The 144,179-nt window shown below is 41.9% G+C and overlaps 5 protein-coding genes, 1 long non-coding RNA gene and 5 pseudogenes across 6 annotated transcripts in view; all 11 read left to right on the forward strand.

The window, feature by feature from the left end:
- LOC119902672 (tripartite motif-containing protein 16-like protein) overlaps positions 1-1,440 on the forward strand; it is a 2,249-nt gene extending 809 nt beyond the window's left edge. Inside the window, exon 2 of the mRNA XM_038719002.1 lies at positions 1-1,440. This exon is cut by the window's left edge and continues 212 nt beyond it. Coding sequence (XP_038574930.1) covers positions 1-1,405 — 1,405 coding nt within the window. The 3' untranslated portion in view covers positions 1,406-1,440.
- A 2,702-nt stretch (positions 1,441-4,142) lies between these two features.
- LOC119902676 lies at positions 4,143-6,980 on the forward strand (annotated as a pseudogene).
- Positions 6,981-12,748: 5,768 nt separating this feature from the next.
- Positions 12,749-14,672, forward strand: LOC119902675 (E3 ubiquitin/ISG15 ligase TRIM25-like). The gene has a single exon (XM_038719004.1). The coding sequence runs from the start codon at positions 12,821-12,823 to the stop codon at positions 14,312-14,314; it is 1,494 nt and encodes a 497-aa protein (XP_038574932.1). The 5' UTR covers positions 12,749-12,820; the 3' UTR covers positions 14,315-14,672.
- An 8,314-nt stretch (positions 14,673-22,986) lies between these two features.
- On the forward strand, positions 22,987-25,239 carry LOC119902669 (tripartite motif-containing protein 16-like). The gene has a single exon (XM_038718999.1). The coding sequence runs from the start codon at positions 23,090-23,092 to the stop codon at positions 24,755-24,757; it is 1,668 nt and encodes a 555-aa protein (XP_038574927.1). The 5' UTR covers positions 22,987-23,089; the 3' UTR covers positions 24,758-25,239.
- A 5,818-nt stretch (positions 25,240-31,057) lies between these two features.
- On the forward strand, positions 31,058-33,089 carry LOC119902670 (annotated as a pseudogene).
- A 3,329-nt stretch (positions 33,090-36,418) lies between these two features.
- On the forward strand, positions 36,419-38,605 carry LOC119902667 (annotated as a pseudogene).
- A 5,565-nt stretch (positions 38,606-44,170) lies between these two features.
- On the forward strand, positions 44,171-46,261 carry LOC119902677 (annotated as a pseudogene).
- Positions 46,262-53,820: 7,559 nt separating this feature from the next.
- On the forward strand, positions 53,821-56,054 carry LOC119902668 (annotated as a pseudogene).
- Positions 56,055-60,273: 4,219 nt separating this feature from the next.
- On the forward strand, positions 60,274-76,050 carry LOC119902678 (prohibitin-2-like). The gene is made up of 10 exons (XM_038719006.1): positions 60,274-60,375; positions 61,352-61,481; positions 63,182-63,266; positions 64,324-64,403; positions 66,276-66,460; positions 67,580-67,709; positions 68,303-68,406; positions 70,468-70,545; positions 74,083-74,159; positions 74,731-76,050. Exons 1-10 carry the CDS (start codon positions 60,355-60,357, stop codon positions 74,744-74,746), a joined length of 906 nt encoding a protein of 301 aa, XP_038574934.1. The 5' UTR covers positions 60,274-60,354; the 3' UTR covers positions 74,747-76,050.
- Positions 76,051-96,350: 20,300 nt separating this feature from the next.
- LOC119902679 lies at positions 96,351-100,488 on the forward strand. The gene is made up of 2 exons (XR_005444350.1): positions 96,351-96,863; positions 99,644-100,488. It is a non-coding gene; the product is annotated as an uncharacterized LOC119902679 (long non-coding RNA).
- A 41,351-nt stretch (positions 100,489-141,839) lies between these two features.
- Positions 141,840-144,179, forward strand: part of LOC119902680 (prothymosin alpha-B-like) — a 3,881-nt gene continuing 1,541 nt past the window's right edge. Inside the window, exon 1 of the mRNA XM_038719007.1 lies at positions 141,840-142,000. Coding sequence (XP_038574935.1) covers positions 141,956-142,000 — 45 coding nt within the window. The 5' untranslated portion in view covers positions 141,840-141,955. The remainder of the gene's footprint in view (positions 142,001-144,179) is intronic.

Genomic DNA, 144,179 nt, shown 5'->3' on the forward strand with positions numbered 1-144,179 from the left:
CCACTGGGATTTGGAGGACGGAAAGGAAATCCACAGCTGCCCTCAGTGTAGGCAGACCTTTAGACCGAGGCCTGTCCTGGTGAAAAACACCATGTTAGCAGATTTAGTGGAGGAACTGAAGAAGACTGGACTCCAAGCTGCTCCTGCTGATCACTGCTATGCTGGACCTGAAGATGTGGCCTGTGATGTCTGCACTGGGAGAAAACTGAAAGCCCTCAAGTCCTGTCTGGTCTGTCTGGCCTCTTACTGTGAGAAACACCTGCAGCCTCATTATAAATCCTCTGCCTTTAAAAAACACAAGCTGGTGGAGCCCTCTGAGAAGCTCCAGGAAGTGAGTCGCCAAAACATCCAGCAGAGAATCCAGGACAGAGAGAAAGATGTGAAGGTGCTTCAGCAGGAGGTGGAGGCTATCAATGGCTCTGCTGATAAAGCAGTGGAGGACAGTGAGAAGATCTTCACCGAGCTGATCCGTCTGATGGAGAAAAGAAGGTCCGATGTGAAGCGGCAGCTCAGATCCCAGCAGGACACTGAAGTGAGTCGAGTCAAAGAGCTTCAGGAGAAGCTGGAGCAGGAGATCACTGAGCTGAAGAGGAAAGACGCTGAGCTGAAGCAGCTCTCACTCACAGAGGATCACACCCAGTTTCTACACAACTACCCCTCACTGTCAGCACTCAGTGAATCTACAGACTCATCCAGCATCAACATCCGTCCTCTGCGCTACTTTGAGGACGTGACAGCAGCTGTGTTAGAAGTCAGAGACAAACTACAGGACGTTCTGAGAGAGAAATGGACAAACGTCTCACTGACAGTGACTGAAGTGGATGTTTTACTGTCAGAACCAGAGCCCAAGACCAGAGCTGGATTCTTAAAATATTCACGTAAAATCACACTTGATCCAAACACAGCAAACACATGGCTGTTTTTATCTGAGAGGAACAGAAAAGCAACAGCAATGTGGCAACAACAGTCTTATTGTAGTCACCCAGACAGATTCACTGATTACTGTCAGGTCCTGAGTAGAGAGGGTCTGACTGGACGTTGTTACTGGGAGGTGGAGTTGAGAGGGGAAGAAAGTGATGTAGCAGTCTCCTACAAGAATATCGGCAGAGCAGGGTGGTCAGATGATTGTGGATTTGGAAACAATGACATATCTTGGGCATTAAAATGTGATGACAATGGTTATCACTTATGGTACAATAAACGCTGCACTCCCGTCTCAGGTCCTTGGTCCTCCAGAGTCGGAGTGTACCTGGATCACAGTGCAGGTATTCTGTCCTTCTACAGCATCTCTGAAACCATGACTCTCCTCCACAGAGTCCAGACCACATTCACTCAGCCTCTCTATGCTGGACTTCAGTTGTATTATTCTTGTGGAGCCACTGCTGAGTTCTGTAAACTCAAATAGTCAGAAGTCATTTCAGGGACAGTGGTTAAATTCTGTGTTTTAATCCTTAAACTTGTTTTGTCTTCATGTTTGTTGCTGAGAGCTGATTGTTGTGGCATTTCTTCACTGCACAGAGATCAGCTGTCAATCAAACATTGTGGGTGGTACTTTGACGTCTGGTCATTAGTTGCTGTGTAAATGTTTGAGTTTCTTTAGGTGGAGCTCCTTCCTGTGTCTGTTTAGCCATGGAGGCTATCACTGCTCAGGATGACTTTTGTTCACCTGAACTGACATTTCTCTGCATGAAAATGGAAACTTCTCTGAGCTCTAAATGCTTGTTCAATATTTGAATTGATGTATTAGAGATTCTGCTCAAACCCACTGATTGTGTGGATGAAGTGAATCTGTACCTGAAATCATTGAACAAGAGTCATTTAACAGACTTTACTGATGGGATGTGTGAACAAACTGAAGCTTTACATGATGAATAAACAAACATGAACAAAGTCTTTCCTTCCTGTCTTCATTCCAGGGTATCATACAGAGCTGATGGAGAAAATGTGAAACCAACATGAGAGTATAACTGAGGCAGTTTTCATCCTGAAACACCACAAAGTAGAGAGTTCATGTTTAGAGCAGGATAGCATTTGTCAGTCAGTCTCTGTCCTTGGAAGGCCAACATAGTCTCAGGGATACATATCAACTGAATCTCAGATGAGCTAGAAAGCAAAGTCACCGGAGGCCTGACAGAGTTTCAGAAGCACAGATCTGCTGAGGCTCTCGAACATTAGTGTAAATAAGCTCTATTAAAAGAAACAAAATCTGGACCTCACTAATTTCTAAACCCTGGCTATGGCCCTGGTTCCACTGTAATTAGCAAAGACCATAGAATGTATATCTCTGTGGAAATTCTCCTCTCAATTTACACCACCTCACTGGGGCCGAACATTCGCTCGCATGGCTTTTCTTACCACTACTACGCAGACGATACACAACTCTACCTATCTTTCCCGACTGTCTCTCCGACATATCTGCATGGATGAAGGCTTGCCACATCCAACTAAACCTCTCTAAGATGGAACTCTTGGTCATTTCAGCCAAGCTATCTATCCACCATAACATGAAACTACAAATTGACTCCTCAATCATCACTCCAACCATCTGGTTATATCTCGCCTTGACTGTTGCATGACCTCCTAGCAGGTCTTCCAGCTTGTGCAATGAAACCCCTACAAATGGTTCAGAATGTAGCAGCGTGTCTGCCCAAAAGGATCATGTCCATCTGACCTCCTCTCTCTCCCAGTGACCTCTAGAATCAAATTAAATTCACTGATGCTGCATACAGGGTGACTACTGAGTCTGCACCATCTATCTAAACTTAATAATACAAGCCTACGTTCCTTCTCGGCCACTACGCTCCTCCAACAAACCTCCAATAAACACTTTTATTTTATAACCTAACCCCTAACCTCTAACATGCACTTCCTTTGCTCTTCTTCTTCTACCCTCTTACAATTCTCTTGTATTTGTAGCACTTTTTTTGTTAACTCTTACTTCCTCCCCTATGTATTTACCCCATTGATGCCATACGTGCTATGAGCTCTTACTAGTTTTTAGTGCTGCTCTTACTAATATGTATTGTCAGTTGTAGATCTCATGCTGTATTGGTGCTTTGTTGATGCTTGTATGTTGTTCCTCAAATGTAAGTCACTTTGGATAAAAGCATCTGCCAAATGAATAAAGAACTGAAGAAGTCCCTTGGATGAGGGACGAAACATCTTCTAGTATCTTCAACCAAGTCCATTTGCCCTTCTTTGGATGACTATGACCTGGATGACTGAGAATCTTCACAGACAAATGAATAAATGTAAATACATTGGTTGAATTGGATCAGATCCGTTTTTGTTTGTGTTGAACAGAATATGGACATCATGCTAATCCTGTCCTGGGCTCATCAAATCGCGGTTTTGTTGTTGGTCTACACAAAACTAGATCTTCTTTGTCTTTAATCCAATAAAGCACTTAGGCATTAGCATCCTGATGGCCATCCTCAGGTCACCAGCAATAGCCCAGCTATTTGTATGGATACGCCTTCACACCTTTAGAGACCAGACCAAGTTGCCCCAGTCAGTACCCCTCCTCCATGCATTTACACGGTGTATTCATCTCCAACCACTGTGACAACAACCTGAATTGTTTGTGCGAGATTGCAGATACTGGCAGAATATAGAGACTATGAGGGAGCTGAGCACAAAACTCTCCAACGGCAGATACAATCAAAACAAAGTGGCATCATGTCAAGTCTTTCATTTCTCCATTCAAAGCTTCCTAGTTCAGTCTACAATAAGTTATAAAGGGAGGGGGCTTCAGCCTAGAGAGAGCAATACATTCATGTCCTGTGAGATTCAGAGATGAACAAGTAACTTATTACTTACAATAATATAGTTTCATTATATTTTATTACATTATTGGAGTTTCATCATCTTTACAGCAGTGATTAATGGATCTGTCTTTCATGTATTAATGGCTAATAATTAATATTGTAATCAATAAAACGTTTGATTAAACTGAATTACAGGCCAACTCAACAATGTTGAAACTAACTAGGGAGTGTTAAAATACTAAAAACGTGTTTGTTTTAAATTGTTTCTTTTATGTTTTACTGTTCAGTTTAAACTGCACTAGTGTTGATCTGTGATCTACAGGGTGGTCTGAATCTGAAAGCCTGAGCTCGATTGCTTCTGTCTCCACCCACATGGCTGCTGAATAAAATCCCTGGTTTTCCTCATTAGACTGAAGTTCTCTCTGAGGAAACTTCACCTCCTCACTCTCCTGATTGTTTCTCCAGGTGTTTCAGGTAAGTTGTGGATCTTAAACAGAGTTAACGTGGCTGGAAGAACTTGCTGAGTGTAAAAACAATGTTCCTGTCACATTTAGAGGAAGTTAGAGTTCAGTTTTGTGCAGAGTAGAAACTGTTAAAGTGTGTGTGAGCGAGTCCCTGCTGGGTAACAGAAGAACCAGTGGTGGGAGAAGTACTCTGATCATTTACTGGAGGAAAAGTACTAATACACACTGTGAAAATACTATTAGTTTACATGCTGCAGGGTAGTTTAATCTACAGCAATGCATCATATTTTCATTATTATTATTATTATTATTTCAAGTTCAGCTGTCCTATGAGCACCATGTATCTCCATCTCTAAAATTAGCCCAGAAAAACAAGCCTTTTTCAGCTTCATGATGATGCATTTTCCACTTAATCCAAGACAGGTTTAAATAGTTTATTTAGCTTAAGAAGTAGTTTATCAGGATAAAACAAAGTCATCAAATTTGGAGATACATGGTTTTCACTGCACAGTAAGGGGATAAAAACGTTTACTCAGTAAATTAATTAGTAACTAAAGCTTTGAGAAAAATGTAGTTGAGTTTCTCTCCAACACAACAAGCTCCAGTCTGTTCATAACTTATATTTCCTTGTTCCCTTCCCTTCAGAGCTACAGTTTGAAGACGAGTGGTGAAGTTTAGGAGCTGACAGACGCTGCAGAAACACATGCTGATTGGATCAAAGCTCTGAGAGGAAAAATGGCGCAGAAAAGAGTAAAACTGGACCGAGAAACCTTCTCTTGTTCCATCTGTCTGGATCTACTGAAGGATCCGGTGACTATTCCCTGTGGACACAGCTACTGCATGAACTGTATTAAAACCCACTGGGATTTGGAGGATGGAAAGGAAATCCACAGCTGCCCTCAGTGTAGGCAGACCTTTAGACCGAGGCCAGTCCTGGTGAAAAACACCATGTTAGCAGATTTAGTGGAGGAACTGAAGAAGACTGGACTCCAAGCTGCTCCTGCTGATCACTGCTATGCTGGACCTGAAGATGTGGCCTGTGATGTCTGCACTGGGAGAAAACTGAAAGCCCTCAAGTCCTGTCTGGTCTGTCTGGCCTCTTACTGTAGAAACACCTGCAGCCTCATTATAAATCCTCTGCCTTTAAAAAACACAAGCTGGTGGAGCCCTCTGAGAAGCTCCAGGAAGTGAGTCGCCAAAACATCCAGCAGAGAATCCAGGACAGAGAGAAAGATGTGAAGGTGCTTCAGCAGGAGGTGGAGGCTATCAATGGCTCTGCTGATAAAGCAGTGGAGGACAGTGAGAAGATCTTCACCGAGCTGATCCGTCTGATGGAGAAAAGAAGGTCCGATGTGAAGCGGCAGCTCAGATCCCAGCAGGACACTGAAGTGAGTCGAGTCAAAGAGCTTCAGGAGAAGCTGGAGCAGGAGATCACTGAGCTGAAGAGGAAAGACGCTGAGCTGAAGCAGCTCTCACTCACAGAGGATCACACCCAGTTTCTACACAACTACCCCTCACTGTCAGCACTCAGTGAATCTACAGACTCATCCAGCATCAACATCCGTCCTCTGCGCTACTTTGAGGATGTGACAGCAGCTGTGTCAGAAGTCAGAGACAAACTACAGGACGTTCTGAGAGAGAAATGGACAAACGTGACAGTGACAAAGTGGATGTTTTACTGTCAGAACCACAACCAGAGCCCAAGACCAGAGCTGGATTCTTAAAATATTCACGTAAAATCACACTTGATCCAAACACAGCAAACACATGGCTGTTTTTATCTGAGAGGAACAGAAAAGCAACAGCAATGTGGCAACAACAGTCTTATTGTAGTCACCCAGACAGATTCACTGATTACTGTCAGGTCCTGAGTAGAGAGGGTCTGACTGGACGTTGTTACTGGGAGGTGGAGTTGAGAGGGGAAGAAAGTGATGTAGCAGTCTCCTACAAGAATATCGGCAGAGCAGGGTGGTCAGATGATTGTGGATTTGGAAACAATGACATATCTTGGGCATTAAAATGTGATGACAATGGTTATCACTTATGGTACAATAAACGCTGCACTCCCGTCTCAGGTCCTCAGTCCTCCAGAATAGGAGTGTACCTGGATCACAGTGCAGGTATTCTGTCCTTCTACAGCATCTCTGAAACCATGACTCTCCTCCACAGAGTCCAGACCACATTCACTCAGCCTCTCTATGCTGGACTTCAGTTGTATTATTCTTGTGGAGCCACTGCTGAGTTCTGTAAACTCAAATAGTCAGAAGTCATTTCAGGGACAGTTGGTTAAATTCTGTGTTTTAATCCTTAAACTTTTTTGTCTTCATGTTTGTTGCTGAGAGCTGATTGTTGTGGCATTTCTTCACTGCACAGAGATCAGCTGTCAATCAAACATTGTGGGTGGTACTTTGACGTCTTCTCATTAGTTGCTGTGTAAATGTTTGAGTTTCTTTAGGTGGCGCTCCTTCCTGTGTCTGTTTAGCCATGGAGGCTATCACTGCTCAGGATGACTTTTGTTAACCTGAACTGACATGTATCTGCATGAAAATGGAAAAACAGGCACAATGCTTGGTTCAGGTGTTCATCAGTTCAAGTATCTATAATAGTCTGCAAAGTGGTGCGCAATCAGGGGCAAGAGAACCTCCCAGCAGTGTTTCCATCTATAGACAATACTTCAAGAAATTCCCTGTTGCACAACAACAGTCAGGTACTGATTGTTGCAGGATTTGGCAATCAAAAATCAAAAACAAGCCACGCACACTGAAATGACTTTACCAAGCTAAATATATTGTGTTGAGTTACACTTGTGACTTCTTCAGGTTCACACAATGCGAAGCTGAAGTAGTAGTGTCAAATAGTGAAGTAATTTCAGTGTGCTGTGGCTTGTTCTTGAATTTCATTGCCAAATCCTGCGACCTACCAGCAGCTGACTCTTCTTACTCTGCATGCAGAATTTCTTGATTTATTTGCATTGATGATTTTATGTTGTCTTTATTCCACTACATGGGTCTTAAGAGAGAAAGCACCAGACCTCCTTCATCAGAGATATTTTGTTCTGACTTGGTAAAGAAATCTATAATTAATTTTTATTTGTTTGGCAGACCAGATGTTGTTGTTGTCCAAAATGACATAAAAATGAGGGACTGAGATATTATAAAACTGTAATTGTATAATTTTTTTGCCGTTGCCTAAATAAACTCTAAACTGTACCTGCTCAGCTTTGGTGTCTGCATTCTGGGTCCAATCCCCTGTTTGTTTTGCCCATGTCCCTTTTAGGGATCTGTAACTTACATCTTGAGAGATGATGTGAATAATATTTGAGATCTGGAAAACTCTTCTCTAGTGTCTTTCCCATGTGACCTGAATGCAGCGTCAGTGTTACAGCGTGTGACTCCTGAGAACAAACTGAATGTGTGTGATATTAAATATATTTAAATCTGTCTTTACTGATGCTGTTTGAAGCTGCCGAAGGCTCAGTGAGGTGTCTCTTTATCTTCCTGTTAACAGAAATGTGGAAAAAGATGGAGATAAAGTACTTTCATCTGAGTTCCTAGATTCTGAGTACCAGTGGTTTAAAATGACTTATTGAGACTATTTTAATGATAAATGAAGGAGTTGAAAGTTGCATCAAGTAAGTTTATACATCTGAACAAATGTCACAACATGGACTTTAATCAGCCGAAGTGAGTGGACTGGTCTACGAACTGTTTGCTGTTAACCAAAGTTAACACGTGCACTGATATGTCCAACAGAGATGCCAGGAAAATGAAATAAGGAGGCCTGGTAATAGAGAGAGATCCTGAAACTCATTCTCCGGTTGATGTGAACCTCTACCCGATGCACAGGCGTCATTATTTGTAACCACTAACCATGAGCACCATTTAAAAATGAACATCAGATTTGATTGGAATATAATAAAAAAAACTACAGGCTGTGCTTGACCATTAAAGCAGCTTCTTTTGTGTAGGAGTATAATGAAGAGAGACAGGATAAAGTTTGTTACACAAACTGGATAAAGCCATAAAGTTCTTAAAATACCTCTAGCACAGAGAAAGCAACACAAAAGTAAAATCGAGACAGTTTGGAAGGTTATTACAACATTTCCAGCCAACAAGAGCTGCAGATCAGCTGGCGAGACTAACATCTGTTTCACCTGAGCATCCTGAGGAATGTGATTTTAACGAGCTTTATACCTAGCTTTATCAGCTGTTTTGCTTGTTTTGGAGAGGAGGAGACCGACTCTGTGTAAAAACTTCCTGACTGATGAAAACTTAAAACAACAACTCAGGACCCAGTATTTATCTTAATTCCATCAGCTGTTCACTGTAAAAACACACTGCAGCACACTGGCTGCTATTTCCAAGCTATCCATTTAATGCTGACTTTTTAACTCAGGACATCAGCGAGACTTGTGTGGCTATCTGACTGTTGATTGTGATTTATTGGTTTGCAAACAACGGTGGAAATGAGAGGAGCAGTAGCAGAAAAACACTCAACATTCTCCAGTCAAAGCCAGTAGCCTCTACTTGCCTATTCTGAATTTCACTGCAAAGCAAGCCCCACCCTCCCCAAAGAACGGGTACTTTTGGAAAGTACTACACCCCGAGCAGGGACTTTTTGGGGGGTAAAATAAACATACATTTAGACCCAGGTCCCTGCGTGAAAATGCAGTCAATTCCTCCAAAGATTCCTAGTTCCAGGTTGTAGTTTTTTGTTGGTCGAAACGCAGCTATTGATTTTTTTTTTACAAGAGACTCACTCAGTGGACAGTGATGTGAAGTTTTGGAAAGCACTATGGAGTGATCGATGTTATTTCTGTGATGCCTCTCAACAATCAGCAGGTGTCGCCATTCTTCTTAACAAGTTTAAAGGAGACATTGTTAAATCTCCGATCTCAGATGAGGGTAGAAGAATCATCTTGGTTTTAGACATCTCCTTCTTTATAATTTGCAATTTTATAGTTACAACAATACATCTCAAGCAAAAATGACATTTATACAACTTTGTATGAAACCGGAAGCCCTTAAAAACAAATATAAGGAAGCACACTTGATCATTGGATGATCTTGTAGATAGAGTAGCCTACCTGTAAGATCAGTCCCACATTCAAGATTCAAAAATACTGCATTTATCTGTGAACAACTGTCATTCATAGATGTTTGGTGATTTTTGAAAAATGAGAGTATTTCATAAAATACTCAGGTCAGTGATTATGATAGATTTGAGTCTGTTAAAGAATTCACACTGACTATTTCTGGACATTGAAATGTGAAAGACCTATTACAAATCTAAATCTTTGAGGCTGTTTGCTCAATAAAGAAGGAGAAATCTCCAGGCAATGATGGGCTTTGATTTGAATTTTATTTACATTTTTGGGACATTATTGAAAGTCCTTTTATTTGAATTATTCAAAGAATGCACTATCAAAAAGGAAATGTCCTCAAGAATGGAGCAAGCCTTCATGTACTGATGGAAAACTGGAGACCTGTTACGCCCTTGAACATTGATTACAAAATTTTGTCCTTAATTTTTGGAAAGCGGTTGAAAAATGGGCTTCATAGCATCATAAATGAAACACAAACAGGTTTTATGTCTAACTAAGCTATAATATAAGACTTGTTGTACACTTGCTGGAATATTCTGATAACATCAATCCCAACACACTGATATTATATATTGATTGTCAGTCCACATTTTTGGACCAATATTTTATCTTTAATGTTTTATAAAAATATCAACAGTTGTGTTATATTTTACCCAAATACCAGAAAAAAGACTTCCTGTACTGAGATCAGTTCACCAGGGCTTTCTGATTTCCCCTTTTTTGTTCCTGCTGGTGGTTCAATTACTTTTATTACATATTCAACATAATCCAATTACTAATGGTACGTCCATTTTTGGTAAGGACGTTGAGTTGACACAGTTTGCTGATGATACAGCTCTTTATCTAAGGGACAAATATCAGGTTGAATATATTGTGTCCCTAATTGACCAATTTTCATCGGCTTCCGGTTTAATACTTAACAAATCTAAATGTGAAATTAGAAGTTTGTATCAGACTGAGGGAAAAAAATTATATATCTGTTAAGAAAACTGTAAAATATGTAGGTATTCATATCTGCAAAGGACTGCTACTATAATCATCAATAGCTTAACTTCTATCCTAAATTAAATTAACTGAAATATCAAAATGTAAAGACAATACACCCCGTAGAAATTTTTTTGGACTTCTCATTTTACTGATAATGACTGGCACAGGGCGTGGCTTGCTTGATTTTATATTACAAACAAAGGTAGAGAATTACACTTGAAAATATTGTATAAAAAAAATTCAACAAACATATATATCTCGAAATTTATGCGTGTTGATGACAATTGCACCTTTTGAAAGACAAAACAAGAAAATATGACAGAATCTTATCTATTACCGTTCATTCTGTTTCACATTCTGGAAGGACTTTGAGAATTACATACCAAAACAACACATGCAATCAACGGAAAAATGTAATTACCTAATTTGAATGTAAGTATAAGAACTTATGTTCTATTGTAAATCTCTTTATTATATTAGGGAAGTCTAGCCCATGTTTTAAGTTATTTTTAATATAAATTGATACTGTATGTACTTTGATTCAGTTGAGTAAACTTGTAACGAATCAGAAAAGCATTTCAATGACCCTTATCCCCGGAGAACTGTTTACTTATAAGAAATACGTTCTGTTGTCTAATTTATTCATCTCTCTCTTTTTTTTTTATCATTATATTATATCAACTCTATAATTTATGTTCATGAACTTGGATGACTGACTTAAATTCTAAATAAAGTTATTGAAAGAATAAAAAAACGATACGTAACATAAGAGGCCGCTTTCATCCTGCTAACCTGGGATGTAGTTGAGCTAATTAGCAGAGTTACAGGTGCAGGACCACACATCAATCACGGGTGCTACAGCAGAGCTTCCCTTTTGTTGATTCCCCACAACATCTTGAGTACAGCATCCAGCAAGTGCAAGCGTCGCACAAGATTCCAATTGCCGTCCATCTTTTGGATGACTTCCTCATAATTTCCCCTCCCTCATCACCACCAGTGTTATAGGTCTGGTCACTCTAAATTCAGTATTCATATCCATGCAGATACCCATTCAACACCAATTCCACCATATTACCTGCCATGACGTTCAACATCCAAATCCTGCCCTAATACCCCTAATTGTCGACTCCCACAATTCCATAATCTCAGCTTGGAAGAGTTTCCGCCATTGTTATAACCAGCACAACATAACCTTCCCATCATTCGATCTTGTCACCATGTCGTCTTTCTTAAGCTACGCCCATTCCGTAATGGCCATCAAAACGCACACCATCAAAGTATATCTCAGCAGCATTCTTTTCTTTTCCAAACTCCTAACTGGCATCTTCTTAGAGGTCTTGAATGTCAAGAGCCAGCTCAAGACCCCCACCGCCCTCCTCTCACGGCAGACTTGCTGTCCATCTGCATCCACCCCATCTGTGCTGGATACAGCATCCCTCATGTGTCTCAAACCTTAGAAGCCATGTTGAAACTTGCTTTCTTTGCCTTCCTCAGATCTTCTGCTTTCATCTGCCCTTTACTTCAACTACCTTCCGTTTCGCCTGCAGTTGAGACCTGTCCCATTTCTCAAAGACACCATGGTGTTCTGTCCTCTGGCTTTCTCCCACTGTCCAAAGACATGCTGACCAGGTTAATTGGTGACACTAAATTGTCCTTCGCAAATTACTTGCATCTTTGGTAATCCTAGAGCACAACCATGACCGTTCCTCTCTGAGTCCGGTATTATGGCCACTTGATTCTGGTTCCACCAGCAGTTCCACCACATTTTCTCTTAGGCTGGCATTTCTCCTGCTAATTACTCCGCTGGCCATTGGTACACCCAAGAGTACCACCACTACATTTGCTCAGATCTCAAAGAGCTTAGATCAGCCCAATCTTGTCTGAATTAACTGGAAGCTTATGGAGGGATATCATGCCCGGGTGCTACGGCAGATCTTCCCTATTGGAGCTTCCCCACAACGCCTTAAATACAGCATTGAGAAAGGACAAGCCATAAACTTCTTGTTGTCGAAGTTCACAGCTCCAAGATATTTAAACTCCTGACAGTTTCTACAGAGGATCCAGTGATGATAAATTAAATTAAACACACTCTCCTCACACCACTGCTGCGGAGAAACTATATGAATAAAATCTGTGCCATCTTATAAAAATATGGAGTCATCAGCAAAGCTTGAGGAGCCACGAAGGATTTTACACCTAAAAACTTTCATGTTTTCAAATGGAGAGCAGGTTTTAACGGAGGCTTCGCTGTAAATGAATGTCAGCTTGATGACCCCTCCCTCTGCTTCCTGCTCTCCCACACAGCGAGCTCCACTCTATCTATGTATTTACTTGTTCCCTCCCCTTCAGATCTACACTTTCAAGATGAGTGTTACCAACATGTGGTGAAGTGCAGGAGCTGGTAGGCCCCATTCACTGCAGAAAAACATCCTGCTTAGATCAGAGTTCAAACTAGTATCACTTCCTGAGACGACTGTCTCGTTGCCACGAGAGGTGAAATGGCGCAGAAAGGAGTTCAGCTGGATCAGGAAACATTCGCTTGTTCCATCTGTCTGGATCTACTGAAGGATCCGGTGACTACTCCCTGTGGACACAGCTACTGCATGAACTGTATTAAAACCCACTGGGATGCAGAGGATGAAAGGGAAATCCACAGCTGCCCTCAGTGTAGGCAGACCTTCACACCGAGGCCTGTCCTGCTGAAAAACACCATGTTAGCAGTTTTAGTGGAGGAACTGAAGAAGACTGGACTCCAAGCTGCTCCTGCTGATCACTGCTATGCTGGACCTGAAGATGTGGCCTGTGATGTCTGCACTGGGAGAAAACTGAAAGCCCTCAAGTTCTGTCTGGTCTGTCTGGCCTCTTACTGTGAGAAACACCTGCAGCCTCATTATGAATCGCCTACATTTAAAAAACACAAGCTGGTGGAGCCCTCCAAGAAGCTCCTGGAGGTGAATCGCCAAAACATCCAGCAGAGAATCCAGGACAGAGAGAAAGAGGTGAAGGTGCTTCAGCAGGAGGTGGAGGTTATCAATGGTTCTGCTGATAAAGCAGTGGAGGACAGTGAGAAGATCTTCACTGAGCTGATCCGTCTGATGGAGAAAAGAAGGTCCGATGTGAAGCGGCAGCTCAGATCCCAGCAGGACACTGAAGTGAGTCGAGTCAAAGAGCTTCAGGAGAAGCTGGAGCAGGAGATCACTGAGCTGAAGAGGAAAGACACTGAGCTGAAGCAGCTCTCACTCACAGAGGATCACACCCAGTTTCTACACAACTACCCCTCACTGTCAGCACTCAGTGAATCTACAGACACATCCAGCATCAAGGTCCGTCCTCTGCGCTACTTTGAGGATGTGACAGCGGCTGTGTTAGAAGTCAGAGACAAACTACAGGACGTTCTGAGAGAGACATGGACAAACATCTCACTGTCAGAACCAGAACCCAAGACCAGAGCTGGATTCTTAGAATATTCACGTGAAATCACACTGGATCCAAATACAGCACATGCACGTCTGTTATTATCTGAGGGGAACAGAAAAGCAACAGAAATGTGGCAACAACAGTCTTATTCTAGTCACCCAGACAGATTCACTTCTTTCTGTCAGGTCCTGAGTAGAGAGAGTCTGTCTGGACGTTGTTACTGGGAGGTGGAATGGAGAGGGGCAGGAGTTTATGTGGCAGTTGCATACAAGAATATCAGCAGAGCAGGGTGGTCGAATGAATGTATATTTGGATACAATGACAAATCTTGGGCGTTCAGATGTGACAAAGACAGTTATAAGTTTCGGTACAATGATATCCAAACTCCCGTCTCAGGTCCTCAGTCCTCCAGAGTAGGAGTGTACCTGGATCACAGTGCAGGTATTCTGTCCTTCTACAGCATCTCTAAAACCATGACTCTCCTCCACAGAGTCCAGACCACATTCACTCAGCCTCTCTATGCTGGACTTTGGTTTTATTCTGGAGGCACCGCTGAGTTCTGTAAAGTCAAATAGTCAGAAGTCATTTAAAGGTTCAATGAGCAATATTAAGAGGGATCTATTGACAGAAATGAAATACAATTTACGTTACTATGTTTTCAGTTGGGTATAAACCTATTACCTGGAAAAAATATCTGTGCTCTAAATGTTCAATGTTTGTATTATTAAACTGTAATATCATGATGATAATCAATAAGGAGATGCTTCATTCTTTTCTTTGACGGAGCTGAGATTCTGCTCAAACCCACTGATTGTGTGGATGAAGTGAATCTGTACCTGAAATCATTGAACAAGAGTCATTTAACAGACGTTACTGATGGGATGTGTGAACAAACTGAAGGTTTACATGATGAATAAACAAACATGAACAAAGTCTTTCCTTCCTGTCTTCATTCCAGGGTATCATACAGAGCTGATGGAGAAAATGTGAAACTAATATGAGAGTATAACTGAGGCAGTTTTCCTCCTGAAACGCCACAAAGTACAGAGCTCATGTTTAGAGCAGAAGAGCATTTGTCAGTCAGTCTTTGTCCTTTCAGCTTTCTTCACTAAAACAGCTTTGTCACAGAGAAATGAGCAGAGTTTTCTGTCACTTGTTGCTTTTTAACAACCAACACTCGCTCGGAGGCCAAGGTGCATTCACTGACCTGGTTCAATAATAACAGTAGTGATGGCCGTTTAACTGATGTCTGTATGTGTGTCTGGCTCCACCTGCTGTTTCTTATTTTCAGTACAGAGGAAAATCTACATTGAAGAACTTCTAGACACTTTAATTATTTACCTTCACTACAATGAGCCTCTGCTGTGTGAAACCTTCTTCATAACATACAGAAGTAATGTGCCAAGATAGTGCAGCACTACTTTTTGTGAAACACTATCAGCACATTGCACCAAGTATTAATACAATGAACAAAATTATAAATGCAACACTTTTGTTTTTGCCCCCATTCATCATGAGCTGAACTCAAAGATCTAAGACTTTCTCTATGTACACAAAAGGCCTATTTCTGGGCCAAAACACAGGAAAGAACAGATGTTCTGTCCTGAGATATGTATAGGGTTCAAACTGTAGCTCTGTAGCTGTCACCTCTTTGACGCCTTTAAACTAAAGGTTGTAAATATAGTCACAGGAAAAGGTTGTGAACCCTTTGGATGAACCTGGATTTCTGCATAAATTGGATTTGTATTAAATTGGCATGTTTTCTTTTGCTGAAGCTGTTCTGTTGTTGTTTTACTTCTGTGCTTTGGGTCATTGTCCTGTTGCATCATCCATCTTCTGTTTATCTTCAATTAGCAGACAGATGGCCTTACCTTCCCATGCCAAATTTCTTGATCAACTTTGGAATTCATTTTGCTGTCTGATGGCAACTCTTCCAGGCCCTGAGGCTGCAAAGCAGCCTCAAACCATGATGTCCCCTCCACCATACTTCACAGTTGGGATGAGCTTTTGATGTTGCTGTGTCTTTTTTCCTCAACACATATGGTTGTGTGTTCTTTCCAAACTTTGGTTTCATCTGTCAATAGAATATTTTGCCAGTAGTGCATCCAGGTGCTCTTTTGCAAACATCAGACGTGCAGCAATGTTTTTTTGGACAGAAGTGCCTTCCTCCGTGCTGTCCTCCCATGAACTCCATTCTTGTGCAGTGTTTTACGTATCGTAGATTTGCAAGAGGGATGTTAGTTTGTTCCACAGATTTCTATGAGTCTTCAGCTGACACTCAAGAATTCTTCTTTACCTCACTGAGCATTCTGCACTGTACTCGTGCAGTCATCTTTGCAGTACAGCCACTCCTAGAGAGAGTAGCAACAGTGCAGAACTTTCTCTCTTCATAGAATGATTTGTCTTTCTTACTGTGGACTGATAAGATCAAGGCTTTTAGAGATACTTCTGTAACCCTTTCCATAAACCATTCCATTTATGTGGTATTATTTTAAGCAGACTGTGTTTGTCTATTGTGGTGACTCGATGGTGAGGATCAGATCACATTTTATGACCAATTTATTCAGAAATACAGGTAATTCCAAAGAGTTCACTGAAAATATCTCCAAGAGTTTAAGGAAGAAACATCTTTAAAGTTTGACTCTCTGTACCAGAGTCTTGTGGTTTCTGGCATTTTCCAGCTTCTCACATGTTCTTGGTTGACAGGTAAACTTCACAAAGCTTCTGTCTTTTGTTGATGATGATCTTTTTATTCTGTCAGTAATCTACAAAACGTTCTAAACATGTAAATTCTGACATTCGATTCAAACAAGACTCAACCCTCGGGCTCTTAAGTTAAAGCTCTTATCTTACATAACTCATCCATTGCCCTTCTTACATGAACATTGTAGCTCTTTATGCTACATCGCCTGACTTATTCTGCTCCTAGAGGTCACAGCCTAACAAAAACGTAAATATGGGTCGTAATAAGCTGCTGCATAATCGACATATGTTTATTTTTCTGGGGAGGATGGGCTGGTCAAAACTTCTGTAAGTAGAAAAATGTTAAAGTAAAAGAAATGATTGGTTTTCCTTGTAGTTTATAACTAATATCATCTGTATTATCTCACATCGATGCTTTTGTGTGAATAATTGTTGACACTGAACAATAAAACTTGAATCCTTTAATGAGATGAGAACTGAACACTAACACTTTGCGCACTCTGTTACAAATCAGAAAATATAATGATCCGATGTACACAAATATTAATAACATGGTAGTGCTGCTAACCATAGCTCAATAGGAAGATTTTAACGTTGTACGTAATGTTGTAAAATGACAGATAAAACACCCTGTCTCTCCCAAAAAGCAACTCTTTGTGGAATGCGGTAAAGTCCAAAAACCCTTCCCTCTTTCTCAAACACATTAAGTTCCACCTGATCTGCACTCTCACTGAGAAGAGGAATAACGCATAAAAGAGTTAAGCTGGACAGAGAAGCAATCTTTTGTTCCATCTGTCTGGATCTACTGAAGGATCCGGTGACTATTCCCTGTGGACACAGCTACTGCATGAACTGTATTAAAACCCACTGGGATGAAAATCCACAGCTGCCCTCAGTGTAGGCAGATCTTCAGACCGAAGCCTGTGCTGCTGAAAAACACCATGTTAGCAGTTTTAAACTGTGTCAGTGTGTAAATGTTTGAGTTTCTTTAGGTGGCGCTCGTTCCTGTGTCTGTTTAGCCGTGGAGGCCATCACTAGTCATGATGACATTTCTCTGCATGAAAATGGAAAGACGGGCAAAATACTTGGTTTAGGTGCTCATTATAATAATATATACATATAATGGTCCGTAAAGTGCCGTGTAACCCGGGGCAAGAAAACCCCCAGCAGTGTTTCCATTAATAGAAAACAAGTTGTTGCACAGCAACAACAGTCAGGTGCTGATGCCAAGTTGAGTTACACTTCTTCAAGTTCACACAATGTGAAGCTGAAGTAGTAAAGTCAATCAAATAATAAAGTCATTTCAGTGTGTGGCAACTTGTTTTTGATTTTACATTGCTAAATTCTGCGACCTATCAACAGCTGACTGTTACTCTGCACGGGGAATTTCTTGATTTATTTATCTTGATGTATTTGTATGTTTTTCTTCCACTGCATGGGTCTAAAAAGCAGCAGACTTTCCGTCATCAGAGATATTTTGTTCTGACTTTGTAAAGAAATCTATAACTACATTTAGTTGTTTGTTATTCGTTTGGCAGACCAAATTTGTTTTTTTGCTTAGGTTTTTTCACCATTGCCTAAATAACACTGTAAACTGTACCTGCTCAGCCTTAGTGTCTGCATTCTGGGTCCATTCCCCTTTTTGTTTTGCCCACCTCCTTAATTTACAACCTGAGAGCTGATATGAATACTTGAAGAATTTGAGATCTGGAAACTCTTCTTTCCCATGTGAACTGAATGCAGCATCAGTGTTACAGGGTGTGACTCCTGAGAACAAACTGTCTGTGTGATATTACATATATTTAAATCTCTCTGTACTGATGCAGTTTGAAGCTGCCAAAGGCTCAGTGAGGTGTCTCTTTATCTTCCTGCAGTGAAAATCACAGCAGGTTAACAACTGAAATGCGAAAATGGATTCACAGGGAATGGAGACAAGATGGAGACTCTTACAGTTCTTTAATCTGAGCTCTTAGATTCTGATTACCAGTGGTTTAAAATGACTTATTGAGACTATTTTAATGATAAATGAAGGAGTTGAAAATTGCATCAAGTAAGTTTATACATCTGAACAAATGTCACAACATGGACTTCGGTCAGCCGACTGGCCTACGAACTGTTTGCTGTTAACCAAAGTTTTGTTAACAACCGGGACATGTGCGCTAAGATGTCCAAGAGAGATGCCAGGAAAATGAAACAAGGAGGCCTGATAATGGAGATAGATGTTGAAACTCATTCTCTGGTATTTGAACCTCTACTCGACACTCCCACAAAAATCAATCAAAACTTCATTACAGACTCAGGGTCCGAATATTACCCACAAAAATACATGCCCACACATGCATACACACATTCGTACATACTTACATATAAAAACACCATAAGAAATTCTGGTTAAAAATCCAAATCCCAAAAAGTTCTGCATAAAAGAAGATGGTCTTCAATGCTGACATCGTAAAAGCCAATAACAGCCTCAATGATGGTTCATCAAAATTTGAAGAAATGGTAAGTACAAATACATCAAATGTGAAAGTGGTGGAAATCCAGCGGAAGGGAAGAGATGACAGAGTGAAGAAGATGAATGACCAGATGACAGCCCTGTGGGAGAAAAAAAGAGGAGTTAGAGTGATACAGCCGGAGATGGAATCACCATCTTCTGAAGAACAAGCTTGGATTCACGGTGGACAGGGTCGGACGCCCAATACAGGATAAAAGCTCCCGCCCATCATTAGATAAACAGTACATTTATATTTTTCCAAAAAGAAATCAGTCTTTATGTTCAGTAGATGAAATATTGATATTTGTATAAGAGACTCACTCAGTGGACAGTGATGTGAAGTTTTGGAAAGCCGAATGGGGTGATCGATGTTATTTCTGTGATGCCTCTCAACAATCAGCAGGTGTCGCCATTATTCTTAACAAGTTTAAAGGAGACTTTGTTAAATCTCTAACCTCAGATGAGGGTGGAAGGATCATCTTAGTTTTAGACATCTCCTTCTTTATAATTTGCAATTTTATACTTACAACAATACATCTCAAGCAAAAATGACATTTGTACAACTTTGTATGAAACCAGAAGCCCTTAAAAACAAATATAAGGAAGCACACTTGATCATTGGAGGAAATTATAATGATGCCCCAGATGATCTTGTAGAGTACATGAGATCAAGTCCCACATTCAAGCTTCAAAAATGTGATTTTTGAACCCAGACATAAAGGAGTTCACTTGGAGCCAATAGATGATTTATGGCTTATATCTCCCTCTTGTCTACAGTTTTTTTTCAGAATCATCACATAGTTATGCCCCACTTTTTAAGCACAAATTATTTTAAATCCATTTAGGAGCAACAAAATAGTAATTTACATGGTTTTTGAAAATTAAATAATAAATTATTAAACAATAATTAAGAATTAAAAAAAGTGTGACCTCTAATCTCCAGTCACTGAGCCACACACTAGGCTCAGTGAGTTTCTGCTTGCATGTGATATGTCTTCTTCCCTGGTCATATGTTTTATGTGGGCTGGTGGTGTCTGTCATGTGGAATGTGAGGTGGATATGTTTGTAAATTGCTGTTCAGGAGTTTCTGCTTGTCTGTAGTGTGCGGGTAGGCTGAGGATGCTGCTGGTATCCAAGATAGTGTGGCACACGGCTGGGTCGCAGTCCGTAGAGTTGCATGGTGCAGAGCAACAGCCACTTAGTGGAGTTACCATAGGCCCCAGGCAGTGAGGAGGCCACAACCGACCAGCCTGTGACCAACAGCAGCAGGCCTTGGTTTTAACCTTTATTGTCCATTTATTTAATGTATGAATAAAAATGGAGGTTGTATTTTGCACGGCTTGTTGTTGCCACTTATTTTCACCACTGCTTGGTCAATTCAGAACCAAAGAGGGGTGTTACAATAGATTTATTGAGTCAGTTAAAGAATTCACACAGACGATAATCTGAACACTTTAAACTTGAATGTGAAAGACCTGTTACAAAAGTCAAACTCTTAGAGGCTGTTTGCTCAATGAAAAGGGGAAATCTCCAGGTAATAGGTTGATTTACTTTAATTACATATTTGAAATCCTATTATTTAAGGTTTGTCTATTTTTGGTAAGGACATTAGAATGACTCAGTTTGCTGATGATACAGCTCTTTATCTTAGGGACAAGCATCAGGTTGATTATTCTGGATCCCTAATTGACCAATTTGTTGCTGCTTCCAGTTAAACAATTAACAAATGTAAATGTGATTTTTTTGTTTGTATCAGACTGAGGGGAATAACGTTTAATATATCTGTTAAGAAATGTGTGAAATACTTTTTGTCTGCAAAGACTACATAGGACATCAACAGCTTATCTTCTCTCCTAAATTAAAGAAGAACTGAAACAAAACTGAATTTATGGCTTCAAAGAGACATTTTAATCTTGGGTAGTATTCTCTTGACAAAAGCAGAAGGGATTTCAAGATTTGTCAACCTTGCCCTCTCCCTCAGTGCCCATGATTCAACACGTAAAGACATAAATAACATATCACGAACTTTGTATGGAAGAATAAGCACCATCATCTAAAAAAAAGCGGTGCTCTTGAACTTCTGGACTTCTGGGACTGGAATTACACCTTCAAGTTGAAATGGTTAAAATAATCTTTAAGACCACCAGACTCACTATAGTACTTTATCCCACATGAAATTTTCAAAGAAGTAGGATGCCTTCTACTGTTTTGCTGTTAAAACTGTCCCAATTTTATCAACAAGCTTGTTTGGCCTGGAAGCTGTGTTGTTCTCAGAACTTCTCACCACACAGGTCTATTATATGGAATAATGAATGAATCACTAATCGAAGAACAAGTCATTTTATTTACACAACTGGATTGATTGAAATATTATCGTCTTATTTGATTGTAACGGTCAATTACTTAACTATGAATCCTTTCTTTATCATCATTCAAAGAATACAGCTCAGTTTTTAAATCTATACCTAATGTTTCGTTGGACTTAATGAAAAGCAACATGAGGTTCTTTGTTTCACATCTACTCTTTATAAAATGCTTTTTTAAATTTAAAGAAAATAACATCCCGTGGCAACTTCTTCTGTGTTTGTTATTATACTGATAGTGATTGGCACAGGGTGTGGCTTGTTCCTTTTAGATTTTATATTACAATCAAAGTTAGAGAATTGCAATAGAACATATTGCATTCAATATATACAACAAACATGTTTACCTTGAAATTCTTACTTGTTGATAACAATTGCACCTTTCTATGATTTTTCATTCTGTAACACATTCTGGAAGGAACTTTGAAAATTACATACTATCTAAAACAACACATGCAATCACCGTTAAAGGAAAAAAATGTCATTACCTATATTGAATGTAAAGAAAAGAACTTATGTACTATTGTAAATCTCTTTACATTAGGGAAGTTTCATATTCACAAAGCTAAATGCTCTAAGTCAGACCCATGTTATTTTCGGTTAAAAGTGATATGTACTTTGAGTCTCGTCAACTTGTAACCAATAGGAAAAGTATTTCAATAACCCAGACCAACTCAGAACTATTTATGTATAAGGAATACGTTCTGTCACCGCCTGTTCATGAAGTCTCACATATTCATTCATTCATTTCTCTATTTCTTTTCTTTCTTTAACTTTTAACGTTTAGTTTTAGATTTAACGTTCAGGTTTAACATTTAGATTTAACATTTACCTTTTTATTTAACTTTTATAAACAAATTGTTGACGATTGCATATAACATATTATTTTACTTGTATCTTTAATGTAATAGAAATTAGCTAAATGTGATGGAAGTGAGCAAAATAATCAGCTTTAAAATTGTATCTGAATTTTAACATTTGGCACCCCATAAAGTCCCCCTCACACAGAGGGCCAACAAGGGCCATATCGTCAGCACACTGTAGGAACTTAATGTGGGATTTTAATCTCATTGTTTTACAAAGAAAATAACAAAGGGGATAAAATAGCAGCTGGTGAGGCACCTGTGTTTAGAGTCCTCATCTCTGACACCTTTTACACACATTCTAGGATTGCATGGTTTCAAATCAAAAAGCTGAAATTATTGCCTTTATTAGTGGTCATTTGGCTTCTGATTCTCACTGACTGCAGCTTTGATTTTAGTTTGCCCTCCTTTGTTTTCACTTCAAAGAACATGATTATACAGCAGTTTGGTTTGATTATTGTCAGTCAATTGGTTTAACCAGTAAAAGAAACCTGAACAAAATTTGAGGAAGAGTTGGAGAATTATGGAGCCATCAGCAAAGCCTGAGGAGCCAAGAAGGATTTTACAAATAAAAACTTGTTGTTTTCAAATGGGGAGCAAGTCTTAACCATTTCACTGTAAATAAGAAACAAGATTCACTTCCAGAGTTACTCCTTTTCCTGGAACGAGTCACAGTTTGATAGTCCCTCCCTCTTCTTCCATATCTCCAATCACAGCGAGCTCAACTCTGTCCATATATTTCCTTGTTCCCTTGTTCCCTCCCCTTCAGATCTACAGTTTGAAGATGGGTGTGACCAACATGTGGTGAAGTGCCTGTGCTGACAGACCCCATTCACTGCAGAAACACATGCTGTTCAGATCAGAGCTCGAACTACTTTCACTTCTGAGAAAGTGAAACTCAGACAGTCGTTGCCACTGAGAGATGAAATGGCGCAGAAAGGAGTTCAGCTGGACCGGGAAACCTTCTCTTGTTCCATCTGTCTGGATCTACTGAAGGATCCGGTGACTATTCCCTGTGGACACAGCTACTGCATGAACTGTATTAAAACCCACTGGGATGAAGAGGATGGAATGAAAATCCACAGCTGCCCTCAGTGTGGGCAGACCTTCACACCGAGGCCTGTCCTGCTGAAAAGCACCATGTTAGCAGTTGTAGTGGAGGAACTGAAGAAGACTGGACTCCAAGCTGCTCCTGCTGATCACTGCTATGCTGGACCTGAAGATGTGGCCTGTGATGTCTGCACTGGGAGAAAACTGAAAGCCCTCAAGTCCTGTCTGGTCTGTCTGGCCTCTTACTGTGAGAAACACCTTCAGCCTCATTATGATGCTGCTCCGTTCAAGAAACACAAGCTGGTGGAGCCCTCCAAGAAGCTCCAGGAGAACATCTGCTCTCGTCATGATGAGGTGATGAAGATGTTCTGCCGTACTGATCAGCAGTGTATCTGTTATCTCTGCTCTGTGGATGAACATAAAGGCCACGACACAGTCTCAGCTGCAGCAGAAAGGACCGAGAGGCAGAGAGAGCTCGAGGTGAGTCGCCAAAACATCCAGCAGAGAATCCAGGACAGAGAGAAAGATGTGAAGGTGCTTCAGCAGGAGGTGGAGGCTATCAATGGCTCTGCTGATAAAGCAGTGGAGGACAGTGAGAAGATCTTCACTGAGCTGATCCGTCTGATGGAGAAAAGAAGGTCCGATGTGAAGCGGCAGCTCAGATCCCAGCAGGACACTGAAGTAAGTCGAGTCAAAGAGCTTCAGGAGAAGCTGGAGCAGGAGATCACTGAGCTGAAGAGGAAAGACGCTGAGCTGAAGCAGCTCTCACACACAGAGGATCACACCCAGTTTCTACACAACTACCCCTCACTGTCAGCACTCAGTGAATCTACAGACTCATCCAGCATCAAGATCCGTCCTCTGCGCTACTTTGAGGATGTGACAGCAGCTGTGTTAGAAGTCAGAGATAAACTACAGGATGTTCTGAGAGAGACATGGACAAACATCTTAAAGACAGTGACTGAAGTGGATGTTTTATTGTCAGAACCAGAGCCCAAGACCAGAGCTGACTTCTTAAAATATTCATGTGACATCACTCTGGATCCAAACACAGCAAACAAATGGCTGTTTTTATCTGAGGGGAACAGAAAAGCAATGTGTCAAAAACAGTCTTATTCTAGTCATCCAGACAGATTCACTAGATGTTGTCAGGTTCTGAGTAGAGAGAGTCTGACTGGACGTTGTTACTGGGAGGTGGAGTGGAGATGGGGAGGAGTTTATGTGGCAGTTGCATACAAGAATATCAGCAGAGCAGGGAGCTCAGATGAATGTGGATTTGGACTAAATGAAAAATCTTGGGCTTTAGATTGTAACAAAAACAGTTATAACTTTTGGTACAACAATGTCCAAACTCACGTCTCAGGTCCTCAGTCCTCCAGAGTAGGAGTGTACCTGGATCACAGTGCAGGTATTCTGTCCTTCTACAGCATCTCTGAAACCATGACTCTCCTCCACAGAGTCCAGACCACATTCACTCAGCCTCTCTATGCTGGACTTTTGTTATTAGATTATGGAGCCACAGCTGAGTTCTGTAAAGTCAAATAGTCAGAAGTCATTTCAGGGACAGTGGGTTAAATTCTGTGTTTTAATCCTTAAATGTCTTTTGTCTTTATGTTTGTTGCTGAGAGCTGATTGTTGTGGCATTTCTTCACTGCACAGAGATCAGCTGTCAATCAAACATTTTACTTTGACGTCTTCTCATTAGTTGCTGTGTAAATGTTTGAGTTTCTTTAGGTGGCGCTCCTTCCTGTGTCTGTTTAGCCATGGAGGCTATCACTGCTCAGGATGACTTTTGTTCACCTGAACTGACATTTCTCTGCATGAAAATGGAAACTTCTCTGAGCTCTAAATGCTTGTTCAATATTTGAAATGATGTATTAGAGATTCTGATTAAACCCACTGCTTATGTGGATGAAGTGAATCTGTACCTGAAATCATTGAACAAGAGTCATTTAACAGACGTTACTGATGGGATGTGTGAACAAACTGAACGTTTACATGATGAATAAACAAACGTGAACAAAGTATTTTCTTCTCCTCTTCAGTCCAGGGTATCATACAGAGCTGATGGACAAAATGTGAAACTAATATGAGAGTATAATTGAGGCAGTTTTCGTCCTGAAACACCACAAAGTACAGAGTTCATGTTTAGAGCAGGAGAGCATTTGTCAGTCAGTCTCTGTCCTTTCAGCTTTCCTCACTAAAACAGCTTTGTCACAGAGAAATGAGCAGAGTTTTCTGTCACTTGTTGCTTTTTAACAACCGACACTCGCTCGGAGGTCAAGGTGCGTTCACTGACCTGGTTCAATAATAACAGTAGTGATGGCTGTTGAACTGATGTCTGTGTGTGTGTCTGGCTCCACCTGGTGTCTCTTATTTTCAGTACAGAGGAAAATCTACACTGAAGAACTTCTACAAGCTTTTTAATTTTTACCTTCACTACAATGAATCTCTGCTGTGTGAAACCTTCTTCATAACATACAGAACTGATGTGGCAAGTTTGAGAAGATTTGAGTTTCTCTGCAGCTCAAGTGTTTACTGATTTGAAGTACATTTTGAGAACATAACACAGCAACAGCACCGGCAGGACATAAGCTAAAAATCTGCATCTGTGGCTGGGAAGGGCCTGAAGATTTATCATGGCAAAAAGAAGTGCATGGTAGGCCAAGGCAGCAGCCCTCAAATTGACCATTACATCCTAAAAGGTCGGTCAAGTCAGCCCAATGAAACCCAGTGGCAGGATAACCACCACAGTCCACAGGGACAAAGCACAACCATGCACAGATGAGCCTTTATATCTGAGTCCTGAGCCCAGCCAGCCACGGTCAGCAGCAGAGAGCAGGAAGGGAGATAGCCTCAAATCATGTGGCCGAAGTCTTGGCATAAGAAGGAGTGTCAGGACATCGAATGTCCATTTGTTAAGAGCACACACAGGAGGGGTTGAACTGAAATTGGATGAATTGGGAGATAACATTTTCAACGATGGAGCAGAGAGATTTGGTATGAAGATCAAGCAGCAGAGGACACAGAAAGAACCATCAACCAAGCCCAAGTCCAGAAGACCCCTACCTGGAATGAGGTGTTAACACTTTTTCGGCATCATGGCCCAAAGACTCTTAACATTTCTACTGAGCAATGAAGTCACCAACTCAACCGTGCAGAAAGCAGGAATATGTGGCTTCTCAGGATGTCTGGAACATGCCAGCATTGTCTGGCCTCAGATTGTCATGCTCTTGGGTTTTTTAGTGGCATTTTTCTGTTATTTTGATTATTTCCATTCCTCTTTTACTCTTTGCCTCTGTGTTTTTGTTTAGGTTTGGTTAGTTGATCATTGCCTTCTTGTTCTCTGTTGTCTTTGGTTTCACATGTCCTTGTGTATTGTCGCTAGCTTTTTCTTCCTGTTTTATTTTTTAGTGATCAGTTTCATGTGTTTTTGTCTAGCTTTGCTTCCTGTCTGCTGATTGTTTATGTGTCTCACCTGCCTGCTTGGGTGTGTATATATTGCCCTCAGTTCTGTTTAGTCCTCGTGGTGTCATTGTCTTATGCTGAGTGTTTCTGCCTTGTATTCTGTTTCTTTGGATTTTTTGGATGTTCCTTGTGTTTGGATTACTGTCACCTGTCGTTAAATTTTACCTGAGTTGGACTGCCTTTGTTGGACTTTCCCATTTTTTCAGACTCTCGCAGTATATTTAGAAGTAAGCCTGTCTTGTTAGTATTTCTGTTTTGTTGGACTAAATAAATCTTTACTGCAACCTCCTCATCAGTGTCTGCAACTTGGGTCCACACCTCTGTTCCTCTGCCACTGCACGCGGCCTCTTTGATACAGATTCAGACTACTAAGTAGGAGAAGAAAAACCTCCATGTGGTATTTCTGGATCTCGCTAACACCTTTGGATTGGTGCCACAACAGACCCTGTGGGCAGCGTTCAATTTCTTCCAGGTCCCAGAGAATGGTCAAAGCAAATTTCAAGGACCTCAAGTTCTGCTTGACTACAAGACCTGCCCTCAACTGGCACTGGCTTATCTGTAAACTCAGGAACCATAGAAATGGCTGTAAAATCTGATATGTTTAGACTGCTTTGCTTCCCTCAATCTTTACCAGCTAACTTCGATAATTTCTTCATCTAAACCATCAACCTGCCTCTTAGACCCCATCCCGACTAGGCTGCTTAAAGAAGTTTTACCCCTAGTCAGCACTTCTTTATTAACAGGCTATGTACCACAGTACTTTAAAGTTTCAGCAAACTATAGACCTATAGACCTAACCTTCCATTTCTCTCGCATTATCTAAAGATATAGTTTCCCTTGATGGCATCGCCCTGGCCTCCAGCACCACTGTGAGGAATCTTGGAGTTATCTTTGATCAGGACATGTCATTTAAGTCTCACATTCAGCAAATTTCAAGGACCGCCTTTTTTCACCTACGTAATATTGCGAAAATCAGGAACATCCTGTCTAAAAATGATGCAGAAAAACTAGTCCATGCATTTGTTACTTCTAGGCTGGATTACTGCAATTCCTTATTATCAGGCTGCTCGAAAAAGTCCACTAGAATCAGAAAAGCTTTTATTGCCAAGTAGTTTTTACACGTACGAGGAATTTGTTTTGTCCTGATGGAACCGCAGCCTCCTGCCAGAGGGGAGAGTCTGAAACAGTTTGTGACTGGGATGGAAGGAGTCGGCCACAATCTTTCCTGCTCGCCTCAAAGTCCTGGAGGCATGCAGGTCCTGAAGTGATGGAAGATTGCAGCCAATCACCTTCTCTGCATTGCGAATTATACACTGCAGCCTGCCTTTGTCCCTGGAGGTGGCAGCAAAACTGAGTCAGACACACAATAGCAGACTATCATGACCTCTCAAACACAGACCCACACAATGCTGAATCAGAACCAAAGACACTATCATAAAATAGTCTGCATTATCATCTCTAATTCCTAATTCTTATCATTTCAAGTTTTAAGTTTCAACATTCTCTTTTTAGCAAATATCTCCTTTCCTCTTGCTAATGTTGACTGTGAATAAAATGTGATCTGCATTCAATACAGTAGTAGTCAAAGGTCTCTGTGATCTCTTATGATCTACCATCCAACGGGAAAAGTGGGTAACTTTGTGAACGAGCTAGACACACTGCTGTCTTCAATCCAAGATCATGACTGTCCATCACTTGTCCTCGGTGACATGAACATTATCTTGGACAAATCAAACTCAACAGACTTCCTGTCTCTGATTCAGTCCTTTGATCTAACACAGGTTCTCAGCCCCCCAACCCACAAAGCTGTTGTTTCTTGTCCGAAACTGTGCCACTGAGTGCCTAACTGTCACTCCAGTCTACTGAAACGGCTCTTTTGTCTGTAACAGAAGCCCTAAGGTTAGCTAAAGCTGCAGCCCGATCCTTGGTTCTTATCCTGCTTGACCTATCAGCTGCCTTTGACACAGTCAGTCACATGATCCTCCTATCTGCACTCTCAGCAATGGGCATCTCGGGTAAAGCACTCCTGTGGTTCGAATCCTATCTCTCGGGGCGTTCCTAAAATGTTTTGTGGCAAGGACAATTATCCTCCTACTGCCTCTCCACAGTGGTACCCCAAGGCTCAGTGCTAGGGCTCCTTGTCTTCTCAATTTACACCACCTCACTGGGGCCGATCATTCGCTCGCATGGCTTCTCTTACCACTGCTACGCAGACGATACGCAACTCTACCTATCTTTCCTGCCAGATGACCCCAATGTCTCGCCGCAGATTACAGACTGTCTCTCGGACATATCTGCATGGATGAAGGCTTGACACCTTCAACTAAACCTCTCTAAGACTGAACTCTTGGTCATTCCAGCCAAGCAATCTATCCACCATGACATCAAACTACAAATTGGCTCCTCAACCATCACTCCAACAAGGGTGGTGAGAAACTTGATTGATGACCAGCTGTCCTTTTCAGACCATGTTGCTGCTGTCTCTCGGTCGTGCCGCTTTGCTCTATACAACATCAGAAAAATCAGGCCCTACCTCACTCAATATGCAACCCAGCCTTTGGTACAGGCCATGGTTACCTCTCGCCTCGACTATTGCAATGCCCTCCTAGCGGGTCTTCCAGCTTGTGCGGTGAAACCCTGACAAATGGTTCAGAACGCAGCAGCGTGTCTGGTTTTTGATCAGCCCAAAAGGATGCATGTCACTCCATTACTGTGTGACCTCCAATGGCTCCCCGTGGCCTCCAGAATCAAATTCAAGTCAGTAAAGCTTGCGTACAGAGCTACTACTGGGTCTGCACCATTTACCTAAACTCCATAATACAAGTCTATGTTCCTTCTCGGCCACTACACTCTTCCGACAAACACGGCCTGGCTCTGCCATCCCTTCACACAAAGCAATCCCAGTCCCGGCTGTTCGCATATGTGACACCATGATGGTGGAACGAGCTACCACATGCCATCAGAGCAGGGGCGTCCCTCTCTAACTTCAAGAAGTTCTTGAAAACTCATCTCTTCCGAGAACACTTCCTCTTATAACACCTCTAACTCCACTCTGTATGCAAGCATTAGTGACTTGAATTTGATTCTGGAGGCCACAGGGAGCCAGTGGAGGTCACTGTGTAGAGGTGTGACTGTAAGGCATTCGGTGGCACAGTTTCAGACAAGAACGAGGTCAAGCACCTTGCCAGCTTTGTGGTTCGGGGGGCTTTGATCTAACCCGTGTTAGATCAAAGGACTGAATCAGAGTCTGCTGAGTTTGATTTGTCTAAGTGAATGTTCATGTCACGGAGCTCCTCTCCTGTGGAACCAGGTTCCAGTTTGGGTTCAGGAGGCAGACACCATCTCCACATTTAAGAGTAGGCTTAAGACTTTCCTCTTTGATAAAGCTTATAGTTAGGGCTGGCTCAGGTGAGTCCTGAACCATCCCTTAGTTATGCTGCTATAGGCCTAGACTGCCGGGGGATTTCCCATGATGCACTGAGCTCCTCTCTCCTCTACTTTCTCTCCCTCTGTATGCAACCTCATCCCATTATTGCATGTTACTAACGGTAGTCTTGTGCTTTCTCGTCCCTCTCCTCTCTCCTCCTATCACTTCCTGCAGGTGTTTCTGGCTCTGGAGCTGTGGAGTCTGGATCTGTGGTTGCGGGTCACCTGCTGCCCCCGTGTTCCTGCTCAACACCCTCTGCTGCAACGACTATTGTTACTAGTCCTATTGTTATTATTGTTATTATTATATTATCGTATCATTATCATAAATATCTGCCCCATTATTCATTCAGTCTGTACCTTTACTGTCTGTACCTCTGTGTGAATATTGTGAAGACTGATTCCGCCTACACCCTACCCCCCTCCCACTTTATTGCTATCTTTCTCTCTCTCACCCCCAACCCGTTGAGTCAGATGGCCGCCCACCCTGAGCCATGGTTCTGCTCGAGGTTTCTGCCTCTTAAAGGGAAGTTTTTCCTTGCCTAGTGCTGCTCTTGGTGGGAACTGTTGGGTTTCTGTAAATAGCATCATACAGTACGGTCTAGACCTGCTCTTTATGAAAAGCTCTGTGAGATAACTGTTGTTGTGATTATGCGCTATACAAATAAAATTGAATTGAATAGATACCACACCCTGTTTCTCCCATGAAGCTGCTCTTTGTGGAATGTAGTAAAGCATGAAAACCCTTCCCTCTTTCTCAAACACAGCGAGCTCCACCTGATCAAAATATGGCTTTGTTCCCTCCCCCTCGCACATCTGCAGGTATAAGGATAGTGTGAAATGCAGCTGCTGATGAATCTCATTCACTCCAGCGAGTGTACAAGAGCAGAGAGATTGTTTCTGTTCAGCGAAACTGAAACTATTTAACAGTCACTACCACTGAGAGGTGAAATGGCGCAGAAAGAAGTTCAGCTGGAACAAGAAACCTTCTCTTGTTCCATCTGTCTGGATCTACTGAAGGATCCAGTGACTATTCCCTGTGGACACAGCTACTGTATGAACTGTATTAGAACCCACTGGGATGCAGAGGATGAAAGGGAAATCCACAGCTGCCCTCAGTGCAGGCAGACCTTCACATCGAGGCCTGTCCTGCTGAAAAACACCATGTTAGCAGTTGTAGTGGAGGAACTGAAGAAGACTGGACTCCAAGCTGCTCCTGCTGATCACTGCTATGCTGGACCTGAAGATGTGGCCTGTGATGTCTGCACTGGGAGAAAACTGAAAGCCCTCAAGTCCTGTCTGGTCTGTCTGGCCTCTTACTGTGAGAAACACCTCCAGCCTCATTATGATGCTGCTCCGTTAAAGAAACACAAGCTGGTGGAGCCCTCCAAGAAGCTCCAGGAGAACATCTGCTCTCGTCATGATGAGGTGATGAAGATGTTCTGCCGTACTGATCAGCAGAGTATCTGTTATCTCTGCTCTGTGGATGAACACAAAGGCCACGACACAGTCTCAGCTGCAGCAGAAAGGACCGAGAGGCAGAGAGAGCTCGAGGTGAGTCGACAAAACATCCAGCAGAGAATCCAGGACAGAGAGAAAGATGTGAAGGTGCTTCAGCAGGAGGTGGAGGCTATCAATGGCTCTGCTGATAAAGCAGTGGAGGAAAGTGAGAAGATCTTCACCGAGCTGATCCGTCTGATGGAGAAAAGAAGGTCCGATGTGAAGCGGCAGCTCAGATCCCAGCAGGACACTGAAGTGAGTCGAGTCAAAGAGCTTCAGGAGAAGCTGGAGCAGGAGATCACTGAGCTGAAGAGGAAAGACGCTGAGCTGAAGCAGCTCTCACACACAGAGGATCACACCCAGTTTCTACACAACTACCCCTCACTGTCAGCACTCAGTGAATCTACAGACTCATCCAGCATCAAGATCCGTCCTCTGCGCTACTTTGAGGATGTGACAGCAGCTGTGTTAGAAGTCAGAGATAAACTACAGGACGTTCTGAGAGAGACATGGACAAACATTTAAAGACAGTGACTGAAGTGGATGTTTTATTGTCAGAACCAGAGCCCAAGACCAGAGCTGACTTCTTAAAATATTCATGTGACATCACTCTGGATCCAAACACAGCAAACAAATGGCTGTTTTTATCTGAGGGGAACAGAAAAGCAATGTGTCAAAAACAGTCTTATTGTAGTCACCCAGACAGATTCACTAGATGTTGTCAGGTCCTGAGTAGAGAGAGTCTGACTGGACGTTGTTACTGGGAGGTGGAGTGGAGAGGGAGAGGAGTTTATGTGGCAGTTGCATACAAGAATATCAGCAGAGCAGGGAGGTCAGATGAATGTGGATTTGGACTAAATGAAAAATCTTGGGCTTTATAACTTTTGGTACAACAATGTCCAAACTCCCGTCTCAGGTCCTCAGTCCTCCAGAATCGGAGTGTACCTGGATCACAGTGCAGGTATTCTGTCCTTCTACAGCATCTCTGAAACCATGACTCTCCTCCACAGAGTCCAGGCCACATTCACTCAGCCTCTCTATGCTGGACTTTGGTTTTATATTGAAACCACTGCTGAGTTCTGTAAAGTCAAATAGTCAGAAGTCATTTCAGGGTCAGTTGGTTAAATTCTGTGTTTTAATCCTTAAGTTTGTTGCTGAGAGCTGATTGTTGTGGCATTTCTTCACTGCACAGAGATCAGCTGTCAATCAAATATTGTGGGCGGTACTTTGACGTCTTCTCATTAGTTGCTGTGTAAATGTTTGAGTTTCTTTAGGTGGCGCTCCTTCCTGTGTCTGTTTAGCCATGGAGGCTATCACTGCTCAGGATGACTTTTGTTTACCTGAACTGACATTTCTCTGCATGAAAATGGAAACTTCTCTGAGCTCTAAATGCTCATTGAACAAGAGTCATTTAACAGACGTTATTGATGGGATGTGTGAACAAACTGAAGGTTTACATGATGAATAAACAAACATGAACAAAGTATTTTCTTCTCCTCTTCAGTCCAGGGTATCATACAAAGCTGATGGAGAAAATGTGAAACTAATATGAGAGTATAACTGAGGCAGTTTTCCTCCTGAAACACCACAAAGTACAGAGTTCATGTTTAGAGCAGAAGAGCATTTGTCAGTCAGTCTCTGTCCTTTCAGCTTTCCTCACTAAAATAGCATTGTCACAGAGAAATGAGCAGAGTTTTCTGTCACTTGTTGCTTTTTAACAACCAGCACTCGCTCGGAGGCCAAGGTGCGTTCACTGACCTGGTTCAATAATAACAGCAGTGATGGCCGTTTAACTGATGTCTATATGTGTGTATGGCTCCACCTGCTGTTTCTTATTTTCAGTACAGAGGAAAATCTACATTGAAGAACTTCTAGACACTTTAATTATGTACCTTCACTACAATGAGCCTCTGCTGTGTGAAACCTTCTTCATAACATACAGAAGTAATGTGCCAAGATAGTGTAGCACTACTTTTTGTGAAACACTATCAGCACATTGCACCAAGTATTAATACAATGAACAAAATTATAAACGCAACACTTTTGTTTTTGCCCCCATTCATCATGAGCTGAACTCAAAGATCTAAGATTCTCTATGTACACAAAAGGCCTATTTCTGGGCCAAAACACAGGAAAGAACAGATGTTCTGTCCTGAGATATGTATAGGGTTCAAACTGTAGCTCTGTAGCTGTCACCTCTTTGACGCCTTTAAACTAAAGGTTGGAAATATAGTCACAGGAAAAGGTTGTGAACCCTTTGGATGAACCTGGATTTCTGCATAAATTGGATTTGTATTAAATTGGCATGTTTTCTTTTGCTGAAGCTGTTCTGTTGTTGTTTTACTTCTGTGCTTTGGGTCATTGTCCTGTTGCATCATCCATCTTCTGTTTATCTTCAATTAGCAGACAGATGGCCTTACCTTCCCATGCCAAATTTCTTGATCAACTTTGGAATTCATTTTGCTGTCTGATGGCAACTCTTCCAGGCCCTGAGGCTGCAAAGCAGCCTCAAACCATGATGTCCCCTCCACCATACTTCACAGTTGGGATGAGCTTTTGATGTTGCTGTGTCTTTTTTCCTCAACACATATGGTTGTGTGTTCTTTCCAAACTTTGGTTTCATCTGTCAATAGAATATTTTGCCAGTAGTGCATCCAGGTGCTCTTTTGCAAACATCAGACGTGCAGCAATGTTTTTTTGGACAGAAGTGCCTTCCTCCGTGCTGTCCTCCCATGAACTCCATTCTTGTGCAGTGTTTTACGTATCGTAGATTTGCAAGAGGGATGTTAGTTTGTTCCACAGATTTCTATGAGTCTTCAGCTGACACTCAAGAATTCTTCTTTACCTCACTGAGCATTCTGCACTGTACTCGTGCAGTCATCTTTGCAGTACAGCCACTCCTAGAGAGAGTAGCAACAGTGCAGAACTTTCTCTCTTCATAGAATGATTTGTCTTTCTTACTGTGGACTGATAAAGATCAAGGCTTTTAGAGATACTTCTGTAACCCTTTCCATAAACCATTCCATTTATGTGGTATTATTTTAAGCAGACTGTGTTTGTCTATTGTGGTGACTCGATGGTGAGGATCAGATCACATTTTATGACCAATTTATTCAGAAATACAGGTAATTCCAAAGAGTTCACTGAAAATACCTCCAAGAGTTTAAGGAAGAAACATCTTTAAAGTTTGACTCTCTGTACCAGAGTCTTGTGGTTTCTGGCATTTTCCAGCTTCTCACATGTTCTTGGTTGACAGGTAAACTTCACAAAGCTTCTGTCTTTTGTTGATGATGATCTTTTTATTCTGTCAGTAATCTACAAAACGTTCTAAACATGTAAATTCTGACATTCGATTCAAACAAGACTCAACCCTCGGGCTCTTAAGTTAAAGCTCTTATCTTACATAACTCATCCATTGCCCTTCTTACATGAACATTGTAGCTCTTTATGCTACATCGCCTGACTTATTCTGCTCCTAGAGGTCACAGCCTAACAAAAACGTAAATATAGGTCGTAATAAGCTGCTGCATAATCGACATATGTTTATTTTTCTGGGGAGGATGGGCTGGTCAAAACTTCTGTAAGTAGAAAAATGTTAAAGTAAAAGAAATGATTGGTTTTCCTTGTAGTTAATAATTAATATCTATGATGTTTATTCTCACATCGATGCTTTTGTGTGAATAATTGTTGACACTGAACAATAAAACTTGAATCCTTTAATGAGATGAGAACTGAACACTAACACTTTGCGCACTCTGTTACAAATCAGAAAATATAATGATCTGATGTACACAAATATTAATAACATGGTAGTGCTGCTAACCATAGCTCAATAGGAAGATTTTAACGTTGTACGTAATGTTGTAAAATGACAACACCCTGTCTCTCCCAAAAAGCAACTCTTTGTGGAATGCGGTAAAGTCCAAAAACCCTTCCCTCTTTCTCAAACACATTAAGTTCCACCTGATCTGCACTCTCACTGAGAAGAGGAATAACGCATAAAAGAGTTAAGCTGGACAGAGAAGCAATCTTTTGTTCCATCTGTCTGGATCTACTGAAGGATCCGGTGACTATTCCCTGTGGACACAGCTACTGCATGAACTGTATTAAAACCCACTGGGATGAAAATCCACAGCTGCCCTCAGTGTAGGCAGATCTTCAGACCGAAGCCTGTGCTGCTGAAAAACACCATGTTAGCAGTTTTAAACTGTGTCAGTGTGTAAATGTTTGAGTTTCTTTAGGTGGCGCTCGTTCCTGTGTCGTTTAGCCGTGGAGCCATCACTTCATGATGACATTTCTCTGCATGAAAATGGAAAGACGGGCAAAATACTTGGTTTAGGTGCTCATTATAATAATATATATACATATAATGGTCCGTCAAAGTGCCGTGTAACCCGGGGCAAGAAACCCCCAGCAGTGTTTCCATTAATAGAAAACAAGAGTTGGAGAATTATGGAGCCATCAGCAAAGCCTGAGGAGCCAAGAAGGATTTTACAAATAAAAACTTGTTGTTTTCAAATGGGGAGCAAGTCTTAACCATTTCACTGTAAATAAGAAACAAGATTCACTTCCAGAGTTACTCCTTTTCCTGGAACGAGTCACAGTTTGATAGTCCCTCCCTCTTCTTCCATATCTCCAATCACAGCGAGCTCCACTCTGTCCATATTTCCTTGTTCCCTTGTTCCCTCCCCTTCAGATCTACAGTTTGAAGATGGGTGTGACCAACATGTGGTGAAGTGCCTGTGCTGACAGACCCCATTCACTGCAGAAACACATGCTGTTCAGATCAGAGCTCGAACTACTTTCACTTTTTGAGAAAGTGAAACTCAGACAGTTGTTGCCACTGAGAGGTGAAATGGCGCAGAAAGGAGTTCAGCTGGACCGGGAAACCTTCTCTTGTTCCATCTGTCTGGATCTACTGAAGGATCCGGTGACTATTCCCTGTGGACACAGCTACTGCATGAACTGTATTAAAAGCTTCTGGGATGAAGAAGATGAGAAGAAAATCCACAGCTGCCCTCAGTGTGGGCAGACCTTCACACCGAGGCCTGTCCTGCTGAAAAGCACCATGTTAGCAGTTGTAGTGGAGGAACTGAAGAAGACTGGACTCCAAGCTGCTCCTGCTGATCACTGCTATGCTGGACCTGAAGATGTGGCCTGTGATGTCTGCACTGGGAGAAAACTGAAAGCCCTCAAGTCCTGTCTGGTCTGTCTGGCCTCTTACTGTGAGAAACACCTTCAGCCTCATTATGATGCTGCTCCGTTCAAGAAACACAAGCTGGTGGAGCCCTCCAAGAAGCTCCAGGAGAACATCTGCTCTCGTCATGATGAGGTGATGAAGATGTTCTGCCGTACTGATCAGCAGAGTATCTGTTATCTCTGCTCTGTGGATGAACATAAAGGCCACGACACAGTCTCAGTTGCAGCAGAAAGGACCGAGAGGCAGAGAAGCTGAGGTGAGTCGACAAAACATCCAGCAGAGAATCCAGGACAGAGAGAAAGATGTGAAGGTGCTTCAGCAGGAGGTGGAGGCTATCAATGGCTCTGCTGATAAAGCAGTGGAGGACAGTGAGAAGATCTTCACCGAGCTGATCCGTCTGATGGAGAAAAGAAGGTCTGATGTGAAGCGGCAGCTCAGATCCCAGCAGGACACTGAAGTAAGTCGAGTCAAAGAGCTTCAGGAGAAGCTGGAGCAGGAGATCACTGAGCTGAAGAGGAAAGACGCTGAGCTCTCACACACAGAGGATCACACCCAGTTTCTACACAACTACCCCTCACTGTCAGCACTCAGTGAATCTACAGACTCATCCAGCATCAACATCCGTCCTCTGCGCTACTTTGAGGATGTGACAGCAGCTGTGTCAGAAGTCAGAGATAAACTACAGGACGTTCTGAGAGAGACATGGACAAACATCTCACTGACAGTGACTGAAGTGGATGTTTTACTGTCAGAACCAGAGCCCAAGACCAGAGCTGACTTCTTAAAATATTCATGTGACATCACTCTGGATCCAAACACAGCAAACACAAAGGTATTATTATCTGAGGGGAACAGAAAAGCAATGTGTCAAAAACAGTCTTATTCTAGTCATCCAGACAGATTCACTAGATGTTGTCAGGTTCTGAGTAGAGAGAGTCTGACTGGACGTTGTTACTGGGAGGTGGAGTGGAGATGGGGAGGAGTTTATGTGGCAGTTGCATACAAGAATATCAGCAGAGCAGGGAGCTCAGATGAATGTGGATTTGGACTAAATGAAAAATCTTGGGCTTTAGATTGTAACAAAAACAGTTATAACTTTTGGTACAACAATGTCCAAACTCACGTCTCAGGTCCTCAGTCCTCCAGAGTAGGAGTGTACCTGGATCACAGTGCAGGTATTCTGTCCTTCTACAGCATCTCTGAAACCATGACTCTCCTCCACAGAGTCCAGACCACATTCACTCAGCCTCTCTATGCTGGACTTTTGTTATTAGATTATGGAGCCACTGCTGAGTTCTGTAAAGTCAAATAGTCAGAAGTCATTTCAGGGACAGTTGGTTAAATTCTGTGTTTTAATCCTTAAATGTCTTTTGGCTTCATGTTTGTTGCTGAGAGCTGATTGTTGTGGCATTTCTTCACTGCCCAGAGATCAGCTGTCAATCAAACATTGTGGGCGGTACTTTGACGTCTTCTCATTAGTTGCTGTGTAAATGTTTGAGTTTCTTTAGGTGGCGCTCCTTCCTGTGTCTGTTTAGCCATGGAGGCTATCACTGCTCAGGATGACTTTTGTTCACCTGAACTGACATTTCTCTGCATGAAAATGGAAACTTCTCTGAGCTCTAAATGCTTGTTCAATATTTGAATTGATGTATTAGAGATTCTGATTAAACCCACTGATTGTGTGGATGAAGTGAATCTGTACCTGAAATCATTGAACGAGAATCATTTAACAGACGTTACTGATGGGATGTGTGAACAAACTGAAGGTTTACATGATGAATAAACAAACATGAACAAAGTATTTTCTTCTCCTCTTCAGTCCAGGGTATCATACAGAGCTGATGGACAAAATGTGAAACTAATATGAGAGTATAATTGAGGCAGTTTTCGTCCTGAAACACCACAAAGTACAGAATTCATATTTAGAGCAGGAGAGCATTTGTCAGTCAGTCTCTGTTTTCAGCTTTCCTCACTAAAACAGCTTTGTCACAGAGAAATGAGCAGAGTTTTCTGTCACTTGTTGCTTTTTAACAACCGACACTCGCTCGGAGGTCAAGGTGCATTCACTGACCTGGTTCAATAATAACAGTAGTGATGGCTGTTGAACTGATGTCTGTGTGTGTGTCTGGCTCCACCTGGTGTCTCTTATTTTCAGTACAGAGGAAAATCTACACTGAAGAACTTCTACAAGCTTTTTAATTTTTACCTTCACTACAATGAATCTCTGCTGTGTGAAACCTTCTTCATAACATACAGAACTGATGTGGCAAGTTTGAGAAGATTTGAGTTTCTCTGCAGCTCAAGTGTTTACTGATTTGAAGTACATTTTGAGAACATAACACCGCAACAGCACCGGCAGGACATAAGCTAAAAATCTGCATCTGTGGCTGGGAAGGGCCTGAAGATTTATCATGGCAAAAAGAAGTGCATGGTAGGCCAAGGCAGCAGCCCTCAAATTGACCATTACATCCTAAAAGGTCGGTCAAGTCAGCCCAATGAAACCCAGTGGCAGGATAACCACCACAGTCCACAGGGACAAAGCACAACCATGCACAGATGAGCCTTTATATCTGAGTCCTGAGCCCAGCCAGCCACGGTCAGCAGCAGAGAGCAGGAAGGGAGATAGCCTCAAATCATGTGGCCAAAGTCTTGGCATAAGAAGGAGTGACAGGACATCGAATGTCCATTTGTTAAGAGCACACACAGGAGGGGTTGAACTGAAATTGGATGAATTGGGAGATAACATTTTCAGCGATGGAGCAGAGAGATTTGGTATGAAGATCAAGCAGCAGAGGACACAGAAAGAACCATCAACCAAGCCCAAGTCCAGAAGACCCCTACCTGGAATGAGGTGTTAACACTTTTTCGGCATCATGGCCCAAAGACTCTTAACATTTCTACTGAGCAATGAAGTCACCAACTCAACCGTGCAGAAAGCAGGAATACGTGGCTTCTCAGGATGTCTGGAACATGCCAGCATTGTCTGGCCTCAGATTATCATGCTCTTGGGTTTTTTTGTGGCATTTTTCTATTATTTTGATTATTTCCATTCCTGTTTTACTCTTTGCCTCTGTGTTTTTGTTTAGGTTTGGTTAGTTGATCATTGCCTTCTTGTTCTCTGTTGTCTTTGGTTTCACATGTCCTTGTGTATTGTCGCTAGCTTTACTTCCTGTTTTATTTTTTAGTGATCAGTTTCATGTGTTTTTGTCTAGCTTTGCTTCCTGTCTGCTGATTGCTTATGTGTCTCACCTGCCTGCTTGGGTGTGTATATATTGCCCTCAGTTCTGTTTAGTCTTCGTGGTGTCATTGTCTTATGCTGAGTGTTTCTGCCTTGTATTCTGTTTCTTTGGATTTTTTGGATGTTCCTTGTGTTTGGATTACTGTCACCTGTCGTTAAATTTTACCTGAGTTGGACTGCCTTTGTTGGACTTTCCCATTTTTTCAGACTCTCGCAGTATATTTAGAAGTAAGCCTGTCTTGTTAGTATTTCTGTTTTGTTGGACTAAATAAATCTTTATTTCAACTGCAACCTCCTCATCAGTGTCTGCAACTTGGGTCCACACCTCTGTTCCTCTGCCACTGCACGCGGCCTCTTTGATACAGATTCAGACTGCTAAGTAGGAGAAGAAAAACCTCCATGTGGTATTTCTGGATCTCGCTAACACCTTTGGATTGGTGCCACAACAGACCCTGTGGGCAGCGTTCAATTTCTTCCAGGTCCCAGATAGCATCAAGAGAATGGTCAAAGCAAATTTCAAGGACCTCAAGTTCTGCTTGACTACAAGACCTGCCCTCAACTGGCACTGGCTTATCTGTAAACTCAGGAACCATAGAAATGGCTGTAAAATCTGATATGTTTAGACTGCTTTGCTTCCCTCAATCTTTACCAGCTAACTTCGATAATTTCTTCATCTAAACCATCAACCTGCCTCTTAGACCCCATCCCGACTAGGCTGCTTAAAGAAGTTTTACCCCTAGTCAGCACTTCTTTATTAACAGGCTATGTACCACAGTACTTTAAAGTTTCAGCAAACTATAGACCTATAGACCTAACCTTCCATTTCTCTCGCATTATCTAAAGATATAGTTTCCCTTGATGGCATCGCCCTGGCCTCCAGCACCACTGTGAGGAATCTTGGAGTTATCTTTGATCAGGACATGTCATTTAAGTCTCACATTCAGCAAATTTCAAGGACCGCCTTTTTTCACCTACGTAATATTGCGAAAATCAGGAACATCCTGTCTAAAAATGATGCAGAAAAACTAGTCCATGCATTTGTTACTTCTAGGCTGGATTACTGCAATTCCTTATTATCAGGCTGCTCGAAAAAGTCCACTAGAATCAGAAAAGCTTTTATTGCCAAGTAGTTTTTACACGTACGAGGAATTTGTTTTGTCCTGATGGAACCGCAGCCTCCTGCCAGAGGGGAGAGTCTGAAACAGTTGTGACTGGGATGGAAGGAGTCGGCCACAATCTTTCCTGCTCGCCTCAAAGTCCTGGAGGCATGCAGGTCCTGAAGTGATGGAAGATTGCAGCCAATCTGCATTGCGAATTATACACTGCAGCCTGCCTTTGTCCCTGGAGGTGGCAGCAAAACTGAGTCAGACACACAATAGCAGACTATCATGACCTCTCAAACACAGACCCACACAGTGCTGAATCAGAACCAAAGACACTATCATAAAATAGTCTGCATTATCATCTCTAATTCCTAATTCTTATTATTTCAAGTTTTAAGTTTCAACATTCTCTTTTTAGCAAATATCTCCTTTCCTCTTGCTAATGTTGACTGTGAATAAAATGTAATCTGCATTCAATACAGTAGTAGTCAAAGGTCTCTGTGATCTCTTATGATCTACCATCCAACGGGAAAAGTTGGTAACTTTGTGAACGAGCTAGACACACTGCTGTCTTCAATCCAAGATCATGACTGTCCATCACTTGTCCTCGGTGACATGAACATTATCTTGGACAAATCAAACTCAACAGACTTCCTGTCTCTGATTCAGTCCTTTGATCTAACACAGGTTCTCAGCCCCCCAACCCACAAAGCTGGCAAGGTGCTTGACCTTGTTCTTGTCCGAAACTGTGCCACTGAGTGCCTAACTGTCACTCCAGTCTACTGAAACGGCTCTTTTGTCTGTAACAGAAGCCCTAAGGTCAGCTAAAGCTGCAGCCCGATCCTTGGTTCTTATCCTGCTTGACCTATCAGCTGCCTTTGACACAGTCAGTCACATGATCCTCCTATCCGCACTCTCAGCAATGGGCATCTCGGTTAAAGCACTCCTGTGGTTCGAATCCTATCTCTCGGGGCGTTCCTAAAATGTTTTGTGGCAAGGACAATTATCCTCCTACTGCCTCTCCACAGTGGTACCCCAAGGCTCAGTGCTAGGGCTCCAGATTCGCTCGCACGGCTTCTCTTACCACTGCTACGCAGACGATACGCAACTCTACCTATCTTTCCTGCCAGACGACCCCAACGTCTCGCCGCAGATTACAGACTGTCTCTCGGACATATCTGCATGGATGAAGGCTTGACACCTTCAACTAAACCTCTCTAAGACTGAACTCTTGGTCATTCCAGCCAAGCAATCTAGCCACCATAACATCAAACTACAAATTGGCTCCTCAACCATCACTCCAACAAGGGTGGTGAGAAACTTGATTGATGACCAGCTGTCCTTTTCAGACCATGTTGCTGCTGTCTCTCGGTCGTGCCGCTTTGCTCTATACAACATCAGAAAAATCAGGCCCTACCTCACTCAATATGCAACCCAGCCTTTGGTACAGGCCATGGTTACCTCTCACCTCGACTATTGCAATGCCCTCCTAGCGGGTCTTCCAGCTTGTGCGGTGAAACCCTGACAAATGGTTCAGAACGCAGCAGCGTGTCTGGTTTTTGATCAACCCAAAAGGATGCATGTCACTCCATTACTGTGTGACCTCCACTGGCTCCCCGTGGCCTCCAGAATCAAATTCAAGTCAGTAAAGCTTGCGTACAGAGCTACTACTGGGTCTGCACCATTTACCTAAACTCCATAATACAAGTCTATGTTCCTTCTCGGCCACTACGCTCTTCCAACAAACACGGCCTGGCTCTGCCATCCCTTCACACAAAGCAATCCCAGTCCCAGCTGTTCGCATATGTGACACCACGATGGTGGAACGAGCTACCACATGCCATCAGCTTCAAGAAGTTCTTGAAAACTCATCTCTTCCGAGAACACTTCCTCTTATAACACCTCTAACTCCACTCTGTATGCAAGCATTAGTGACTTGAATTTGATTCTGGAGGCCACAGGGAGCCAGTGGAGGTCACTGTGTAGAGGTGTGACTGTAAGGCATTCGGTGGCACAGTTTCAGACAAGAACGAGGTCAAGCACCTTGCCAGCTTTGTGGTTCGGGGGGCTTTGATCTAACCCGTGTTAGATCAAAGGACTGAATCAGAGACAAGAAGTCTGCTGAGTTTGATTTGTCTAAGTGAATGTTCATGTCACGGAGCTCCTCTCCTGTGGAACCAGGTTCCAGTTTGGGTTCAGGAGGCAGACACCATCTCCACATTTAAGAGTAGGTTTCAGACTTTCCTCTTTGATAAAGCTTATAGTTAGGGCTGGCTCAGGTGAGTCCTGAACCATCCCTTAGTTATGCTGCTATAGGCCTAGACTGCCGGGGGATTTCCCATGATGCACTGAGCTCCTCTCTCCTCTACTTTCTCTCCCTCTGTATGCAACCTCATCCCATTATTGCATGTTACTAACACAACTTCTCCCCTTTCCGGTAGTCTTGTGCTTTCTCGTCCCTCTCCTCTCTCCTATCACTTCCTGCAGGTGTTTCTGGCTCTGGAGCTGTGGAGTCTGGATCTGTGGTTGCGGGTCACCTGCTGCCCCCGTGTTCCTGCTCGACACCCTCTGCTGCAACGACTATTGTTACTAGTCCTATTGTTATTATTGTTATTATTATATTATCGTATCATTATCATAAATATCTGCCCCATTATTCATTCAGTCTGTACCTTTACTGTCTGTACCTCTGTGTGAATATTGTGAAGACTGATTCCGCCTACACCCCGCCCCCCCTCCCACTTTATAGCTATCTTTCTCTCTCTCACCCCCAACCCGTTGAGTCAGATGGCCGCCCACCCTGAGCCATGGTTCTGCTCGAGGTTTCTGCCTCTTAAAGGGAAGTTTTTCCTTGCCTAGTGCTGCTCTGTTCCCTCCCCCTCGCACATCTGCAGGTATAAGGATAGTGTGAAATGAAGCTGCTGATGAATCTCATTTACTCCAGCGAGTGTACAAGAGCAGAGAGATTGTTTCTGTTCAGCGAAACTGAAACTATTTAACAGTCACTACCACTGAGAGGTGAAATGGCGCAGAAAGAAGTTCAGCTGGAACAAGAAACCTTCTCTTGTTCCATCTGTCTGGATCTACTGAAGGATCCGGTGACTATTCCCTGTGGACACAGCTACTGCATGAACTGTATTAAAACCCACTGGGATGCAGAGGATGAAAGGGAAATCCACAGCTGCCCTCAGTGTAGGCAGACCTTCAGACCGAGGCCTGTCCTGCTGAAAAACACCATGTTAGCAGTTGTAGTGGAGGAACTGAAGAAGACTGGACTCCAAGCTGGTCCTGCTGATCACTGCTATGCTGGACCTGAAGATGTGGCCTGTGATGTCTGCACTGGGAGAAAACTGAAAGCCCTCAAGTCCTGTCTGGTCTGTCTGGCCTCTTACTGTGAGCTTGTAGCTTCAACCAAGTCCAGTTGCCCTTCATTTTAACCTTCGTTGGATACTGTGAGAAACACCTCCAGCCTCATTATGATGCTGCTCCGTTAAAGAAACACAAGCTGGTGGAGCCCTCCAAGAAGCTCCAGGAGAACATCTGCTCTCGTCATGATGAGGTGATGAAGATGTTCTGCCGTACTGATCAGCAGAGTATCTGTTATCTCTGCTCTGTGGATGAACACAAAGGCCACGACACAGTCTCAGCTGCAGCAGAAAGGACCGAGAGGCAGAGAGAGCTCGAGGTGAGTCGACAAAACATCCAGCAGAGAATCCAGGACAGAGAGAAAGATGTGAAGGTGCTTCAGCAGGAGGTGGAGGCTATCAATGGCTCTGCTGATAAAGCAGTGGAGGAAAGTGAGAAGATCTTCACCGAGCTGATCCGTCTGATGGAGAAAAGAAGGTCCGATGTGAAGCGGCAGCTCAGATCCCAGCAGGACACTGAAGTGAGTCGAGTCAAAGAGCTTCAGGAGAAGCTGGAGCAGGAGATCACTGAGCTGAAGAGGAAAGACGCTGAGCTGAAGCAGCTCTCACACACAGAGGATCACACCCAGTTTCTACACAACTACCCCTCACTGTCAGCACTCAGTGAATCTACAGACTCATCCAGCATCAAGATCCGTCCTCTGCGCTACTTTGAGGATGTGACAGCAGCTGTGTTAGAAGTCAGAGATAAACTACAGGACGTTCTGAGAGAGACATGGACAAACATCTTAAAGACAGTGACTGAAGTGGATGTTTTATTGTCAGAACCAGAGCCCAAGACCAGAGCTGACTTCTTAAAATATTCATGTGACATCACTCTGGATCCAAACACAGCAAACAAATGGCTGTTTTTATCTGAGGGGAACAGAAAAGCAATGTGTCAAAAACAGTCTTATTGTAGTCACCCAGACAGATTCACTAGATGTTGTCAGGTCCTGAGTAGAGAGAGTCTGACTGGACGTTGTTACTGGGAGGTGGAGTGGAGAGGGGAGGAGTTTATGTGGCAGTTGCATACAAGAATATCAGCAGAGCAGGGAGCTCAGATGAATGTGGATTTGGACTAAATGAAAAATCTTGGGCTTTATAACTTTTGGTACAACAATGTCCAAACTCCCGTCTCAGGTCCTCAGTCCTCCAGAATAGGAGTGTACCTGGATCACAGTGCAGGTATTCTGTCCTTCTACAGCATCTCTGAAACCATGACTCTCCTCCACAGAGTCCAGGCCACATTCACTCAGCCTCTCTATGCTGGACTTTGGTTTTATATTGAAACCACTGCTGAGTTCTGTAAAGTCAAATAGTCAGAAGTCATTTCAGGGTCAGTTGGTTAAATTCTGTGTTTTAATCCTTAAGTTTGTTGCTGAGAGCTGATTGTTGTGGCATTTCTTCACTGCACAGAGATCAGCTGTCAATCAAATATTGTGGGCGGTACTTTGACGTCTTCTCATTAGTTGCTGTGTAAATGTTTGAGTTTCTTTAGGTGGCGCTCCTTCCTGTGTCTGTTTAGCCATGGAGGCTATCACTGCTCAGGATGACTTTTGTTTACCTGAACTGACATTTCTCTGCATGAAAATGGAAACTTCTCTGAGCTCTAAATGCTCATTGAACAAGAGTCATTTAACAGACGTTATTGATGGGATGTGTGAACAAACTGAAGGTTTACATGATGAATAAACAAACATGAACAAAGTATTTTCTTCTCCTCTTCAGTCCAGGGTATCATACAAAGCTGATGGAGAAAATGTGAAACTAATATGAGAGTATAACTGAGGCAGTTTTCCTCCTGAAACACCACAAAGTACAGAGTTCATGTTTAGAGCAGAAGAGCATTTGTCAGTCAGTCTCTGTCCTTTCAGCTTTCCTCACTAAAATAGCATTGTCACAGAGAAATGAGCAGAGTTTTCTGTCACTTGTTGCTTTTTAACAACCAGCACTCGCTCGGAGGCCAAGGTGCGTTCACTGACCTGGTTCAATAATAACAGCAGTGATGGCCGTTTAACTGATGTCTATATGTGTGTATGGCTCCACCTGCTGTTTCTTATTTTCAGTACAGAGGAAAATCTACATTGAAGAACTTCTAGACACTTTAATTATGTACCTTCACTACAATGAGCCTCTGCTGTGTGAAACCTTCTTCATAACATACAGAAGTAATGTGCCAAGATAGTGTAGCACTACTTTTTGTGAAACACTATCAGCACATTGCACCAAGTATTAATACAATGAACAAAATTATAAACGCAACACTTTTGTTTTTGCCCCCATTCATCATGAGCTGAACTCAAAGATCTAAGATATCTAATCTAATGTACACAAAAGGCCTATTTCTGGGCCAAAACACAGGAAAGAACAGATGTTCTGTCCTGAGATATGTATAGGGTTCAAACTGTAGCTCTGTAGCTGTCACCTCTTTGACGCCTTTAAACTAAAGGTTGTAAATATAGTCACAGGAAAAGGTTGTGAACCCTTTGGATGAACCTGGATTTCTGCATAAATTGGATTTGTATTAAATTGGCATGTTTTCTTTTGCTGAAGCTGTTCTGTTGTTGTTTTACTTCTGTGCTTTGGGTCATTGTCCTGTTGCATCATCCATCTTCTGTTTATCTTCAATTAGCAGACAGATGGCCTTACCTTCCCATGCCAAATTTCTTGATCAACTTTGGAATTCATTTTGCTGTCTGATGGCAACTCTTCCAGGCCCTGAGGCTGCAAAGCAGCCTCAAACCATGATGTCCCCTCCACCATACTTCACAGTTGGGATGAGCTTTTGATGTTGCTGTGTCTTTTTTCCTCAACACATATGGTTGTGTGTTCTTTCCAAACTTTGGTTTCATCTGTCAATAGAATATTTTGCCAGTAGTGCATCCAGGTGCTCTTTTGCAAACATCAGACGTGCAGCAATGTTTTTTTGGACAGAAGTGCCTTCCTCCGTGCTGTCCTCCCATGAACTCCATTCTTGTGCAGTGTTTTACGTATCGTAGATTTGCAAGAGGGATGTTAGTTTGTTCCACAGATTTCTATGAGTCTTCAGCTGACACTCAAGAATTCTTCTTTACCTCACTGAGCATTCTGCACTGTACTCGTGCAGTCATCTTTGCAGTACAGCCACTCCTAGAGAGAGTAGCAACAGTGCAGAACTTTCTCTCTTCATAGAATGATTTGTCTTTCTTACTGTGGACTGATAAAGATCAAGGCTTTTAGAGATACTTCTGTAACCCTTTCCATAAACCATTCCATTTATGTGGTATTATTTTAAGCAGACTGTGTTTGTCTATTGTGGTGACTCGATGGTGAGGATCAGATCACATTTTATGACCAATTTATTCAGAAATACAGGTAATTCCAAAGAGTTCACTGAGAAATACCTCCAAGAGTTTAAGGAAGAAACATCTTTAAAGTTTGACTCTCTGTACCAGAGTCTTGTGGTTTCTGGTATTTTCCAGCTTCTCACATGTTCTTGGTTGACAGGTAAACTTCACAAAGCTTCTGTCTTTTGTTGATGATGATCTTTTTATTCTGTCAGTAATCTACAAAACGTTCTAAACATGTAAATTCTGACATTCGATTCAAACAAGACTCAACCCTCGGGCTCTTAAGTTAAAGCTCTTATCTTACATAACTCATCCATTGCCCTTCTTACATGAACATTGTAGCTCTTTATGCTACATCGCCTGACTTATTCTGCTCCTAGAGGTCACAGCCTAACAAAAACGTAAATATAGGTCGTAATAAGCTGCTGCATAATCGACATATGTTTATTTTTCTGGGGAGGATGGGCTGGTCAAAACTTCTGTAAGTAGAAAAATGTTAAAGTAAAAGAAATGATTGGTTTTCCTTGTAGTTTATAACTAATATCATCTGTATTTAAATATTAGGTAAAGCTGAGGTTGACCGCAGTGTGTTTTGGTTGTGAGGCAGAAGGTTATTCTCACATCGATGCTTTTGTGTGAATAATTGTTGACACTGAACAATAAAACTTGAATCCTTTAATGAGATGAGAACTGAACACTAACACTTTGCGCACTCTGTTACAAATCAGAAAATATAATGATCCGATGTACACAAATATTAATAACATGGTAGTGCTGCTAACCATAGCTCAATAGGAAGATTTTAACGTTGTACGTAATGTTGTAAAATGACAGATAAAACACCCTGTCTCTCCCAAAAAGCAACTCTTTGTGGAATGCGGTAAAGTCCAAAAACCCTTCCCTCTTTCTCAAACACATTAAGTTCCACCTGATCTGCACTCTCACTGAGAAGAGGAATAACGCATAAAAGAGTTAAGCTGGACAGAGAAGCAATCTTTTGTTCCATCTGTCTGGATCTACTGAAGGATCCGGTGACTATTCCCTGTGGACACAGCTACTGCATGAACTGTATTAAAACCCACTGGGATGAAAATCCACAGCTGCCCTCAGTGTAGGCAGATCTTCAGACCGAAGCCTGTGCTGCTGAAAAACACCATGTTAGCAGTTTTAAACTGTGTCAGTGTGTAAATGTTTGAGTTTCTTTAGGTGGCGCTCGTTCCTGTGTCTGTTTAGCCGTGGAGACCATCACTGGTCATGATGACATTTCTCTGCATGAAAATGGAAAGACGGGCAAAATACTTGGTTTAGGTGCTCATTATAATAATATATATACATATAATGGTCCGTAAAGTGCCGTGTAACCCGGGGCAAGAAAACCCCCAGCAGTGTTTCCATTAATAGAAAACAAGTTGTTGCACAGCAACAACAGTCAGGTGCTGATGCCAAGTTGAGTTACACTTCTTCAAGTTCACACAATGTGAAGCTGAAGTAGTAAAGTCAATCAAATAATAAAGTCATTTCAGTGTGTGGCAACTTGTTTTTGATTTTACATTGCTAAATTCTGCGACCTATCAACAGCTGACTGTTACTCTGCACGGGGAATTTCTTGATTTATTTATCTTGATGTATTTGTATGTTTTTCTTCCACTGCATGGGTCTAAAAAGCAGCAGACTTTCCGTCATCAGAGATATTTTGTTCTGACTTTGTAAAGAAATCTATAACTACATTTAGTTGTTTGTTATTCGTTTGGCAGACCAAATTTGTTTTTTTGTTTAGGTTTTTTCACCATTGCCTAAATAACACTGTAAACTGTACCTGCTCAGCCTTAGTGTCTGCATTCTGGGTCCATTCCCCTTTTGTTTTGCCCACCTCCTTAATTTACAACCTGAGAGCTGATATGAATACTTGAAGAATTTGAGATCTGGAAACTCTTCTTTCCCATGTGAACTGAATGCAGCATCAGTGTTACAGGGTGTGACTCCTGAGAACAAACTGTCTGTGTGATATTACATATATTTAAATCTCTCTGTACTGATGCAGTTTGAAGCTGCCAAAGGCTCAGTGAGGTGTCTCTTTATCTTCCTGCAGTGAAAATCACAGCAGGTTAACAACTGAAATGCGAAAATGGATTCACAGGGAATGGAGACAAGATGGAGACTCTTACAGTTCTTTAATCTGAGCTCTTAGATTCTGATTACCAGTGGTTTAAAATGACTTATTGAGACTATTTTAATGATAAATGAAGGAGTTGAAAATTGCATCAAGTAAGTTTATACATCTGAACAAATGTCACAACATGGACTTCGGTCAGCCGACTGGCCTACGAACTGTTTGCTGTTAACCAAAGTTTTGTTAACAACCGGGACATGTGCGCTAAGATGTCCAAGAGAGATGCCAGGAAAATGAAACAAGGAGGCCTGATAATGGAGATAGATGTTGAAACTCATTCTCTGGTATTTGAACCTCTACTCGACACTCCCACAAAAATCAATCAAAACTTCATTACAGACTCAGGGTCCGAATATTACCCACAAAAATACATGCCCACACATGCATACACACATTCGTACATACTTACATATAAAACACCATAAGAAATTCTGGTTAAAAATCCAAATCCCAAAAAGTTCTGCATAAAAGAAGATGGTCTTCAATGCTGACATCGTAAAAGCCAATAACAGCCTCAATGATGGTTCATCAAAATTTGAAGAAATAGTAAGTACAAATACATCAAATGTGAAAGTGGTGGAAATCCAGCGGAAGGGAAGAGATGACAGAGTGAAGAAGATGAATGACCAGATGACAGCCCTGTGGGAGAAAAAAAGAGGAGTTAGAGTGATACAGCCGGAGATGGAATCACCATCTTCTGAAGAACAAGCTTGGATGTCGTGGTGTCTGTCATGTGGAATGTGAGGTGGATATGTTTGTAAATTGCTGTTCAGGAGTTTCTGCTTGTCTGTAGTGTGCGGGTAGGCTGAGGATGCTGCTGGTATCCAAGATAGTGTGGCACACGGCTGGGTCGCAGTCCGGAGAGTTGCATGGTGCAGAGCAACAGCCACTTAGTGGAGTTACCATAGGCCCCAGGCAGTGAGGAGGCCACAACCGACCAGCCTGTGACCAACAGCAGCAGGCCTTGGTTTTAACCTTTATTGTCCATTTATTTAATGTATGAATAAAAATGGAGGTTGTATTTTGCACGGCTTGTTGTTGCCACTTATTTTCACCACTGGTTGGTCAATTCAGAACCAAAGAGGGGTGTTACAATAGATTTATTGAGTCAGTTAAAGAATTCACACAGACGATAATCTGAACACTTTAAACTTGAATGTGAAAGACCTGTTACAAAAGTCAAACTCTTAGAGGCTGTTTGCTCAATGAAAAGGGGAAATCTCCAGGTAATAGGTTGATTTACTTTAATTACATATTTGAAATCCTATTATTTAAGGTTTGTCTATTTTTGGTAAGGACATTAGAATGACTCAGTTTGCTGATGATACAGCTCTTTATCTTAGGGACAAGCATCAGGTTGATTATTCTGGATCCCTAATTGACCAATTTGTTGCTGCTTCCAGTTAAACAATTAACAAATGTAAATGTGATTTTTTTGTTTGTATCAGACTGAGGGGAATAACGTTTAATATATCTGTTAAGAAATGTGTGAAATACTTTTTGTCTGCAAAGACTACATAGGACATCAACAGCTTATCTTCTCTCCTAAATTAAAGAAGAACTGAAACAAAACTGAATTTATGGCTTCAAAGAGACATTTTAATCTTGGGTAGTATTCTCTTGACAAAAGCAGAAGGGATTTCAAGATTTGTCAACCTTGCCCTCTCCCTCAATGCCCATGATTCAACACGTAAAGACATAAATAACATATCACGAACTTTGTATGGAAGAATAAGCACCATCATCTAAAAAAAAAGCGGTGCTCTTGAACTTCTGGACTTCTGGGACTGGAATTACACCTTCAAGTTGAAATGGTTAAAATAATCTTTAAGACCACCAGACTCACTATAGTACTTTATCCCACATGAAATTTTCAAAGAAGTAGGATGCCTTCTACTGTTTTGCTGTTAAAACTGTCCCAATTTTATCAACAAGCTTGTTTGGCCTGGAAGCTGTGTTGTTCTCAGAACTTCTCACCACAGGTCTATTATATGGAATAATGAATGAATCACTAATCGAAGAACAAGTCATTTTATTTACACAACTGGATTGATTGAAATATTATCGTCTTATTTGATTGTAACGGTCAATTACTTAACTATGAATCCTTTCTTTATCATCATTCAAAGAATACAGCTCAGTTTTTAAATCTATACCTAATGTTTCGTTGGACTTAATGAAAAGCAACATGAGGTTCTTTGTTTCACATCTACTCTTTATATAAATGATTTTTTAAATTTAAAGAAAATAACATCCCGTGGCAACTTCTTCTGTGTTTGTTATTAAACTGATAGTGATTGGCACAGGGTGTGGCTTGTTCCTTTTAGATTTTATATTACAATCAAAGTTAGAGAATTTAAATAGAACATATTGCATTCAATATATACAACAAACATGTTTACCTTGAAATTCTTACTTGTTGATAACAATTGCACCTTTCTATGATTTTTCATTCTGTAACACATTCTGGAAGGAACTTTGAAAATTACATACTATCTAAATTACATATCTAAAACAACACATGCAATCACCGTTAAAGGGAAAAAATGTCATTACCTATAAAAATAAAGAACTTATGTACTATTGTAAATCTCTTTACATTAGGGAAGTTTCATATTCACAAAGCTAAATGCTCTAAGTCAGACCCATGTTATTTTCAGTTAAAAGTGATATGTACTTTGAGTCTCGTCAACTTGTAACCAATAGGAAAAGTATTTCAATAACCCAGACCAACTCAGAACTACTTATGTATAAGGAATACGTTCTGTCACCGCCTGTTCATGAAGTCTCACATATTCATTCATTCATTTCTCTATTTCTTTTCTTTCTTTAACTTTTAACGTTTAGTTTTAGATTTAACGTTCAGGTTTAACATTTAGATTTAACATTTACCTTTTATTTAACTTTTATAAACAAATTGTTGACGATTGCATATAACATATTATTTTACTTGTATCTTTAATGTAATAGAAATTAGCTAAATTTGATGGAAGTGAGCAAAATAATCAGCTTTAAAATTGTATCTGAATTTTAACATTTGGCACCCCATAAAGTCCCCCTCACACAGAGGGCCAACAAGGGCCATATCGTCAGCACACTGTAGGAACTTAATGTGGGATTTTAATCTCATTGCTTTACAAAGAAAATAACAAAGGGGATAAAATGGCAGCTTGTGATGCACCTGTGTTTAGAGTCCTCATCTCTGACACCTTTTACACACATTCTAGGATTGCATGGTTTCAAATCAAAAAGCTGAAATTATTGCCTTTATTAGTGGTCGTTTGGCTTCTGATTCTCACTGACTGCAGCTTTGACTTTAGTTTGCCCTCCTTTGTTTTCACTTCAAAGAACATGATTATACAGCAGTTTGGTTTGATTATTGTCAGCCAATTGGTTTAACCAGTACAAGAAACCTGAACCAAATTTGAGGAAGAGTTGGAGAATTATGGAGCAATCAGCAAAGCCAGAGGAGCCAAGAAGGATTTTACAAATTAAAACTTGTTGTTTTCAAATGGGGAGCAAGTCTTAACCATTTCACTGTAAATAAGAAACAAGATTCACTTCCAGAGTTACTCCTTTTCCTGGAACGAGTCACAGTTTGATAGTCCCTCCCTCTTCTTCCATATCTCCAATCACAGCGAGCTCAACTCTGTCCATATATTTCCTTGTTCCCTTGTTCCCTCCCCTTCAGATCTACAGTTTGAAGATGGGTGTGACCAACATGTGATGAAGTGCCTGTGCTGACAGACCCCATTCACTGCAGAAACACATGCTGTTCAGATCAGAGCTCGAACTACTTTCACTTCTGAGAAAGTGAAACTCAGACAGTCGTTGCAACTGAGAGGTGAAATGGCGCAGAAAGGAGTTCAGCTGGACCGAGAAACCTTCTCTTGTTCCATCTGTCTGGATCTACTGAAGGATCCGGTGACTACTTCCTGTGGACACAGCTACTGCATGAACTGTATTAAAACTGGGATGAAGAGATGAGAAGAAAATCCACAGCTGCCCTCAGTGTGGGCAGACCTTCACACCGAGGCCTGTCCTGCTGAAAAGCACCATGTTAGCAGTTGTAGTGGAGGAACTGAAGAAGACTGGACTCCAAGCTGCTCCTGCTGATCACTGCTATGCTGGACCTGAAGATGTGGCCTGTGATGTCTGCACTGGGAGAAAACTGAAAGCCTCAAGTCCTGTCTGGTCTGTCTGGGCTCTTACTGTGAGAAACACCTCCAGCGTCATTATGACGCTGCTCCGTTCAAGAAACACAAGCTGGTGGAGCCCTCCAAGAAGCTCCGGGAGAACATCTGCTCTCGTCATGATGAGGTGATGAAGATGTTCTGCCGTACTGATCAGCAGCGTATCTGTTATCTCTGCACTGTGGATGAACATAAAGGCCACGACACAGTCTCAGCTGCAGCAGAAAGGACCGAGAGGCAGAGAGAGCTCGAGGTGAGTCGACAAAACATCCAGCAGAGAATCCAGGACAGAGAGAAAGATGTGAAGGTGCTTCAGCAGGAGGTGGAGGCTATCAATGGCTCTGCTAATAAAGCAGTGGAGGACAGTGAGAAGATCTTCACCGAGCTGATCCGTCTGATGGAGAAAAGAAGGTCCGATGTGAAGTGGCAGCTCAGATCCCAGCAGGACACTGAAGTGAGTCGAGTCAAAGAGCTTCAGGAGAAGCTGGAGCAGGAGATCACTGAGCTGAAGAGGAAAGACGCTGAGCTGAAGCAGCTCTCACTCACAGAGGATCACAACCAGTTTCTACACAACTACCCCTCACTGTCAGCACTCAGTGAATCTACAGACTCATCCAGCATCAACATCCGTCCTCTGCGCTACTTTGAGGATGTGACAGCAGCTGTGTTAGAAGTCAGAGATAAACTACAGGACGTTCTGAGAGAGACATGGACAAACGTCTCACTGACAGTGACTGAAGTGGATGTTTTACTGTCAGAACCAGAGCCCAAGACCAGAGCTGACTTCTTAAAATATTCACGTGAAATCACTATGGATCCAAACACAGCAAACACAAAGGTATTATTATCTGAGGGGAACAGAAAAGCAATATTAATGAGAGAACAACAGTCTTATTCTAGTCACCCAGAAAGATTCACTAGATGTTTTCAGGTTCTGAGTAGAGAGAGTCTGACTGGACGTTGTTACTGGGAGGTGAAGTGGAGAGGGGAAGGAGTTCATGTAGCAGTTGCATACAAGAATATCAGCAGAGCAGGGAGAAGGAATGTTTCTGGATTTGGACTAAATGACAATTCTTGGATTTTAGATTGTAACAAAAGCAGTTATAAGTTTTGGTACAACAACGTCCAAACTCCCCGTCTCAGGTCCTCGGTCCTCCAGAGTAGGAGTGTACCTGGATCACAGTGCAGGTATTCTGTCCTTCTACAGCATCTCTGAAACCATGACTCTTCTCCACAGAGTCCAGACCACATTCACTCAGCCTCTCTATGCTGGACTTTGGTTTTATTCTTATGATGACACTGCTGAGTTCTGTAAAGTCAAATAGTCAGAAGTCATTTCAGGGACAGTTGGTTAAATTCTGTGTTTTAATCCTTAAACTTCTTTTGTCTTCATGTTTGTTGCTGAGAGCTGATTGTTGTGGCATTTCTTCACTGCACAGAGATCAGCTGTCAATCAAACATTGTGGGCGGTACTTTGAGGTCTGGTCATTAGTTGCTGTGTAAATGTTTGAGTTTCTTTAGGTGGAGCTCCTTCCTGTGTCTGTTTAGCCATGGAGGCTATCACTGCTCAGGATGACTTTTGTTCACCTGAACTGACATTTCTCTGCATGAAAATGGAAACTTCTCTGAGCTCTAAATGTTCAATATTTGAATTGATGTATTAGAGATTCTGCTCAAACCCACTGCTTGTGTGGATGAAGTGAATCTGTACCTGAAATCATTGAACAAGAGTCATTTAACAGACGTTACTGATGGGATGTGTGAACAAACTGAAGGTTTACATGATGAATAAACAAACATGAACAAAGTCTTTCCTTCCTGTCTTCATTCCAGGGTATCATACAGAGCTGATGGAGAAAATGTGAAACTAATATGAGAGTATAACTGAGGCAGTTTTCCTCCTGAAACACCACAAAGTACAGAGTTCATGTTTAGAGCAGGAGAGCATTTGTCAGTCAGTCTCTGTCCTTCCAGCTTTCCTCACTAAAACAGCTTTGTCACAGAGAAATGAGCAGAGTTTTCTGTCACTTGTTGCTTTTTAACAACCAGCACTCGCTCGGAGGCCAAGGTGCGTTCACTGACCTGGTTCAATAATAGCAGTGGTGATGGCTGTTTAACTGTTGTCTGTGTCTGTGTCTGTGTCTGGCTCCACCTGCTGTTTCTTCAGAATCAGAATCAGAAATACTTTATTGATCCTAAAGGGGAAATTCTTTTGTCAAAATTTCACGCTTGTCAAGGTAGATAGATAAAGATTATATAAATATAGGAGGATAAATATAAAATATAAAGACAAATATAAAGGAGAGTTGGAATGTAAAATATTTACATTACTAAGAATTATTTTGGTGAACCAAAAAGTACTAGTGAATAAATAGCAGCAGGTAATATTGCACAGAAAATAGATAATAAGGTCTAGTTTAATAACTGTGTGTCAGACACTGTAAGGGAGGATATATAAAGTTATAAAGTTCTAAAGTTTGATGGCCACAGGCAGGAATGACTTCCTGTGGCGCTCTGTGGTGCATTTTGGGGGAATGAGTCCTGTGTTTGGGCAGCACATCATGGAGTGGGTGGGAGACATTGTCCAAGATGACATGTAGTTTGGACAGCATCCTCCACAACGTCACTGCCGTTGTGGATCAGTTTGTTGAGTCTGCCCCAGCATGCAACAGCAAACAGGACAGCACTGGCCACCACAGACTCGTAAAACATCCTCAGCATCGTCCTGCAGATGTTGAAGGACCTCAGCCTCCTCAGAAAATAGAGACGGCTTTGGCCCTTCCTGTAGAGGACTTCCTGTTCTTGGCCCAGTCCAGTTTATTGTCCAAGTGCGCTCCCAGGTATCTGTAATCCTCCACAATGTCCATACTGACCCCTGGATGGAAACAGGGGTCACTGCTGCCTTTGCTCTCCTTATTTTAAGTAGGGCAATCTACATTAAAGAACTTGTGCACACTTTTTAATATTTCCCTTCACTACAATGAGCCTCTGCTCTCAGTCTTTACAACATACAGAACTGAAGGCAAGATACTGCAGTACTACTTCTTGTGAAACACTATCAGTACGCTGCACCAAGTATCAATGTTTTCATTGCACATTTGCTCCAAATATACTCCCAGCATTAAGCATACCCTCTGCCCCAACTGCTGTAACAGTTACCACCGTCTTTCAGGAAGGCAGTCCTGTCATTATGTGCACATCTCTAATGTATTTTCTCCCTCGCAGCCTTTTTATATCCAATGAGTCTCCTTCTCTTTAATGGCCTTTCCCTCCACACAAGTGATTGTAGTTTCAAGACAACTTCATTTATTTCCTACACCGATACATTGAGACCTCTTTGCACTGTTCATGTTTTATATTTTGTCTACAGTGGTAGTGGGTTTGACTCTAAGGTGTGTTAATCACTGTTTTTTGGAACCTGTTTATTAAGAATGAGTTTTTTCTTTTGAGGATTTCATCAGTAAATTCAGTATTAATATTTAAAGGAAATAGTATGTAAAGCAATTCCCATTCCTCTACTTCAAATAATACAAAGTACAATTTTCCTTGTTTCCACCGTCCTTTTCTAAAAGTTGGTGATGTCACTTCGATGAATAAAATTTTTTATTATAAAACAATTATACTGGTCTTTAAATAAAATAAGAACTCTGATTCATGCTCTGTATCAGATAATATAGAAGTCCCTTTAAGGAAACAATCCTTGCCCTTTTATCTATCATGTCCTCCTGAAGTCAAACAAAAAATAGTATCAACAATGAACCCTGTTTGTACAGCAGCCCCAAGAGGTCATGCATTTTATTTATTCCATTTTCCCATGATAACAATTTACTTTCATTTTTTTTCTTGAGATGTCGAGTTGTTATGTCATTATCTTAAAATAACAAATGTTTTCCGGAGATAACTGGATGATTTTCTCAAGATCTCGAGATAATGAAATAATTAATTTGAGATCTTGATAAAGTAAAACAAGTCTAGTACACCTTATATGAACATATAGTCAAAGGATAATTTCAGACTGGTTGTCATTGTGCTTTGTTAGCTCCATCCACCTACTGTTTATTGGTTTTAAAAAGGAGACCTTTTGCTACGTTTGCTCCAGCGAAAACGAAGACCTAAACCTGACTTTGAAAACGCTGCCGACCCCGTTTTTTGTTTTGAAACACTGGGTGGCAAAAACGGAGGACTTTAGAAACGATGACGCAGACGCTCACACTTGGCTCTCTGACTGGGTCTCATAAATAATGCAAAGTAGAAATGCGATGCTACTGACAGAGTTTTTAGTTTTGGTATTTTTATTAAAATATTTTGTACCGTACAAATAACACTTTTAGCCTACACACATACTGTGTATGTTTACTTTGCAGCGAATTCCAGTCTGTTTTCCACCGCCACAGTCTCTTTGTATTCCCATGTTACTTTCAGTAACAGTTCCACCTCGTTGTCGGTCCATGAAAAAAAAAATCTGGTGTGGTTCTTCGTCTGTAATTCTTTATTCTTTCGCCAAATCTTCTGTAACTGCGGAGTAGACTATCTCATTTTAATATAGACAGAAATCAACTCTCAGACTCCGTCTGTAGAGCATAGGAATCTTAATCTCAGGGTTGTGTGTTCGATCCCCACATCAAGTGAAAATCTAATCTCTCCCCCTTCAACAAATTAATCAAGAGACTATTTCACATGCTCATAATAAAGCATGTGCTTGAGTGTGTGCGTCTCCACGATTCTTAAACATCCATCAACCTATAGTTTATGTAGTTTATGTTTGTTTCCCTAGCATCCCCTGGCAGAGGAAAGTCCTGGGGTGAGTTGCAAAACAAGCTGGGGATGGATGTTACAATGACAGGTAATTTGCTAAAATAAGATCCACACAATACAATTTATACGAGAACATTATTGAAGAATAAAGAGGACATTGTTTTGAATAAGATGAACAATTGATAGGTGATAAAAACGCTTATTTTTTCAAAACTTTATGTTAACTGAAAATCTTCTATGTGTTTGCTTGAGTTTGCGTTTGTGTGTGTGTCACATGTTTAATCACTGTTAAAACGCTTCCACTGCCTAGGCATGCTAGAAAAAAGATAAAAAGTGCAAAATAAAACATTCTGAATCATCATAAGGGGATGGTTGTAACATTACTGACGAACTGTTACAACCATCCCCAAAACTTACAGCCATTACATAGCTAGCTGTTAAAGGTATGTGGGTTTGAAGTTAGTATGAATGCAAAGCATCAAATGAAATTAGAGATGGCTTCTTTGGGTGATATAAGTTGCAACATTGCATCTACAATAGAATGAAAGCTAAGCAAAAAATAATCTTGATATAAAAAAATACTCCCTGACCTGAAAATGATCAGGAAAATTTTTTGGTTGTATAATTCACAGTTTTGCTAACAGAGGCATGCCACTTCTCATGTGAGCTTGAAAAGCAAACTGGAGTCTACGATATTGATGATATCACCATAGCTCTCATCTGATTGGTCAAACTGACAGTGTCACAACACTCCCCGCTCTCCCCTACTCTTTTACTCACTGATTTTCTTTTTCTGGTGCCAAAAATGTTTTGCTCTTAAAATGAGTTGTAATGTGCGTTACTGGGATTGTAACGAGTATAATATTACAGAATAGTCCTCCCTCTTTCACTTCATGTGCTTTTTTTTGCAGACGACTATCTACTTTAAGTCACTGAAGGCTATTGATAAAAAATAGTTTTCATCTATATCTAAGTTCTTGCTTTTTAATGTCTCTTATCTAGCTCTTTTGCACCTCGTCTGTTTACATGTATTTGTTTTATCGTGACCTTTCTTGTGTTTTCAGTAGGCTTATAACTTAGCTTACCTACATTATCTGTTTCGAGTGTGCTAAAGTATCATTTCCACCATTGTTACTTGATTTCTCTCCTTCATGTTTGTTTACACATTCTCTAATTTGTTTTGTATATTTTCCATATTTTCAATGAGTAAAATAAAAAAAAGTATTGCACCAAAGTCACGGAACATAACCTCGGGGGAAATCCTACATTTCCCATGTTACCCCGCGCACACGGAAGTACGTCATCACGCGTGACCTTGTCTCTTCTCTTCAGCAACAGTCGTAGCGGACGAGCATGGCGAATAAAGATCCAGGTGTAAGTTGTTTTCTGCTTTAAATTCTGTTTTATATAAATGTTTGTCACATTTCTGGCTTCAGCTCGGTTGAACAGTCCCGCTGTTTCCCGCTCTTTGCATGTGTGTTCGTGACATGAGCGTTTAGAAAGTTACACACGTGAGTGATGCTGACTCTGATGTAAGCTAACGTTAGCCTACACTAATGTTAGCTAAGTCATTTTCAGAGAGCTTTTAGTCAAAGATGAAGACAGGTACTGAAGGTAGAGGGTTTGTTAACGATACTACATGCTGGTTTGGTAATATTTCGCTGGCAGGAATATTTATGTTAGCCTCGGGAAGATGCGTCCGCTCTAGTAAGCACAGATGCCAGTATCCGTCTGAAAATCTAACACATTAATTTATCATCGCTTTTGGCATATGTACATGCATTTTAAAATAACATTTTAAAACTATATAGATGTTTGCACAGTCCTCTCTTCAATTCGGCGTACAAATAACTTACAAAAGTACACCGAGGAGCTTAGCTTTCTACAAAAACCTCAGTTATGCCACCTTACACAAGCTGTTTACACGGCGGTTGACATCCGGAAGGACTAAAGTCATAAGCAAACAAATACAAACTTTGATATTCTATCTAACTAATTCTGCTTTGTGGCTTTTCTCTAAGCCGAATTTGACATTAGAGCCCACAATTTGAAAACAGATAATCTGTTATGTCTAACTAACTGACTAATTTGCTTTAGTGCGAGCAAACATTAAAACAATACACTTTTGAGTGGAGTTTGGCCGGCCATGAACGCACATGTAGTTAATGTTATTGTAGCTAGATACAGTCCTTGAAGAGTTTTTGGCTGATGTCCACCTTCAACATGGTTACTCATCCAATGTGAAGGTCACTCTGTGTCGTTTCTGTGTTGAATTTCCCCGTTAATATTCAGCTCAGTGTGTTTTTGCTGCTAAAGTTTAAGCTGTATAAACTTGCTCCTTGTGTTTCAGGGTTTTCTGCAGCAGCTGCGGCAGATAGCAGGCAGGATGTCTTCTGGACCTCGGGGTGCAGGACTCGGTCTCAAACTCCTGGTTGGTGCTGGAGCTCTGGTTTATGGCGTGAAGGAAGCAACATACACAGGTGGACTACTTTTTCTCAATGCACACAAAAACACAGCAAACACCTGTCCCTCACCTGAACGCTCCACTGACTAGTTGAAACTGTTTAATTTGGCTATTTGACAATCATAAAACCGAGCTAGTCTCTGCTGCAGTCTTGGAGATGGTGCAGTCATGGCTGAAAATATTCTGGTACCTTTCACACTTTTTTTTTTTTTAATGCAACACGTCTTCCAGAAAAGCATGTTGTATAGTTTGTATTTCTTGAGTTTGTAGTAGAACAAAACAGAAAACAGCTGCTGAAAAACTCAAGCTTTTCATATTTTGCACCAAGGAAGATCAGCTTAGATAAAGAAGTTGATCTTTGTTCTGTCGTGAACACTGAACAAGAGAAGAAAGAAAGGTTTCTCAGGTGTACGAGTCCTTAAACAGGAGATACGAATGTCCAGTGTGAGGTCCATCTGTAGCCAGACCGTTTCATCCTCCTGGCGTCCCGATCCGAGGCTGGTCGAAACAGATTATCGGCCCAAATAATCCTGTGAGGGGTTTACAGACATAATCTGAAGGTTGAATTCATTTTGAAATCGGGGAGCCTCACATACAGCCGTCTGAGGAGACTGTTATCCGGCCAGTAGTTGGTGCAGAGGATGTGAAGTGTTCTACGTAACTTTGAGCCGTTTGTGCAACGTCCTTTTGTCCACAACCCGCTCGAGAGGCTGCAGGGCAGCACACAACCTGCCCTCCTCATCAATAAACAAGGTATTAGGAGAAGGGTGCGTCTCACTTTTACAGCTGTTTTAATGTTCAATAAAAACTCGAGATCATTTCTGTAGTTTTTAATATAAAGTGTATATCATGCACCCTGCTCCTCTGATTAAAATTAAACCTGGAAACAGACAAATGTTTTCACAATACAAAAATTAAAATAATTTGATAAAAGACAAATTACTGACAGTGTAACTGTGGGGTGGGGGGCTGCGAACACTCCTGCTGGCCCCGCCTCTTCCTGTCACTCTACCTGTATGAGGCTCTGCTAACTTTCTCCATCAGCAGTACGTTTTACAAAGTCGCCGTGTTTAATAAACTCACCTGCGATTTACATATTCAAGTGCGCCGCATGCGGATCGAAACCAACGTGGTGCTGAGTGACATCTGCAGCGGTGCGTTCACTGTCGCTCCGTAATCTCCACCATCTTCAGGTTTGGTGAATTATTACTTTAAAGTTTAAAGGCTGGTTTTTGCTCCCGAGTGAACGTTAATTGTGGTTTTTTTAACTTTTCTTTCTGATTAGAACAAACACTTGATGCCAAACAGTGGATCACTTCACAAACCTGAGGCAGAACATTCAAAATTATAAAGTAAAATTCAACAAAATAAATGTCTTAATAGATAAAATTAACTGCTGATTTATTTGTGATTCAAATAAATGTAAGTAAACCTTTATTAAACATTCGTTATTTTTATTATTGAGGAAAATTACATTGCGATAATTATTATATTGCCCAGCCATAAAAAACATGTTTGACTGATTTTTTTTTATTAAACTTTTTTTTTTTATATTCGAGTTTATTTATATAAAACAAAGCCGTACAGAGACCACAGACCAACCGATCATTTGCCTGATTCCGTCTTACCGATGGCGACTCGGGTGTTGAGACGGCGAACAGCGCCGGAGAGGCGGGTGACGTGCTGACAGTCATGATGTGTTTGTTTGTTCTCTAGTTGAAGGAGGACAGAGAGCGATCATCTTCAGCAGGATCGGAGGGATGCAGATGGACACGGTTCTCTCTGAGGGACTCCACTTCAGGTAGGACGCCTCTCGCTCAGAGAGATCAGTACGTTGTCCTTTTTTATATCGACCAATGACGGCCGAGGTCTGCGTCAGAATGTAACGACGTGAAGGATGCGTTTCAAAGACGATTGTTTTTGTCATGATTTCAGGAGCCACTCATTAAACAGTGAATATCTCTGTCTGCAGAACATCACAGAAAGACCACTGGGCTTTATTCTTAATTCTGGCAATCTGGTTGGGTAAAAAAGGCCTCGCCGGGCTCCGCCCACTGTGTTGCTATGGCGATTAGCCCAATATACATGTGCACTGGTGTGTAATGTATCTGTAGCTTTGCTGTTCTGTGGGAGAAGCCAAAGACTTGGAACATGTTCAAAGCAGTCGTGGTGGCGATGGAGCAGTGGATAAGCCTTTGGTGTGAGAGACACGGGTTCAATCCCCCACTGTGACCCATCCACCATTGTGTCCCTGAGCAAGACATTTAACCCTTAGCTGCTCCAGAGGCGTGCGACCTCTGACATATATAGCAATTGTAAGTGGCTTTGGATAAAAGCGTCAGCTGAATGAATAAATGTAGCCTGTAAAATATTCTGTTTTCAGGGTTTTTCCTGGCTCAGAATGGGCCTTTGGGGGCCTTTTGCGTTCAGTACGTAAATCTTTTTTTGATAAACAAAATATATATAACATTAAATAGAAAGTATAATGTTAGTATAATAATCTATTTACATGTTACACTTTATTTGGATGATCTGCCTACAGATAGTTTATTAGTTAAGATTCAGCTGTTTCACTAATAAAACCATTCTCTGATATCAGCCTTCACCACTGTGGTTGAGGTTTGATGTTTGTGTATTCATTATCATTTCAGATAATAGTACAGGCTACCATAGTTTACCATTAGTAGCCTATAATATTAATTCCAGTTGGACAAAACAGCAGTTTCTGTGGTTTGTTTTCAGTCACTAAATTATTGTGCAAGAAAAATGCGTTTGTTTTGTTTGTTATGTTATAACCTGCCCGTTCAGCCTCATGTGGAGCTGGATGACATGTGTTCATGCTGCTTCTCTGTCTGCAGGATACCCTGGTTCCAGTATCCCATCATCTACGACATCCGAGCCAGACCCAGAAAGATCTCCTCACTCACCGGAAGCAAAGGTCAGACACAGAAACCAGAAACCAATAAAAAGAACCTGATGGAAACGTGTTTAAGACTTTTTAAAGACCCCGCGGAAACTGTTACAGGATTAAAGTCTTAAATTTCAAAATCTCCCTGATGTCTAGCACGCCAAATATCTGGAGGAGTCGGCCGACTCTACGTCCACATCCAGCCAATGAGAGCAGGAAGCTACTTTTTCACTGCAAAACACTTTTTCCTCCCCTCCGCTCTCTGTAGCTCAGATGATTCCTGCTGCCTGCGTGTGCTGATCCATCCTTTCACCCAGATTCTTTGTCTTTAGAATAACAAACAGCTGTTTTGTCTGTAAGTTATCCTCATTTCCCGTTTCACATTTCACATGTGTGTTTTTTTTTGACAAAACGTGGTTTGGAGACCAGCATCAATTGACAGCCGCTGTCAGCTCGTGTGGTGTGTGACCCCCTGTCACCGATCGTCACGTAGTGTGAACGCCTCAACGACTTCAAGACTCCCGTCACAAGACGGCAGGTTGTGTAGCGTGAACGGCACGACCATCGGCCGACGCTGAGAGTCGTGTTGTCTGCACGAGGCATTAGGGCTTGATGAAAAACAGTCGCTAGCAACGTATTTGAAGTCTACTGTCGCTGCTTAATGAATGAGCGCCACTACTAAAACTTCACATGATCATTAATGATTGTCGGTAACTCTGAACTGTCTTCCTCTCCTCATTCTTCAAAGGACGCACAAGGCAAACATGAACAGTCCTCTCTGCAATGATTCTGAGGTCACATTAACCGTGTTCTTCTGCCTTTAAAAGGTGGTGAGGCTCAAAACAGCTTGGTGCTGCGCCATGAATGTAAAATCACTGTGGAGAGCATCAAAACTAACCACATGACTTTTCCCAGATCATAATTCAAACCCAGTAGATTTATTTAGTAAGTTTAGCTTTTGGGTGCAGTTTATTCAAAATCTGCCCTAGATTTCCTACTTATTATTCACAGATGTGGAAACAACAGTGTTCTAAAATTATGTTGAATTTCTTAATTGGAAAACATAAAAAGTTTCTTGGGGGATGACCCCCAAAGCCCCACATTAAAAACATACCATCTTCATTTCTTACATTATATCCGCCCTGTGAAAGCATGTTTTAATCCCAATGGACATTATTATTTATTATTATTTGTAAATGGACCTGCCTCTCTCAGTCTCCCTGTCTGCTCCCCTGAGTTTCTCCATCAGCGGCAGGTTATGTTTTATGAAGTCGCTGAAAAGACAGTCGTCTTTTTCTGGATATTTCCACTCGATCCTTTTTCAGCAGGTTCTCCGCATGCCCGCTTGTTAACTACGTATCTTATCAATGTCATCGTCCATCCCAGTGTTTGATTGTCACCCATCACCCAACCCTTATTTGAATATATTTATTTACTCTGCAAGTAATCTTGTGACTGCATTTCCTTTTGTACGTTTCTTTTTGTTATCGTGATATAGGTCTTAAATTTCATTCATAGTGGTCTTAAATTTGACCAGGTGAAACCTGTTCTTATCGTCCTCTCTGAGCTTACTGAACCTGCGTCTTTCGTCTGTCTGTCCTGCAGTGAAGTTTTATATTTCAGCTCAGTCTCAGTTTGAAGCTTTCAGGTTTTAGCTTCTTGAACTGCCCACTTCCTGTTCATATTTAACCCACCAAACCAACTAGAGCTACAACAATTAGTCGAGTCTTACTACAAAAATATGGTGTTTTTTGAAAATTAAACCATGTAAACCTGTAAATAAATAAGATTTTGAACCTGAAAATGAGCAGAACACCACCTCTTTAAAGGGTCGTTTTCAAAAGAGAGCAAAGAAAAGTTTCTCCTCGTGACCTTTTGGTTGTTTCCCTCTGTTGCTCTCAGACCTGCAGATGGTGAACATCGCCGTGCGCGTCCTGTCGCGGCCGCTGGCGTCCAACCTGCCCGCCCTCTACCAGCAGCTGGGACTGGACTACGACGAGCGCGTCCTGCCCTCCATCGTCAACGAGGTGCTGAAGAGCGTGGTGGCAAAATTCAACGCTTCGCAGCTCATCACTCAGAGAGCACAGGTAACCCCACTGTGGCCACTTTATTAGGTACACCTTTGCAGTATGATGCTGTCCAGTACAACAGCTCTGCCACAGCATCCGTCTTTACAAAGCTCATTACGGTTGGAGGAACCGCCCCCTTTTTGGTTTGTCTGCACTGCAGGAACTGTGAACCGTCATAGTTCTTAGATCGCTCCTGTTTTAGCTCCTCTTCCAGCGCAAGAGGAACTTTGAGTGACGTAAGTGTGCGCTGATTGGTCGAGGGGCTGGTTTGTCTCAGCCAGCAGCCGAGTTTACAAGAATTTGCCAGATTTTAAAATACAATACACAGACTACAGTTTTTCGTTTTAGCCTGTTTGTAACAATTGGCTATTAGCTGAGCTAATAATACTACATCTTAAATAAAATAATAAAAATTTAGTATAGTGTAGTAACTAATTTCCCATCTCACCTGTCATATCTCGTTCCCGATGATATGAAGTAACTTTGCTGCCAGTTGTCATAGAGTATTTGTCTCTCAGCTCTCCTCCTTCTTTCTCTTTCAGCAGCAGCATCTCTTTTCCAACACTGTTACTATAATGAAACCCAGACACAGCTTTAACCACGGCGTCCTCCAACTTGTTAAACTGTTGCACAGCCGGTTACGTCACACTCTCAGAACTCCCCACAACTGTTTTGTTGACAGAAATATGTAAATTAAGTTCCACATTTATTACAGAGGTCATAGTTAAAGCTGGTGTTGTACGGGAGGGGTTTCTGTTTTTTTGTCCTCCCTATTTACAGACACGAGGAGGTCAGAATATTAGAAACACCACCACTAACTCACCGTTGCATTTGCCTCTTGATCTGAGACTATAATAATTACACATTGCTTTATACAGAGAGGTGTTTCTGTTATGTATCCCACCCTCTCTGATATAAATAGGGTGGACAGAATAATAGATATATCAGTGCAACACGGTTCAAAAGCAGCACAAACTACATCCTCCAGGCCTGCAGCCGAGTCATCGCTGCTCTGAAACCCAACCACGAGTTAAAGGGACTGCAAACATTTAAAAACATAAAGCTAATTTATAGAGTGTAGTTTCCTGGATGTTTGAAAATAACGTGTGACTGACACCCTCCAATCCCGTCCTCCAGGTTTCCCTGCTGATCCGCAGGGAGCTGTTTGAGCGGGCGAAAGACTTCAACATCATCCTGGACGACGTGGCCATCACCGAGCTCAGCTTCAGCCGAGAGTACACCGCCGCTGTCGAGGCCAAGCAAGTCGGTGAGTGGAGACAGGAAGTCGTCTGACCTCTGGGCCAACAGATGATTTTCAGATTGAGCTTGTTCCCGTGACGGTCGGCCTGCAGAGAGAGAACACCTTATTTAATCGGCTTTGTTTTTACATCGTCAGGGGATCAATCATTCTGTTCTGAGAGCAGGTTATACGAGGAGAGGTTATAAGATTTATGTAGGACATTAAGCAGGTTTTCTCGTTTCTAAATGTGTTTAAAATAATAATATAAACACAGAACAAAATTATAAACACAAGGCTTTTGTTTTTGCAAGGCTTTTGTGTTAGTGAGCACTTCTCCTTTGCCGAGATAATCCATCCACCTCCAGACTCCGTTTTGGAGTGGCCTTTAATTGTGGCCAGCCTGAGGCTCACCTGTGCAATCCCCATCTTCAGATCAGCATCTTGATATGCCACACAAAGGAGAAGTGCTCACTAACACAGAGTTTGACAGATTTGTGAACACTATTTGAGAGAAATAGGGGGGCAAAAACAAAAGTGTCGCCTTTATAATTTTGTTCAGAGCAGTAATATAAGTAACTTTCAGATAAAAGTCTGACTTGTGTGTGTTTGTTCCTCTCCAGCCCAGCAGGAGGCGCAGCGAGCTCAGTTTTATGTGGAAAAGGCCAAACAAGACCAGAGACACAAGATCATCCAGGCTGAGGGAGAAGCTGAGGCTGCCAAGATGGTGAGTCTATAATTCAGTCCTAAAGTTGGGCTGTGCGATATGACCAAAAATTAATATCCCGATATAGAACATTTTTTGTTAATTCAATGAAGTATGGCGTTTCCATCTGGCTATTTCTCTGCATTATACACACACATCACGGCTGGATAGTGTTGTGTGGCTCGTCAACTATATTTAATGCAAATTTCTTCCCTGCACCACCGGCACGTGTGGAAGAACGGACCACAGTGAAGTTAGTTTCAAGTTGGTACCGCGGTGCAAAGCGCCGTTCCCTCACCAAAATATAACGGTAGAATGTGAAATTTGCGACGCAACGAAATAAACGAGCATGATTGTAAACGAAAGATGTTTTTCTATCGTCATATCAGCCCGATATTAAACTGATCTGAAATCAGTTCAGGCTGATTTAATAAGAAGAAGCACTCAAATTTTACTGAAGTAAAATAAGCAAAACTCCTGCATTTAAGATTTCACTTTTTTCAAACGTACAACAGCAAAATGTACTTAAAAAGTGTTAAAGTAAAAGTGCATGTTGGGCATAAATCATAATATTGTAACATTTTACTGATGCTTTAACAGCTAAGCTGCGTTTTAATGTACAGCTGGTGAAGGAACTACTTTATATACTGACCTATCAATCATATAAATGTTTATCTTAATCTGCATGTTGAGACTGAGAGCTGCGTAAAGGATGGAGAGTATTACGGAGGGTCTACTTGTTCCATATAATCTTCACAATAAGACCAATCTGCTTGGTTTCCCTTTAAATAATAGACATTATGCATTTAATAGTCATTATAAATGTTCACTGATCATTATTCATGTTTTACCATGTGATCATGGGAAAACACAGATATACAGAATATTGTTCTTCCCGCACCTGGCAGGTCGTTGGTATTGAAGGTTTTTTAGTACTATGCACTATTATTAGACCGAGCTGTAGATCGAGACCTGCAGGCGACTCACTGGCTCCCCGAGGGCCACCAGGCGCTCTCTGGGGCAGCGGGTTGGTTTCCCCAGCTGTAAATTCACTACAGCTGACAGATAAATGGAGTCAAGTATAGTAAAATTATTGTTGTCCTTCCAACACAGTCCCACATGTTAGCAGCTAACACATTCTTCAAAGCTCTCTGCGGATCGCTTTCGTTCATGTCTTGACGGGCGCATCAAGCAACTACCACAGGGAGCATGTCAGAATAAATAATGCACATGAGTACACATGAATACACATGTTGCGGGATCAAGAAACAGTCCCGCGCAGCCTTTTCCTGAGTTAGTCCTACCTGGATGAACTGTGCTCCGTTCACTTTTATTTATATATTCATATAAGAGAAGTTTCATGCAGAGCAGCTTTCTGCTCGCAGGGTTTTTGTTGCAGTGGTGTCGAAACTCTCACTGAGCTGAAGTGGAACTTGTGCCCATGAATGAGGTAGATAACATAAATAAGCAGGTGTGTGGGCGGCGCTCAGGGAGTGGAGAGGCGACCGCGGCTGCACTTGTCGCTCTGCGGGGAGGAAAGCTGCTGTGTGACAGCTGAAAACAAAAGATCAGATGGGGCGAGCTGATACCCATCAGTGTCGGGATCTTTGCTGTCGGCTCCCTGGGAGCAGCTGTGTTTCCAGAAGGTTGCTACTGTTGTTGTGTCTGAACAGAAGCTTTACGTGTCTGTGATCCTCCAACCTGCTCTGATTCTCCTGTCAACAGTCTGTCCGAGTACCTCAGACGGATCAGACCAAGTCCTGGTTGTGTTGTAATTTAACTTGTGTAACAGTCTAATTAACACTAAAACAACATTTAATGACCACCTCAGGTAAATTCCTCTCCGCCCCACCTCGTAAGCGCAGAGAGAAACATAAGCCTCTTAAACAAACATGCAATAATTACTTTTGCTGCGTGAGAGCATTGGAGCCGAGCGGCGACACGCCTACAGCTTTGGCGGTGTTGTTTCTGCTCGGAGAGACCGGCTCGGCCGGCTGCCGCTGGTCGCCTCCGCTCACTCTCCCTTTCTGTCACAGTTTTCACCTGTCAACAACACTAACAGTTTAAATCTGTGTGTTTCAGCTGGGCGAGGCCGTGACGAAGAACCCAGGCTACCTGAAACTCAGGAAGATCCGGGCGGCGCAGAGCATCGCCAAGACGGTAAGGAACCTCTGTCTCTGTCTGTCTCTGTCTGTCTCTGTCTGTCTCTGTCTGTCTGTCTGTGCTCCATCTTCTCATCACTTTCTGCAGTTTCCAGCTGAAGAGACGCTCAGGTCTCAGACAGAGCAGAGGTGTTGAGCTGCACAGTCCTTATCGGACCTCCATCTGATCCTATTCAAAATAAAGTTTGGTCAAAATAAACTTTATCTTTACACAAATGCCATCAGATCATCAGAAAATAAAACCCCCCACCAGAACCCGTTTACCCAGAATGCAAAGTCCAGCCCTACTTTACACAGACCTCACCAGAGAGGGAGGAGTGAGTGATTTTAGCATGCTAACAGGAGCTAATAAGCAGGCAACACAAAGTTCAGCTGAGGACGATGGGAGTGTCGGTGCGTTTGCAGGCACTGCCGACCTTTAAAACCAGTGAAGGTCAGTTTAAACAAAGATAAAGCTCAACAGTATTTTCCTGTAGATCATGAAGGATGAGTCTTTAATCGAATCTACTGCTCCCTAAAATAAGATTTTTTACATTAATTTCATAGTATACTGTTACTTATAGTTACTATATTCATTATAATTTCATACGCTGTTTACCACTATTGGCCTAATATTAATTAGTTACTGCAGCTTCACTTTAGCGGGTTGTTTTTTAATTTTTTATTCATGAAATCTTCGTGCATGAAGCTCAGCCTACATTGATCTCTCATTTATTAAAGCTAAGTAATAACTTGTCAATCACAACTATTCATGTAGAGGAATTACTATATGTTGTAGTCTTTACTCGCACCCCGCATCAGGGGTTTGTAGCAAAGCTTTGGAGTACGCCCTGCAGCTTTAACTTTCTTTAAAAGGTTAAATATGTGAGAATCTAGTGGGGGGGGTTGGCAGGTATGCTGACGGCTCGAGGAGGATCGATCAGAACAAGAAAAACCAGTTTGTGTGTTCACGTGGGCAACGAACTGTTTTAAAACTGAGAAAGTATGCTCCTTTGATTAAGATGAGATATATTTTACCAGACTGTAGTAGACGTTAGTGCAGGTGAAAGAGCGTTTCCCTGGGATCACTAGAAACACAGATCACACATGAATAAAAGATGAACAGAAACACGTTACAACACACACACATTAGGTCCCTCAGCGTCTGCTGCATAAAATATAAATCTAAAGTGTCCAGGGCTGAAAGTGTTGGACTGGTGGCTGTGAGGTCAGGATGCAGCTTGGTGCTTAAAGTTATGTGAGCCTGCAGAATAAAGCTGCTCCAGATAGGCTTGTTGTCCTGGTTCTGATGCTCCTGGGCTGCTGAGCTGGTGGCAGCAGTTTGAAAAGTTTATGGAGCGCCGGTGAGGGGTCTTTAAATGTGTTCCCTCCACGGGGAGGTAGGGAGGGATCCAATCTGCTTTAAATAAGCGTTTTAACAGTGCTGTTAACTTACATTCTGAGAGCTGCTGTATTTTTATTTACTAATTATTAAAGACTAAAATTTGCTCCGTGTTGAGGTTGAATTGAGCAGGCAGCTGGTTCACAGTGAAACAGCTCGTTGAGTCCACTAGGTGGCGCCACATGAACATGAATCTGAAACAAACCGTCCAGCTTCATCCTCTCTTCATTTTGTCCTGACATTTGTTTATCGGGCCTGAAACGTTTTAATGCATTTATTTTCAGTTGAGTTAAAGCTCAAGTGTCATTTAGTCACATCCCGATGCTGCCCAAAGGTTTAATCAGTCCAACTACCGCTTTTTAACTTTATGTCTGCAGAATAAATCTTTCTGGGAGTTTCATTTTGTCCCAACTAGTGTTTTTCTGGAGCAGCAGAATCAGAATTTCACATTATAAAACCTAAAAACTTTTATTCCTTAACACTTCATTTAATCCTACATTTATATTTAATATTTGATTTGATATTTACTTTCATGGAAAATGGGCAGATTGTCACAACCATCGAATGTTAAACGGTTAATCAATCATCAAAATAGTTGCAGATTCTCTTTTTTTTCGGTCTTTGCAGTTTTCACCATGCACTGTCATAAAGTAAACTGATACAAGGACATTTTAAAGCTTAAATTATTTACTTGCAGACATTTTAGCTGATTATTAATGTTTTTGTCACCTATAATCCATAATTCATGTAAAACGTCTGAGTGATCACAGATGATAACACACAAGTGTCTGCAAGACTCAATTAAACAATTCATTATATGTAATGACAACTATAATGTAAACAAGCATTCATTAACTGTTTGTCTTAATTAAAACAACAACAGTTTTGGACGGTTTGATGTGACCGAGGATATAAAGAGCTAAATGCTTCGAGCTGAATCTAGATTTATTATACTAACGAATGCGTTTCTCTATATAAGTTCGTATTTTTCAACCTGGGCCCTAATATGTTTTTGTTTCTGTGACTAACTGGGATAAAAGTTTTTGTAACTGCTCCAGTGTTAAGCGAGCGCGCTGCAGCGTAATCCTTGCGGGCAAAAGTCCGTCCACTAAAGTTCTTGTTTTTGCTGCTAACAGGCTCAGATTTTTATAACTAGTGTCTGACAGCATTATGGAAAGGAACCCTACAGAGAGGGACCTTTTATTAAAGTGTAAGATCCTTTATGTTTAACCAGAAACAGTCGCCACATCGCTCTAACCAAAGCCACCGGACTCCATTAAGAAAAAACGGTAATTCTACCTCTCTGGTCTAACACTGCCTCAAACAGTTAGTTTGTGTCATTATATGACTTGGGTGTTTTTTAACCTTTTTAAAACTACAAACACAAGAACAAAAACAACAAAGTCACACATTAACCTAAACAAACTAACCGACCGAGGCAGCAGTAGACCAGAAACTCCCGTGTTCTGTGAGGTAAAATTACTGTTTTTATCAATGGAGTCTGGTGGCTTTGATCAGAGTGATATGGATAACTGTTTCAGGTTCAACATAAAGGATCTTACTCTTTTAAAACAAAGGTCTCTCTCTGTAGGGATCCTTTCCATAATGCTGTCAGCAGCAAAAACAAGAACTTTAGTGGACGCACTTTTGCCCACAAGGATTACATAGCAGCCCTGATTCACAGCGCGCTCACTCAGTACTGGACCAAGTTCAAAAACTTTTGTTCCACTTAGTCACATGGACACAAAACATAGGAAAATGAGGTCCAGGTTGAAAAATACAGTCACCCTTTAAGCTTTTAAAGCTTGCTAACACAGTATTGAACTCTGGTGTGTGTCTTTATGGTGCCAGAGTATTGAGGATTAAATTATTCATTGACAGGCTCTGAGCAGCTCAGGGTGACCTCACAGCACAGTCTTCAGATTACAGTCACGTCATGTGGACCAGGCGCTGGCGTGTGTTTCCTGTGTGGACGGCGAGCGGACCTCAGCGGCGCTCACTGTGCAGTGAATCAGCTCAGTGTTGACGCTCTAACAATGTTCCCATTGTGCTCGGCTGCAGCAGCTCAGTCGGGCCTGCGCGCAGAGAGACTTCCCACCTGTGTTTTCCCTGCGCTCACCCTCCCTGTGTGTGTTTTCTGTGTTTGACCTGCAGGTGGCGCAGTCCCAAAACAAAGTGTACCTGAGCGCCGAGAGCCTGGTGCTCAACCTGCAGGACAAAGACAGCTACAAGTGAGTCCAGGGTTTACTGTTTTAAACATGGTGGCCATGCCCAGAGCGGGCTTTAAAATCTCACAGGTCTTAGGAGGAGCTCTGGAAAACCGTATCAAAGCTTTGGGCTTCTTTATTTTAAGTATTTGATGATACCTGAGGAGCTGCTGACAGATTTATCCTACAGAAGGTCTTTTTTCCAGTGAACAAAATAAGATAAAGTTGTCAAATGTTCTGCAGCAAACAGTTATTTTGTTTTGTCTTCAATATGTCAGAATATAGTACAAACTATAAATTCCTGCAGCATAATGTTATACACTGACCAGAGATATTCACTTTGTGTTAAATGTAGAAAAGCAGCAAATATTCACATTTGAGAAACTTGATTTAGAGAAAAATGACAAAGGTTATGAATCGATTGTGTTACTGGCTGAGAGAGCACGCAGATTAGATTATAATAATAATTTACTCCGACTTGGACTCGGCCCTTGATGCCCGACCTTAGCTGTCCCGCTCCACTGCTGCCGACTGCTGATTCATAACAGTTAGAATAATAAGCACAGTGTGGTCATTTCTGATCTGTTTCTTTCAGTTTGCTGCTGAAGTAAGAAGACGTCGTCATCATTCCTCCTGGTCCACAAAGAAAACCGCCCCGGTCGTTTCTCACCTGTCGCCGCTGGTTTTCAGTCTGATCCAGGTTTATCTGTGAATCTGTTTCACCGCTGTGTATTTTATTTTGAAAGGTTCCTCTGGTGTTGGTAAAAGTCTTCCGTTTTGTTCTTTGCTTCTCTTTTATCATCATCTGTAGACGTTTAATATCTTTTTGCTTTGACAGAATCACAAGCGTTCCTCCTGCTGCTTCCTGTTAGTTCACGTTAAACCTGGAAATATAATTTTTATCATGAAGACTTTTCCTTTAACTTATTTATGGAACAATGTTGCTGGGGTTTTTTTCGGTATAACTTTTTCATCAAGTATTTGACACAAAATTACAAAATAAAGTTCCATAAATAAAATGTGTAAAATGTGATTTTTAACAACACCAGAGGAGCCTTTTAAGGTGTCAGTTCTCCAAAATCACAAAAAAATTCAATCTTAACACCGAGTATTAGAGGAAATATAGACTTCAGGAACAACATCGTAATATTTTTGAGGGGAAAAGTCATAATATTAAGAGAATACAGCAGAAATGTTACTAGAATCCTTCTGACTGTGTAAGACTTTATTTTTAAAGTAGTGTGACTTTTTTCCCACTAACTTCGGCCCTAAAGCTCATTTTGTTTTGCTGGAAGTGAAGCTGTAGGGCTGCGATTATTCTCATTACCAATCGATTCACTGTACTGATTTCTTTAATGAAAATAATTTAGTTTACAGTCACAGAAAACCAAGAACACAAGCTAATAATAGGAGCTTTGTTATAAATGTTGAATTGCGTTAGCGCTAAAATTCAGTTTGAAGCTCAAACACTAGAAGCAGCTCTTTGTTCCTGTTTACATTAAGAAACCGCAGTATTTTCAGATCTAACTGAATATGAGGATCTGAAAGGCAGAACGTGTTTCTGTGATTTGGGTGAACTGACCCTTTACGTGCAGGACGACACTCGACCGCTGCTCCGACTCGATGGAAACCCGCGGTCTCGTACCCGCTGCTGCTCGTGCCTTTGAGACCCGGCCGTCTGTAGAAAACCAGCTTCACTACTTCTTCTCCTGTTGACGTTGTGTTCAAGCTCGCACTGAAACAGCCATCAGCCTGGCGGCGCCGCTAAAGCTAGAGATAAATGATCGGCCGGCTGGGGTTGGAGCGGTATGAAAAGTGGCGGTTATTGTACTCTACTGTTAAAGAAAATCTAAACCATGTCTGTCTGGACGTTAGAGTTGTAGAAATACAATAAAGCATTTGTTCAACAAAAAAACCTTGTTTTCATTAATTTAAGGGTTTTGTTCTTTCTCTCCATGTTTATTAGTTTACAGCCATGTGTAACGTCAACTACTGACGTAGCTGCGCTCGCCGTAGACTGGTTTATTCTCTCTAAACCAGCTGAAGGAAACGCACCTGATACGATCGAAACATAGCTAATGTCTCAGATTTGAATGTTTATGGCCTGTGATTCTGTCCATTGCAGATCCCTCGTGACGTCGGCAGCTGCTTTAACAAACTCAAACGTTGCAAATAAAAACGAGTCTTGCTGTTGTAGTCAAGATCGCCCAAACCGAGGCCAAGTCAAGACCAGCCACAGGTAGTCTTAACGACTGTCGTCACAGCAACAAGGAACACTAACGAACCAGCAGTATCGATGACCCGGGCCAACGACCCCCCTGAGGGCGGCGGTCGTTAAGCGAACAACACACTTTTAATTAGGGTTACTGGTTGCATTTGAAGCAATACGTTTTACATCCAATCAAAGTTTCGATGTAAACAAATAACTCGATAAGTTGATATTCCCAAAGTTATGGTCTCAACTGGTCTTGGGGGGGAAAAAAATCCCAAGTGTTCAATGTCCGAGACCGAGACCATCAAAATGTGGTCTTAAGACCGGTCTTGACACCGAAAATGGTCTTAAGTACTACAACACCAATAAATGGCATTGGTACAAAATGCCAGAGGACTCTGGCTGGTAGGTGGTTTTCTTTGGGCAGATCCAGGCTAGCGGTTTCCTGCCTTTATGCTAAGCTAAGCTAAGCACCAGCTTGCTGTAGCTTCATATTTAGCATACAGACGTGAGTAGTGGCATCAATCTGAACATTCAACTCCTCAAGCTGTCCCCTTAAAACCCTCTCACATTCAAGCGTTGATGCGTTCAGGGGTCGGCGTGAGTCTGAAGCTGCAGTGACTCAGTTCCCACAGCAGCTTAGGTGTTTTGTAACATTTCGTTGAGCCTCAAACTAAATATGTTGAGTCACGATGGTTAATACCAGCGAGTATTTCTGTCAGCAGACGAACGGCACGCAGCAGCGACCAGACGCACACTGTTATCTTTGTTTGTGTTGCAGCCGAGTGGAAACGAGAAGCTTGTTTGTTTGACTCTGTGTGGCTTCAGACGTCCTGTCTGCTCCTGCAGGTGATCTTACACTGAATAAAAAATCACCTACCCAACATCATGTCTGAATTTAGTCTTTGTCTCATCAAAAGGTTCGGTTCTTAATTTATGACCAGATTCAGCAAAGCTCATGTGGTAAAACATGATTACAGAGTTTACAATACATAAAATAAGAAATGTTAAATGACAATGTTTTGAGAAAGGTTTGTTTGCACAATAACAAAAACATCCATCGCAGAAACAAATGTGCTTTGTCCCAAAAAAAAGAAACTTGAGCTTAAAAAAAAAAAAAGCTACTGATTATAAAATGACCCCAAAACGTGCAGCACCAGTCTGTGACAACTTCTTGACACAGTTTCTTGTTGGCCAAGTTTTCTGTTCCCTCCCTGTGAACATGACAAAACAGGAGGGGAGACAAACTCATGACTCAGCAGGGATGAAATTAAATAGGAAAAGTTGATCTGCCGGAGAAACAGATCTGAAAGCAGCACAGAAAGACTGAGAGCTGCACTCACTTAGATTCTGTCAAGGATCAGAGTTTGAATGCTGCCTGAATTTTCTGTTTCCCTCTATTGAAATAAAAACTTTTCCACCATAAATTATTGCAGGGAATTTCCCCAGAATGCAGAAATTTAGGTGTTCAGTGCAGCACGGTGGCCTAGTGGATAGCAGTGGGGGCCCACAGCAAGAAGGTCCTGGGTTTGAACCCCGGTCGTCCTGTCTTTTTCCGTGTAGAGTTTGCATATTCTCCCCGTGTCTGTGTGGGTTTTCTCCGGTTTCCCTCACCATCAAAAACATGTTGGGTAGGTTCTCCAGTCGGTGCCGTTTGACCTGGCATGGCATTTCAATCTGGAGTTGGCCCCCGGGCGCTGAACAGCGGCTGCCCGCTGCTCCCTTCAGGGATTGGCTTAAATGCAGAGGATGAATTTCGCTACATGTATGTGACAAATAACGTACGTTTACGTTTTTAAACACAAAGTGACGCTCTGATGTGCCAACACGATGGTCTAAATGCTGCAGTCACATTAACTGATTCTAACTGAAAGAATGTCAGAATTAGCAATAAAACAGTCGTCTGTGTGTAATTTGTCTGTAATTGTAGGTAAACTGAAGAAAAACGTTCTGCAGACGTTGCCTCGTGTTCAGGATGTGAACAAACCCATCAGAAAACACTCAGAGTATCAAATACTGTCATGGATGAAAGGTACACATTAATCAATTCCTTAGTTATTTCCATTATTGATTATGGATCAATATCGACCCATTATTTTCTAAAATGTCATAAAATGCTAATTGCAGCGCCCTGCATGTCGTCCACACGTCGCTGATGTACAGACCGAACCAGACGAGTGGTCTCCAGCCGTGCTAGCAGCTTAATCAATACCTTACACTGCTTTTAACAATACAAAGTTCCCAAATGTCAAGTTTTATGAGCAGCCGTACGAACGCAGTACAAGAACGATCAGATCAGAGGATAAAGAACAAACACCCACATGAACAACCCAGAAGTCTGTTCTTACCTTCAGCCTGTGAAAATAAAAACCGTGGCTATAAATAGTTTCTATATTCCAGGTGTGATATAACAGCATGTGGGATTACCTCGTATGTAAATTACAGACTCCCTCTAAAGCCGACGTACGTGTGACATCTCATGAATATTCATACAAACATCATCTCTCTGACTTTAAAACACACAAATCCTTTTTAATATGTTTTATTTTTATCCACCAGCAGTGTTCTACTTTGACAGAGTTACAATATAGACCTGGAGAACATTAAACAGAACGTTTGAGGGCGGAAATGTTCTGCTCTTTGTGTAAGACTTTATTTTTTTCACTTAATTACATCAAGTATTGGACATTTAGAGAACATAAAAATGAAGCGTTTACAAAATAAAGCTTCAGTTTAGTAAAGTAATTTATTTTAAGGAGTCTCTTAAAGTGTCAGTTCTCCAAAATCACAAAACATGAACTTTTCACTGGGATCTTAGAGAAGGCAAACTTTTTTCCACTAACTTTTTCCCGAGCAAGGCAGTATTACCTGTACGTGCGGATAGTTGTGGTTTTGTTGGAAGTGAAGCTGCTGGGCTGCGGTTATTGTCATTGCCGATTGATCTATTGATTATTTTGTTGATTAATTGGTTTTTAAAAGCCTGTCTTCAATTAATAAAATTATATATATTTAGTTTGCTGTCACAGAACACACGAGCAGATAATCACAATTACTGTAAAACTTCAATTAGAGGCCCGTCCCTTTTACTGGCCTGGTGTCGCTACACGTTTGACAAATAACTGCAGGTCTCCATTAGAAGCCTGGTCTGATGTTTCTAGAAGTTCTCTGGATGTATGAAGCCCACCGGCTCGCCTGCTTAAGCAACTTTCAAGCTGAAAATTTGATGCAATGAATTCTAACTGGCCACTTTATTAGGTACACCTTGCTGCTACCAGGCCGGACCCCCTTTTGCCTTCAGAGCTGCATTAATTCTTTGTGGCATATTTTCAACAAGGTGTTGGAGACTTTGGTCCATACTGACATGATAGTTTCACACAGTTGCTGCAGATTTGTCGGCTGCACACCCATGATGTAAATCTCCACTACATCCCAAAGGTGCTCTATTGGACTGAGATCTGGTGACTGTGGAGGCCGTTGCAGTTCAGTGAACTCATTGTCATGTTCAAGAAACCAGTTTGATATGATTTGAGCTTTGTGACATGGTGCGTTATCCTGCTGGAAGCAGCCATCAGAAGATGGTACACTGTGGTCATAAAGGGATGGACATGGTCAGCAACAATACTCAAGTAGGCTGTCGATGCTCAGTTGGTACTCAGGGGCCCAAAGTGTGTCAAGAATATCGCCCACATCATTACACCACCACTGCCAGCCTGATCCGTTGTTCCAAGGCAGGATGGAGCCATGCTTTCATGTTCTTTACGCCAAATTCTGACCTGAATGTTGCAGCTGACCAGGCAACGTTTTTCCAATCTTCTATTGTCCAGTGCAGGTGAGTCTGGCATCAACCATGCTACGTTCAAAGTCACATAAATCCCCTTTCTTCCCCATTCTGACGCTGCATTTGAGCTTCAGCAAGTTGTCTTCACCACGTCTACATGTCTAAATGTATTGAGGTGCTGCCATGCGATTGGCTGATTAGCTATCTGTGTTAACAAGCAATTGAACAAGTGTACCTAATAAAGTAGCCAGAGAGTGTTTTTTGTCTTGGAGGACTTTACAATCTCTACAAGGCACTCTTAAACCCAACATACCAAGCGGCCATTTTGAACCACAAACTAACAACCTAAACTAAACAACCGTTTGATGCTAAAAGCCTGATAAACGACATCAGTTCTGCATCACCTGTTGCTTAATCAATATTTTCAGTGATGTATTCTTCTTTAGCAGCTCACTAATGCTTCAGCTTATTTCATCGGTCACGTGACCTCCTCCCCTTCCTCCTCTCCTCCACAGGGTTATAACACAACACAAAAAAAAGAAAAGATAAGATGGCTGCCGAGTTATTTATAGCCGGCTGTGAGCAGAGAGGCTGCAACCTCAAATCTGCAGAGGGAGGGAGAACGGGGGAGTGCGGGGGGAGGGTGGGGGTGCTGGAGTCCATTGTGTTAGCGACACAAAGCAAGCTGCCGTCCCTCCATGTTGCAAGAGGCTGCTGCTGTTCTTCTACATAAGACAGAGGAAGGAGGAGGCGGGGGAGGGCGGGCGCAGATTTAAATCTCAGAGGGGAGGGTTTTTTATTCGGGGAGGGTTTTTTATTCAGGGAGGGAGGGGGGGGGGGGGGGCTTTATGGTACAGGTGGGTGAATATTCATGGAAAAAAGGAAAAGAATAAAGAGGGGGCTGGAAGACAAAGGGAGCACAGGATTGGCTGCTGCTCCACGCCCCCTCACACCAAGCCTGTCAGCCGGCCAATCAGTTGCTTCTGCACCGTTTGAAAGATGCCAGAGAGGAAAGGAGGAAGAAGAGGAGGGGGGGTTTAAAGGAGAGAAGGAGGAAAAAAGGAGTCAGACATGATGAATGTTCCGCTGCTGTCGATCTGCAGCGGCTGCAGAAACAAAAACACGTTTTCTGAAGTCAGTTCTTTTTGTCACGCAGGAAAACTGCAACGCTGCCGGTTCACGGCTGGCCCTGCAGCGTTCTGGCACCCAGGTTCACCATATGGTCAACTCTCTTCACTCATGACGTCGATGTTCCAGATTAATCAGGCTCTTTTTCTCATTTACTCACCGCAGTGGAAGAGCTCTTGTAAGCGAGCTGCGAAAAGACACCAAAAAAACTTTGCTCTTGTTTAAAATGTGCTTTTTAAAAAAACTTATTTTGCAGTCGAGGGCAGAAACACACAGATCACAGGCGCTGCTGGAAGCGAGGGCAGCGTGATTTATTCACTCAGCGAGCTGTGATTACAGCGTGTAGCCCCCCCCCCCCCCTCCGCCCCCTTAGACAGACTCATGAATCTGGTCATCAATTAAACATGATATCTGTAATATATGACTCTTCGTCTGGCGGCAGCTGGAGGTAACTGCAACATCATCTGCAGTTTCTTCTTCATCCTTGACCCCCCCCCCACACTTCTTAAAAAAGTATTTTTATTTGACTTAAAACACACAGACAAAAAGACATTTGTTGTGACCAAATGTTCAATAAATATATAAACACACACATAATAAATTAACAGCACAAGTGACGGTGCGGTTCAGGAAAGTGAGGGCATCGATTACTGTCATACAAATTGCAAGCAGTGAAACGGTCCATGTTACTGTTGGTGAGGAGGGAACTGCAGCAGTGCAGAGACCCGAGGCTGTGCTCCTCATGTATCAGCACTCTGTCCTTCCCTGCCCTTCCTGTCATGTCCTGCGTTGCGCCTTTTGCTGCAGCTCTCCCTCAGCTTCCTGCAGCAGCTGATTACGCAGCAGCAGTGAAACGCGGTGACCTAGTTTTCTTTTTTTTTTTTGCTCCAGATCATCAGCGCCTTTTTAATCTTCCGCTGGTTCCTGCTTGATCTGCAGTGCATGATTGCAAATTCGCTATTAAGAGGCGAGGAGAGTGAAGGAGGAAAGGGGGGGAGGGGGGTGAGGCTGCAGCTTTAGCGAGGGAGATGACACACATGCTCACGACTCCACCTCCCCTCCTCCCTCCCTGCCTCTTCCCCTCCTGTCCTGTTTCCACGGTGCAAAAACAAGGACGGATTACCGTTCATCTGCTCCGTCGCCATGGAAACACTGACCTCACACTGTGGCGGTCTGTTGCCCGTGCCCGTGGCGGGTGGGGTGGGGGTTATGGGTTGTGACAGAGTGCCGTGCGGCCCTGCAGTTCTCTCTCCGCAGTGTCATCAGAAACACACAGCAGGCTCTGAGCTAAGGAGACCAGCAGAGGGCGCTCAAGAGGAAATAAAGTGCAAAATGAATTACAGCCAATGGGAGAGCATTTCACACACAACACAAATGATTATTATTGGATCATTTCTTTAACATCAAATCTATGTTAAATGATATCTGTTGAGCAGTTGGTCACATGTCACAGGCATGACAGGCGCCTTATTTAAGTTGCACTAACAATAACTGACTGTTACCACTCTGTACCACATTCAGCAGGTCTGACAAGCTTTAGTTTTAAGTTTAGATACTTTTTTTTGTTAAAGAGTTGTGTGCTTTTCCAACAAGAAAAAATGAAAGGGCAACACATTGTTTGTCTGCTCTAATGTTTGGTACAAATATTAGCATGTCTTGCTAGCTAGTTTAGTACTAAGTTTACCTCCAAGGCCAATGAGCATTTTATAGAAAGCCCCTCCTCTTCTGCCCGATGGGACCTTATTTCTGAAAAAATATGTACGATAGTCAACGGTGAGAGACAACTAATGTTTTTATCCTGTTTGAATTGTGCCCTGAATTACACACATGATGTTTGTCAGTAAAGATATAAATATTTTGGTCCGTGAAAAAAGACGTTTGTCGTAAAGAAGTAAAGTGAAAGTTTTGTGTGAAAACCGTTCAAAGAACTACATCTCTTGTTTCGCACATTATATGTCATTATATCAAAGTAACGCGTTAATGCTATGCTAATGTTCATTTCTTTGTTGATACTAGCTATCTTCCACGCAAAGATTTATCTCACCTGATGTGTTTAATCCAATGACTCTTGGTCCTTTAATCGCATCATCTACACATGGGAGCTCTTTGGCATTAGCTTTAGTAACACCTAACGTTACCTTCAGTCATTGAGAGAAAAAGTTACCACGTTACATACGCTTACAACGTGTTCAATTTCAACAGTTTTATGACAAACTGAGACTGTCTTGACTTAAGATGTATATTTTAAATTGACAAACGTGTAATACAGGGCACAATTCAAATATGATCTAAACACCAGTTGTCTCTCACCGTTGACTACTGATAATTTTTCCCCAAAAAAATTATTCCCATGGTGGTCCACCGGAAGAGGAGGGGCTTATGCTCTCTATTAGCTAGCTGCATTTTCTGGGGTTATAGGTTATGTAAAAAAAAGTCATGATTAGCACTGTTTGAGAGCTAGTCCTGGATGCTATCAGAGTTTTGGCTAACATTAGCAGAGTGTTGTGCTGATCAAATCTGGATTTTGGAAGGTTTACATTCCAGTAGCTCCAACCAAAGTTACCCGAGAAAGCCATACTTTAGCCGAACACGAACTAGTCCTGAAGGCATTTTCTCTTCTTACTGTTTGAAAGTGTGTAAGCTAAGCAACTAAACCAGATAACATTTAGAACAAGTTTCAATTTATACTAAAACTACTAGGACTAATTTGCTTTACACCACAAGAAGTTTATTTCTGTCTTTTACATGGATCATCAACAAGTTAGGATGAAGGCTTTTGGCCTGTTAGCTTTAGCCTCACTCTGTTAGCATGATATAATTAACAGACCCATCAAGTGCAGTTTTAATATTCTTATTTTAAACCATTTTGTTGTTGCAAAACATTTTATGAATTTTATTGTTACATCTGCTTCTTTTAACTGAAAGATTAGTTTGTTTTCAAAATGAAATGTATGCTTCAACCTTCAGCGGAACGCCGCCATGTCAGCAGATGTTTGGAGTTGGTCCTGTGAGTAGCTTGTGACAAATTTCCGTTTTTTTTAAATAATTGCTCTTCAGACACGTTTTAGAAGATGGTAAGTCAGTTTCTTTCAACAGTAGTAATGTTAACTGTAGTAACGTTATTAGCTTTATAGAATTAGCTAAGCTAACTAGCACATGACAATGATAACATGAGGCCACTTGGCCTTTAGCCTTTGGTTATCTTTGGGCTATGTTTTTTTTTCATTCCAGATCTGTGCCATTATCAGTAAGAAATCTTCACAGTTTTCACACCATTTTAGCCATGTAATATAATTTGCCTACAATCACGAGCTTACTGTTACTGCTGCTACAGACGCACCTGCATAATTTTAAGCTAGCTTTGACTTAGCCTCAGCACCAAGCACAATGTCTTTTCTGAAATAGTTTCATTGAAGTATCAGAAAAGTTAAAACATGACACAGGTTGTCTCGCCGTATAACAAGCTAAATGGATAGTGAATGCTGTTTTAGATGGTAAAGGTGTCATCACCTGCTAATTTAGCCAAGATAAAACTTTTTTAAATTATTTTGTATTTCCGTATCTTAAAATACGGACAGAAAATCCCAGATTCATTGTTTTAGCTTTTGTAATGTTGTTGCATGGAAATAAATAGTGAAGAAAAACTCCAAGTAAAGTGTCAACATGTAAACATTAAATATGACCAAAACATGGACCCCACTTGGGTTAATCTTTATAAAATGTATCATAATTGTTGTATTGTAGTTTCTTTTCATCAAATGTACAGTTACAGTTGTAGTCAAGGTGTAGTGCAAGATATTCAGTTGCATTATAATCTGCAGGATGATGGTGATATTGCCTTTAAATTTAGAGGTTTCATTCATACTAGGCGAGGATGCAAATCTCATATTTTCCCTCATTGCATCTCCATTTACTCTGTAATTGTACCATTAATAGGTTTATCAATGGATTCATATTCCTTAGCTTCTCACCTATCCAAGGAGACCAGAACTATGCATCTATTAAATAAAGAAATAGGGGCAGGTAGTTTGTGGTTTCTAACAGGTTAAAGAAAAAATCCACAATGAGAAAATTTCATGGAGAAAATGAAAGACACATGAGGCAGGACTTCGTCGTCCTCTGTGAGACTTTATGGCGTTTTCACTGTTCTGTCCTTGCTGCTGCAGTAACAATGCAAACATGGTGCCTCTTTTTATGACAGATAGGCAGTTATTTCGCCTGCTACACATGAGGAATATCACAGCGAACTGCAGGGATGTGTTGTGTTGATGATGACAGTGTTTCCCGAGCGTGAAGGAGAGTCAGTTTCCCAGAGGCCTCTGTCGTCTCCATTAACTGGTTTTTACCCAGAAACCCTCTCCTTACACACAAATATTCAGTTAGTAAGTGAGGTGGTTTGAATTGCTGATGGTGATGCAGATCTAAGAATGACTTTGTCCCAACTCTTATTTGAAACACACCATCTTAAGGTAAATACCTGAAATCCAGAACATTAAAACAAAAAACACGATACTTTATTGTAAGATTCAAAAGCCCAGAAGTCCAGAAGCTGCTGTCTTCAGACCGTTAAACGCTGCCAGATTGCTGCCATCACAGCTGATAATAAGAGGCCTGGGGGTGAAAGGTCACCGCACCCTTAACAAATCCTTAAACCCCCCCCCCCCCCACTGAGCCTCCTGCTGAGACCTCTCCTTCATCAGGATGAGGATCTGTCTGCTCCTGTTGAATCAGAGCTCTGCTGCTAATTTGCTGATCTGATCGACCTAATTAACCTGCTTCTCTATTCTGCTGAAGGTCCGCGGGGACGATCGGGAGCCGGTGTCCCAGTTCAGAGCCGCCAGCCTCCGTCACGCCACCTCGCTGGCTCCCTCTTTGTTCGGCATCTCGTGAATTATGTGCGTTTGACACCTAAACGAGCGTTTGTGATTGCTTTTACTTAACGCAGCATCTCCCCCGTCACGTCTCTGAGTGTAACTCACATGCTGGTTTTCTCTGTCAGACCTAATGACTGCAGGCTGAAGACGTTAACTGCTGCTTTGATGGCTCGCTGTTCTGCTTCAGTTTAAGTCGGGGCTTTTTATTTGAACTCATGCATGTTTTAAAGCCCACGTCTAATAGCCTAATAATCCTTTAATGTAAAGTAGCTTCCTCTGATTGGAGGCTCTTGATAGATGAGTGCAGGACTACAGGCTCGGATAGCATTATTTAAACCGCAGGCTCAGAAATCCTCCTCTCTCACTGGCTGTTAGCTGTGTCTTCCAAAGAGGCCATGGTTCACGTCAACAGTTTAGGTATATAAACTTGATAATCAAACCAACAGCACGGATGCTTCTGGGGAGTCTTGAGGGATTACTACCACGTTCATGGTGAAGGTTTGTAAGTTAGCATTAGCCTGTGTTTCTCATTAATTACTGAGACTACAGCTGCCCGCCACAGTCAAGTTTGTTCCACCATAGTTTCAAAATGAGCAACAAATATTTTTACACTTCTCGTAATAACGTTAAAGATCTCTGACTTTGTGTTTTGCGTCGCTGCTGTCAGCTCGCACGCTCACACACTTCAGCGTCCATCTGGAGACGACCGCTTTTCTTTTGAGGTCAGTACGGCAACGTTAACTAAAGATCTGATCAGCTTCGATGTTTCTGTCACTCGTGGTGAGTAGCCGCACCTAAATCTGGAGTGCACACGTATTCCAGCCTTTATGGTAAAGGAAATGTCGGCGGGCGAGCTGACAGGCAGGGTTAAATCAAGTCAAGTTTTATTTAAAGTGCAAAATCACCAAAAGCCCCAATACACTTTACAAAATGCATTGAAATGAAATGAAATGAGCCTTAAAATACAGAATGCATGAGATAAAACATAACATAAAATACAATCAGAATAAAATCAGCAAAATAAAATAATACAATAACGATTTAAAGTTTGCTCAATCTTGCCCTTACTAAAAGCTTTATTAAAAGTGGTGTCGTCCGATTCCTGAACCAAAATAGGGACCTGGTTCCATAGAGGCGCTTGATAACTACATGCTCTTGCTCCCACTTTAACCTTGGTTACACTGGCCACCACAAGCAGGTATCAGGAGTTCTTTGAGCTACGACGGTGCGTGGCCATTTAAGGCTTTGTAGGTTTTTTATTTCACAGGGAGCCAGCGTAGCGAGGCTAGAACAGATTAGAAACTCTATTCTGTAATCTTCTCTCTTTACAAAGACAAGTGTTGCAGTCTGAGAGTTTGGCCTGAAGAGAAGCTGTGGAGTCATAATTTATCAAACTGCACTGGAATAAGACATTTATATTTATACAGCATGGAAATACGATTAACTGGATTATATTCAAAGAAATTATAAAACATGTTACATGTGTCTGCTAAAATAAAATAAACAACTAAAATGTAAAGTAATTAGTATAATAACTTTATTCTTTGATTCTGGGTTGCTGTGATATATTTTTATATCTATACAATGTGTTTATGATTTAACTTTAACGAGTTCCACCCACCATAGTGTCTTAAAATCCTGTGGGTAACCCTGTATTAGCACTGGCAATCTAGGCTGCACTGTGATCACGTTAGCTGTACAACCTCAGTGCTGTTCTGTGAGGTATCATAGAAATGGTTGAAGGGTACCTGCCCCTCCTGTTCTGCTGGAAACCTCAGTGCAGTGAACACATAGAGCTGCTAGTCAGAGCTAACTAGCTATTAGCAGCTGCTGTCAGACTCTGTGTGTCTGCTGCAAACACAGGAAGTCTGCTAGAGTTTTACTGGAAGCACATTTATGTCTCTTCCAGAGAGTCCCTGTGTTTTCAGCTCATGTGTTGTGTTTACTGTCACTGCAGAGGAATAAATCTTCACGTACGACACCACCGGCTTGCTAATGCTAACAGCAGCTCAGTGTGTGTGAGAGGTACAAACTGAAGCTAGAGTTAGCCAGCGTTCTGCTTTTTACACTCTGCAGCTGCTGCACACAACACGTCTTTTGTTGGAAAACATCCCCTGAATTGCCTTCATTATCTTTTACTTCTCCAATGAGGCATTTTGAAGTTCACTAAAAGCAGAACTGTAATACAGAAATGAAAAGTTTAGTGTGCCTTTCAATGTTTGCATTTGTATTTATCAAGGTGATGTTAATGCAAAATTCTGGAGATGCTATTTCACTGTTTTACACAGTGGAGGGATGTAACATTCACTGCACGTTTACTCAAGTATTTCCATTGTACTTCTATTCCGTTACAGGAACTTTTTAATCCACTGCATTTATTGGACAGCTTTAATAAAAAACAAACCTTTTTGCTTGTGGATTTCGGAGGATTTCAGTCCTGTTGATCTTTGTTACTTTGATCAGAGGGCATGATAGAGGAAACAGAAAGTTAAATTTTCTTTACACAGAAAATATGTGCTTTGAGCGGCTTCAGCCAGCGTCTCATTTTGCTTAATCACGTCAGACAGGAAACGAGGAAACCTGACCTCCAATCAGCAGCAGAGAATCTGTGCGGTCTCGCTGCTGCAGAGTGAAACTGGTGAGCTTTAAATTCACATTTTATTTCATCTGAAACAGCCTGGAAACTATCGGGGAGTCAAACCTGGTGCTGGTTCCCCCCTGACCTGTTTCTAAAATACAAACATTAAAGGAACAGTCCACAGATGATCATGCTGGTTAGTCCTCTGTTGCTCTGGAGGAGAAATTAACCGTAATGATGTGAAGTCATCTCTGTTTTTGGAGCAAATTGTAGGTGTGGCTGTTTACCTGCCAGAGAGGCTCTTAGAAAAGATGAATTGAATAGCATTATGGGAAATGTAGGATCCTGTGTTTTTTATTTTGACCCGTTGATGTAGGGCTCCGCGGTCCAGGTAGCAGCAATAAAAATGTAACTTCCTCTCAAGTTAGCAAATTAAATATACAACGTCCTGTTAGACTTTCAAAATAAAACTAGTTTGGTTGGGTTTAGGCACCAACACTATTCGGATATTTTGGAAAAGATCATGATTTGGGTTAAAATAACTACTTACATGTGACTTAAATTACATAAATTAAGTTACGCTTCCTAAGTAACATCACTAAAAAGAGTCAATATTGACGTCCGTTTTTTGACCCACCCAGCCACCTCCTGACTCAGACCTTTCTGGTTATATGGAGGACTTTTAGCGTTGAACAATGGCGCTAATGGGTGCCATGTGTGTTGGTACCAGACGCGACAAAGCGTCCAAATGTGAAGTCCTGGGAATGAGAACATGCTGAAATGCCAACTTTACAGCAGAAATAAACAGCCTCTACTGCTAATATCCCCTCTCATGACAGCTGAAGGGGGGGGGTTATGTAACTGACCCGTTTAAATTATATAGAGGCTTAAAGTTATGCATAATTAAGAACATGAGTGACAGGTGGGTGCCCTCTCAGGTGGACTTCAGACTTCATTCAGCCCGCCTCAGCTCCACCCAGTTTTAGATTAACTGGGAGTTAGGCGAGCCGGCACTACCAAGCCTCCACACTGAGTTTCACCATCACTTTTTAGAAACCTGTGGTGACGTCACAGAGACTGGTTTGACCCCACCAGCTGCTGCTCAGATTTTACCCTCTTTTTTTTAATCTGCCTCTTGTGACTCCACTAACGTTATGGAAGTGTAAGCAGGAAAACACTCCCTTTTCTTTCTGGTTGGTTAGTTATTCCGTGTCCCGTCAAACATTCGGCCCATCCAACATTAGATAACGACACACCGCGCCACAGCAGATCACCAGCGTGCATTTTATTTATTCATACTGATGCCGCAGAGTGATGAACAGATGAACATATAATCCTTCTGCTGAAGTGAAAACACCAAGAGTCTTGAGTTATCAGGTTTCATGCTGTGTTCAGAGACGTCTGGTTTCCAGAGTGGTGTAGCTGTGGTGGGAAACGTCGCCTCCGGGTTCACTCTCACCAGCGAAACCTGAAGCTCCTCTCCTCTTTGTTGGTTTGAGGAGTTGTGACTTTTGTTTTCTGCTGACAGTCTTTGTCATTTTCACCCTCAGACAGAGACAGTTGACGGGTGGGTGGGATCATAGTTTCAGGTGCATCAGAAACCAGCAGGAACCTGTTTGTGGGCATAGGGGGTTTCCGGCTGAACGCTATTACAAAGTTCCCCCGTCTGAAACACCACAAACGAATCTCAGTTCAAACCACCAGCTCTGACTTTAGAAACCATGTCAGGCCTCAAAGTAAAATATGCACAGTTTTGTTTTTCTGAGTCACAAAACTTTTACCCTTTATTGACACCTGAGCACAAAGCAGCTCTCAGTGTCTCTGCGCCCCCGCTGATCTTTTAAAGGAGCAGTCCAACAATTTGGCTTCTTCTAAAGAGCGCGGATGGAGCTAGGCTTGTAGTTTCCCCTGCTTCCAGTCTTTGCGCTAAGCTAGGCCAATCTGAGTACTGACCATAGAGGTTTTCAGCATTCCTAGTAATAGAACGAGGACTCAGGTCGGGCCAGGTCTAAATGACCAAGGGTGCTTTCACACCTGTTGTTCTGTTCATTTGGTCCGAACCAAGTGAAAAATGATACACTGATGCATTTTAGTTCTGGTCCGGTTCATGTTCACACTGCAGGTTTTAAATGAACACTGGTGTCAAAGGGTGAGTAGGAGATGATCGTTCATGCTTTTGTTTCCTCTTGTTGAGATTAGACTGTAACAGTTTTTTTTACATGTTTGAGCAAGAAGGAGCTTTATCGTCTCCAGGCTGTTCAGAACTCTGCTGCAAGGCTCCTAACTCACATTAACAAAAGAGCGCACATCACACCTGTTTTAGCAGCACTTACAATCCTGCTCCTTACTTTTAGAGCCCTGCACGGTCAAGTTTCTCCCTGCATCTCTGAGTTGATACAGCTTCATACTCCGACCCGTAGTCTGAGGTCGTCAGGTCAGAGGTTGTTAGTGGTTCTCTGTACTCATTTTAAAACCAGAGGGGATCGATCATTTCAAGCAGTGGCACCTAGGCTGTGGAATGCTTTGCCTTCCTTTCTACGTTGTGTGTATTCTTATAAAAAGCAACTGAAGACGCTGCTATTCAAGCAGGCTTTCAGTTGGACGTGGGGGTTTTTATGTTTTTTTTAATGGTTTTGTTCGATGTTTTCCATTTGTATTAACGTTTCTTATGCAATGTATTTTACTTTGTTGAAGTAACCATGACGTTACACAGACGTACACGTAACTTGTTGATTGAACAACTTTGGTGATTGTGTCAGTCATCCAGGTCGTAGTTATCCAACAAAGGTTGAGGTGCCTCTCTAGGATGAGGGACCAAACGTCATCTTGACCTCAACATTCGTTGAACAGCTTTGGCGATTGTCATCCTGCATCATCAGGACCCACGTGTGGAAATCAATCTCCGGTGACTGACAGAAGTTTATGCAGCACTTTAATGCTTTTGATCTGTATCGCAAAGAGCTCACAAAGTAATCATTTATTATAATCATGATTAGTTAGACCACATATCGACCACAGAGCCTTTTATGAATAACAACGTAAATTAGCAGATTGTAACCTAATAATCAGGGAAAATATCGGCGCTGTCAAGTACCTGTATATGCTACCAAGGATTTTCATAAACATAACACGGCTTAAACAGATCAATTATTAAGATCGCTGAACACATTTCACGGTCAGCAGATGGCTCAGCTTTGGAAATAATGCTCAGATCACGTCTCCGCTATCATAAAATCCTGTGGTTGGTTCGTTTGCTTTCACACCACAAGCGAACCGCACCAGAGTTCGCACCCGAGTGCGACAGCTGCATTCACAGCTGCCCAAACGAACACCAAGGGGGAAAACGAACTCCGGTGCGATTCAGCCGAACTAAACAAGATGTGTGAAAGTCTAATCAGGCTGGTACGGCCTGTTGTATTGCTGCCGGTCTCCGGGCTGTGAAGTGCAGACCGACTGGTTAAAGCGCCCCTGTCAAGTTTTCTTGTGAAGAAACAAAATCTGCTAACATTCAGTTTCCCACCAAAACTCACTGTGTGCCTCTAACAATGTATTTTGTCCCTCGTAAAACGTTGACAAAGCAGATTTTTTAACAAAAATTCAAATTGTTAATTAATCTTTACTCGCTTGCAGTCGTCTTCTTTGCATCCTGTGCTGACGATTTTACACGTTTTTACCAGCCTGTCTTCACCAGAGAAACGGCCGTATAGGTTGACTATGCAGCAGCTTACAACGACCCATATTTACGTTTTTTTGTTATGAGGACGTGTTGAAAAGTGTTGCATCTTGCATCAGGGTTGCATCTCATCAGGGTTGCATCTCGCAGGGCGCTCGCTCGCTCGCTCGCTTGCTTGCACGAGCATCTTCGTACACGAGAACAGTCAAATTAGGGACCCACCCATAAAAACACTGTGGCTGAGAACCACAGGGCGCCTTTAGTTGGTGGATCATCGCGCTGCTGCCTGTGTGGATGCTCGTCCAGGTTCTGGTTCAGGTTTTACTATCCTACCATAGAAATAGATCCTCAGGTGATTTTAGAATCAGATGTTTAATCTTTTAAACTGATTTATGCCTCTCGGGGTTGAGCGGGAGTTCCATGGACCTGTGGAAATCTCTCTAGGTCTGTAACGCTTTGACAGGTTTGTAAACTCATATTGTGAGTATTCTGGGTTAGACAGAGTTTAACTGGCACACTTTTAATTAATCAGCATTCATAATTTGGCGCTTCTGCATATATAAAAGAGTAACTCGATCTCCTCCTCTTTCACTACATGTTCACTCTTTACTCTTCAAGCTGTGTTGTGCAGTTAAACACATTTTCATAGTCGGATCTGTAAACATTCTCACAGCGGTAATCTGATTAAACGGTGTGAGGATAGAATTTCAGAATAAGAGTCAGGAACTCAGACATACAGTGCATATACACACGTCCTGAAATCTAATACTAATTTAATATTAATATTTGTTACATGTCTACTCTTTTGGGATACAGTCCGTTGCTCTCATCTACCTCTTTCCTCCTTAAACCCTGTCGAAATCATGTTTCTATAACACAGATTTACAACAGCAAACACATTTAGGTAGAAATGTGATGCAACCTGAACAATCTGATTTTGGCAGGAGCTATTTCTTTAACCTTTGACTTGATCAACAGTCTGTTGGTTTCTTTCCTTGAATTTATGATTCGTCTCTCTTCTGTTGTGTATATAGTGGATTTATATTAGTTTACATATGTGTTGCTGCACACAGTAACTATAAGTGTGAAGGAGTTGCGATACCTTTTTATAAACTCTGCGAGGTTTCCAAGTCTCTCATAACACCACCTCCTCTTCAATAGTAACTTTATTTTTCTTTTTTTCAATTCCCTAAAATTATACATTTTACTCAAAATAAATGATTTTTTTTTTTTTACGTCAAACCACATTTTAAGTTTAATAATTTCATTTCAATATTATCCAAAAATACTTACTATAAATCATCTCCAAAACAAAAACAAGTTAAATCAAAACAAACTGCACAATTTTTGTTACTTCGTCATTATTTATAAAATGAAATATATACGGCCCAGTACGGACCCCTGTGGGACTCCACATTACACCACAACTTCTATCTCTTTGGCTGTGACCGAAATCACCACTCATTCACTGCTCCCTCTCTAGTAGAATTGAGAGAGAATTGATTAAGAATGCTCAATGCAACTCTACAAGAAAACCCCGAAACAGAGAGGATAAACACTTTTCAAATCTTATTTCAGGGCAAATTCATCAAACGTTTTCAGCGATTTTTTTTCCTATTTATGCAGTTTTAATCTCTGTGTGACCAGTGAAAGTGCAGTTCTGGCTCTACTCCCATTCTTTTAGATTGAGGCCTGGTCTTGTTAGTCTGAAATAACCTCCCGGAGGCATTACCAAGATGGCTGCCGAGTGGCGGGACGTGCGTACAGGGACTTTGGCGTAGAATAATTCTAATTCTTCAATGACTAGATAGCCCACTATTTAGTGAGGAGTGGGTGATTTCAGACACAGCCTTCATGTTGCACTTGGTTTAAGGGAAAGATGGTGGATATTTAACTCCGACCTTTACTAACCAAGAGTTTTAGTAGTCTGAACTGGACCACATGCAGCTCTTCCCCACGGCTTCAGAGAACTACAAGAAGGACCTATTTATTAGTCGTAGGATGATATGAACGCAGTTTGTGACGACGGGGAGTTGTTTTGTGCATAACTGTGTTGAACCTCCTCTGGGGCCGTATTACAGAAAGTCAAGATAGGATTTTTCCCAATCCTAAATACTCAATCCAACATCGTTACCAAGTTTTATGTCTGTTACCTAGCAACCGATGCCACTTTGCTCATCTCGCCGAGCAAAACGGCTTTTAAACTCTGTTTTTTGGTTGTTTTTTTTAATGAAACATGCACTGAAAAATGGAGCAGGAACAACAACTATCATTGAACTACAATTCAGATGACTTAGAGGTGTTGGTGACCTCCGTCGAGAAATCCAAATACACGTAACGCTTAGCTGGGGAGATTAATCCAGCTGATTCTGTTGTGTCCAGAGGAAACCCGCTGGTGGCTCCTCCTGTGCCCCCTCACTGACCCCGGCAGAAACCCCAGAAAGTTAATGAAGGCTGCGGGCTAACGTCATGATGTTTTTATGTATTTCTTGAATTAAACGATCTCCTTCTATCAAAGACTTGCATCAGGATGGGCTACTTTTGGTACATCATGCATGTGACATAATAATGAGACATTATCCGGCGTTACGTCGCCTACAGCCTTTCTACTAACGAGGGTTTTGTCATCAGACGCATCAATTAATACGTTCTGCCTGTTGACATTTTGTTGATGTTGTAAAAGCAATCAAAGAGCGGCCATGTGGATTAAAGGAGTTATTAAACACTAGCTGGTGGAAAAGTAAAGTTAGGAGAGTTTATTTAAGTCAGGATGCTTCTGTAAAACACTTTTCCCATCTTAAATTAGGAAATGAACACCGACTTAGGAACTGATAATCTGTAACGGCCTTTTTCCTACATCAGTTCCTATACGGCCCCAGTTCTCTAGATCCCTTTTCGCCTTTCAGTGTGAGATCACTGCAGCCAGAGGTCAAAGGTCACACTGTGACAGACCTTAAGGTTAAATGTTTTATTTATTTTTTTTTTTTTTACGTCTGAAGGACTTTAGGACCCAGAAGACACAACAATCAGTGTTTTTCGGTCTGCTGCTTCTCAAATTACCTCCGCCCCTCCCTTCCTGAACTGTGTGTGTGGAGGAGTCAGACTCGGAGGAAGGAGGTGGCATCAATTGATAAGCTCAGTGAGGTCGAGCTGCTGCAGCAGTTTCTCCCTCTTCATGTACTCATGTTAAAAAACGGGTTAAAATGTTGGCAGTAAATTATCTTTCTAATGATTTTTGGTGACCTCCTGACCTTTCTTCTCCATCGCCACACTTTAACTCAAACTTTACACTTGAATCTGGAGAGTAGTTGATCCTCTGCACACCAGCAGGAATACACGACTCTACATGTTGTACACAGTGTGCTGCAAGCTACCTCAAGCTTTTGCATGTTACACTGATATTGTACATTGTTATTGTGTGTATTTGTATTTATCCATATATCCATATATATACAACTCTATCTTACCTAAATATAATACAGTGTTCCTTTTTTATTTCTTCCTTTAGTGCTACTTTTCTAAACTTTGTTGTTTTTTATTTTAAATCTGTTCTACTTTAAAATATTTGTTCAAACATTTTTCTGTGTTTGTCTTTGGGCGGGGCTACAACTGAATTTTACTGAGCCAGACGAGGTTTAACAAGCTTTATCTGTGCACTCTCCTTTAAATAAACACATAAATAAACATCGGCATGTTAGCACCGCTGTGAGCATGTTGCTGTGCTGATGTTATCGTTCGGTACAGCTGCACACAGATGCTCGCATGCCTGTAGACTCATGTTAGCTCCACTAGTGTAAATGGATAAATGATCAGGATGTTGTATGTTTATCTTGTGGCTGTGATGAGCACTGCAGCCTGCAGGGGGCGCTAGCAGGGCTTCGGACTAGTGTGTTGTTTGTGAAAGTTCTCTCCTACAACATATAAACATGTAGTGATGTGTGTGCTGCTGTAATCAGATCAGCAGTCTGCTCGTGTCCGTCATCACTCTCACTGCTCTGATTCAGCCGTCACAGCGGGGATTTGTAAATTTCTGTTCTCGGATTGAAGCTGCCAGAGAGAAAAACAGGAAGTGTGCAGAGTGATCTCGGCCAGCCGACTTGTATCAGAGCCTGCGGGCCGTCTCCTGCAGCCCGCCTCGCTCCGCACAAACACACCAGCACTTCCTCATTCTTCACATTTCCGCCCCAAAGCCAACGAACGGCAAATATTTGTTTTTATCTTGAACAGGAAAGAGCCTGAGCGCAGCCCAAACGCTACTGCTGCTGCTGCTGCTGGAAATGTGTGATCATATTTTACCTCACCTCACCCTTTCACAAGAAATTCACTAGAAATGAGTAACTTGGAGCGAGACACAACAGTGAGGCAGAGCACTATGAGAGGATAAAGACATTGTCCTGAAGATGGCGCCGGAGAAAACACCACACCGTCATGTCCAGTCGTCATGTTCCCTCATCAGACTGACATGAGGGCTGTTGTATGTTCCTGGTAAACAGAATTTTCCTATTTGAGCTTTACATTTAAACTTTAAGGTGATATTCCTTTATTTTTATCTCCAGCACAGTGGTTCCCAACAAGAGGCTCCCCAAACTGAGCTCAAGAGATTAAATAGTCTTAAATAGTTTTTAAGGTATTTTCAAAGGCACGTTTATTAGCACATTTCAGCAACAAGGCAATTCAAAGTGCTTTACACAAAAGCATAAAAGCAACATTAGAAAAAAAGACAACAAAACTGGTCAATTAATTAGATAAACCTATTTGTTCACCCATAATTCTAAATCTAACCTTCCATTGTTTGCTTTTTTGGATTTCCCATCTTTCACACCAGTCAAACCTTGTACGATATTGATTTCCTCTTATTCACGATCTTCACCGTGAATCCAGATTGTTTGAGCGACAGTCTTGGTAAAAGCAGCAGGAGAAAAACGTTCAGCTCTACTCGGCCCTGCACGGACGCACCGTGACCCAGACAGCGGAAAACTATACTAGAGATTCCCTGTTAAAGAGGTGGTATTCTGCTTTTTGGCTTTTCCCCTCTCCTTTACTGAGTTATATCACTTTTTTGTGCATGTAACAGGTTTGCAAAGTGAAAAAGGCCAAAGTCCAGCACAAAGGTTCCCATCTCCCACAGAAAACTCTGCTCTGAACTGAAAACAGCTCGTTAGTAGTCCAGCCGCTTCCCTTTCATCCCTGTGACGTCACAGGGATGAAAGCTAAACGCGCCTCATATAACGCTCGCCAAGCGGCTACTCCGACACGCCCTCAGAAACAGCGAGCTGCAGCACACAGCTCTCCTCTCCCTTCCAAACACTAGCTACCCTCCAGGCAGTCAGTGGACATAAAGTTGTTCCTGTGATGTAGAGACAGAGCTCAGTTAAAACTTTATGGATACAGATTAATAACTCACCGCTCTGAAACTCTCGCTCCAGTCCATGTTGCCAAGCTGGTCGGCAACACGTACAGCTGAACCCGAGCTGTTTACCGGCTTCACGCTGACCCGCCCTTCTCTGCTCCTGATTGGCTAGTAGTCCTTAACTAGGAACTGAGCATGTGCAACTCCCAACAAAGCTCATTTAGAGACGAGATGTCTCACTCCATAGCTAAAATGAAGCCTTCAACACAGGGTGAAAAGAGGAGCCCGAGGTTACAATTGTTTATGTAAACTAGGTGTGAAAAAACATTCTTGTTAACTGAAATAAAAATAAAAACAAGGCTTTAAAAAAACAATAACTGACTGAAACTGTGCTTTCTGTTTGCAAAACTAACTAAAATAAACTAAATTTATAGAGTAAATGTCTTTTTGTCTATGTCAATTTATTTCATAGGTCCGACATAAGCCAGGTATTTTTGGTGGATATGAAATCAATAACTTCCAATTTCTAAGCTGTGCCAGTTTTTAGTCCACGCCCCCCACCTGGCATCAAGGGGCTAAAGTTGGGACTAAAACTAACACTAATAAAAACTAAACTAGCAAACATGCTTTAAATTGAAACTGCAAACAAAAAGTCCAAACGAAATCAAAATAAAAACTACTGATAAATGAAAAACTGTAAGAACCTTGTATTGAACTTCATCTGAGATTCATCTCCTGGGGAACAGGAACGTCTGCAAATGATTTCTAATCAAGCAGTCGGTTTTTGGTAGCTCTTCTTTTGAGGGGATTCGACACGTGATATATGTTTTTGGTAAAGTTCCCAACACGTTCTCATCCCAGGGCAGTTTGATGATCTGGGTACCATTTTAGCATCGTTTTTGCACATGTAGGGCTCCACGCTCAAGTTTGCAAGACTAAATAAGCAATGTCTGGTTAGACTTTCAAAACAAAACACGTAGTTAACGTTGTAAAACAGCACAGCACAGACGCTCGGTCAAGACCCCTTGGCGTCACTTTTGAACGCCCTGGGGACCCCTTGTGTGTCGTATTTCTGCGTTATGCGCTCCGCAGTTAAGTTAGCAACAATAAATATGCAAATATAAATAAAGTTAAAGTTAAAGTACCTGTTAATGTTGTGAAAACATCACAATTTGGTTCGGTTTAGGCACCAAAAGGACTTGGTTAGGTTTAAGAAAAGATCAGGGTCTGGGTTAAAATAACTACATTACGTACATCAGCTAACTTACGTAAGTTAAGTAACGTTACTTGCGCAACTTTTGTAATCTACATAACTTCAGTGTTGACTTTTTGTTTCACACGGGAAACAAACACCGGCCTCCTGGGTTAAAGTCCAGTTTCTTACCCACACGTCCAACCTAACCAACTCATTACTCTGACTTTTCTCCTATTTAACCCTATTTAACCTAGTCAACTGTTAGCCCATCTCCCTGACTTCCTGTCTGTGGCTCTCAGCTCCGAGCCCACTGGTTTTTCCCGAGACGTAAGTCCCTAAAAACACATCACAATTATGTAGTTTCTATTTTTAACAAACGTTGCTCGAACAGGAGGGAACAGTGCTTTTCTTGGGGAATATTTCCAGCAGCGGATGAATCTACATGTGGTGCTGTAGTGAGTATTTGGGGCAGCAGGACGGTGTATGTGGGACAGAATAAACTGCAGTGTGTGAAGGATCATGTGACCCTTGGCTGGAGTGAGGCTCACTGATGGGTTTTAAAACTCTGAAGAAATGAAAAATCCGATCAACAAACCTCGTCTCATCAAAGAGAATCTTTTTCAGTTTGAAGAAAATGTGTTTTTCACTCACTCAGCAGAGACAGTTGGACGTACAGTGGCTGCTGTGTTCCTGTTGTGTTAATGTTTGTGTTTTTCTCAGGACTTCGCGCCCTTCATCATCTCCTCCTCCTCCTCCTCCTGCAGTCAGGACTCCATGTATGGTCTGAGGGGAAACAGCTCAAACCTCCAGCCACCAAAAAGCCTCCAGCAGGGAGTGACTGTGCTTCCCCGGAGTCTCAGAGGGCGAGTCCTTTATTTTTAGAAGGAAGGAGGGCGTGTTTGTGTGTGTGTGTTTTTCCCTCTCTGTGAGGACGACCTGACAGTGATAGATGGGTCCTCATGTCTCTTCATGTTTGTCGGAGCCTCACTTTTAAATGTGGCTCTGCATTCATGTGACGGCTGAAGTTGTTGTTTGTAGATTCAGGTTTTTATATTAAATATTATTAACCACTAACATTATCTTTACTTTCTTTTTCTATCTTTCTCTCTTCTTATCAGTCTGATCTGTTTGTCTGCTTTAGATTTTTTTTTTCTTTTCCTCTTACTTTTTTCAATTCGTAAGAAGGGAAATTCCCATAATTGGAGATATAACTTTTCCTGCTACGAGTAACAATGGTGTAATGTAGCACATTAGAGGTTTTCCTCTGACAGTAACAACAGAGCCATTCAGACATTTTACTCGATCTCTCTGATCATACCTACACTGAAGTAAAGTTTTCACTGAGGTGAAAGTTCTGAGTACTTCCTTCTTGCAGCAGATGAAGTAAACACGTTCCTGTAAAGCAAAACAAAAACTACACGACTCTCACTGTCAGAACTCCTGGTTCTGCAAAAGTATCAAAAGAAAGTGTTCAGAAATCAGTTTTTATGATCAAACAGACCTGGGTTCTGTTGTGAGTGAAGTTGGTTTCAGATAAACATGTTAAATAAACTTTGTGAAACGTCTGGACAGATGTGACATGGGGTTTTTGTTTGCGGTTGCAGGTTGATCACAAGCAGCTTTCATTTCCTTAAACTGAGGCTTTTGTGGCCCTAAAGGCCCCAGTGTGCTCCACACAGGGTAAACCAAGCGTTGCTGGAGCACGTCTGCAGACAGGAGACGATTCTGCAAAAAAACCAAAACAAATTATTAGTAAAACTAATTAAAAATATACAGCATGTGGCATTATTTATTATAATAATAAAATGTAAACAGCACTATCAGACAAAAGTGCGAAGACTAGGACATGAAACACCACCGAAGAAAAAATACACGAGGACCAAATAAAAATGGAAATCATAATCACGATTGACTGTAAGAATAATATAGCAACTTTATACAACTAAAATTAAAACCTTAAGATAACAGCTCAGATAAAATCAGGATGCGTTCCGACAATGATTCTGAGAGCCTTACTTCTTCCGGCAGCTCGCTCCAGAGCCTCGGGGCCCCGACGGCAAAAGCTCTGTCCCCCTTATTTCCAAACCTAGACACAGGACTTCAAAGGTCTAACGTATGAGCAGGAGCCAAGAAACGGAGAGCCTTAAACGATCAACCAGACTATTTGACTGTCATTAGCACGGAGTTGTTTTTGTTATAAAACTAGTTATTCGTGACAAATCACACTTTTTAACTGTCAGTATTTCAGTTTATTGCAGATGTGGCGAGCTGCTGCAGGAAGGCGTCGGTGGAAACGTTGGAGAGGAGTTTGTTGTGTACGTAGATGAACTGCGAGCAAGACTTTACTCCAACACAACCAACTCCTCTCTCCAGCTCCACACCAAGGCCCCTTGATTGCGACCACAGAAAGGTGGCTTCAGACGCCATTAGACAAAAATGAAAGCATGCTGAGACCTAAAAGAACATTTTATTATCCACACCACCACTCCAACATGTTCCTCTTTGAGCAGCAGCAATGAAAATTTAATTCCTACAAGGATAAATTAATCTGGCAAAACGACACACGTTCTGCATCGTTCATACGGAAAATACAAGAACTCGCAGATGCAGAAAGCCCGGATCACAAACTGGCTGTCCGCAGATTAAATCTTCGGGTCAATCCCAAAATATCTGACAAAAAGTCTCTCAAACATCCTCAAAACCAAAGATTTAAAAAAAAATCCCGGTTGGTGCGAACAATAATGCAGTACATTTACTTAAGTACAATTTTATGGTACTTAAAATGTACTTTGTTGTTACAAATACTTTTACTCCACTACATTTATTTTGACACTTAGTTTTCACATAAAAAAACATGATCTGCTTACGTGAAATTACTTTTACTGAGAATACTTTACTCATCTAACATGTTGAAGTGAGGGCGTTTACTTGTAATGGGGTATTGTTAGACTACGGTATTTATACTTTATACTATATTTTTTACTTCAGTACAGGATCTGAGTACTACTTCCACCACAGCAAACCACTGTGAGTTTACGATTACAGTCACTTCCTGTTCGGGGCCCTAAACAGCTGTTTAGTTCAGATAAATCTCTCGTGTTTGCTTTTCATTTGTGAAATGCTGGACACGTTTACCTCTGAAATCTTTTCAGCTTTTTAAATGAAACAATCAGAGAGAGAGAGAGAGGTTGTGAATAAACACCACCTTACTTTAAAAGGAGCTGCTCTGCTGCTCTGAGGCCGCCTCGTCCTCTCTGCACGTTACTTTAGCAGCAGCAACAGTGGCTACAGCTATTTGCATTTACAGCTCTGCGTGTTTTTTATTCCTTGTGACAATAAGAAGCTGCAGCATTAGACTCTAAAAGTGTAACACTGTGCAGCAGCATTAAAGGAACAGGGAAAGAAAACTTATTAACTCTCTTGGTGAAGGTCAAATGTTCAGACTGACACCACTCTCATGCTTGTTTGAACAATATAAGATTACAGCAAGCAGCCAGTTAGCTTAGCTTAGCATAAAGACTGGAAACAGGAGCAACAAAGCTAACACAGTTCAAAGGTAAATTAACAGTGTGTCACAGTTTGCGTCCTTCAACACTCACACTTACTATTCTGACTGTAAACGTGCGTTCACACTGACAAGAACAGCACAATGCAGCGCACTGTGAGTCCCCTGATGGTGGATCACAAATCACAAAGGACACTTCTCACCGCCATCTTGGCTTCGTGGTGGAGGGGGAGGGACGACCAACGTGTCTTTAAACTTGAAAATGGCGGCCGAGGAAACTGCAGAGGCTTCGATCATAAAAGTTGAAGTACGTTAATTTTAATTCATATTTTATACATTTTAAATTAAGTCAATTGAGCAAACAAGCTGGTAGTTATTCAAATGGAAAAAGAAGAAGAAGAAGAGGCGGTCAAATCTTGTGATCGTCATAACTATGTGCACAACAGAGACTTTTTAATTGAGACAACGCAACCCTGTTGAAATGTACGCTCTACGCAGGTAAGTACATAGAGTACACAGTGTATTAACAGAAGTATCCAAATTGAAACCTTACGGTGACACAAACACCACAGGTAGTATGGATTAAACAAACTGATAGAACATGTTAGTGAGCCTTAGAGGAGGATTGTTTTACCTTTGGACGGACCCAGGCTAACAGTTTCCCCCTGTTTCCAGTCTTTGTGCTAAGCTAAGCTAACCAGCTGCTGGCTGTGGCTTTATACTGTACAGGCTGAAAGTCTGAAAATCTAACTTTCAGCAAGAAAGAGAAGAAGAGGACTTAAAAAAAAAGATCAAGTGACCTCTGACTTCCTGGCGGGCATCAAAGTAAATCGTATCCCATGTTATATGTTGGGCTTTAATGTAAAAAATAGAGTTTAAACTGCTAAGATTCAACAAGTTTAACAGCTTTTAACGTATGTTGACAGTGAATTCTTGAAAATTCATAAAACAGGTTGAATTGATTGTAAATATTCACAAAAAGACTCAGAAACATCCAGTTTTTCCCTTTAAAAGAACGTTTCACACAACATGCAGCCTGATGATACAGATTAAAGTGTTTACTGTTATTAAAATGGGCCGCTATGACTTCACCCAGGCCTTTAGCACACATCAGGTGTTGACTCAGTGTGGGATCATCGTGGCCTGATTCAGCTGCGAGATACTTTCATTTTCCTTTTCTGCTGTCAGTAAAAGTCAGCTGTAATTTAACCAAACTTTCTGAGCTGTTCAGGCTCATTTCAGCCGTCACACATGTATAAAACAGGATATCTGTGTCGCTCAGGATGAGAAATGAGCTTATTTCACTGTGAAAAACCTGAAACCAGATCAGAATCCAGATCCGTCCTGAGCTCCGGCTCTGCTCCGGGCTTTCCCTCCTCCCTCCCGCTCAGCCTGTTTCTTCTCCGGCCGCCATTTCAGGATCTGCAGAGGCCTTTTCTGTCATGGCAGAACAAAAGCAGGCCTGTCTTTGTCTGCAGCTTCACGCTCACGAGCAGTGTTTACATTTAACGACGTGCGACTGCACAAGCACTAACACGCACACCAAGACACGAAACAGTAACAGCCCTTAACCGTTAAGTAAATTATTAAAACAGCTTAAAACATGTGGCTGAAAATTCAGGAGTGGTAAAGGTCAACACACCTTTGTGTCCATCTGCATCACATTTAGACTAAAATAATAAAATAAGTCCCTGTGTGTCCTGTTTATGAAGACACATCCAACTTTACCTCAACATTATTCACTCAAACCATCAAAAAATTTAGTTTAACACTAAATTCATCTTTTTCCTGTGTGTGTGTGAATGAAATAGTCTTAAATTCTCCTGCAGGGATTATGTTATGACATTAAAATCTCTGTGGCTCTCTAACCTGAATCCACCTCAGATTTTACAGCAGAATAAATTATGAGGTGAAGAAAAAAAAAAGGTCTTTACTTCTATGGTATGGAAACGCCTTCAAACCCTCCACACACACACACAAAGGCCATCCCTTATCAAAGGAGTGTTTGATGTCGGTCAGGGTGGGCCGGGGGGGTGGGGAGGGGACAGACAGCAGATGATGGGGGTGTCATGGTAAACAGCAGGAATGCCAAACCTACACTGTTACTTTACACAGAATGGTAACACTGTGCTTTAACCCACACATGCATGTTGAACCAGTGAGTAACAAAAAAAAAGGAAACGACTGCAGTTCTGTTGGCGCCCTCTGGAGGCGGCCCCGTTCATTACATCATCATTAGACACCAACAGAGGAGTCCGAGATGTAAAGCACCGAAGCTAAATGTTTAAATGTTTGTCCAAGTCCTGCCATTAAGGTTTAATGCTTTTATTTAAATTAACATATCGTTAACTTCCCTTTTCAAACATCCATGAACTTTCATACAACAACTTGTCCCAGTCCATTTTAATTTAAATAGCACATTTTAAAAGCCAGGAATAAAACACATAAAAACATAGACAACACACAAACAAATGGAAGAAATGAAAAGCAACAACAGAAGAGCCCAGAGCTCTCATGCTGGATTAAAAGCCAGGGAATAAAAGTTCACTTTTAAATCGCTGGTACCAGCTCAACTCGCTTTTGGCCTGCCGTCCTCCGTTTTCCATTGCAGATATTGTGAAATAGAAAAGACTGGCCCCAGCAGAAATTGAGCAGTGATGATGATTCATCTGACCAATCTGTAGTCTGCAGTGTTTTCACGTCACCTTTTGGTATCGCCTCAGCTCGCTTAGAACCTCGACGGAGGTGACATGAAAAAAAGCACCAGTTAGCAGGTTCAACTATTCCCCAATGGAAAACCAAAGAAGGTGAGTAAACTTGAGGCGAGTCGAGCTGTAGTGGAAAAGGGCTAAAAGTGAGTTTTCAGGTGGCCAGGTTGACCTGTGGAGGTGGCTCATTCCAAAGTTTAGGGGCTACTGCTGAAAAAGAGCAGTTTAGCCTGGTTTTAGGTGGACCATAGTGACCTTGAGAAGGTGTAGACTTGTAAAAAACAAGGTACCAACCCATTTAGTGATTTAGAAACAAACAATAAGATCTTGGAATTAATTCTAAAATCCAATCCAATCCATTGAGTAACTGGTCAGCTGACCTTAATGACCTTGATCAGACCTATCGGCTGGATCTGGCCCTTGAAGGGCTTTAAAAACAAACAGAGACTTAAAATCAATCCTAAAATGAAGTGGGAGCCAGTGAATGGAGGCCAGAACAGGTGTAATGTGTTGCGGTTTCCAGTTAAAAGACGAGCAGCCGAGTTTTGGACAAACTGTAGGTGTAGGAGAGAGGATTGCTTAACGCCAATGTAAAGTTCTTTGCAGTAGTTCATACGGGTTGAGACAAAAGCAAGAATCACAAGCTCAAAATGATTATGAGATAATAAATTTTTTTATTTTAGATAAAATCTCAAGTGATGTTTGATGATGTTTGTCAAGTTTAAAACTAGTAGAGAAATTAGGGAGTTGTTGTTATTTCTTTTGAGGGGCAGATAGATTTGGGAGTCGTCAGCATAGAAGTGGTAGAAAATGCCATGCTTTCTAAGAATGTTTCCAAAGGGCAGGACGTAAAAGGAAAAGAGGCGTGGTCCCCCATAGTTCACCAAAACCTGAAAAGACAACATATCAAGTAAATATAGCAACAGCAACAACAGTCCACCGCCACACTAGCAGCTCTGATTTATGTTAGAAAACCAAGATGGACGCAGAGCACTACGCAGTATTTTGCACATACAAACACTGTAGCAACATGTCCACACATATAATTTATTTAAATTAAATTATTAATAATTTAATTATAGTTTTAACAGTTTTACCTTACAAACTCTCTCCTTCAGCTGCAGTTTTGTGTTTTGCTATTCTTATGCGCATGGGCCTCTAGATCACTAGCACCATTTGTTTTGTACAGAATAAACAAAGAAGACATAGCGTGTTAATCAGAGAGCGTAGAAGGGGCTGCTAGGTGGGTTTAGTTTTCTTCAAGCAGAGCCGGGCTAGCAGTTTCCCCCCGTTTCCAGTCTTTGTGCTAAGCTAAGCTAAGCAGCTGCTGGCTGTGTCTTCAATTGTACCGGACAGACATGAGAGAGCAACAGAGAGAAGAACAGGATTCCCCTGAACTGAATTATCTTGACGTTTTGTTTTAAAATGCAGATTGCACTTAAAATTTAATAATTAAAATATAATCAGATCACATCAAACTTGATTCGTAGAGCAACTTTCACAGTGACGCAACTGATAATAATAACTGGAGAAATAAAAACGATAGAGGTGAAATAATAAAACCAGTAACAGAGATTAAAGACAATAAGCAACAAATAATAGGATAAAACAGATGATTAAAAAGAATTTAAATAAATTAAATAAAAAGGCTCGGAGCATAAAAATCTTCCAAATAAAACATCCACACTAACTGCAAATTATAAATAATTTATATTAGAGTTTAAAATGCAGAGTGTGTAACATTATCCATCACTGTCGACGGTCCAGACCAGAACCTAGAGAACTGAAACAAGCTGGCTTTTATACAGCAGCTCCAGTTGTATTAACTAATCAGACTCGGCACAGATAACAATTTCTTTTGTTTTATCGACATTATTGCTGCTAGAGTTTGTGTCAAATACTCTGCGTCACTAAAGGGCTCTGTTTCCTGAAAAAGGCCAGCTGAGGCGGCGTCATCCTCATGAACAGACAGAAACCCTGTACTGCTCTCAGTGTACGCTAATGAATTCATCAGCTGTGTTTAAATCAGACATCGCTGCCCTGACAGAGACGCTCTGTGGGCGACCAGAAAGAAAATCTTTCATTCACAACATTTAGGTTCCTCACTCGACCTTCGGAGACTGATCTGACACTGAGAGTAATAATACACAAATAAATACATGATAACAGGAAAAACCTAATAAGGAGACCATGAGATGGGATCCAAAGCAAAAATGAACTTCGGTTCACATTTCAACAGATAAAGTATCTCTCAAAAGTGAGTACACCCCTCAGATTATTGTAAATATTGGATTATATGTTTTCACGCGACAACACTGAAGAAACGACACTTTGCTCCAGTGTAAAGTAGAGAGTGTGCAGCTTGTACAACAGTGTACATTTGCTGTCCCCTCAAAATAACACATCAGACAGCCATTAATGTCTAAATCGTTGGAGACAAAAGTGAGTACACCCCTAAGTGAAAATGTCCAAATTGGGGCTAAAGTGTCAATATTTTGTGTTGCCACCATTATTTTCCAGCACTGCCTTGACCCTCTTGGGCATGGAGTTCATCAGAGCTTCACAGATTTCCACTGAGACCTTGCGCTCCTCCACCTTCCGTTTGAGGATTCCCTACAGATGCTCATTAGGGTTCAGGTCTGGAGACATGCTCGGCCAGTCCATCACAGTTACCCTCAGCTTCTTCAGCAAGGCAGTGGTCGTCTTGGAGGTGTGTTTGGGGTCATTATGTTGAAATCCTGCCTTGTGGCCCAGTCTCTGAAGGGAGGGGATTATGCTGTGCTTCAGTATGTCACAGTACATGTTGGTATTCATGGTTCCCTCAGTGAACTGTAGCTCCCCAGTGCACTCATGCAGCCCCAGACCAGGACACTCCTCCACCATTCTAGACTGTAGGTAAGACACACTTGTCTTTGTGCTCCTCACCTGGTTGCCGCCACACACACTTGACCCCATCTGAACCAATTAAGTTTATCTTGGTCTCATCAGACCACAGGACATGGTTCCAGTAATCCATGTCCTTGCTGGTCTTCAGCAAACTGTTTACGGGCTTTCTTGTGCATCATCTTTAGAAGAGGCTTCCTTCTGGGACGACAGCCATGCAGACCGGTTTGATGCAGTGTGCGGCGTATGGTTTGAGCACTGACAGGCTGACCCCCCACCCCTTCAACCTCTGCAGCAATGCTGGCAGCACTCAGACGTCTGTTTCCCGAAGACAACCTCTGGATATGACGCTAAGCACGTGCACTCAACTTCTTTGGTCGACCATGGCGAGGCCTGTTCTGAGTGGAACCTGTCCTGTTGAAGTGCTGTATGGTCTTGGCCACCGTGCTGCAGCTCAGTTTCAGGGTCTTGACAATCTTCTTATGGCCTATGCCATCTTTACGTAGAGCAACAATTCTTCTTTTCAGACCCTCAGAGAGTTCTTTGCCATGAGGTGCCATGTTGAGCTTCCAGTGACCAGTTTGAGGGAGTGTGAGAGCGATAACTCCAAATCTAACACACCTGCTCCATATTCACCCCTGAGACCTTGTAACACTAATGAGTCACATGACACCGGGGAGGGAAAATGGCTAATTGGGCCCAGTTAGTGGTGTACTCACTTTTGTTGCCAGCGGTTTAGACATTAACGGCTGTGTGATGTGTTATTTTGAGGGGACAGTAAATTTACACTGTTATACAAGCTGTACACTCACTACTTTCTTTCCCATTTCTTCAGTGTTGTCACATGAAAAGATATAATCAAATATTTACTAAAATGCGAGGAGTGCACTCACTTTTGAGAGATACTGTACAAGTGTACATGCACAAGTGTTGAATAAAAAGCTTCTAATACAGTGTTTCTCTCATATTCCTGTCCTGTTATAATGTTACAGCCAGACTGTGGGGTGAATGTAACGTTTCCCTCCTTGTGTTTGAGACTAAACCAGACATCTTCTGTCTGTGTAGCAGAGATCACAGTCACACTATTTAAGATTAGACACATGCAACTAGTTTGTATCACAGTTTGAACGCAGTGGCTTAAAAGAGCTTTGAGATACAGTCAGAAATGTTACAACCATCCCCGGTCTCCCCTATGTGAGTATGATCAATAAAATGTCCCTGTTGTACTATTATATATTCTCTCCTCAGATTCTTCTTCCTCCTCATTAATGTGCAGCAGGATGTTGCTGCTGTAGTTGTTGAGCTGCAGCTCATTCTGAACTGTTTAGTATCAGACTGCAGCTGATGATTCTTTTCATTCTGGATCAACCTGCTGATTATTTCCTCCATCGGTCCATCGATGTTTGTGCCGTCACAGTTACCCAGAGCCCAAAGTGACTCCTTCACAGCCGACAGTCCAAAGATCAACGTTACTAACAAACATGACGGTTATTAATCATTCAGAGGAGAAGCAGCACAGAAACTGAAATTATACATTTTCTGTCAGTACTACTTACTTACTTATATCTGTCAATACATTTAACAGCAAAGACACATTCCCAGGTCGTCACGTACTGACGCTCTGTCACGCCCCTCGGACGCCTTTACAAACGGTCAGCTGACCTACACTTAAAACTTTAATACGTCAACGCTGACTTTTGGTCTCACACGGGACTCAAACGGCCTCCTGAGTGAAGGTTGTGTACGTGACGTAGAAGAACTTCTGGAAAATAATAATAAACTGACTCAGAATTTCTTCTTCTTTCCTCTCCCATTGATCGTCTCACGACCCCCTCAGATTTATCAGGTGACCCTTTGGAGGGACCCGACCCCTAGGTTGGTAACCACTAGATGAGTGTATATAAAGTACTGAAAGATCTGAGTACATGCAGAGAATCTTAAAGACTGTTAATGATCCTCCTGTTTCTCCTGCAGTACCTGCGGACTAATTACACCTGGTTATGACCCCTCTGGGGCCGTCTCCACGGTAACCAGGAGGACAGTCCTGTGGGGGGAGGGTCACCTGAGGACGCTCAGCAGTGAAGACGCTCCAGGTAACCAAACTCTGACACTTACATCTCCGGCCTGCAGGAGGCGCTGCTTCGACATGAAGACAGTGGAGACAAACAGTATTTTAATTTTTCCTGTAAAACATCTGATGTTTCAGCTTCTCTCATGAAGATCTGCTGCTTCTCCTCTGAATGACTGGAATAACGGTGGACTCAACATCCGCTGTGAAGCTTTTCTTAGATTGATTATTAATAGAAAAATAAAATCAAACCAATAAATTACAATATTATTATTAAAGATGAAGCTAGAGCAGCATATAAAGTCATTATTAATGACTACCAGCTGATAACTAAATGAACCATCCTATACGATAAATACTTTTACTTTTAATACTTTAAGTATATTTTCATGCTAATACTTTAAAGTAAAAGTGGACTGTACTGTGGTATTATCTTTATTTTTATTTATTCTTTTATTATTCTATTCTATTTTATAGATTCATGTATTTATATAAATACAAATCTTCACTCACTGTAACATGTTCAAAACCGGAGTAATGCGCCTGTAAATAACATACTTCCAGTATAATTTTAGAACTTGCACATCTGTTTATTACATATTTATATATTTTTACATTTATTATGACAGCTACTTGTCTATGTGTAGCACCTAATCACCAAAGCAAATTCCTCGTACCTGTGAAATACTGCTAGTTTCTTTGTCTCCTGCTTTGTGGTTCTGATTGTCTCAGAGTTCTTGTCTCAGGTGTGTTTGTCCAGGCGCCACGCCGCCGGCTGTCAGCGTTTAGATCAGCAGGTGAGTTCAGGTGAACTTCATGAGACATCCAGACTGGGCCTCCGTTTATAGTTTCCTGATGATGTGTTCGCTGCAGCTGTTTGTCATTTATCCTGATAATGGAAGCTGAACGGGTGAAAATTGGTGTGAGTTCAGTTCAGGTTGAGACTTGATGCTGAAGACCTCGACGGCCTTCTGCCGTCACAGCTTCTCGGGCGCAGCTGGGGGACAAAAAAACATGTCTTCAATCAAAACAGTTGAATAAACATTTATAATTAATAGAAATATTTAAGGTCACTTTCAACAAGTTGAATATATTTTGCTCTTTGCTGCTCATCAGCCGTCTTTAAATAACGTCGCTGTGTAAAAGGCGTTCATCTCCAAAAGTTAAAACATCAGCACGCTGACACGCTGACGTTTAACAGGTGTAATGTTCACCATGAACCACCATTAGCATGCTAACATCAGCAGTGAACACAGCATAAAGCGGAGGATGATGGGAATGTGGCCGCAGTCTCTCGTGACAGAAGAACACAGGTGACGTAGGTTAAAGAGCAGCAAAGTCCGTGTAAGGAGGTGGTGGGGGAGACTCAGGAGACGGAGGTTTGAGTCCCGTGTGGAAGAAAGTCAAAGGTGACTTATTTTACGTCAAATAAAGGGTGTTTCTCAATAATCATTTAGTCAAGTTTGGACTTGCCAGCGGTCCTATATGTCGTTTTGGGTCACTGGACAGTCGACCTGTTTAGTCGTTTAGGAATGAGGACGTGTTGCTCTGCAGGTATTTGGTCATAAGCCAAACTGTTTATCAGTGCGACCTGATGGTGGCGCTACAAGAAAAGTCAGAGGATCACCATAGTTCTTTCAGGGGAACATGAAGATCCGAAGCACATTTAATCACAATCCATCCAGCAGCTGCTGAGACGTTTCAGTCGGCGCCAGCAGACATCTGTAGAGTCGCTGAGAGCCTGACCGTGTTGATCACTCAGGTCTGAACGTTAACTGATTCTGTTTGAAGGATGATGAACATCTGAAGGATTTTATCTTTAACATTATTTTTTTAACACGTTAATCCTCGATTTACAGGAACGGGCCTTTAAATCCAGTTAATCCAGGTTTGTTACAACCAAGAGACGACATCCGGGTCTCGCGAGTGAAGCCAATGTGGAAGAGCCTTAAACCTGCGTTCTCTCCAGCTGCCAGCAGGGGGCGACTCCACCGGCTGCAGAAAGAAGTGTGATTGTAAAGAAGTCTATGAGAAAATGTTTCTACTTGTCAGCTGATTTATTACTTCAGTAAACACCTGATGAGTTTATGATCTCAGTCGCTAGTTTCAAGTCTTCAACACAGCATGATGTTCATTTAGTAAATTATGGTCCCATTTAGAGGAACAGAGACCAGGAAGCAGGGGAGGCTTTAGGGCGGAGCTACAAGGTGATCTGCTGCTCTGTGAACATTCAACCTGCGTCGTTCAAAAGCTTATTACTAGTCGGCTGTTCATTGTTCTGGTAAGTACTAGTTTTAGTTTTAAGCCTGTTTTTCATTAGCCAAAGTTTTTAATAGTGTTGTAGTCAAGACAAGCAATAAGTTTTCCATCCAGTCAAAGTTAGGATGTTAACAAATAAATCAGAAAATACAAAAGCAATTTATTGATATTCCCAAAGTTATGGTCTTGACTGGTGTTGAAATAAAATCCAGAGTCCTCAATATCCCAGACCGAGACAAGACGAGTGCAAATGCGGTCGAGTCCGAGACCAAGACCATCAAAAAGTCTCTTAAGTCTTAAGACCGGTCTTGAGTACAACACTAGTTTTTACATGCGTAATAATCTCTGTACTCACTGAAACTAACCAACAGTTTATCCAGGTGATCTTAACGTCTTTATGCGAAGATCAAAGCTGAAACAGGAAGTGTTTACACTGATTCATTTGTTCTAGTTCGTTTTCTTCCCAGATCTCAGTTATATGTGTGTTTCTGTCTGAATTCTTTGTGAATAAAGAAAAAAGTATAATTATAACTTTATAAATACTGCATAATGAATTCATGTGTTCATCAGCTGGTAAAGCTGGGGCTCATTGCAGTGACTTTATATTCTGCTGAGCAGCTCGTGGATTTCTCCCCGAGATCAATACTATTTTATCTGAACCGATAATAAAACACCATCGTTTATTTGCAGATTATATTTTGTATTATTTATCAGATTCTGCTTTACCTAAAACTGTCAAATACATGTAGAGAAGTACAAATATTTGTCTCTGAGCTGTAGTAGAGTAGAAGTATAAAAACAGCAGAAATTGTAGTCAAGTGAAGTATAAAGTACCTCAAAGTACTTGTGTAAATGTACTTTGTTACTTTCCACTTCTGCTTTTAATGATTCAGTGACAGTTTTAAGGAGGTACTTGTACCTGAGTTTACTTTCTGCTACTACTCATCTCAGAGCGCTAAATTGTACTTTTTACTCCACTACAAGTATTCTGACTCGTTACTTTGCAGATTCAGATTAATAAAAACAGGATATGTAAATAAATGACGATGTCGTATTTGAGGTTAAATTAAAACTTTATTGATCACTGGCGGTACATTTGCAGACTAGCCTGCAGTATGTAAAGTACCAGCCGCCACATTAAAGTGAAAAACAGAAGAATCCATTAATAATTATAATCCAGTGATACGAATGCAGCAAATACAGGAGTGAAACAATTAAATTCAGTAGAATGGAGAAATTAAAACATGTAATTAAAAAACTAAAAACAGATTCAATAAATCTGTTGACAAAATTACAAAACATGACAAATAAAACAGAGAAATTGTTTCATTTATTTTCTGCAGTAAATAAATTTTTATTTCTCATTTTCTATTTCGTGCTTTGCTTTTTATTTACCACAAGTGGCATTAATAAAAATCAGCTGTTAGTGTTTGAGTGTGATCACCAGAGGGCAGCAGATACTGTAAAACACCCACTGCTGCAAGTACTGTGACTACTACTGCCACTTGTAGTACTACTACCGCTACTACTGCTACAGAATTAACTTCATTATGCTCATAATAAAATCAACTCATCTTTCATCATTTCACAGTTTGATGTTGAAAACTTAGATATAAAAATAAGTGATTAAATCAACAATAAAACAATAACAACAACAAGAAGAAAACAAAATAAAAAGTTAAGATAGCTAAAATAGAAATTAAAAATGAAGTACCACATCCAGAAACAATAATAAATACAGTGTTTGTTTGAAAAATGTTCTGTTGTTCTTAAGTGAATATCATTAAATAACTTTATAATTTGAATGACAAATATATAAAACGTACAACATTTGAGACAAGATGCACACAAGACACGGATGAACTAATAAAATCAAACATATACGATAGATTTAATTTAATTTAATATAAATTAATTTCAAGTTTAGGGACCGTGCAGAAAGAAACGCCGACTTCAAACTTGAAATTCAGCATATTACACACAGATACAGCTAATTTCACCCCCACGGCCTACTCAGGCGAGCATTTACACCGACACACAGTGGTACATAGTACAAGCAACAAAACATACAAACAAAGACCACAATACAGCATATACAAAAGCACTGTGTTCATATGAGTTTGCAGACATCAGGCCTATGATAAAAAGATTTTTTAGCGTTTTATAATCTATAAGTCTTAATACGAGTTTCATTTTTCACTTGCGTTAAAAGAACCGGCAGACTGAGCATATTGTGTGGAGTCACCCAGAGCTGAAGACCTCATTGTTTTCACAGCAGAGCTTCATGAATTCTCTCAAAGGACATGGTGCCAGTAGTGGGTGATCTTGTAAACGAGCCGCGCATCAGACAAAAATATAACATTTTCAAAATTAAACAGACTGAACGTGGAGAGTTTGTTGCGGATTTTCAGAGCTTTCTTGTATAAGGAGGGAAGAGGCTTAAGGGGGGTCGGGCCAGCGTGTGATGCAATAGGTCAGGTGAGAGAAAATCATCAAGAGGCTTTGGTCAAAAGCATCTGCCAAATGAGTAGGAGCAATAAAAATGTTTTAAAAGATGTGAAAACAGTGAGACTCAAACAGAGAAAGAGATGAAGACAGGTGTGAATATCGGACTGCAGGTCAGACAGGTGTGAATATCGGACTGCAGGTCAGACAGGTGTGAGCCAGGGTTCCTACTCTGTCCTGGCAGTGGTTAAAATATCATTCATAAGAACAGTACAAACACAAAAAATACAATTGCAATACTACAAAATATTAAAACAAGGCAAGATCAGTTTGACATAGATCAGTTATTAGCCACCCAGTCTTTAAAATCAGACCTGCACAGAGAGGAACATGTTAGTGTATGATCCCTGTCTGCCATACCAGCTGGATCATGACTGGAAAAGTCCTGGAAAAGTCCTGGAAAAGTCCTGGAAAATGATCTCCAGGACAGAGTGGGAACCCTGATGTGTGCGTAGTCTCTTCCTGTCTGCCAGCAGATGGAGGCAGAGACTTGAACTTGAGCATCACTGACTCTGCTCACTCATGCAGATTAAAACCCCCCCTGATCTGTGAGGTTCTGACGGACTCTTGAGGGCCGCTACACCAACAAGCTAACAACAGGTCATACTGAATGGAAATGAAAAGTGGGGGTGTCACAAAACATAACAACTTCAATTGGAGCAACTTTATTTATCCCTGCAGGGCAGCTCAGTTTCACAAACAGCTTCACAATGAACAACCGAACAACCACAAATAAGACGTTTGTGTGGCGAATACACACCACAAACAGCTGTTTCTACATTTATGAGTAACTATTCCCGTTTCACTTGGAACAATTAATTAGATTCTAATATTTATTTTTTATGACACATACGGGGGCTCTGCAGTTCAGATATTTCCATTTTACTAGTATCTAATATTTAGATACCAGCACCATTCATTAGTTACTTGTACTTATTTAAAAACATACTAGTAACTAATAAATAATCACTAGTAGCTTTTAAATAGTGTCTAGTAAGATTTAAAGACCTAAAGTTAAAACGGCGAGCCATAACTAACATTTCACTTGTTACTAACACGAACAGAATAGTTACTAGTAACTAATAAATAAGTACTAGTATCTAAATACTCATCAATATTAAGCAATTTGCCACCTGGGTGGCGATGGTCCAGTGGATAGGACACATGCCTTTGGTGCAAGAGACTGGGGTTCAATTCCCCACTGTAACACACGTGTCCCTGAAGCTGATCGAGTTGGAGATGTCTTGTGTCCAAATAGTTACAGGAATTAGTTACTTTTAGTACTAGTAGGTTTTAAAGAGGGACTACTAAGTTTTAAAGAATTAATCGGTCGCTAAAACTGAAGGAAACACATGGTAAATAATACTAATAAATACATGTAGAAACATCACGATTTTTAACCACGCCAGCAGCTACGATGTCACTTTGTCCACACTGAAATATCTCATGAACTTTTATCCACACGTTACAGCTGCTATCTCACTGTGAGCATGTTAGCACGCTGACGTTAGCACTTCACTCGCTCACTCGTCCCGTGACCTTGGGAGGCGTCATGGTGTCCAAACTAACTGGCTGCTCAACACGTGTGCCTGTTGTTTGCAACAGCTGTCATCCAGCCAGAGGGAATGATCACCGACCCTCTGCAGACCCCCAGGGCGCTACTATGAGTTGTGTCGCCAGTGGGACCGGCGCACTGGACGGTTAGTGGTCGCTCCTTCTGGCTGGATGAGGTCCAGTAATCCACGTGTTCCTGCAGCTGGAGGCTCTTTCTAAATTCTTCCATCTCACGAAGAAAGTAAAGGTCAGGTTGAAACAGTGCAGAGAGGCTGAACTAAAATCACCCGAAGCTTTTAATCCGTGTATGATTCGTTACTAAACAGCTTGCCTGTTAAACTAATAACAGTTCATGTTCGCTGTGTACTATTGGATGTACTGACAACAAACTGAACGGTGAGCCTCCTGTTTTCTAACTAAACCCCTCCTATGTTGATGTTCAAGCTCATCTTAATTACATTTAATCAGGCACCGCCATCCCAAGTGTATCTGCTGCAGGTTTATGTGGTTTAAATGTAATGCACAAAGCTAAACTAATAGGACACATTAAATATCAAAATCAATATTTTTCCATTTTGGTTTTAAAACAGTAAAACAAAAAAACGTTTTTTTTTTGTTTGTTTTCTGTTTATCCGTGTTGGCAAGCGACAGGCATAACGGACCTTATGTAAGTTACATGGCATTTAACGTTGTGAAACGGTGGTAGTTTAATCAGGTTTAGGCAACAGAACCACTTAGTTAGGTTTAGGAAAAGATGGTGGTTTGGGTTAAAATAAGTACATTATGCACATTTAACTTAAAACATGTCGCCGTTGACTTTCTTCCACACAGGACTCAAACCTCGGTCTCCTGAATGTAAGTCCTGAGTTTACTTGACTCATCCATCCACCTCATGTCATGGACTGTGTCGCTCTTTATTCTACATCAGTGTTCACTTTTATAGGTACACCTGTGCAGCACCATAAATATGGGTCGTAAAAAGCTGCTGCATTATTGAGCTGTACAGACGTTTCTCTGCTGCGGACTTAAAAACCAGATAGTTTTTCCTCTCTGGCCTCCAACAGTTCTTTAAATGAAACTGAGGAGTTTAGATTTGTGTGGAAATGTTAACAAGTCGCAGGCATCTGAAACAACGGGCTCCAACTACACACTGGGACAAGAGTTTGAAACAGCAAGTTTAATCTTGCATAATGTTATTTAATGTATTCTATAGGATTCATTTTGATTTAGTGAAATCTGAATTATATGAGAGTAAAAAAAGTTGTAGTATAAAGTAGCATGCAATGGAAATACAAGTACCTAAACATAACTTAACTGTACTTGCAGTACAGTACTGAGTAAATGTACTTCCCACCACTGCTGGGGTCATAGATAAAGCAGCTGTTGTAGTACTTTGTATTGAGAGGTCTTTCTTAGTGGAGCCGAACATCAGAAACACCATCACTAACTACGACCTCGACAGATTAATTAACATTTTATATCTGACAATAAATAAAAACAGTTCAAATAAAAGTTAAACAGATTTGTTGTGTTGCTTAAGACTGCACAGGTGTACCTAATAAAGTGGACACTTAAGCGCATATTTCAATAGTTATTAACCAGAATTTGAGGCATTTCTTTAAAAAACACAAGAGAAATTCTAGAAAATATAGAAATTATAGTTGATTTAAATAGAAATATCTGTCTATAAAAACAGAGAGGAAAAAAAATCTATATTATCTGTTAAGTTAAAAAAAAGTTAAAACCAAAATTAGATAAAATTTCTCTTCAATAGTCAGAGTAGTAAAGGCACAATCAAATAAAACAAAAATGTAAATGAAGCCCCACCCATCTCCAAAATTTCAAGCCACAGGATTGGACACTGCTCTCTTTCAAACTGAGTGACAGCTCTCTTTATACTGACTCTCTTTTCTGTGAGTGTAAATATACATGTGTGTATTCTGTGTATTTACAGAGTATTTATACACACATCACTGAGTGCATTGAACTGTTTTTACAGTCAGACCTCAGCAGTGATCCATGAATCATCTTCTCAATGAAATTATCGGAGAAGACGTGCACTGCACACTGACTGATGACATCATCATCGTGTGTGCGTGTGCATGCATGTGTGTGCGTGTGTGTGTCCATCTGCCTGCTGCGGGACTCTATAGAGATCAATAATTAAACACGGCTAATGGGCTGCGAGCTGCAGCCAGGGACATCTGTCTGACTGCGAATGTGTGTGTGCGTGAGAAAGGCAGACAGACTGAGCATGCTCAGTTCAGCTGTCTCATAACGAGGTCAGAGCCTCAGTTTGACCCGCTGACCTCCAGAGACGCGACATCCGCTGAGATCAAGTTTAAATATGAATGCTGCTGATGTCGAGTACTGACTCTAGTTGTAAAAGTACAAACACGTGTGCTGGTTCTAATATAACAAGAACATTTAAAAAAATAAATAATAAAAATAGAAAATGTAAAGAACCAAAAGAAGGATTATATCTGAAAGCTGTTTCCAAACCTTTTGTTATGCTAAGGATAGCTCGAACACTGAACTCAGCTGGTTTGATTTAATGAGTTTATTAACCAAAAGGTAAAAACACTTAGTGACGTAAACAACCACAGATAAACACGGGGGGGGGGGGGGGGGGGGGGGCAGCATGGGTAACTCTACGTTCACAGAGAAGAACAATCAACAACTAACTAACAACATGAACTCAACCACTGCATGTGCACAGGAGGGGTGAGAATAACAAGGCACAGGCGTGGGTGTGAATTTCATTTAACAGTTGGAAGGGACAATAAAACTACATTTCTAATACATTTTGCAATCTCTGAAGGGGACACAAATAATACAGGCAAACTTGTATATAATATCACAGAGGGAAGCCATGGTACTGACAAATGATCTATTGTCCGTTTTTCTTTTCATTCTGGTCATTTTATGACCAACGCCACAAAGCGCCACACGGTCATATATTATAATTATTAAATTATCTTGCATCCTTTACGTAGTATTTAAGGGTTTTTTTAGGACAGAGGACACCTCTTACTTAGATATTCAACTGCAGCGAGCCCACTGATCTGCAACTTAAAGAGGTGGTATTCTGCTCATTTTCAGGTTCATAATCTTATTTAGTGGTTGTACCAGAACAGGTTCACATGGTTTCATTTTCAAAAAACACCATATTTTTTGTCATACTGCACGTTGAAGGCTTCGTTTTAGCTATGGAGTGATACATCTTGTCTCTAAATGATCTTTGTTGGGAGTTGCACGTGCGCAGTTCCTAGTTAAGGACTACTAGCCAATCAGAAGCAGAGAAGGGCGGGTCTTATTTAAAAAAAAAAAAAAAAGACCAAAGTGAGCTCTAATTACTAAACAATGTCGAGGAAGACAACACCATAAACAGCTCGGGTTCAGCTGTACGTGTTGCCGACCAGCTTGGCAACATGGACTGGAGCGAGAGTTTCAGAGCGGTGAGTTATTAATCTGTATCCATAAAGTTTTAACTGAGCTCTGTCTCTACATCACAGGAACAACTTTATGTCCACTGACTGCCTGGAGGGTAGCTAGTGTTTGGAAGGGAGAGGAGAGCTGTGTGCTGCAGCTCGCTGTTTCTGAGGGCGTGTCGGAGTAGCCGCTCAGCGAGCGTTATATGAGGCGCGTTTAGCTTTCATCCCTGTGACGTCACAGGGATGAAAGGGAAGCGGCTGGACTACTAACGAGCTGTTTTCAGGAAGTTCAGAGCAGAGTTTTCTGTGGGAGGTGGGAACTCCCTTTTCCAATTTGCAAACCTGTTACATGCACAAAAAAAGATATATAACTCAGTAAAGGAGAGGGAAAAAAGCCAAAAAGCATAATACCACCTCTTTAATGTCCAACGTGATATCATGGAATGGCGCCACTTTTAAGGTCATGTCAACACTTTTCGCATGTCCTTTTCACGATGTTCAGTCCCTATGGACCTAAGCAACACAAAGGAGGTTAATCCTGTCTGTGCAGCTGTAGGGTCGACATGCATATATAATCAATGATGGTCAAGGTTAGCGTACATCGGGGTGATGTCAATGCTAGCATCGTTATACAACAACAAAGCTAATGTTATGTTGCTAAAGCTATGTAGCTGATGTAGCTAATGTTACCAACGTAGCTAACGTTACCAATGTAGCTAACGCTATGTGACTAACATAGCTAACATTAGCAACCTAGCTAACGCGATGTAGCATGGTAACGACATAATGTAACTTACGCAAGTTAGACGGTAGATCTACAGTATTAGCTTGATATCAGTTCACACATAGGCTTATATCTGTGTTAGCTGTTGTGGGTGATTTACTCTCCAACAAGCTACCAAACAAGCTAGGTAACATTATAATAGCTAACATAGCGGATTCATGGAAAAATAATTATAGTTTCATAATTATTTTTGTCATGACTAACTTGTTAATGACTCAGCAGGAAACACTGCAAACATACCCCCAGCACACCAGAATCAAAACATCCTCTCATCGAATACTTTTATCATTTTGTACTTTTCTCTTTATGCTAACACTCTACTAGCTGCTCTGTGAGGCTGCACTTAGTTACGTAACTCCTCCCAAAACCATAAACTTTACATTTGCGTTGTTGTACTAAATAAATTTATGAGATACGACATGTTCATCAGTGAGCTTTAGCTTAGTTGGCTGTTGTGTTTTTCTAGAGCCAGGCTAGCTCCAAGTTGGATCCGGTACTAAATTTCCAAGACCCCTGCGTTTGGATTCTGCTCATCGGTACCTAATTTCCTGCACATTTCAGCTCCTGACTGATATGCAGTGAGCATCTTACAGTCCATCAAAGTGCCTCTTATCTGCCAGGAGCTGCTACGCCGACCTAACATCACCTCATTTGTTTTTATGTCAACAAAGCATGAAGAAGAGAGTCCTTTTGTTTCCAGTCCTGGACCGTGGCGGAGCGCAGCAAACGCTCCAAAGTTTGGCTTAGCTTCACTAAAAAAGAGAACGCCACAGCAAAATGCAGCAGCTGCAGTCAGGAGGTTTGGTGCGAGGGAGGAAACAGCGAGGGAGGAAGCAGTGCTGACAAAATCTGTGATGAAGGGGTTGGAACCAGAATCGAGACTCGATAAAAACCGATCAGAAACAGAATTAGAATCGATACCCAGCCCTACCTGCTTACAGTCTTTATGCTAAGCTATGCTAACTGCATTCTGACTCCATCTCCATACGCACAGGCATGAGCTTGAAATCCTCGCTGAGCTAAATTTAGATTTGGACGAACTCGACTGTCCTCCAGGTCAGTTTGAAACGTTGCACAGGGGGGACAGAGTTCATCACAGCTCTTACAAAACTCAGATCTCAGATAAGAAATCAGGTGCTTTTTGTCTCTCACATGAACAGGAAGTTGCACTTTTGCCTCTTCTTGTTTGAAACCCAGGTTTCATCTCTCAGCTTTCTTTCGCTTTTACTCTGAGGGAAACCTTCCAGCAAGTTTTCATACACTGATTCATACATTTCCTGATAAATTATTATTTATTTTATTGAAGGATCAATAAGGTTTTATTTAATCTCTCAGTGTGTTTTTGTTGTTTATTTAGTTTCTTTCTTATCAGTGAAAACCTCCGACCTCTCCGACTGCAGCTTTGAAACTCTGTGTTTGAGTTGAATAAAAACAAACACTGATATTTTTTCACTGAAAGGGTCGTTGGTTCGAGTCCCAGACTAGCACAAAACTCTGGTTTGGAAAAAGAAGGTGACTTTCACCTTTGTGCATGACAGTAAGATCAGACAGGACGTTATTTATCCCAAGGGAAACTGTTGTGCAGCAGTTGCCGCATAAAATTTTAAAAGTGCAAATATTAAATATTAATGAGGTGCAAATCCATATTTAGACGTGACTATAGCGCTAGATAGCTTGGTTAGCAAGGTGTATCTTATTTTAGCTGGGATGCTAATTTTTGGCTAGCGACAAACAGGCTTAAAACAAAACGTACTCACTGAAAAACAAACACCCGACTCCTGATAAGCTTTTTCAGCGGCGCTGGTTAAATGTACACAGAGCAGCGGATACGAGTCGCCTTGTCAATCAGCTTGTAGCTCCGCCCTAAAGCCTCCCCTGCTTCCTGGTCTCTGTTCCTCTAAATGGGACCATAATTTACTAAGACTAAGACTTGAAACTAGCGACTGAGATCATAAACTCATCAGGTGTTTACTGAAGTAATAAATCAGCTGAGAAGTAGAAACATTTTCTCAGAGACTTCTTTACAATCACACTTCTTTCTGCAGCCGCTGGAGTCGCCCCCTGCTGGCAGCTGGAGAGAATGCAGGTTTAAGGCTCTTCCACATTGGCTTCACTCGCGAGACCCGGATGTCGCCTCTTGGTTGTAACAAACCTGGATTAGCTGGATTTAAAGGCCCATTCCTGTAAATCGAGGATTAACGTGTTAAAAAATAATGTTAAAGATAAAATCCTTCAGATGTTCATCATCCTTCAAACAGAATCAGTTAACGTTCAGACCGAGTGATGAACGGGTCAAACACGGTCAGGCTCTCAGCGACTCTACAGATGTCTGCTGGCTCCGACTGAAACGTCTCAGCAGCTGCTGGATGGATTGTGATTAAATGTGCTTCGGATCTTCATGTTCCCCTGAAAGAACTATGGTGATCCTCTGACTTTTCTTGTAGCGCCACCATCAGGTCGCACTGATAAACAGTTTGGCTTATGACCAAATACCTGCAGAACAACACGTCCTCATTCCTAAACGACTAAACAGGTCGACTGTCCAGTGACCCAAAACGACATATAGGACCGCTGGCAAGTCCAAACTTGACTAAATGATTATTGAGAAACACCCTTTATTTGACGTAAAATATGTCACCTTTGACTTTCTTCCACACGGGACTCAAACCTCCGTCTCCTGAGTCTCCCCCACCACCTCCTTACACGGACTTTGCTGCTCTTTAAACTACGTCACCTGTGTTCTCCTGTCACGAGAGACTGCGGCCTGACAAAAACCCTTAATATGCGTTTACTGAGATAATAAATTTTCTCATAGACTTCTATACGATCACACTTCTTTCTACAGCCAGCGGCGTCGCCCTCTGCTGGCTGTTAAAGCGAATGCAGGTTTAAGGCTCTTTACTTTTCAGACGCGGAGGTTCAGAGTAGTATGTATTTGCAGGACCAGAGGCTGCGGTTTCAGGACCGCAGTCCTAGGACTGGAACTGCATTTCTAGGACCCTTGTTTACTTTGATACTGCCAGCTAGATGGCTGGCTAGCTAGCTATGTTACTATTGACAGCCCCTCGACACCAATTACCCTTACCACAACCACCACTGAGTGTGTGCCAAAATCTAAGTTATTGATTATATGCATGTCAACCGGTTAACCCTACAGCTGCGGTTAGGGTTAACCTCCTTCGTGTTGCTTTGCATTACCACCACCACTTCACTAGATGGCGCTGTCGCAAAATAACCACGGTCCTAGAACTGCGGTTCCAGGATTGCCGGGGTCCTGAAACTGCAGCCTCCGGTACTGCAGCAAGATAATTTTGGAGGTTCCTGCTTGGTTCACACTCATCAGGTTGCAAACGGGGTGTGCATGCTGTGTTTGTAGTTTCCTCCAGCTGCCACTAGATGCTGCTAAAGAACCAGTTAGCAGCTGTAGTTTCACAGTGTTTACCTGTGTAATTGTGAAGCAGACTTACTAAGGACAGAATCACCTGGAGGTGTTTTCTGACTACAGAGAGTCTCTCCTCCCCCCCAGCGAGGGTTTGGACCAAACACCTCCTTTTGTTATGAGTGAAGCTACGGGCCATCTGAAAGGTCTCACACCGGTTCTCTTTTCATGCTAATGCATCCAGAACAAAGGCGGGTAATGCTTTAGTAGGAGTGGGAATGGTTTATGTTAAGTTGTGCGTCTCCAAAATACTTCATCTGCAAACTTTAAAGGCTTTTACTGAGAAGCAGCCTGCAGAAAGCACTTGTGGTTTACAGTTAATCAAGACTTCATTACAGCTCTGATAACTGTTTAAATGTCTTTCCTCCATTATGTTACAGACACAACAACATTCCTGGGTCCCTCACTCTCTGATGATTGGCATGTTTCAGGGTGCAAAGTCTGTGTCATGTAAATTCCTTTTTACAGCTTTCTTTTGTGAGTTTCACTGCTGCTGTTGTCTTCCTCGACATTGTTTAGTAATTAGAGCTCACTTTGGTCTTTATTTTTTTAAAATAAGGACATTTGAAAAGTAAAAACAATGGTTTAAAACAAAAGGGTCAAGAATGAACTTTGAATCTCAAATTGTAAGCCAACATGGATGAAGTGCTGACCACTTCGTCTGCTGATGAAGATCATGAGATATGTTTGAAAGCTCCAGAACAGCTGCTAAATAGACTGAGATCAGGACTTTTATTTCTACTCCGTAATACAATTCACTGTTTATTAATTACTAAGATATTACAAGGGACTCTGGTGCACAAAAAGTGATTAATTTGTGTTTTCTCTCATTTTTACAACAAACATTCTTTGTTTTGGCTTCCTGTCCTTTAAATTATTCTGTGAAGCATTTTGTAACTCAGTTAGGGATCAGTGGTTGATAGTAGTGAGTACTTTTATTAGATCAGCTGCTGCAACAAGCTGCATCATTTCTCAGTGTGCAGAGCAAAAACAGTCGATTGCTGAGTGTCTTGTTGTTGGACGCTCTTGTGGAGGAAATGGAGCAGCTGCGTAAAATTAAAGCTAATTGTGGAAAGTTAAATAACTATGAAAGCACTGAATTTAGAGGTTTGATGTTGTTTTGTGGAGTTTAATTGACATTCTAATGTCACAGTGATTTACATGCATTGATCCACACATTGTTTCATTTCCTGAGAGAATAAAATGTTCAAGTATGTTAATTAACTACGGAGCGCAGGAGGGGTCATGGAGAAGAAAAGAACTGATTCATGAGCACGACTGTCAGTCTTGTCTTGCACCCTGCACGTTCTCACTATCGTTCGTTTGGATTGAATCCAGTTTTATTTTTATTTTAAACTCAGACATGTGAACGTACTTTGGCTATTAACCACAACTTCGTGTTTAATCTTTGAGATCAACACATTCTCACTCCAAACTCGTCACATATGGACGCTTGGTCAAGACGCCTTGGTGGTTAACATTGTGAAACGTCACAATAAGGTTGGTTATGTGACTTAAAAGTTCTGTGTGTTTTATTTCTGAGGATTTATTGACTGAAATGCAATATATGTTTTCAGTGGTGTATAAATACCTTACATAATGAACCGTTATGTTTCTATTACCTTAGAATGAGTCATTTCTGTCTACATACACAGCGGGTCCTCTTACATGGAAGGGCCCATGTTGCACCGCCATGTTTCTACAGTAGCCCAAAACAGACAAACTGCACTACAGAGCAGGTTTCATCACTACGCTGAATACTTATGAAGAAGAAGAAGTAACGCTAGTGGTAGGGGTCCACTGGGTTATTAGAAGTAAGAAGAGAAGTGAAATTTGGACAAATGGAAGCTCACACATATTATTTAACAGAGCTTCTCCTGCCCACTCCCCCAGGGAGGGGGGAGCAGTGACTGATGGTGCATTCATGGGGTGTCTGAATACATTTACATTTACATTTACTCATTTGGCAAACGCTTTTTTCAAAGCGACTTACATTTGAGGAACAAAATACAAGAATCAACACAGCATAAAATACAGATCTACAACTGACAATACATACTAATAAAAGCAGCAATAAATGCTAGTAAGCGCATCAATGGGGTAAATAAAAGAAAAGAAGTTAGAGTTAACAAAAAGTGCAATCAATACAAGGTAATTGTAGGGTATAGAAGAAGAACTTCACAACTTAAGAAATAGGACCATCTGAAGAGCTCTTGAATGCACCGTTAGCTGGATTTATTTTGGATATTACCAAAATACGAGCACATGTGTTTCTTTCTTCATGACTAAGAGAGTAAGTATACAGTACATTTTACGAAAGCTGTAGAGACTGACTTCTTGTTTCTTGAATTTGTATTTCTTCCTGTGCTTCATTTAATTAAGTGTGACTGGCAACATTAAGGATTTTGGTGATAGTAGAAGCACCAGTGGATGTAGTAATAATTGCAGTAGCAAAAGTAGTGATGGTAAGTTTTGTAGAGGGAACTCGGTGCCTTGCACAGCAGCGCAGACGCAGCATCTGGTACAGAAGCTTTCCAGGAAAAACCACTGAACAGGTTGCAGGATTTCAGAGGCAGGAGGTCTGGAAGAGGAACAAGAAACAGAGGAGGTCTGCTGAAGGAGACGTTGTAGGTCTTTGAGCCTCTCACTGTCTCAGCTCGTTCCTTCAAACTGAATTCCAGCAGTAAATGTGCAGCCTCGGGCTGCAGGCCTGTAAAGCTGCAGAGACTCCTTTAAAAACACTGACACACACACACACAGTAAGACCAGTAACAGGACTGTTGAAGCTGCGTTTCTATGTGCTGTTGATGGATATCTGTTCTTCCTCCAGAATCCTCAGGTCAGAGAGGAAACCTTCCTGGAACCACAGCCCTGAAACCTACATGTTTCAGCTTCTTCTGTTCCACAACGCTGATTAACTCTCTCACCTGCAGGTAAATCTCTCTGTACATGCAGATTACTGGAGTTACCCTGCCTACTTTGCAGTTCTTTGCATGTGGTTATGGTCAGGAGTTGGGTTAGATACCATCCATTTGCATTAAGGTAGCATTTTTCAACAAGGAAGCATAACTCATAACACCGGTAGCGATGTGTTTTTTGCCCACAGTGTTGTAATTACTCTCACAAAAGCTCCACTGCAGGTTCAAGCTTTTCATGCACACGCTGTGCAAACCCCTTCTAATGCACAACATGGGTCAAAAATAACCCGTGTTCTTAGGTGTCGCTGAAAACATGTCTCTCTCTTTTTGAAATCATTTGTTGAAAAATACTGAAAAACAGTAACAAGAAATGTTAACCAACAAATAAAAATACTTAATAAATAATTTTGCGCAACAACAAAACATGCAATGCAGTTAAAATTCAGAAGAAACAAATGTGTGTTATGCTAAAAAAAAAACAAGCTGCTGATTATAAAATGACCCCAAAAACATGCAGCACTAATCAGTAACTTCAACAACGTATTGGCACAGTTTCTTTTTGGCCAAGTTTTCTGTTCTCTCCCTGTAAACACGACAAAAGAGGAGGGAAGACTAAATGATGCCTGCATGTGAGCAGCAGGGATGATATTACATAAGAAAAGTTGATCTACAGGAGAAACAGATCTGAAAGCAGCACAGAAAGACTGAGAGCTGCTTTAGATTGATTATATTTTTATATTTTGAATTGTAACCTGCCACCTGAATTTTGTGTTTCCCTTTATGTAAATAAAAGCTTTTCCACCATAAATTGGTGCAGGAAATTAACGGTCTAATGAAAGATTTATTCAGAATATTGTTCAAATATCTTCTCGTCTCGTTCTTGTGAACACATCATGCACATAAAGGTCAATATTTAATTCTGATTGATATGATAAAAGTTGAATGTGATGCACAAATATGTGTGTATTTACTGTAACTGAAGCGATTCCAGTAATTGATTTTAAAGTCATAATAAGACAGAATTAAACAGAGGGAAAGTAAAAACAGCGATTTTCAGAATGAGCTTTGGTTTGGACGAAGAAGTGACTTTTGAATAATGATTGTAAAAGCGTTGCGATATATTTGGAACAAAAGGAACATCAGACAAAGAGGCCTCGAGGTGATAATCACTGATCTCCCTCTCTCTCCTCCATGTAATGTCATACATCAGCCATAATGTCCTTGTCGGACTAATCGATAGAGAGAGAGAGAGAGAGAGAGAGAGAGAGAGGGAGCATTTATTCAAAGCAAGGAAGTGAGAACAGAGGAGGGAGGGGCAGAGAGAGTGAGATGATGGTGAATCGGCAGTGAAATCAAGCAGTGGGCGAGCGAGCAGGAAGGTCATGTGACAGAGTGGAGGAAGACGAAGAGAGGCAGAGGAAGGGTTTTATTGGCTTAAAGAGGAAAACAACCTTTTGTCAGTGTCAGTAAAACAAATTCAGCTGATCATTTGCTCCATGTGTGACGGCGTAACGTGTGATGGTGACACCATGTTCACTGCTGTGCTGCTCTAACGGCCTCCGCTCTCTGCTCACGCTCAGACACTGAGTTATTTCCTGTTTTATTTTATTAAATGGTTCTTCTTGTGTCTTTGTTAACTTTTTTCCCCGTGTTTCCTGTTTTATTTTGGTATTTTCCTCTCATCTCATTTTGGTTCACTTCTCCTTCTCCCTTGTGTGATTGTTTGCTCCTCCCTCATTAAGTTCACCTGTGTCTCATTATCTCATCCTCACTAGTATATGTCAGCCCGTCCTCACCCCGAAAACGACAGCATGCGTCGATAGCTGAAGGGCTTAAAATGGTATTATGAGTGATTTCTTGCGGCCGCGTGACGAAGTGCATGTGAAAAAACACCATGTGGATGATATAAATAACCACAAAAACCCTATTTTGGAGATGGTGGGGGTGGATGGTTACATACACTGAAAAAAAATTATAAATGCAACGCTTTTGTTTTTGCCCGCATTCATCATGAGCTGAACTCAAAGATCTAAGACTTTCTCTATGAACACAAAAGGCCTATTTCTCTCAAATATTGTTCACAAATCTGTCAAAATCTGTGTTAGTGAGCACTTCTCCTTTGCCGAGATAATCCATCCACCTCACAGGTGTGGCATATCAAGATGCTGATCAGACTGCATTGGTACTGCACAGGTGCGCCTTAGGATGGCCACAATAAAAGGCCTTAGGTTGGCCACAATAAAAGGCCTCAGGCTGGCCACAATAAAAGGCCTCAGGCTGGCCACAATAAAAGGCCTCAGGCTGGCCACAATAAAAGGCCTTAGGCTGGCCACAATAAAAGGCCTTAGGTTGGCCACAATAAAAGGCCTCAGGCTGGCCACAATAAAAGGCCTTAGGCTGGCCACAATAAAAGGCCTTAGGTTGGCCACAATAAAAGGCCTCAGGCTGGCCACAATAAAAGGCCTCAGGCTGGCCACAATAAAAGGCCTCAGGCTGGCCACAATAAAAGGCCTTAGGTTGGCCACAATAAAAGGCCTTAGGCTGGCCACAATAAAAGGCCACTCCAAAATGTGCAGTTCCATCACACAGCACAACGCCACAGATGTCGCAAGTTTTGAGGGAGCGTGCAGTTGGCACGCTGACTGCAGGAACGTCCACCAGAGCTGTAGCCCGTTCATTTTTCTACCATAAGCCGTCTCCAAAGGCGTTTCAGAGAATTTGGCTGTACATCCAACCGGCCTCACAACCGCAGACCACGTATAACCACACCAGTCCAGGACCTCCAAGATCGCCTGAGACCAGCCACCCGGACAGCTGCTGCAACAATCGATTTGCATAACCAAAGATTTTCTGCTCAAACTGTCATGGAACCGTCTCAGGGAAGCTCATCTGCATACTCGTCGTCCGACAGCAACTTCGCACAGCAAGTGAAGAGGAGTGGACCAACACTCCACAGGCCACAATCAACAACCTGATCAACTCGATGTGAAGGAGATGTGTTGCACTGTGTGAGGCAAATGGTGGTCACACCAGATACTGACTGGTTTCTGGATTATCTCTGCAAAGGAGAAGTGCTCACGAACACAGATTTTGACAGATTTGTGAACAATATTTGAGAGAAATAGGCCTTTTGTGTACATAGAGAAAGTCTTAGATCTTTGAGTTCAGCTCAACAAAAGTGTTGCGTTCATAATTTTGTTCAGTGTATTTAGGCGACCTTCCCCTAAGATTGGTTCCCGTGTGAAACAAAAAGCGAACACCAGATTTTGTTTGTCGTATTATTATTTGCGTTAGCTAGCTAGTGTTGGCAGTGTGCTTATTTTTAGCGTTTTGGGTAGCGTATCCTGTAGCCTTAGCTAGCTGGCATTAGCATTAGCGTTTTTTTCAGAGCATTAGCTACCTTTAGTGCTAGTGTTAGCTAACATTATCGTTAGAGCTGGCATTATCGTGACAGCCCCTTACCCTAACCATCACAGGGGTGTGTGCCTAAACCAACCTCCTTGTGTTGCAGTGGAGAACAGAACGGTCATATATGTCGTTTAGGTTGTTTTAGAGGAATCAACTAAGGACCTATTCTGTCTCTAAATGAGGACGTGTTGTATATTCAGTCTTTGCTTGTTCGTCAGTGTATTTTGTCTGGAGGTAAAGATCTATCCCTTGTGTTTCAGGACTTCAGGATTTCCTTACAACCCGCCAGTACGTTTTGCCCCTGTTCTATTTGGTGTCCTCATTAAAACCACTGCACTGAACCTGCTCTGCTGTTGTCTGCATTTGGGCCCAAACAATAGATTTCCTGCTGAGCCTTTAGCAGTCATTGTGACAGACACAAGAGCATCAGTGAGGACGCGTGCAGCAGCCCCAGATCATAAAGTGGTCTCAGAGGGATCCGCAATCTGCATCAACAATAGAGTCCAGAAAGTCTTGTCTTTGCTGACCTTCGGTGGTTTAACGTCTCACCTTACAGGTACACGTGTTACTGTGACATCACTGTCAGGTGTCTTGGGCTGTTATTTACCTCGTGTTCTCCACCAGCTCTTTCCCTCTGGTGGAAGACTCATGGTTCCCCAGAGCAGAACAGTTCTGCTCATCAGTAGAGACGATGAACAAACTGTGCTAGAAAAGCTGGTTCTTTAATATGAGAGCAAAAGTTAAAAGCCTGTGTAACAAAATGATGTTGAGAAGTCAACTACAACTCCCAAGGTGCATTTGGGTAAGAAACATCCAATCACAGACCTTAACTTTCAGTTACGTGCAGATTCTGACATTATTTAACTTTAACCTCCTATTTAGCATTAACATGAATTATATAAACATTTATTAACAGATTATAATGCAGTTGTACGCAGATCTAAGTGTTTAGTAACGTCTGACACCCATAAGTGGAGGCTGCTGTATGAACAGATAATGTAAAGACAATCTATAAAACACGTCTTCATAGGAGAAGTTATTTACACATACTGTACATTGATAAACACTCCCAAATGTCTCGTTGCATTTAAAAGGGCTCCAAACACTACATTACCCATGAGCCTCAGCTGCCCTTGCTCTGGAGAAGCTGAATTGATCAACATTTCACTTCCACACAGCTTAACGTCTAACTTCAGCTCCCCTCTGATTGGCTGGATGTTTAGGCAGCTTTGTGGCTTTTTTACTTATTTGTTTATGTATTTGCAGCTGAGCGTACTCTCCTGAGTTTCAGATCCTCCACAGAGCTGCAGGACCTCGCACGTGGAGCCGCTCACTTCTGCACTCTTTCACATGAATCCGACTTATTGATGTTGCTTCACTGAGACGCCAGAGGAAGTCACAGTCACACCAACTCCCTGCACTTCCTCTTGTGCTAGATAATGTTGGTACTGTTACACACACGCACGCATCTTGCATTTCACATTGCTGTTGTTGTGTTTTATATCTATAACACACTAAAGATGCATTAGAGGTTATTGTGTCTTAATGTGTCTCCTCCGCCTGCAACATTCCTACTGACTACTACTCAGCCAAACTTATGTTGACACTGATGTTCTGCAGCAGTTTTTCCTGGTTGATGCTTCCAGCTTTGTATCAACAGTTTGTGTTTTTGTCTCTTTCCTGTTTCAACATGACGATGCCCTCCTGCACGAAGCAGCTCCATAAAGAAATGAGTTCTGGGTTTTGTGGTGGCCTGGCGGTTAAGAAGCGTTCTTTGGCGCATGCTCTTGCCTCATTTCCATCTTTGCATAAACATAACGGTGCTCCAAAAACATTTTAGAGGCACAAGCCTGAATTGAAAGTTGTCAGATTTAAGTTAAAATACAGAGAGAGAGATTAAAAGTCTGTAATGTGCTTTAATAAGTCAGACCTCACTGTTGGGCAAGTTACTCAGGAATAAGAATAAGTTACTTTTTACTTCTTTAAAAAGTTATAATATTACTTTACTCATTACTGTATATAAGTAATTTGTTACTTTTACTCCTCCTCCTCACCCCCTTAATAAAAAGTGAGTCAGTTCAGCAGCTCATTTTAGAAATGAATCCAATTTACAGGAACAATAATTAATCTAAGAAGTCAAACTGCAGCCTCTCAAATCAGCTGATGCTGTACAGGATTTAACTAAATAAAAAACAAAGCAGGTCTCTCCTGACTTTTCCTTCCTTCTTTTCCTGACAGACAGGAAGCAGCACGTGAAGCTGGGAAAACATGTCTCTGATTCCAGGACCATCAGCAAGGCTGCGTTCTTTCCCCCCTTCTCTTCTCCCTGTACACCAACAGCTGCACCTCCAGTCACCAGTCCGTAAGAGCTCCTGAAGTTTGCGGATGACACCACCCTCACTGGGTTCATCTCAGGTGGGGATGAGTCCGTCTACAGGTGGGAGATCGACCATCTGGTGACCTGGTGCAGCCAGAACAGTCTGGAGACAGTGGAGATGGTCGTGGACTTCAGAAAGAGCACAGCTCCACCCTCCCTCATCATCCTGAGTGACTCCCCAGTCACCACCATGGACTCCTTCCACTTCCTGGGCACCATCATCTCCCAGGACCTCAAGTGGGAGCTGAACATCAGCTCCCTCATCAAGAAGGCCCAGCAGAGGATGTATTTCCTGCGGCAGCTGAAGAAGTTTAGCCTGCCAAAGACAATGATGGTGCACTTCTACCCCGGCATCACTGAGTCCATCCTCAGCTCCTCCATCACCATCTGGTTCGCTGCTGCCACTGCCAGGGACAAGGGCAGGCTGCAGCGCATCATTCGCTCTGCAGAGAAGGTGATTGGCTGCAATCTTCTATCACTTCAGGACCTGTACGCCTCCAGGACTCTGAGGCGAGCAGGAAAGATTGCAGCTGACTCCTCCCACCCTGGATCAGACTCTCCCCTCTGGCAGGAGGATGCGGTCCATCAGGAACAAAACCTCTCACCACAGAAACATCTTCTTCCTGTCTGCAGCCTCATCAACAAGACCCGAGTCCCCCACTGACACTCCACCCTGCAAATGATACAAATGTCTCTGCACATGTAAACACTATTTAATTTCATATCATGCACAAACCCGGCACTTTGCACATATTTGATGTTAATTGTTAATCTTTGTTGTTCTATATTTTTATATTGTCAATTTATATATTTATGTTCATGATATCCTCTTCAGTTGCAGATTCACATCAACAACGCAGCGTTACTTGGATAAATAACTGTAATATTATAGCTGTTTTGGTAATACTTCCCTCTTCCCTCACACTACTAGTTACTGGGCAAAGGAATAATATTATGCGTAACTGTGAACCCTGCCGACAGGCCTACCGGTCCTTCAGTGCATTAAGTAAATCACGTGACCTATTTTTCTACAACACGTTATTCAACTTCTTAACTTTCTTTCACACGAGACTCAAACCTCAGTCTCCTGGTTTACTTTCACTCTTAGTGCTACGTCACCTGACTTCTGCTTCCACTGGAGGTCGCGGCCAAACCAAAAGGTAAATATGGGTCATAATTAGTGATGGGAATAACGGCTCTTTGAAGGGAGCCGGATCTCACGGCTCTGTTCCTCTTTTGGCTCCCTAAAAGCTCTTCAATTAGTACCATTCAACAAAATTCAACACTCTTCATCTGCAAAACACTGAAATATTCTGTCACACTGATGGTTTAAAAGGGGAACATGTCGAGAACATATATCCTAGTTGAATAACAGCGAATTAGAAGCCTATTGTTAATAAATAATTACACAACTCAATACAGACACATACTGTATATTTTAATTAGTAAAAGTAATTATTTTTATTTTGTCATTGTCAAGCTGCTGCATAATCGACCTATACAGCCATTTTTCTGGACGGGCTGTATTTAAACATTTAATCAGCTGAATAAATGATTTAAGGCGAGACACCACAGCCCATAATCATGATTTTGCTTCAATCTGTCAATTTTCAAATTTCATGTAATAAAGTAAAACAATATTGAATAAAACATATAAACATTTTTATCTGAGTATTTTGAGTTTGAGTTTGAGTTTGTTAACTGCAGATCGAGTAAATTTCACCTTTGTTAGTATTTTACGTGTAAAAGTTAAACCGTTGTGTAAATGTCTGGTCCTTTTTTTATCCTCTCACAATAAAACCAAAGAAATCCAGCTGACTCTCGTCGATGTGCTGGAAGTTTCGGATTGGTGTGATATTCAAATCAGCTTATATTTAATTTTAAAATAAAAAACATACAAAATTGTAATAAAAAAAAGGCTTTTATTTATGTTTCCTTTCAGCTTGGAAAACACGGTTTGGCCTCAAAAACAGTTCATGAGCTGATTTTAACTTCTTTTCATTTCAGTCTGTAAAAAGATGTTTTTTCTCACCACCTCTGGGCTGAACTGGACTGAGACTCAGACAGGATCCCCAACATCAGCTCCGGACCTCACCGGTGCTCTTGTGTCTGAACGGGGGTGGAGCAGCACGTTAATGAACATGGTGTCACGTTGGCACAGATGGAGGTGGTGTAAACATGGCAGCAGCAGCTCTCCTCCTGGTGGGAGACATTTCCTCACCAGGGAGGCGGCCCAGGTGTTCATCCAGGTGCTTCTCATCTCCCACCTGGACCGCTGCCACTCTCTGCTCACCGTCTGCCACCACACCTCTGCTGCTGCTGTCTGGTGTTTCACCACAACACTCCTCTTCTGCGTCCACGCCGGCTCCCTGCTGCAGCTCACATCCACTCCAGGACTCTGCTGATCTGCAAGGCAGCACAGCATTTACACACATGCTCTTAAGACCTGATTCAGACTCTAGACTGCAAGTGGATCTGTCCATATCTGAGAGGTTCTGTGTGTGTTCGCAGACACCAGTTATTCATTAATCTTACAAAGCCACAAATAGATGCATCACCTCGTCGCTTTGCATCCTGCAAACAGCTGTGTTCAAAGAAACATCTTCAACACACGACCAGCAAGTTCTCATCCCAGAGTGTCAATATATTATATATAAGATCCCCTTCAGCGTCCGTATGAGACTTTCACCTAACTCCAAATCATAATCTTTGACTAAACCCAACCTAAAAGTAGATTTGGAGCTAAACCCTTAAGCGACATTTCACATCTTAAAAAGGTGTTTCCTACGGACGCTGAAAGGTACCTTGTGCGTCAAATACCCTGTGATGAGAACGTGTTATTATGAGGCGAGGCGGTGGAAACAGTCCACAGGAGCCACCAGAGTCAACACAAACAATTTCCCTACACTTGCTTTCATATGAATAAATAGAATGTGAATAAATATCAGAAGCATTTCTCTGTGATCACAACTGAGCAGATAGACATAAACGAGTGCAGCCTGTCTGAATTTATCCGTCCATCGCTGCGTCTGTTGCCTGTAAAACCCAAACTCGGCCTGATGCTTCCCTTTAAACTGAACATGATACGCCGACCCTCATGCTGACCTGTCGCACAGAGAAAGAGTTTCCCCCTCCGAATACTGACACCTGCCCTAAAAACACAGATTAGTAATTCCTGCACTCAGCATGTGTATATTTGTATATCCAGGTATACTTACTTGTGTGAGACCCTACTCAGATGTAGAAATGTCAGGTGGAGGTGGGAGGCTGTGTGTGGATAAGAGGAGGACTGCACGGGTAAAATCTTTGGTAAACCTCACTTGATTTTGATTTTCCGGTTTGACGCTTAAGCTCAATATCTGGTCCTTAAAAAAGCCCTTAAAAATATATTGTTCAAATGACTTTAATACGTCGTCAGAATTGCTGGAAGCCATGAGATGATATTTGAGGAACATGTCTGTATGGTTGGAATAACTTCATGTGTTCTGTGTCTTTCAGGAGGAAAAACCTGCTGACAGTCGTCATCAGATGACGGCAGTGAAAACAGCATCACCTGCAGCAAGATCCTCCGACCCCCCACCTTCACACAACAAATACTAAAATAGAACAAAAGATTAAATTAACAAAGAAAAGAAAAGCAGGTTTTAATGTAAAATTTTGTCTTTAAATCTGCTTTAAATAAACTAAAACTTGTATTTTAATCGGCAAACTGGCTTTTTTAGTTTGTAAGATTTATTTGATTTATTTGATTTGATTACAAAAGTGGAAACAACAGTTTTGTTGTTGTTTTTACTTCTTGTTTGTTTACCCTTCTTTCTCTGCAGACGTTTATTTACTGCATTACTCTGATGGGACTTTGCTTATCTCTACAAACGGTGTACAAACTGTATACTGTGTATATCTACACACACACACAAGCTCACCTACGTTAGGTAAACTTGTTCAATCTACTGTGATCCAGCACAGCAGCTCTGCATTAAATCCTTCACAAAGATAATAATGTTCAGAAAGGTTTTTTATTTAACTTTATGTTTATTATTGAGGATGTGGTTTGCAGTGGTTTTGATCTGACTGCGGTTTATTGAAGTTTTATCTTTCTACAGGTACGAATAAAGTAACCTGAACCCATTTGTCAATATAATGCACTCAACACCACAACCCACTAAAGAACTATTACCTTTCTGGCAGCATCAACAACAAAAACACAACTATATATATATATATATATATATATATATATATATATATATATCTTGATGTTGTGTGATATTTTCCCATTTCTTCTTCCTCAGCCTTGTATGAGTGAGTGTGCAGTCACACCATCTGTCTCTCGGATCCAAGGTCTGATGTTTAGTTCTTGTGGCCACTGCATATTGTTTGTCTTGTTGGAGCTGTCTGTGTTTGTCTGATTTATTAGACCTAAAATTACTGTAATGTTACATTCATGGTTCGAATTAGGGGGGGATTGGGGAGGTCTGACCCCTCCTGTTTAAGGCTTGGACCCCCTAAAAGAGGAAGTTCAGGGGGGTCTTTCTTTCTGGACTCGTGCATTATGTTCGAGAATCTTGAAATACGATTTCAGACACCCCTAAAATGGACCGTACCATTTCCTAACATTGGCATCAGTTGAACAGCTTTTTTAATCCCAAGCTTTCCAAAGCTAGTTTCTAACTTTTGCCTTAAGTTACAGATAATTAGCTGTTGTTTGGTGTTTAGGTAGGATGTAGAAATACATTCTGACATCAGTATAGAGTTTATTTCTGGGTCTTTTTACAGTAAGCACGCCATTTGTTTTCACTCTGGAACCTGGGAGTTTTACCTGGCTAGGATTTTGAAAGGTGTTACTTCAAATGACACAGATTACATTTCATTCAACAAAGAGTTAGTCGAAACTTAAAACTTGAAATGGCAAGAAGTAGGAGTTAGAGATGATAATGCAGCCTGTATGTTATGAGCTGACGCCCCAGATTGTCAGTGTATAATTCACACTCTGGTCACATTTATGGAGCTGAACAGGTAAAGCGACGCCCGTCATCACTAACTTGTGTTGTGTATTCTGGCTGCTGAAGCGTCCACTTGGCTGTGTCGCGGCAGCAGGTTCAAACATGTCCGCTGGACGTCTGATGCTCGGTGGAACTCGGCTATCAGACTGGAGGCAGACTTTACCTGCTGCCTCTCTCTGTCTTTTTCATCTGGTTTGTCTATCTTCCCTGCTTCCAGCAAGCTCCCGGGTCGGATGAGAGAAGCCGAAGCTGTCAGTCTGTGGGGGCCGAGCAGGAAAAACCAGAAACAAAACAGATTTAAAAGTGTCTCTTTTCTTGTTTGAGCAACGCCCAGCCATGTAGACCGAATGTATCCCCTCCAGGGTGAGTTGCACCAGCCTGGATTAACTCTGAAACCTGGATTAGTGTCAGCGCCGAGGCTCCACATCTTTAAACTCCACTTTAAACTCTCTTCACTGATGAACTTCACACTGAGATGAGCTGCTTTAATATTCAAAACTGCGTTCCTGAGGTAGAGAATGCAAAATGAGGCTAAACCCACTAAAGTTTGAGCTTCGTGACGAGTTTTAAAGCAGCTAACAGAAGATGATGAATTTATTCATGCTGCAGTGATTGTTGAATAATCTCTTTGTCAGTAATAATTTATTACTGGATTAAATAATTTGAGTAATATTTGTCTTAAAAGTTTATTTGTATATGGCACATTTTAACAACAAGCAATTCAGGTCCATGTATTTGCACTAATATGTTATTTTTTAACATGTTTTTTGTTATATGTAAATATGAAACTTTCTCACGGTTTCAGATTTTTGATGCTCAACAGAACTTTATTCATTTCACAAACGTCAAGTCGGTGTTATTTATACCGCCCAGAATAATGTCTTCCCCTCTGCAGACGCTGTGTCTGACAGGGCAGCTGTCACTGAGCCGCATGTTGTTGTCTGTGTTCTCTGAGGATTTGATTCAGCGACCGCTTTGTGTGATTGAAAGATTCTCGCCGTGTCCTCCTGTCGCTGCCGCGTGAGGACAACCTGCAGATGAGTTCACGCTGGGGTCACATGACACCGAGGTGTGAAGGTTCGTGCCCGTAAATCTAAGTACAGTCTTGCCAAAAAGGTATTTTATTTGTGTTTTAATATACTACGCTGTACTGTAAATACAACAAAGTACACGCTGAACATCAGCTGTGCTCGAGCGCTGGAGGACCAAACGGTGCCCAGCATGGTTAGATTAACCTGTTAAGGGGCCCCAATTATAACTTGAATAACTACAGTCTCAAAGCTATATTTTAACACAGGGCCCCTCTACAGGACAGGGCCACAAGATTAATAAGTGCTCCAGGACCTGTCTTAGCTGATATTGTACTTCAAATTCTAACAAAACTAAAGTTAATCAAATTATTCACAACCAATTGACACACATTGAACCTGGGGCTTTAGGGGGCCCCTAAGGCTTTGGGGCCCCCAGGGTAGCTGACTGCTCTGCCCAGCTGGTAGTCCAGCCTTGCCTGGTCAGCACTGGCCCATGTGAGGCTGATGGATTTGTGTTGGTACCCAGAAACTGTTTCTGGAGCACCAGAGTCCAGCCATTTTTTTCACTGCAGGAATTTAACAACCTGAAGCCCGGGGCTTCTCACAACCTGAACCTTTAAGACCTCTGTGAGGCTCATGGTGCAAGGTTCTCCTTGTGTTTTTACTAGATTTCACAAATCAGAACATGGCAGTTACAGTACGTTATAAAAAAAAGGACAAAGAAGCAGGATCGGCTTTAGGCCATTTTTGTTTGCTGTTTAGTTTAGAGTTCAGTTTGTGAAGTCAGCTGTTGTGCAAAAGACAACAGTTGAAGCAGTGGTGCTGATACTGTTGTGGATTTTCTTTCTCTTTACTCTGGATCCAGGTCCCAGTCGGTGCCGCCACACGCCGGCAAGCAGCCCGACCCACTGTGAGTGTTGTGATTCATAATTTTCCTATAATCTTGTGTTTTTTCCTGCAGTGTTTGGCTGAGTGTGTCCACATTTCTGCCAGACGCTGTGTGTGTGTGTGTGTTGTGTAGTGGTGGTCTTTGTTGAGTCACGTTCAACAGCACCGCTGCCGACCCCTGAAGGCACCTGGAATTTGCTTAGTATCACCTCCTGATCAGCCCCCAAAAATCCCAGGAACTCGTCCTGCAAGCGGCCGTAAAGCAGCCAAACCAAACCCAGGACAGCAGACGCAGGTTACAATATGTCTGCAGCGGGAAAAGGGCTCTTTGGCTACCTGGGAGCTCCAAGAGGGGTCAGGGCACTTCACTCCAACGGCCTCTTTGGAACCACAATTTCTAAAAATGTGTGCCTCCGTTCTGAGTGTGTTTGCATTGTTCTGATAACAAGTCATGAAATTTTAATCACGCATGCTGCTAATTTAAATAAACACTAAGATTACAGTGTGAACACACAACAGGCACCCAAAACACAGAGTTTGGTTCTGTTGACGGGTCGCCCGCTCCTGGTTCTGCTCCCTCTGATCCTCACGGTTAAATATTTTATAGCACAGCTTAATGAAACATGAAGCTTTTCCAACCAATTACACAGAATGAATGTGCGGCTGTCGGAGATCATGGCGGTAAAAGGCAGCGAATAGGGAAGGTAACATGTGAAGGACTGAAACTCTACACTGCCGCTCCACACACACACACACACGGAATCCAGGTCCACAATCCGGATCCGCGGTTTACAACGCGCCGACGGGGCCCCTGTTTGAATTGACGGACGTGCGCCCTAGCCAATCAGCGCTCGCCGTGCGCCAAAGCCGTGTTTATTCCACTTATCCGACCAATCGGAGCCGTCCTCCGCGGCAGAGTGCGTCATCAAAGCAGAATGTGAATGTGGCTGCCTGTTAGCGGACCGCTCTGCTCCCATCCCCCCCATCCTCAGCGAGCAATGGCGGCTGCGTTTTTTGTGTGCGCGCCGCTTTGTCCTTCTTAAGTTCAGCTTGTAAAAGCCATGAGTACAAACCTCGGTAAGGAATCCGTGTGTTTCATAAGAATGCCTTGTCAGTTCACGAGCACATTATGATTATTATTTATTTTCCTCGCACTTGTCTCATTGCACGTCTGTTGTGTCGCACTGCTTTTTCCTCCCCCCCTCCTCCACCACCTCCACCACCTCCTCCTCCACCGCGGAGCATTTTCTCGGAGGGTTTCTGTAACAATGGCGATGAGGGAGGAAATGAGGCCAACAGTTACTGTTAACTATTACTCACACTGTCGCACTTATTATCACTTGTGGATGTTTGTTCGACGGAGGTTGTGTTTTTCACGTTGTTTTAGTCGCGCTTCGACCTTGGCGCACGAATTTATGGGGACGTTATGTAAAAATAAATAAATAAATAAAGCAGAAAAAAGCGTCAAGTGCGCACATAGAAAGAGAGAGAGCTGAGGGAGGGAGGGAGTTTCAAACATGGCCGTAGGGGATGGGAGGGGCGAGGAAGGCGAGGAGACATGGCCGCGGTGTTGCACATTTACATTCTTTAATCCCTTTATCTGATTGATAGTGTTCATAAGGCGGGTGAGGAGGTGACAGCGGCGTTATTAAAAGCTTTAATCCACTAACGCTGTACCGTACGGTCGACATTTTCCCCCACCAACCCCGACAAGTATCTGCCTGTATTCCCTCCGCGCGTCGGTGGGCGGGAAAAAGCAAACCCGTAGTCGCCGCTTGACTCGACCAGATGAACATCAATCAATCAAAATGTGACACTACGTCAACCGAAGCGAAGTCTTACTCGATATATTTAGTGCGCAACTCGGTGCAAACTTCAAATTGTCGGTTCCTCGGTGCGTCCCGGGCTCCCGGGTCGATCACCGGCTCGGTTCTGTCGGGTTTCACCGGGTCGGGTTTATTGTTTTCTGTTTTGGGGGAGAAAAGCCAGTTGCAGCGGCTGACAGGAGGGGGCGTGGCCTCCGGGTTTAGAAATTCAATCCATTGTTCCACTCCAACGCGCGAGGAGAACACCTCTGTGGCGCCCTCAGCCAATCAGCGGCCGCCGTCTTCCTCTCTGGCCCCGCCCACCAGCCTATATTAAAGGCTCGGCCGTCAGTAGCACTGGCCACTGGCACACTATAATACTGATTGCTCCGCTAACCAGGACAGGGATTTACTTTATTCAACCTTTCATTTCAGCCGTCCTTTATTTTATTGAACTAAAACAATGGCAGACACACAAGTGGACTCCGGCTCGGATATCTCTGCTAAGGTAAGCCGCCTCGCACCTTCCTGCCCCCCCCCCACCACCGGAGTCGCTTCTCACTATAAGCGCCTCAGCAGAATAAAGCTTTTCCAGGCTGTAACCTAGATTTTTTTTTTTCATTTTTAAAACACCTTCCCGTCGTCGCTTCGCGCTCATTCGGACTCTACAGAAGTGGGGGACCCTGCCGGAGGAGCCCGGAGGAGGAGAAAAAGCCGGTGTTTGAAATCTCTTTCTCTGAACTCTGCTGGGAAACATGATAGAAATAAAGCGGGGGGTCTCGGCACCGCATCATGGAGACGGGCTGATACAAGCCCCGCGTCTCATTGTCCGGATAGGAACAGTCTGCGCGGGGTTCTTTGTTTATACAAGGCGGCTCGGTTCTCCTCGGCAGCAAGTCCGGACCGGAGCCCCGATAAACACGACTCGCTCCAGCTCACACTCCACCGCTTTTTTTTTTATTTGGAGGCTTTTTACGCGCAGCTCTGGTCGCTGGATCGACGCGCCTATTCGCACATTTATTCACCTCTTGCGGGTTTGCTTAATGCGAATCGATTCAAAGTCAAATCCCGCGTCCAGGTTCAGTTTATCCCGGGTCGTTTTTTTAGTAACGGTAACCGTGAGGAGCTGCTGGAGCCGAGCGGCGGACTAAATGGGATTTTCGGAGGCTCCAGCTGGGTTTGTAGTGAAGTTGGTCCGTTTGAATGGAGGACGGAGGAGGTGCGCAATTCACTCCAATGTCAACTTTCGTGGCTCTCCGCTTCCAGCCTTTAGTGAAATGTGTTATTAGTTTATTAAAAGGCACCGGCGGGCCTGCCTGCACCGTCCGACCCGGTTTGTTTACCGACTCAGGAAGGTCGCTGCTGCTGCTGCGTGAACGGACTCCGTTTGTTCAGCCTCCGTTCACCGGAGAGTCTGACACACAGCGAGCCGCGGCTTCCGCTTCTTCTTCTCTGTTTTTTGGAGCATGTTTGCAGGGCGCTTTTATGTCTCAGGGGAAAAGTTTGTTTCTCTTTTTTTCTGTAATGCAGTCCACTTCTTCTTCTTCTCCCCTCCGTGCGTGTGCGTGTGTCCGTGCTGTGGAGGTGTGATGTGACGGTGCTGGTTTTCCCCCCTCGTTGTGGTCCCGTCTCCCTCCTTCTGTCTGACCATCTTTGTGCTTCTTTAAATGTTAATTTCCGTCCAGGTGGACTTTGGATCAGATTGGGTAAAACTTTAATAGCCCCCGCGGGGGGAGTCGGGTCTCCGCAGCGGCAGCAGGGAGAACAGGATCCAGCCATTTAGATAATAAGAGCAGCAGCAGCGAGCCGCGGAGCTGAATAATTATGAGTGATTATAACAAATGAACATATGGAGAAGGTGGAGGGGGGGAAAGTTTGGGCCTGGCATTAACGCCGGTAATCCGGGGTGTCTGTTCAGCCACTATTTATAGTTGTGGAGCATTTTTACGCACAAGCGCGTTTTTACGCGCAGTCGGTGAGAGTGCGCGGAGCCTCCGAGCTCACACTGAACCTCAGCTGTCTCCTGCCAAGGAGCCAGCGATGCTCCTAAACAGCTTAATGGATTTTAAGCAATAAGATTATGTAAAGTAATTAATAACAGTGTATGTGTGGGCCGGGCGCGCGTGCAGTGGGGATAATAGGCTGTGAACGGTCGACAAAACGAGGAAACCGAGCGCTATTAATAGGCTCGGCGGGCGGTTTTCCGGTCTAAGTGGAGAGCAGAAAGCCCCTGAAGGTGTTTGTGACGGTGTGCTTGCGGTCCCCGGGCCCGCAGGGCCGCTTTATTTTCGCTTTTCTGGCCGCTTTCCTCGCCTGCCATGTGTCGTCTTCTATTGTCCTTTCCAGCCTCCGTTACAACGAGCGGCCAGCAGCGTGCATCGCGCTCGCGGCCGCCGCCTCCTCCTCCTCCTCCTCCATCATCATCACCACCTCCCACCCCCCCTCCCCGCTCCTGCGCCCTACTGTGTTATTTTAAACGGAGCGGTGCATCCTGGGTATTGCAGTGCCTCTCCCGGGCGTGTCTCGTGACATATGGCGGCGATGGCAGCCCGCGGAAGACTACAATACCCAGAGTGCCCTGGGGGCCACATGAAAGTATCAGATTACAACACATTAGAGGGGATGGAGTGGGGGAGGAGGAGGGGGGGTCTGCAGAGACCAATATGGTGTTTAAATAGGAAGCTTTC

Source organism: Micropterus salmoides, unplaced genomic scaffold, assembly GCF_014851395.1.
Source record: "Micropterus salmoides isolate LMB-PRFRI ecotype aquatic unplaced genomic scaffold, ASM1485139v1 Ms_hic_scaffold_14, whole genome shotgun sequence".
Classification (NCBI taxonomy): Eukaryota; Metazoa; Chordata; class Actinopteri; order Centrarchiformes; family Centrarchidae; genus Micropterus; species Micropterus salmoides.

Coding starts and splice junctions, on each gene's coding strand:
- LOC119902675 (XM_038719004.1), top strand. CDS start 12,821: ATGGCGCAGAAAGGAGTTCAGCTGGATCAGGAAACATTCGCTTGTTCC.
- LOC119902669 (XM_038718999.1), top strand. CDS start 23,090: ATGGCGCAGAAAGGAGTTCAGCTGGACCGGGAAACCTTCTCTTGTTCC.
- LOC119902678 (XM_038719006.1), top strand. CDS start 60,355: ATGGCGAATAAAGATCCAGGT. Junction 60,376..61,351: donor TGGCGAATAAAGATCCAGGT/GTAAGTTGTTTT, acceptor CTTGTGTTTCAG/GGTTTTCTGCAGCAGCTGCG. Junction 70,546..74,082: donor CGCAGAGCATCGCCAAGACG/GTAAGGAACCTC, acceptor TTTGACCTGCAG/GTGGCGCAGTCCCAAAACAA.